This window comes from Podarcis vaucheri (genome assembly GCF_965113315.1).
Source record: "Podarcis vaucheri genome assembly, chromosome: 3".
NCBI lineage: Eukaryota > Metazoa > Chordata > Lepidosauria > Squamata > Lacertidae > Podarcis > Podarcis vaucheri.
In genome coordinates this window covers 116,361,891-116,505,503 of record NC_138761.1, presented here as the reverse complement: position 1 = coordinate 116,505,503, position 143,613 = coordinate 116,361,891, and the positions used below count along the sequence as shown (strand labels likewise).

The window sequence follows — 143,613 nt, the reverse complement described above, 5'->3', positions numbered from 1 at the left end:
GAAAAACATTTCAGGGGATAATTTGCAACACTTTGACACCATTTTTGAGTGAATTGCAGAATGTCATATTTTTGCTGAAATTGTTGCCGCGCGGCTTAGGGATTTTTTCAAAAAAAATTGTTCAGACGTCGAGGGCTAATTCTGTTTCCGATGATAAAAACCCATCTTTTTTCACCGAAAAACATTTCAGGGGATCACTTGCAACAGTTTGCCAACATTTTTGAGTGAATTGCAGATTGTCAGATTTTTGCTGAAATTGTGACCGCGCGCGCGGCTTAGGGATTTTTTCAGAAAAAGTTGTTCAGACGTCGAGGGCTAATTCTGTTTCAGATGATTAAAACCCATCTGTTTTCACCAAAAAAACCTTTCAGGGGAGCATTTGCAACAGTTTGCCAACATTTTTGAGTGAATTGCAGAATGTCAGATTTTTGCTGAAATTGTGACCGCGCGGCTTAGGGATTTTTTCAGAAAAAGTTGTTCAGACGTTGAGGGCTAATTCTGTTTCCGATGATAAAAACCCATCTGTTTCCACCGAAAAACATTTCAGGGGATCACTTGCAACAGTTTGCCAACATTTTTGAGTGAATTGCAGAACGTCATATTTTTGCTGAAATTGTGACCGCGCGGCTTACGGATTTTTTCAAAAAAAGTTGTTCAGACGTTGAGGGCTAATTCTGTTTCTGATGATAAAAACCCATCTGTTTCCACCGTAAAACATTTCAGGGGAGCATTTGCAACAGTTTGCCAACATTTCTGAGTGAATTGCAGAACGTCATATTTTTGCTGAAATTGTGACCGCGCGGCTTAGGGATTTTTTCAAAAAAAGTTGTTCAGATGTCGAGGGCTAATTCTGTTTCCGATGATAAAAACCCATCTGTTTCCACCGAAAAACCTTTCAGGGGAGCATTTGCAACAGTTTGCCAACATTTTTGAGTGAATTGCAGAATGTCAGATTTTTGCTGAAATTGTGACCGCGCGGCTTAGGGATTTTTTCAGAAAAAGTTGTTCAGACGTTGAGGGCTAATTCTGTTTCCGATGATAAAAACCCATCTGTTTCCACCGAAAAACATTTCAGGGGATCACTTGCAACAGTTTGCCAACATTTTTGAGTGAATTGCAGAACGTCATATTTTTGCTGAAATTGTGACCGCGCGGCTTACGGATTTTTTCAAAAAAAGTTGTTCAGACGTTGAGGGCTAATTCTGTTTCCGATGATAAAAACCCATCTGTTTCCACCGTAAAACATTTCAGGGGAGCATTTGCAACAGTTTGCCAACATTTTTGAGTGAATTGCAGAACGTCATATTTTTGCTGAAATTGTGACCACGCGGCTTAGGGATTTTTTCAAAAAAAGTTGTTCAGATGTCGAGGGCTAATTCTGTTTCCGATCATAAAAACCCATCTGTTTCCACCGAAAAACATTTCAGGGGATCACTTGCAACAGTTTGCCAACATTTTTGAGTGAATTGCAGATCGTCAGATTTTTGCTGAAATTGTGACCGCGCGGCTTAGGGATTTTTTCAGAAAAAGTTGTTCAGACGTCGAGGGCTAATTCTATTTCCGATGATAAAAACCCATCTTTTTTCACCGAAAAACATTTCAGGGGATCACTTGCAACAATTTGCCAACATTTTTGAGTGAATTGCAGATCGTCAGATTTTTGCTGAAATTGTGACCGCGCGGCTTAGGGATTTTTTCAAAAAAAGTTGTTCAGACGTCGAGGGCGAATTCTGTTTCCGATGATAAAAACCCATCTTTTTTCACCGAAAAACATTTCAGGGGATCACTTGCAACAGTTTGCCAACATTTTTGAGTGAATTGCAGATTGTCAGATTTTTGCTGAAATTGTGACCGCGCGCGCGGCTTAGGGATTTTTTCAGAAAAAGTTGTTCAGACGTCGAGGGCTAATTCTGTTTCAGATGATTAAAACCCATCTGTTTTCACCAAAAAAACCTTTCAGGGGAGCATTTGCAACAGTTTGCCAACATTTTTGAGTGAATTGCAGAACGTCAGATTTTTGCTGAAATTGTGACCGCGCGGCTTACGGATCTTTTCAAAATGTTGTTCAGACGTCGAGGGCGAATTCTGTTTCCGATGATAAAAACCCATCTGTTTCCATCGAAAAACATTTCAGGGGATCACTTGCAACAGTTTGCCAACATTTCTGAGTGAATTGCAGAATGTCATATTTTTGCTGAAATTGTGACCGCGCGGCTTAGGAATTTTTTCAAAAAAAGTTGTTCAGACGTCGAGGGCAAATTCTGTTTCCGGTGATAAAACCCATCTGTTTCCACCGTAAAACATTTCAGGGGATCACTTGCAACAGTTTGCCAATATTTTTGAGTGAATTGCAGATCGTCAGATTTTTGCTGAAATTATGACCGCGCGGCTTAGGGATTTTTTCACAAAAAGTTGTTCAGACGTCGAGGGCTAATTCTATTTCCGATGATAAAAACCCATCTTTCTTCACCGAAAAACATTTCAGGGGATCACTTGCAACAGTTTGCCAACATTTTTGAGTGAATTGCAGATCGTCAGATTTTTGCTGAAATTGTGACCGCGCGGCTTAGGGATTTTTTCAAAAAAAGTTGTTCAGACGTTGAGGGCTAATTCTGTTTCCGATGATAAAAACCCATCTGTTTCCACTGTAAAACCTTTCAGGGGAGCATTTGCAACAGTTTGCCAACATTTTTGAGTGAATTGCAGAACGTCATATTTTTGCTGAAATTGTGACCGCGCGGCTTAGGGATTTTTTCAAAAAAAGTTGTTCAGACGTCGAGGGCTAATTCTGTTTCCGATGATAAAAACCCATCTGTTTCCACCGTAAAACCTTTCAGGGGATCACTTGCAACAGTTTGCCAACATTTTTGAGTGAATTGCAGAACGTCATATTTTTGCTGAAATTGTGACCGCGCGGCTTAGGGATTTTTTCAAAAAAAGTTGTTCAGACGTCGAGGGCTAATTCTGTTTCAGATGATAAAAACCCATCTGTTTTCACCAAAAAACCTTTCAGGGGAGCATTTGCAACAGTTTGCCAACATTTCTGAGTGAATTGCAGAACGTCAGATTTTTGCTGAAATTGTGACCGCGCGGCTTAGGGATTTTTTCAGAAAAAGTTGTTCAGACGTTGAGGGCTAATTCTGTTTCAGATGATAAAAACCCATCTGTTTCCACCGAAAAACATTTCAGGGGATCACTTGCAACAGTTTGCCAACATTTTTGAGTGAATTGCAGATCGTCAGATTTTTGCTGAAATTGTGACCGCGCGGCTTAGGGATTTTTTCAAAAAAAGTTGTTCAGACGTTGAGGGCTAATTCTGTTTCCGATGATAAAAACCCATCTGTTTCCACTGTAAAACCTTTCAGGGGAGCATTTGCAACAGTTTGCCAACATTTTTGAGTGAATTGCAGAACGTCATATTTTTGCTGAAATTGTGACCGCGCGGCTTAGGGATTTTTTCAAAAAAAGTTGTTCAGACGTCGAGGGCTAATTCTGTTTCCGATGATAAAAACCCATCTGTTTCCACCGTAAAACCTTTCAGGGGATCACTTGCAACAGTTTGCCAACATTTTTGAGTGAATTGCAGAACGTCATATTTTTGCTGAAATTGTGACCGCGCGGCTTAGGGATTTTTTCAAAAAAAGTTGTTCAGACGTCGAGGGCTAATTCTGTTTCAGATGATAAAAACCCATCTGTTTTCACCAAAAAACCTTTCAGGGGAGCATTTGCAACAGTTTGCCAACATTTCTGAGTGAATTGCAGAACGTCAGATTTTTGCTGAAATTGTGACCGCGCGGCTTAGGGATTTTTTCAGAAAAAGTTGTTCAGACGTTGAGGGCTAATTCTGTTTCAGATGATAAAAACCCATCTGTTTCCACCGAAAAACATTTCAGGGGATCACTTGCAACAGTTTGCCAACATTTTTGAGTGAATTGCAGAACGTCAGATTTTTGCTGAAATTGTGACCGGGCGGCTTACGGATTTTTTCAAAAAAAGTTGTTCAGACGTTGAGGGCTAATTCTGTTTCCGATGATAAAAACCCATCTGTTTCCACCGTAAAACATTTCAGGGGAGCATTTGCAACAGTTTGCCAACATTTTTGAGTGAATTGCAGAATGTCAGATTTTTGCTGAAATTGTGACCGCGCGGCTTAGGGATTTTTTCAAAAAAAAGTTGTTCAGACGTCGAGGGCTAATTCTGTTTCCGATGATAAAAACCCATCTGTTTCCACCGTAAAACATTTCAGGGGATCACTTGCAACAGTTTGCCAACATTTTTGAGTGAATTGCAGAATGTCATATTTTTGCTGAAATTGTTGCCGCGCGGCTTAGGGATTTTTTCACAAAAAGTTGTTCAGACGTCGAGGGCTAATTCTATTTCCGATGATAAAAACCCATCTTTTTTCACCGAAAAACATTTCAGGGGATCACTTGCAACAGTTTGCCAACATTTTTGAGTGAATTGCATAACGTCATATTTTTGCTGAAATTGTGACCGCGCGGCTTATGGATTTTTTCAGAAAATGTTGTTCAGACGTTGAGGGCTAATTCTGTTTCCGATGATAAAAACCCATCTGTTTCCACCGTAAAACCTTTCAGGGGAGCATTTGCAACAGTTTGCCAACATTTTTGAGTGAATTGCAGAACGTCATATTTTTGCTGAAATTGTGACCGCGCGGCTTAGGGATTTTTTCAAAAAAAGTTGTTCAGACGTCGAGGGCTAATTCTATTTCCGATTATAAAAACCCATCTTTTTTCACCGAAAAACCTTTCAGGGGAGCATTTGCAACAGTTTGCCAACATTTTTGAGTGAATTGCAGAACGTCATATTTTTGCTGAAATTGTGACCGCGCGGCTTAGGGATTTTTTCAAAAAAAGTTGTTCAGACGTCGAGGGCTAATTCTGTTTCCGATGATAAAAACCCATCTTTTTTCACCGAAAAACATTTCAGGGGATCACTTGCAACAGTTTGCCAACATTTTTGAGTGAATTGCAGTTCGTCAGATTTTTGCTCAAATTGTGACCGCGCGGCTTACGGATTTTTTCAAAAAAAGTTGTTCAGACGTCGAGGGCTAATTCTATTTCCGATGATAAAAACCCATCTTTTTTCACCGAAAAACCTTTCAGGGGAGCATTTGCAATAGTTTGGAACCATTTTTGAGTGAATTGCAGAATGTCAAATTTTTGCTGAAATTGTGACCGTGCGGCTTACGGATTTTTTCAAAAAAAGTTTTTCAGACGTCGAGGGCAAATTCTGTTTCCGATGATAAAAACCCATCTTTTTTCACCGAAAAACATTTCAGGGGATCACTTGCAACAGTTTGCCAACATTTTTGAGTGAATTGCAGAATGTCATATTTTTGCTGAAATTGTTGCCGCGCGGCTTAGGGATTTTTTCAAAAAAAGTTGTTCAGACGTCGAGGGCTAATTCTATTTCTGATGATAAAAACCCATCTTTTTTCACCGAAAAACCTTTCAGGGGAGCATTTGCAATAGTTTGGAACCATTTTTGAGTGAATTGCAGAATGTCATATTTTTGCTGAAATTGTGACCGCGCGGCTTACGGATTTTTTCAAAAAAAGTTGTTCAGACGTCGAGGGCTAATTCTGTTTCCGATGATAAAAACCCATCTGTTTCCACCGAAAAACATTTCAGGGGAGCATTTGCAACAGTTTGCCAACATTTTTGAGTGAATTACAGAATGTCAGATTTTTGCTGAAATTGTGACCGCGCGGCTTAGGGATTTTTTCAGAAAAAGTTGTTCAGACGTCGAGGGCGAATTCTGTTTCCGATGATAAAAACCCATCTGTTTCCACCGAAAAACATTTCAGGGGAGCATTTGCAACAGTTTGCCAACATTTTTGAGTGAATTGCAGAACGTCATATTTTTGCTGAAATTGTGACCGCGCGGCTTAGGGATTTTTTCAAAAAAAGTTGTTCAGACGTCGAGGGCTAATTCTGTTTCCGATGATAAAAACCCATCTGTTTCCACCGTAAAACCTTTCAGGGGAGCATTTGCAACAGTTTGCCAACATTTTTGAGTGAATTGCAGAACGTCATATTTTTGCTGAAATTGTGACCGCGCGGCTTAGGGATTTTTTTCAAAAAAAGTTGTTCAGACGTCGAGGGCTAATTCTGTTTCCGATGATAAAAACCCATCTTTTTTCACCGAAAAACATTTCAGGGGATCACTTGCAACAGTTTGCCAACATTTTTGAGTGAATTGCAGTTCGTCAGATTTTTGCTGAAATTGTGACCGCGCGGCTTAGGGATTTTTTCAGAAAAAGTTGTTCAGACGTTGAGGGCTAATTCTGTTTCCGATGATAAAAACCCATCTGTTTCCACCGTAAAACCTTTCAGGGGAGCATTTGCAACAGTTTGCCAACATTTTTGAGTGAATTGCAGAACGTCATATTTTTGCTGAAATTGTGACCGCGCGGCTTCGGGATTTTTTCAAAAAAAGTTGTTCAGACGTCGAGGGCTAATTCTGTTTCAGATGATAAAAACCCATCTGTTTTCACCAAAAAACCTTTCAGGGGAGCATTTGCAACAGTTTGCCAACATTTCTGAGTGAATTGCAGAACGTCAGATTTTTGCTGAAATTGTGACCGCGCGGCTTAGGGATTTTTTCAGAAAAAGTTGTTCAGACGTCGAGGGCGAATTCTGTTTCCGATGATAAAAACCCATCTGTTTCCACCGAAAAACATTTCAGGGGATCACTTGCAACAGTTTGCCAACATTTTTGAGTGAATTGCAGAACGTCAGATTTTTGCTGAAATTGTGACCGCGCGGCTTACGGATTTTTTCAAAAAAAGTTGTTCAGACGTTGAGGGCTAATTCTGTTTCCGATGATAAAAACCCATCTGTTTCCACCGTAAAACATTTCAGGGGAGCATTTGCAACAGTTTGCCAACATTTTTGAGTGAATTGCAGAATGTCAGATTTTTGCTGAAATTGTGACCGCGCGGCTTAGGGATTTTTTCAAAAAAAGTTGTTCAGACGTCGAGGGCTAATTCTGTTTCCGATGATAAAAACCCATCTTTTTTTCACCGAAAAACATTTCAGGGGATCACTTGCAACAGTTTGCCAACATTTTTGAGTGAATTGCAGTTCGTCAGATTTTTGCTGAAATTGTGACCGCGCGGCTTAGGGATTTTTTCAGAAAAAGTTGTTCAGACGTTGAGGGCTAATTCTGTTTACGATGATAAAAACCCATCTGTTTCCACCGTAAAACCTTTCAGGGGAGCATTTGCAACAGTTTGCCAACATTTTTGAGTGAATTGCATAACGTCATATTTTTGCTGAAATTGTGACCGCGCGGCTTATGGATTTTTTCAGAAAATGTTGTTCAGACGTTGAGGGCTAATTCTGTTTCCGATGATAAAAACCCATCTGTTTCCACCGTAAAACCTTTCAGGGGAGCATTTGCAACAGTTTGCCAACATTTTTGAGTGAATTGCAGAACGTCATATTTTTGCTGAAATTGTGACCGCGCGGCTTAGGGATTTTTTCAAAAAAAGTTGTTCAGACGTCGAGGGCTAATTCTATTTCCGATTATAAAAACCCATCTTTTTTCACCGAAAAACCTTTCAGGGGAGCATTTGCAACAGTTTGCCAACATTTTTGAGTGAATTGCAGAACGTCATATTTTTGCTGAAATTGTGACCGCGCGGCTTAGGGATTTTTTCAAAAAAAGTTGTTCAGACGTCGAGGGCTAATTCTGTTTCCGATGATAAAAACCCATCTTTTTTCACCGAAAAACATTTCAGGGGATCACTTGGAACAGTTTGCCAACATTTTTGAGTGAATTGCAGTTCGTCAGATTTTTGCTGAAATTGTGACCGCGCGGCTTACGGATTTTTTCAAAAAAAGTTGTTCAGACGTCGAGGGCTAATTCTATTTCCGATGATAAAAACCCATCTTTTTTCACCGAAAAACCTTTCAGGGGAGCATTTGCAATAGTTTGGAACCATTTTTGAGTGAATTGCAGAATGTCATATTTTTGCTGAAATTGTGACCGCGCGGCTTACGGATTTTTTCAAAAAAAGTTTTTCAGACGTCGAGGGCAAATTCTGTTTCCGATGATAAAAACCCATCTTTTTTTCACCGAAAAACATTTCAGGGGATCACTTGCAACAGTTTGCCAACATTTTTGAGTGAATTGCAGTTCGTCAGATTTTTGCTGAAATTGTGACCGCGCGGCTTAGGGATTTTTTCAGAAAAAGTTGTTCAGACGTTGAGGGCTAATTCTGTTTACGAAGATAAAAACCCATCTGTTTCCACCGTAAAACCTTTCAGGGGAGCATTTGCAACAGTTTGCCAACATTTTTGAGTGAATTGCATAACGTCATATTTTTGCTGAAATTGTGACCGCGCGGCTTATGGATTTTTTCAGAAAATGTTGTTCAGACGTTGAGGGCTAATTCTGTTTCCGATGATAAAAACCCATCTGTTTCCACCGTAAAACCTTTCAGGGGAGCATTTGCAACAGTTTGCCAACATTTTTGAGTGAATTGCAGAACGTCATATTTTTGCTGAAATTGTGACCGCGCGGCTTAGGGATTTTTTCAAAAAAAGTTGTTCAGACGTCGAGGGCTAATTCTATTTCCGATTATAAAAACCCATCTTTTTTCACCGAAAAACCTTTCAGGGGAGCATTTGCAACAGTTTGCCAACATTTTTGAGTGAATTGCAGAACGTCATATTTTTGCTGAAATTGTGACCGCGCGGCTTAGGGATTTTTTCAAAAAAAGTTGTTCAGACGTCGAGGGCTAATTCTGTTTCCGATGATAAAAACCCATCTTTTTTCACCGAAAAACATTTCAGGGGATCACTTGGAACAGTTTGCCAACATTTTTGAGTGAATTGCAGTTCGTCAGATTTTTGCTGAAATTGTGACCGCGCGGCTTACGGATTTTTTCAAAAAAAGTTGTTCAGACGTCGAGGGCTAATTCTATTTCCGATGATAAAAACCCATCTTTTTTCACCGAAAAACCTTTCAGGGGAGCATTTGCAATAGTTTGGAACCATTTTTGAGTGAATTGCAGAATGTCATATTTTTGCTGAAATTGTGACCGCGCGGCTTACGGATTTTTTCAAAAAAAGTTTTTCAGACGTCGAGGGCAAATTCTGTTTCCGATGATAAAAACCCATCTTTTTTCACCGAAAAACATTTCAGGGGATCACTTGCAACAGTTTGCCAACATTTTTGAGTGAATTGCAGAATGTCATATTTTTGCTGAAATTGTTGCCGCGCGGCTTAGGGATTTTTTCAAAAAAAGTTGTTCAGACATCGAGGGCTAATTCTATTTCCGATGATAAAAACCCATCTTTTTTCACCGAAAAACCTTTCAGGGGAGCATTTGCAATAGTTTGGAACCATTTTTGAGTGAATTGCAGAATGTCATATTTTTGCTGAAATTGTGACCGCGCGGCTTACGGATTTTTTCAAAAAAAGTTGTTCAGACGTCGAGGGCTAATTCTGTTTCCGATGATAAAAACCCATCTGTTTCCACCGAAAAACATTTCAGGGGAGCATTTGCAACAGTTTGCCAACATTTTTGAGTGAATTGCAGAACGTCAGATTTTTGCTGAAATTGTGACCGCGCGGCTTACGGATTTTTTCAAAAAAAGTTGTTCAGACGTTGAGGGCTAATTCTGTTTCCGATGATAAAAACCCATCTGTTTCCACCGTAAAACATTTCAGGGGAGCATTTGCAACAGTTTGCCAACATTTTTGAGTGAATTGCAGAATGTCAGATTTTTGCTGAAATTGTGACCGCGCGGCTTAGGGATTTTTTCAAAAAAAAGTTGTTCAGACGTCGAGGGGGAATTCTGTTTCCGATGATAAAAACCCATCTGTTTCCACCGTAAAACCTTTCAGGGGAGCATTTGCAACAGTTTGCCAACATTTTTGAGTGAATTGCAGAACGTCATATTTTTGCTGAAATTGTGACCGCGCGGCTTAGGGATTTTTTCAAAAAAAGTTGTTCAGACGTCGAGGGCTAATTCTGTTTCCGATGATAAAAACCCATCTTTTTTTCACCGAAAAACATTTCAGGGGATCACTTGCAACAGTTTGCCAACATTTTTGAGTGAATTGCAGTTCGTCAGATTTTTGCTGAAATTGTGACCGCGCGGCTTAGGGATTTTTTCAGAAAAAGTTGTTCAGACGTTGAGGGCTAATTCTGTTTACGATGATAAAAACCCATCTGTTTCCACCGTAAAACCTTTCAGGGGAGCATTTGCAACAGTTTGCCAACATTTTTGAGTGAATTGCATAACGTCATATTTTTGCTGAAATTGTGACCGCGCGGCTTATGGATTTTTTCAGAAAATGTTGTTCAGACGTTGAGGGCTAATTCTGTTTCCGATGATAAAAACCCATCTGTTTCCACCGTAAAACCTTTCAGGGGAGCATTTGCAACAGTTTGCCAACATTTTTGAGTGAATTGCAGAACGTCATATTTTTGCTGAAATTGTGACCGCGCGGCTTAGGGATTTTTTCAAAAAAAGTTGTTCAGACGTCGAGGGCTAATTCTATTTCCGATTATAAAAACCCATCTTTTTTCACCGAAAAACCTTTCAGGGGAGCATTTGCAACAGTTTGCCAACATTTTTGAGTGAATTGCAGAACGTCATATTTTTGCTGAAATTGTGACCGCGCGGCTTAGGGATTTTTTCAAAAAAAGTTGTTCAGACGTCGAGGGCTAATTCTGTTTCCGATGATAAAAACCCATCTTTTTTCACCGAAAAACATTTCAGGGGATCACTTGGAACAGTTTGCCAACATTTTTGAGTGAATTGCAGTTCGTCAGATTTTTGCTGAAATTGTGACCGCGCGGCTTACGGATTTTTTCAAAAAAAGTTGTTCAGACGTCGAGGGCTAATTCTATTTCCGATGATAAAAACCCATCTTTTTTCACCGAAAAACCTTTCAGGGGAGCATTTGCAATAGTTTGGAACCATTTTTGAGTGAATTGCAGAATGTCATATTTTTGCTGAAATTGTGACCGCGCGGCTTACGGATTTTTTCAAAAAAAGTTTTTCAGACGTCGAGGGCAAATTCTGTTTCCGATGATAAAAACCCATCTTTTTTTCACCGAAAAACATTTCAGGGGATCACTTGCAACAGTTTGCCAACATTTTTGAGTGAATTGCAGTTCGTCAGATTTTTGCTGAAATTGTGACCGCGCGGCTTAGGGATTTTTTCAGAAAAAGTTGTTCAGACGTTGAGGGCTAATTCTGTTTACGATGATAAAAACCCATCTGTTTCCACCGTAAAACCTTTCAGGGGAGCATTTGCAACAGTTTGCCAACATTTTTGAGTGAATTGCATAACGTCATATTTTTGCTGAAATTGTGACCGCGCGGCTTATGGATTTTTTCAGAAAATGTTGTTCAGACGTTGAGGGCTAATTCTGTTTCCGATGATAAAAACCCATCTGTTTCCACCGTAAAACCTTTCAGGGGAGCATTTGCAACAGTTTGCCAACATTTTTGAGTGAATTGCAGAACGTCATATTTTTGCTGAAATTGTGACCGCGCGGCTTAGGGATTTTTTCAAAAAAAGTTGTTCAGACGTCGAGGGCTAATTCTATTTCCGATTATAAAAACCCATCTTTTTTCACCGAAAAACCTTTCAGGGGAGCATTTGCAACAGTTTGCCAACATTTTTGAGTGAATTGCAGAACGTCATATTTTTGCTGAAATTGTGACCGCGCGGCTTAGGGATTTTTTCAAAAAAAGTTGTTCAGACGTCGAGGGCTAATTCTGTTTCCGATGATAAAAACCCATCTTTTTTCACCGAAAAACATTTCAGGGGATCACTTGGAACAGTTTGCCAACATTTTTGAGTGAATTGCAGTTCGTCAGATTTTTGCTGAAATTGTGACCGCGCGGCTTAGGGATTTTTTCAAAAAAAGTTGTTCAGACATCGAGGGCTAATTCTATTTCCGATGATAAAAACCCATCTTTTTTCACCGAAAAACCTTTCAGGGGAGCATTTGCAATAGTTTGGAACCATTTTTGAGTGAATTGCAGAATGTCATATTTTTGCTGAAATTGTGACCGCGCGGCTTACGGATTTTTTCAAAAAAAGTTGTTCAGACGTCGAGGGCTAATTCTGTTTCCGATGATAAAAACCCATCTGTTTCCACCGAAAAACATTTCAGGGGAGCATTTGCAACAGTTTGCCAACATTTCTGAGTGAATTGCAGAACGTCAGATTTTTGCTGAAATTGTGACCGCGCGGCTTAGGGATTTTTTCAGAAAAAGTTGTTCAGACGTTGAGGGCTAATTCTGTTTCCGATGATAAAAACCCACCTGTTTCCACCGTAAAACCTTTCAGGGGAGCATTTGCAACAGTTTGCCAACATTTTTGAGTGAATTGCAGAACGTCAGATTTTTGCTGAAATTGTGACCGCGCGGCTTAGGGATTTTTTCAAAAAAAGTTGTTCAGACGTCGAGGGCTAATTCTGTTTCCGATGATAAAATCCCATCTTTTTTCACCGAAAAACATTTCAGGGGATCACTTGCAACAGTTTGCCAACATTTTTTAGTGAATTGCAGTTCGTCAGATTTTTGCTGAAATTGTGACCGCGCGGCTTAGGGATTTTTTCAGAAAAAGTTGTTCAGACGTTGAGGGCTAATTCTGTTTACGATGATAAAAACCCATCTGTTTCCACCGTAAAACCTTTCAGGGGAGCATTTGCAACAGTTTGCCAACATTTTTGAGTGAATTGCATAACGTCATATTTTTGCTGAAATTGTGACCGCGCGGCTTATGGATTTTTTCAGAAAATGTTGTTCAGACGTTGAGGGCTAATTCTGTTTCCGATGATAAAAACCCATCTGTTTCCACCGTAAAACCTTTCAGGGGAGCATTTGCAACAGTTTGCCAACATTTTTGAGTGAATTGCAGAACGTCATATTTTTGCTGAAATTGTGACCGCGCGGCTTAGGGATTTTTTCAAAAAAAGTTGTTCAGACGTCGAGGGCTAATTCTATTTCCGATTATAAAAACCCATCTTTTTTCACCGAAAAACCTTTCAGGGGAGCATTTGCAACAGTTTGCCAACATTTTTGAGTGAATTGCAGAACGTCATATTTTTGCTGAAATTGTGACCGCGCGGCTTAGGGATTTTTTCAAAAAAAGTTGTTCAGACGTCGAGGGCTAATTCTGTTTCCGATGATAAAAACCCATCTTTTTTCACCGAAAAACATTTCAGGGGATCACTTGCAACAGTTTGCCAACATTTTTGAGTGAATTGCAGTTCGTCAGATTTTTGCTGAAATTGTGACCGCGCGGCTTACGGATTTTTTCAAAAAAAGTTGTTCAGACGTCGAGGGCTAATTCTATTTCCGATGATAAAAACCCATCTTTTTTCACCGAAAAACCTTTCAGGGGAGCATTTGCAATAGTTTGGAACCATTTTTGAGTGAATTGCAGAATGTCATATTTTTGCTGAAATTGTGACCGCGCGGCTTACGGATTTTTTCAAAAAAAGTTTTTCAGACGTCGAGGGCAAATTCTGTTTCCGATGATAAAAACCCATCTTTTTTCACCGAAAAACATTTCAGGGGATCACTTGCAACAGTTTGCCAACATTTTTGAGTGAATTGCAGAATGTCATATTTTTGCTGAAATTGTTGCCGCGCGGCTTAGGGATTTTTTCAAAAAAAGTTGTTCAGACATCGAGGGCTAATTCTATTTCCGATGATAAAAACCCATCTTTTTTCACCGAAAAACCTTTCAGGGGAGCATTTGCAATAGTTTGGAACCATTTTTGAGTGAATTGCAGAATGTCATATTTTTGCTGAAATTGTGACCGCGCGGCTTACGGATTTTTTCAAAAAAAGTTGTTCAGACGTCGAGGGCTAATTCTGTTTCCGATGATAAAAACCCATCTGTTTCCACCGAAAAACATTTCAGGGGAGCATTTGCAACAGTTTGCCAACATTTCTGAGTGAATTGCAGAACGTCAGATTTTTGCTGAAATTGTTACCGCGCGGCTTAGGGATTTTTTCAGAAAAAGTTGTTCAGACGTTGAGGGCTAATTCTGTTTCCGATGATAAAAACCCATCTGTTTCCACCGTAAAACCTTTCAGGGGAGCATTTGCAACAGTTTGCCAACATTTTTGAGTGAATTGCAGAACGTCAGATTTTTGCTGAAATTGTGACCGCGCGGCTTAGGGATTTTTTCAAAAAAAGTTGTTCAGACGTCGAGGGCGAATTCTGTTTCCGATGATAAAAACCCATCTTTTTTCACCGAAAAACATTTCAGGGGATCACTTGCAACAGTTTGCCAACATTTCTGAGTGAATTGCAGAACGTCAGATTTTTGCTGAAATTGTGACCGCGCGGCTTACGGATTTTTTTCAAAAAAAGTTGTTCAGACGTCGAGGGCTAATTCTATTTTTGATGATAAAAAACCCATCTTTTTTCACCGAAAAACCTTTCAGGGGAGCATTTGCAATAGTTTGGAACCATTTTTGAGTGAATTGCAGAATGTCATATTTTTGCTGAAATTGTGACCGCGCGGCTTACGGATTTTTTCAAAAAAATTTGTTCAGACGTCGAGGGCAAATTCTGTTTCCGGTGATAAAACCCATCTGTTTCCACCGAAAAACATTTCAGGGGATCTCTTGCAACAGTTTGCCAACATTTTTGAGTGAATTGCAGAACGTCATATTTTTGCTGAAATTGTGACCGCGCGGCTTAGGGATTTTTTCAAAAAAAGTTGTTCAGATATTGAGGGCTAATTCTGTTTCCGATGATAAAAACCCATCTGTTTCCACCGTAAAACCTTTCAGGGGAGCATTTGCAACAGTTTGCAAACATTTTTGAGTGAATTGCAGAACGTCAGATTTTTGCTGAAATTGTGACCGCGCGGCTTAGGGATTTTTTCAAAAAAAGTTGTTCAGACGTCGAGGGCTAATTCTGTTTCATATGATAAAAACCCAACTGTTTTCACCAAAAAACCTTTCAGGGGAGCATTTGCAACAGTTTGCCAACATTTCTGAGTGAATTGCCGAACGTCAGATTTTTGCTGAAATTGTTGCCGCGCGGCTTAGGGATTTTTTCAAAAAAAGTTGTTCAGACGTCGAGTGCTAATTCTATTTCCGATGATAAAAACCCATCTTTTTTCACCGAAAAACCTTTCAGGGGAGCATTTGCAATAGTTTGGAACCATTTTTGAGTGAATTGCAGAATGTCATATTTTTGCTGAAATTGTGACCGCGCGGCTTACGGATTTTTTCAAAAAAAGTTGTTCAGATGTCGAGGGCAAATTCTGTTTCCGATTATAAAAACCCATCTGTTTCCACCGAAAAACATTTCAGGGGAGCATTTGCAACAGTTTGCCAACATTTTTGAGTGAATTGCAGAATGTCAGATTTTTGCTGAAATTGTGACCGCGCGGCTTAGGGATTTTTTCAAAAAATGTTGTTCAGACGTCGAGGGCTAATTCTGTTTCCGATGATAAAAACCCATCTTTTTTCACCGAAAAACATTTCAGGGGATCACTTGCAACAGTTTGCCAACATTTTTGAGTGAATTGCAGAATGTCATATTTTTGCTGAAATTGTTGCCGCGCGGCTTAGGGATTTTTTCAAAAAAAGTTGTTCAGACGTCGAGGGCTAATTCTATTTCCGATGATAAAAACCCATCTGTTTCCACCGAAAAACATTTCAGGGGAGCATTTGCAACAGTTTGCCAACATTTTTGAGTGAATTGCAGAATGTCAGATTTTTGCTGAAATTGTGACCGCGCGGCTTAGGGATTTTTTCAAAAAATGTTGTTCAGACGTCGAGGGCTAATTCTGTTTCCGATGATAAAAACCCATCTTTTTTCACCGAAAAACATTTCAGGGGATCACTTGCAACAGTTTGCCAACATTTTTGAGTGAATTGCAGAATGTCATATTTTTGCTGAAATTGTTGCCGCGCGGCTTAGGGATTTTTTCAAAAAAAGTTGTTCAGACGTCGAGGGCTAATTCTATTTCCGATGATAAAAACCCATCTGTTTCCACCGAAAAACATTTCAGGGGAGCATTTGCAACAGTTTGCCAACATTTCTGAGTGAATTGCAGAACGTCAGATTTTTGCTGAAATTGTGACCGCGCGGCATAGGGATTTTTTCAAAAAAAGTTGTTCAGACGTCGAGGGCAAATTCTGTTTCCGATGATAAAAACCCATCTTTTTCCACCGAAAAACCTTTCAGGGGAGCATTTGCAACAGTTTGCCAACATTTCTGAGTGAATTGCAGAACGTCAGATTTTTGCTGAAATTGTGACCGCGCGGCATAGGGATTTTTTCCAAAAAAGTTGTTCAGACGTCGAGGGCGAATTCTGTTTCCGATGATAAAAACCCATCTTTTTCCACCGAAAAACCTTTCAGGGGAGCATTTGCAACAGTTTGCCAACATTTTTGAGTGAATTGCAGAACGTCATATTTTTGCTGAAATTGTGACCGCGCGGCTTAGGGATTTTTTCAAAAAAAGTTGTTCAGACGTCGAGGGCTAATTCTATTTTTGATGATAAAAAACCCATCTTTTTTCACCGAAAAACCTTTCAGGGGAGCATTTGCAATAGTTTGGAACCATTTTTGAGTGAATTGCAGAATGTCATATTTTTGCTAAAATTGTGACCGCGCGGCTTACGGATTTTTTCAAAAAAAGTTGTTCAGACGTCGAGGGCAAATTCTGTTTCCGGTGATAAAACCCATCTGTTTCCACCGAAAAACATTTCAGGGGATCTCTTGCAACAGTTTGCCAACATTTTTGAGTGAATTGCAGAACGTCATATTTTTGCTGAAATTGTGACCGCGCGGCTTACGGATTTTTTCAAAAAAAGTTGTTCAGACGTCGAGGGCAAATTCTGTTTCCGGTGATAAAACCCATCTGTTTCCACCGAAAAACATTTCAGGGGATCTCTTGCAACAGTTTGCCAACATTTTTGAGTGAATTGCAGAACGTCATATTTTTGCTGAAATTGTGACCGCGCGGCTTAGGGATTTTTTCAGAAAAAGTTGTTCAGACGTTGAGGGCTAATTCTGTTTCCGATGATAAAAACCCATCTGCTTCCACCGTAAAACCTTTCAGGGGAGCATTTGCAACAGTTTGCCAACATTTTTGAGTGAATTGCAGAACGTCATATTTTTGCTGAAATTGTGACCGCGCGGCTTAGGGATTTTTTCAAAAAAAGTTGTTCAGACGTCGAGGGCTGATTCTGTTTCATATGATAAAAACCCATCTGTTTTCACCAAAAAACATTTCAGGGGAGCATTTGCAACAGTTTGCCAACATTTTTGATTGAATTGCCGAACGTCAGATTTTTGCTGAAATTGTGACCGCGCGGCTTAGGGATTTTTTAAAAAAAAAGTTGTTCAGACGTCGAGGGCTAATTCTGTTTCCGATGATAAAAACCCATCTTTTTTCACCGAAAAACATTTCAGGGGATCACTTGCAACAGTTTGCCAACATTTTTGAGTGAATTGCAGTTCGTCAGATTTTTGCTGAAATTGTGACCGCGCGGCTTAGGGATTTTTTCAGAAAAAGTTGTTCAGACGTTGAGGGCTAATTCTGTTTCCGATGATAAAAACCCATCTGTTTCCACCGTAAAACCTTTCAGGGGAGCATTTGCAACAGTTTGCCAACATTTTTGAGTGAATTGCAGAACGTCATATTTTTGCTGAAATTGTGACCGCGCGGCTTAGGGATTTTTTCAAAAAAAGTTGTTCAGACGTCGAGGGCTAATTCTGTTTCAGATGATAAAAACCCATCTGTTTTCACCAAAAAACCTTTCAGGGGAGCATTTGCAACAGTTTGCCAACATTTCTGAGTGAATTGCAGAACGTCAGATTTTTGCTGAAATTGTGACCGCGCAGCTTAGGGATTTTTTCAGAAAAAGTTGTTCAGACGTCGAGGGCGAATTCTGTTTCCGATGATAAAAACCCATCTGTTTCCACCGAAAAACATTTCAGGGGATCACTTGCAACAGTTTGCCAACATTTTTGAGTGAATTGCAGAACGTCAGATTTTTGCTGAAATTGTGACCGCGCGGCTTACGGATTTTTTCAAAAAAAGTTGTTCAGACGTTGAGGGCTAATTCTGTTTCCGATGATAAAAACCCATCTGTTTCCACCGTAAAACATTTCAGGGGAGCATTTGCAACAGTTTGCCAACATTTTTGAGTGAATTGCAGAATGTCAGATTTTTGCTGAAATTGTGACCGCGCGGCTTAGGGATTTTTTCAAAAAAAGTTGTTCAGACGTCGAGGGGGAATTCTGTTTCCGATGATAAAAACCCATCTGTTTCCACCGTAAAACCTTTCAGGGGAGCATTTGCAACAGTTTGCCAACATTTTTGAGTGAATTGCAGAACGTCATATTTTTGCTGAAATTGTGACCGCGCGGCTTAGGGATTTTTTCAAAAAAAGTTGTTCAGACGTCGAGGGCTAATTCTGTTTCCGATGATAAAAACCCATCTTTTTTCACCGAAAAACATTTCAGGGGATCACTTGCAACAGTTTGCCAACATTTTTGAGTGAATTGCAGAACGTCATATTTTTGCTGAAATTGTGACCGCGCGGCTTAGGGATTTTTTCAGAAAAAGTTGTTCAGACGTCGAGGGCTAATTCTGTTTCAGATGATAAAAACCCATCTGTTTTCACCAAAAAACCTTTCAGGGGAGCATTTGCAACAGTTTGCCAACATTTTTGAGTGAATTGCAGAATGTCAGATTTTTGCTGAAATTGTGACCGCGCGGCTTAGGGATTTTTTCAAAAAAAAGTTGTTCAGACGTCGAGGGGGAATTCTGTTTCCGATGATAAAAACCCATCTGTTTCCACCGTAAAACCTTTCAGGGGAGCATTTGCAACAGTTTGCCAACATTTTTGAGTGAATTGCAGAACGTCATATTTTTGCTGAAATTGTGACCGCGCGGCTTACGGATTTTTTCAAAAAAGTTGTTCAGACGTCGAGGGCTAATTCTGTTTCCGATGATAAAAACCCATCTTTTTTCACCGAAAAACATTTCAGGGGATCACTTGCAACAGTTTGCCAACATTTTTGAGTGAATTGCAGTTCGTCAGATTTTTGCTGAAATTGTGACCGCGCGGCTTAGGGATTTTTTCAGAAAAACTTGTTCAGACGTTGAGGGCTAATTCTGTTTCCGATGATAAAAACTCATCTGTTTCCACCGTAAAACCTTTCAGGGGAGCATTTGCAACAGTTTGCCAACATTTTTGAGTGAATTGCAGAACGTCATATTTTTGCTGAAATTGTGACCGCGCGGCTTAGGGATTTTTTCAAAAAAAGTTGTTCAGACGTCGAGGGCTAATTCTGTTTCAGATGATAAAAACCCATCTGTTTTCACCAAAAAACCTTTCAGGGGAGCATTTGCAACAGTTTGCCAACATTTCTGAGTGAATTGCAGAACGTCAGATTTTTGCTGAAATTGTGACCGCGCGGCTTAGAGATTTTTTCAAAAAAAGTTGTTCAGGCGTCGAGGGCTAATTCTGTTTCCGATGATAAAAACCCATCTGTTTCCACCGAAAAACATTTCAGGGGATCACTTGCAACAGTTTGCCAACATTTTTGAGTGAATTGCAGAACGTCAGATTTTTGCTGAAATTGTGACCGCGCGGCTTACGGATTTTTTCAAAAAAAGTTGTTCAGACGTTGAGGGCTAATTCTGTTTCCGATGATAAAAACCCATCTGTTTCCACCGTAAAACATTTCAGGGGAGCATTTGCAACAGTTTGCCAACATTTTTGAGTGAATTGCAGAACGTCATATTTTTGCTGAAATTGTGACCGCGCAGCTTAGGGATTTTTTCAAAAAAAGTTGTTCAGACGTCGAGGGCTAATTCTATTTCCGATTATAAAAACCCATCTTTTTTCACCGAAAAACCTTTCAGGGGAGCATTTGCAACAGTTTGCCAACATTTTTGAGTGAATTGCAGAACGTCATATTTTTGCTGAAATTGTGACCGCGCGGCTTAGGGATTTTTTCAAAAAAAGTTGTTCAGACGTCGAGGGCTAATTCTGTTTCCGATGATAAAAACCCATCTTTTTTCACCGAAAAACATTTCAGGGGATCACTTGCAACAGTTTGCCAACATTTTTGAGTGAATTGCAGAACGTCAGATTTTTAGCAGAAATTGTGACCGCGCGGCTTACGGATTTTTTCAAAAAAAGTTGTTCAGACGTCGAGGGCTAATTCTGTTTCCGATGATAAAAACCCATCTGTTTCCACCGAAAAACATTTCAGGGGAGCATTTGCAACAGTTTGCCAACATTTTTGAGTGAATTACAGAATGTCAGATTTTTGCTGAAATTGTGACCGCGCGGCTTAGGGATTTTTTCAGAAAAAGTTGTTCAAGACGTCAAGGGCTAATTCTGTTTCAGATGATAAAAACCCATCTGTTTTCACCAAAAAACCTTTCAGGGGAGCATTTGCAACAGTTTGCCAACATTTCTGAGTGAATTGCAGAACGTCATATTTTTGCTGAAATTGTGACCGCGCGGCTTAGGGATTTTTTCAGAAAAAGTTGTTCAGACGTTGAGGGCTAATTCTGTTTCCGATGATAAAAACCCATCTTTTTTCACCGAAAAACATTTCAGGGGATCACTTGCAACAGTTTGCCAACATTTTTGAGTGAATTGCAGTTCGTCAGATTTTTGCTGAAATTGTGACCGCGCGGCTTACGGATTTTTTCAAAAAAAGTTGTTCAGACGTCGAGGGCTAATTCTATTTCCGATGATAAAAACCCATCTTTTTTCACCGAAAAACCTTTCAGGGGAGCATTTGCAATAGTTTGGAACCATTTTTGAGTGAATTGCAGAATGTCATATTTTTGCTGAAATTGTGACCGCGCGGCTTACGGATTTTTTCAAAAAAAGTTTTTCAGACGTCGAGGGCAAATTCTGTTTCCGATGATAAAAACCCATCTTTTTTCACCGAAAAACATTTCAGGGGATCACTTGCAACAGTTTGCCAACATTTTTGAGTGAATTGCAGAATGTCATATTTTTGCTGAAATTGTTGCCGCGCGGCTTAGGGATTTTTTCAAAAAAAGTTGTTCAGACGTCGAGGGCAAATTCTGTTTCCGATGATAAAAACCCATCTTTTTTCACCGAAAAACCTTTCAGGGGAGCATTTGCAATAGTTTGGAACCATTTTTGAGTGAATTGCAGAATGTCATATTTTTGCTGAAATTGTGACCGCGCGGCTTACGGATTTTTTCAAAAAAAGTTGTTCAGACGTCGAGGGCTAATTCTGTTTCCGATGATAAAAACCCATCTGTTTCCACCGAAAAACATTTCAGGGGAGCATTTGCAACAGTTTGCCAACATTTTTGAGTGAATTACAGAATGTCAGATTTTTGCTGAAATTGTGACCGCGCGGCTTAGGGATTTTTTCAGAAAAAGTTGTTCAGACGTCGAGGGCTAATTCTGTTTCAGATGATAAAAACCCATCTGTTTTCACCAAAAAACCTTTCAGGGGAGCATTTGCAACAGTTTGCCAACATTTCTGAGTGAATTGCAGAACGTCAGATTTTTGCTGAAATTGTGACCGCGCGGCTTAGGGATTTTTTCAGAAAAAGTTGTTCAGACGTTGAGGGCTAATTCTGTTTCCGATGATAAAAACCCATCTGTTTCCACCGTAAAACCTTTCAGGGGAGCATTTGCAACAGTTTGCCAACATTTTTGAGTGAATTGCAGAACGTCATATTTTTGCTGAAATTGTGACCGCGCGGCTTAGGGATTTTTTCAAAAAAAGTTGTTCAGACGTCGAGGGCGAATTCTGTTTCCGATGATAAAAACCCATCTTTTTTCACTGAAAAACATTTCAGGGGATCACTTGCAACAGTTTGCCAACATTTCTGAGTGAATTGCAGAACGTCAGATTTTTGCTGAAATTGTGACCGCGCGGCTTACGGATTTTTTTCAAAAAAAGTTGTTCAGACGTCGAGGGCTAATTCTATTTTTGATGATAAAAAACCCATCTTTTTTCACCGAAAAACCTTTCAGGGGAGCATTTGCAATAGTTTGGAACCATTTTTGAGTGAATTGCAGAATGTCATATTTTTGCTGAAATTGTGACCGCGCGGCTTACGGATTTTTTCAAAAAAAGTTGTTCAGACGTCGAGGGCAAATTCTGTTTCCGGTGATAAAACCCATCTGTTTCCACCGAAAAACATTTCAGGGGATCTCTTGCAACAGTTTGCCAACATTTTTGAGTGAATTGCAGAACGTCATATTTTTGCTGAAATTGTGACCGCGCGGCTTAGGGATTTTTTCAAAAAAAGTTGTTCAGACGTTGAGGGCTAATTCTGTTTCCGATGATAAAAACCCATCTGTTTCCACCGTAAAACCTTTCAGGGGAGCATTTGCAACAGTTTGCCAACATTTTTGAGTGAATTGCAGAACGTCATATTTTTGCTGAAATTGTGACCGCGCGGCTTAGGGATTTTTTCAAAAAAAGTTGTTCAGACGTCGAGGGCTAATTCTGTTTCATATGATAAAAACCCATCTGTTTTCACCAAAAAACATTTCAGGGGAGCATTTGCAACAGTTTGCCAACATTTCTGAGTGAATTGCCGAACGTCAGATTTTTGCTGAAATTGTTGCCGCGCGGCTTAGGGATTTTTTCAAAAAAAGTTGTTCAGACGTCGAGGGCTAATTCTATTTCCGATGATAAAAACCCATCTGTTTCCACCGAAAAACATTTCAGGGTAGCATTTGCAACAGTTTGCCAACATTTTTGAGTGAATTGCAGAATGTCAGATTTTTGCTGAAATTGTGACCGCGCGGCTTAGAGATTTTTTCAAAAAAAGTTGTTCAGACGTTGAGGGCTAATTCTGTTTCCGATGATAAAAACCCATCTTTTTTCACCGAAAAACATTTCAGGGGGTCACTTGCAACAGTTTGCCAACATTTTTGAGTGAATTGCAGATCGTCAGATTTTTGCTGAAATTGTGACCGCGCGGCTTAGGGATTTTTTCAGAAAAAGTTGTTCAGACGTCGAGGGCTAATTCTGTTTCAGATGATAAAAACACATCTGTTTTCACCAAAAAACCTTTCAGGGGAGCATTTGCAACAGTTTGCCAACATTTCTGAGTGAATTGCAGAACGTCAGATTTTTGCTGAAATTGTGACCGCGCGGCATAGGGATTTTTTCAAAAAAAGTTGTTCAGACGTCGAGGGCAAATTCTGTTTCCGATGATAAAAACCCATCTTTTTCCACCGAAAAACCTTTCAGGGGAGCATTTGCAACAGTTTGCCAACATTTCTGAGTGAATTGCAGAACGTCAGATTTTTGCTGAAATTGTGACCGCGCGGCATAGGGATTTTTTCAAAAAAAGTTGTTCAGACGTCGAGGGCGAATTCTGTTTCCGATGATAAAAACCCATCTTTTTCCACCGAAAAACCTTTCAGGGGAGCATTTGCAACAGTTTGCCAACATTTTTGAGTGAATTGCAGAACGTCATATTTTTGCTGAAATTGTGACCGCGCGGCTTAGGGATTTTTTCAAAAAAAGTTGTTCAGACGTCGAGGGCTAATTCTATTTTTGATGATAAAAAACCCATCTTTTTTCACCGAAAAACCTTTCAGGGGAGCATTTGCAATAGTTTGGAACCATTTTTGAGTGAATTGCAGAATGTCATATTTTTGCTGAAATTGTGACAGCGCGGCTTACGGATTTTTTCAAAAAAAGTTGTTCAGACGTCGAGGGCAAATTCTGTTTCCGGTGATAAAACCCATCTGTTTCCACCGAAAAACATTTCAGGGGATCTCTTGCAACAGTTTGCCAACATTTTTGAGTGAATTGCAGAACGTCATATTTTTGCTGAAATTGTGACCGCGCGGCTTAGGGATTTTTTCAAAAAAAGTTGTTCAGACGTTGAGGGCTAATTCTGTTTCCGATGATAAAAACCCATCTGTTTCCACCGTAAAACCTTTCAGGGGAGCATTTGCAACAGTTTGCCAACATTTTTGAGTGAATTGCAGAACGTCATATTTTTGCTGAAATTGTGACCGCGCGGCTTAGGGATTTTTTCAAAAAAAGTTGTTCAGACGTCGAGGGCTAATTCTGTTTCATATGATAAAAACCCATCTGTTTTCACCAAAAAACATTTCAGGGGAGCATTTGCAACAGTTTGCCAACATTTTTGAGTGAATTGCCGAACGTCAGATTTTTGCTGAAATTGTTGCCGCGCGGCTTAGGGATTTTTTCAAAAAAAGTTGTTCAGACGTCGAGTGCTAATTCTATTTCCGATGATAAAAACCCATCTTTTTTCACCGAAAAACCTTTCAAGGGAGCATTTGCAATAGTTTGGAACCATTTTTGAGTGAATTGCAGAATGTCATATTTTTGCTGAAATTGTGACCGCGCGGCTTACGGATTTTTTCAAAAAAAGTTGTTCAGATGTCGAGGGCAAATTCTGTTTCCGATGATAAAAACCCATCTGTTTCCACCGAAAAACATTTCAGGGGAGCATTTGCAACAGTTTGCCAACATTTTTGAGTGAATTGCAGAATGTCAGATTTTTGCTGAAATTGTGACTGCACGGCTTAGAGATTTTTTCAAAAAATGTTGTTCAGACGTCGAGGGCTAATGCTGTTTCCGATGATAAAAACCCATCTTTTTTCACCGAAAAACATTTCAGGGGATCACTTGCAACAGTTTGCCAACATTTTTGAGTGAATTGCAGAATGTCATATTTTTGCTGAAATTGTTGCCGCGCGGCTTAGGGATTTTTTCAAAAAAAGTTGTTCAGACGTCGAGGGCTAATTCTATTTCCGATGATAAAAACCCATCTGTTTCCACCGAAAAACATTTCAGGGGAGCATTTGCAACAGTTTGCCAACATTTTTGAGTGAATTGCAGAATGTGAGATTTTTGCTGAAATTGTGACCGCGCGGCTTAGGGATTTTTTCAAAAAAAAGTTGTTCAGACGTCGAGGGGGAATTCTGTTTCCGATGATAAAAACCCATCTGTTTCCACCGTAAAACCTTTCAGGGGAGCATTTGCAACAGTTTGCCAACATTTTTGAGTGAATTGCAGAACGTCATATTTTTGCTGAAATTGTGACCGCGCGGCTTAGGGATTTTTTCAAAAAAAGTTGTTCAGACGTCGAGGGCTAATTCTGTTTCCGATGAGAAAAACCCATCTTTTTTCACCGAAAAACATTTCAGGGGATCACTTGCAACAGTTTGCCAACATTTTTGAGTGAATTGCAGTTCGTCAGATTTTTGCTGAAATTGTGACCGCGCGGCTTAGGGATTTTTTCAGAAAAAGTTGTTCAGACGTTGAGGGCTAATTCTGTTTCCGATGATAAAAACCCATCTGTTTCCACCGTAAAACCTTTCAGGGGAGCATTTGCAACAGTTTGCCAACATTTCTGAGTGAATTGCAGAACGTCATATTTTTGCTGAAATTGTGACCGCGCGGCTTAGGGATTTTTTCAAAAAAAGTTGTTCAGACGTCGAGGGCTAATTCTGTTTCATATGATAAAAACCCATCTTTTTTCACCGAAAAACATTTCAGGGGATCACTTGCAACAGTTTGCCAACATTTTTGAGTGAATTGCAGAATGTCATATTTTTGCTGAAATTGTTGCCGCGCGGCTTAGGGATTTTTTCAAAAAAAGTTGTTCAGACGTCGAGGGCTAATTCTATTTCCGATGATAAAAACCCATCTGTTTCCACCGAAAAACATTTCAGGGGAGCATTTGCAACAGTTTGCCAACATTTTTGAGTGAATTGCAGAATGTGAGATTTTTGCTGAAATTGTGACCGCGCGGCTTAGGGATTTTTTCAAAAAAAAGTTGTTCAGACGTCGAGGGGGAATTCTGTTTCCGATGATAAAAACCCATCTGTTTCCACCGTAAAACCTTTCAGGGGAGCATTTGCAACAGTTTGCCAACATTTTTGAGTGAATTGCAGAACGTCATATTTTTGCTGAAATTGTGACCGCGCGGCTTAGGGATTTTTTCAAAAAAAGTTGTTCAGACGTCGAGGGCTAATTCTGTTTCCGATGAGAAAAACTCATCTTTTTTCACCGAAAAACATTTCAGGGGATCACTTGCAACAGTTTGCCAACATTTTTGAGTGAATTGCAGTTCGTCAGATTTTTGCTGAAATTGTGACCGCGCGGCTTAGGGATTTTTTCAGAAAAAGTTGTTCAGACGTTGAGGGCTAATTCTGTTTCCGATGATAAAAACTCATCTGTTTCCACCGTAAAACCTTTCAGGGGAGCATTTGCAACAGTTTGCCAACATTTTTGAGTGAATTGCAGAACGTCATATTTTTGCTGAAATTGTGACCGCGCGGCTTAGGGATTTTTTCAGAAAAAGTTGTTCAGACGTCGAGGGCTAATTCTGTTTCAGATGATAAAAACCCATCTGTTTTCACCAAAAAACCTTTCAGGGGAGCATTTGCAACAGTTTGCCAACATTTCTGAGTGAATTGCAGAACGTCAGATTTTTGCTGAAATTGTGACCGCGCGGCATAGGGATTTTTTCAAAAAAAGTTGTTCAGACGTCGAGGGCAAATTCTGTTTCCGATGATAAAAACCCATCTTTTTCCACCGAAAAACCTTTCAGGGGAGCATTTGCAACAGTTTGCCAACATTTCTGAGTGAATTGCAGAACGTCAGATTTTTGCTGAAATTGTGACCGCGCGGCATAGGGATTTTTTCAAAAAAAGTTGTTCAGACGTCGAGGGCGAATTCTGTTTCCGATGATAAAAACCCATCTTTTTCCACCGAAAAACCTTTCAGGGGAGCATTTGCAACAGTTTGCCAACATTTTTGAGTGAATTGCAGAACGTCATATTTTTGCTGAAATTGTGACCGCGCGGCTTAGGGATTTTTTCAAAAAAAGTTGTTCAGACGTCGAGGGCTAATTCTATTTTTGATGATAAAAAACCCATCTGTTTCCACCGAAAAACCTTTCAGGGGAGCATTTGCAATAGTTTGGAACCATTTTTGAGTGAATTGCAGAACGTCATATTTTTGCTGAAATTGTGACCGCGCGGCTTAGGGATTTTTTCAAAAAAAGTTGTTCAGACGTTGAGGGCTAATTCTGTTTCCGATGATAAAAACCCATCTGTTTCCACCGTAAAACCTTTCAGGGGAGCATTTGCAACAGTTTGCCAACATTTCTGAGTGAATTGCAGAACGTCATATTTTTGCTGAAATTGTGACCGCGCGGCTTAGGGATTTTTTCAAAAAAAGTTGTTCAGACGTCGAGGGCTAATTCTGTTTCATATGATAAAAACCCATCTGTTTTCACCAAAAAACATTTCAGGGGAGCATTTGCAACAGTTTGCCAACATTTTTGAGTGAATTGCCGAACGTCAGATTTTTGCTGAAATTGTTGCCGCGCGGCTTAGGGATTTTTTCAAAAAAAGTTGTTCAGACGTCGAGTGCTAATTCTATTTCCGATGATAAAAACCCATCTTTTTTCACCGAAAAACCTTTCAAGGGAGCATTTGCAATAGTTTGGAACCATTTTTGAGTGAATTGCAGAATGTCATATTTTTGCTGAAATTGTGACCGCGCGGCTTACGGATTTTTTCAAAAAAAGTTGTTCAGATGTCGAGGGCAAATTCTGTTTCCGATGATAAAAACCCATCTTTTTTCACCGAAAAACATTTCAGGGGATCACTTGCAACAGTTTGCCAACATTTTTGAGTGAATTGCAGAATGTCATATTTTTGCTGAAATTGTTGCCGCGCGGCTTAGGGATTTTTTCAAAAAAAGTTGTTCAGACGTCGAGGGCTAATTCTATTTCTGATGATAAAAACCCATCTGTTTCCACCGAAAAACATTTCAGGGGAGCATTTGCAACAGTTTGCCAACATTTTTGAGTGAATTGCAGAATGTCAGATTTTTGCTGAAATTGTGACCGCGCGGCTTAGAGATTTTTTCAAAAAAAGTTGTTCAGACGTCGAGGGCTAATTCTGTTTCCGATGATAAAAACCCATCTGTTTCCACCGAAAAACATTTCAGGGGATCACTTGCAACAGTTTGCCAACATTTTTGAGTGAATTGCAGAACGTCAGATTTTTGCTGAAATTGTGACTGCGCGGCTTAGAGATTTTTTCAAAAAATGTTGTTCAGACGTCGAGGGCTAATTCTGTTTCCGATGATAAAAACCCATCTTTTTTCACCGAAAAACATTTCAGGGGATCACTTGCAACAGTTTGCCAACATTTTTGAGTGAATTGCAGAATGTCATATTTTTGCTGAAATTGTTGCCGCGCGGCTTAGGGATTTTTTCAAAAAAAGTTGTTCAGACGTCGAGGGCTAATTCTATTTCCGATGATAAAAACCCATCTGTTTCCACCGAAAAACATTTCAGGGGAGCATTTGCAACAGTTTGCCAACATTTTTGAGTGAATTGCAGAATGTCAGATTTTTGCTGAAATTGTGACCGCGCGGCTTAGAGATTTTTTCAAAAAAAGTTGTTCAGACGTTGAGGGCTAATTCTGTTTCCGATGATAAAAACCCATCTGTTTCCACCGAAAAACATTTCAGGGGATCACTTGCAACAGTTTGCCAACATTTTTGAGTGAATTGCAGAACGTCAGATTTTTGCTGAAATTGTGACCGCGCGGCTTACGGATTTTTTCAAAAAAAGTTGTTCAGACGTTGAGGGCTAATTCTGTTTCCGATGATAAAAACCCATCTGTTTCCACCGTAAAACCTTTCAGGGGAGCATTTGCAACAGTTTGCCAACATTTTTGAGTGAATTGCAGAATGTCAGATTTTTGCTGAAATTGTGACCGCGCGGCTTAGGGATTTTTTCAAAAAAAAGTTGTTCAGACGTCGAGGGGGAATTCTGTTTCCGATGATAAAAACCCATCTGTTTCCACCGTAAAACCTTTCAGGGGAGCATTTGCAACAGTTTGCCAACATTTTTGAGTGAATTGCAGAACGTCATATTTTTGCTGAAATTGTAACCGCGCGGCTTAGGGATTTTTTCAAAAAAAGTTGTTCAGACGTCGAGGGCTAATTCTGTTTCCGATGATAAAAACCCATCTTTTTTCACCGAAAAACATTTCAGGGGATCACTTGCAACAGTTTGCCAACATTTTTGAGTGAATTGCAGTTCGTCAGATTTTTGCTGAAATTGTGACCGCGCGGCTTAGGGATTTTTTCAGAAAAAGTTGTTCAGACGTTGAGGGCTAATTCTGTTTCCGATGATAAAAACTCATCTGTTTCCACCGTAAAACCTTTCAGGGGAGCATTTGCAACAGTTTGCCAACATTTTTGAGTGAATTGCAGAACGTCATATTTTTGCTGAAATTGTGACCGCACGGCTTAGGGATTTTTTCAAAAAAAGTTGTTCAGACGTCGAGGGCTAATTCTGTTTCAGATGATAAAAACCCATCTGTTTTCACCAAAAAACCTTTCAGGGGAGCATTTGCAACAGTTTGCCAACATTTTTGAGTGAATTGCAGAATGTGAGATTTTTGCTGAAATTGTGACCGCGCGGCTTAGGGATTTTTTCAAAAAAAAGTTGTTCAGACGTCGAGGGGGAATTCTGTTTCCGATGATAAAACCCATCTGTTTCCACCGTAAAACCTTTCAGGGGAGCATTTGCAACAGTTTGCCAACATTTTTGAGTGAATTGCAGAACGTCATATTTTTGCTGAAATTGTGACCGCGCGGCTTAGGGATTTTTTCAAAAAAAGTTGTTCAGACGTCGAGGGCTAATTCTGTTTCTGATGAGAAAAACCCATCTTTTTTCACCGAAAAACATTTCAGGGGATCACTTGCAACAGTTTGCCAACATTTTTGAGTGAATTGCAGTTCGTCAGATTTTTGCTGAAATTGTGACCGCGCGGCTTAGGGATTTTTTCAGAAAAAGTTGTTCAGACGTTGAGGGCTAATTCTGTTTCCGATGATAAAAACTCATCTGTTTCCACCGTAAAACCTTTCAGGGGAGCATTTGCAACAGTTTGCCAACATTTTTGAGTGAATTGCAGAACGTCATATTTTTGCTGAAATTGTGACCGCGCGGCTTAGGGATTTTTTCAAAAAAAGTTGTTCAGACATCGAGGGCTAATTCTGTTTCAGATGATAAAAACCCATCTGTTTTCACCAAAAAACCTTTCAGGGGAGCATTTGCAACAGTTTGCCAACATTTCTGAGTGAATTGCAGAACGTCAGATTTTTGCTGAAATTGTGACCGCGCGGCTTAGAGATTTTTTCAAAAAAAGTTGTTCAGACGTCGAGGGCGAATTCTGTTTCCGATGATAAAAACCCATCTGTTTCCACCGAAAACCATTTCAGGGGATCACTTGCAACAGTTTGCCAACATTTTTGAGTGAATTGCAGAACGTCAGATTTTTGCTGAAATTGTGACCGGGCGGCTTACGGATTTTTTCAAAAAAAGTTGTTCAGACGTTGAGGGCTAATTCTGTTTCCGATGATAAAAACCCATCTGTTTCCACCGTAAAACATTTCAGGGGAGCATTTGCAACAGTTTGCCAACATTTTTGAGTGAATTGCAGAATGTCAGATTTTTGCTGAAATTGTGACCGCGCGGCTTAGGGATTTTTTCAAAAAAAAGTTGTTCAGACGTCGAGGGGGAATTCTGTTTCTGATGATAAAAACCCATCTGTTTCCACCGAAAAACATTTCAGGGGATCACTTGCAACAGTTTGCCAACATTTTTGAGTGAATTGCAGAATGTCATATTTTTGCTGAAATTGTTGCCGCGCGGCTTAGGGATTTTTTCACAAAAAGTTGTTCAGACGTCGAGGGCTAATTCTATTTCCGATGATAAAAACCCATCTTTTTTCACCGAAAAACATTTCAGGGGATCACTTGCAACAGTTTGCCAACATTTTTGAGTGAATTGCAGTTCGTCAGATTTTTGCTGAAATTGTGACCGCGCGGCTTAGGGATTTTTTCAGAAAAAGTTGTTCAGACGTTGAGGGCTAATTCTGTTTCCGATGATAAAAACCCATCTGTTTCCACCGTAAAACCTTTCAGGGGAGCATTTGCAACAGTTTGCCAACATTTTTGAGTGAATTGCATAACGTCATATTTTTGCTGAAATTGTGACCGCGCGGCTTATGGATTTTTTCAGAAAATGTTGTTCAGACGTTGAGGGCTAATTCTGTTTCCGATGATAAAAACCCATCTGTTTCCACCGTAAAACCTTTCAGGGGAGCATTTGCAACAGTTTGCCAACATTTTTGAGTGAATTGCAGAACGTCATATTTTTGCTGAAATTGTGACCGCGCGGCTTAGGGATTTTTTCAAAAAAAGTTGTTCAGACGTCGAGGGCTAATTCTGTTTCCGATGATAAAAACCCATCTTTTTTCACCGAAAAACATTTCAGGGGATCACTTGCAACAGTTTGCCAACATTTTTGAGTGAATTGCAGTTCGTCAGATTTTTGCTGAAATTGTGACCGCGCGGCTTAGGGATTTTTTCAAAAAAAGTTGTTCAGACGTCGAGGGCTAATTCTATTTCCGATGATAAAAACCCATCTTTTTTCACCGAAAAACCTTTCAGGGGAGCATTTGCAATAGTTTGGAACCATTTTTGAGTGAATTGCAGAATGTCATATTTTTGCTGAAATTGTGACCGCGCGGCTTACGGATTTTTTCAAAAAAAGTTTTTCAGACGTCGAGGGCAAATTCTGTTTCCGATGATAAAAACCCATCTTATTTCATCGAAAAACATTTCAGGGGATCACTTGCAACAGTTTGCCAACATTTTTGAGTGAATTGCAGAATGTCATATTTTTGCTGAAATTGTTGCCGCGCGGCTTAGGGATTTTTTCAAAAAAAGTTGTTCAGACGTCGAGGGCTAATTCTATTTCCGATGATAAAAACCCATCTTTTTTCACCGAAAAACCTTTCAGGGGAGCATTTGCAATAGTTTGGAACCATTTTTGAGTGAATTGCAGAATGTCATATTTTTGCTGAAATTGTTGCCGCGCGGCTTACGGATTTTTTCAAAAAAAGTTGTTCGGACGTTGAGGGCTAATTCTGTTTCCGATGATAAAAACCCATCTGTTTCCACCGAAAAACATTTCAGGGGAGCATTTGCAACAGTTTGCCAACATTTTTGAGTGAATTACAGAATGTCAGATTTTTGCTGAAATTGTGACCGCGCGGCTTAGGGATTTTTTCAGAAAAAGTTGTTCAGACGTCGAGGGCTAATTCTGTTTCAGATGATAAAAACCCATCTGTTTTCACCAAAAAACCTTTCAGGGGAGCATTTGCAACAGTTTGCCAACATTTCTGAGTGAATTGCAGAACGTCAGATTTTTGCTGAAATTGTGACCGCGCGGCTTAGGGATTTTTTCAGAAAAAGTTGTTCAGACGTTGAGGGCTAATTCTGTTTCCGATGATAAAAACCCATCTGTTTCCACCGTAAAACCTTTCAGGGGAGCATTTGCAACAGTTTGCCAACATTTTTGAGTGAATTGCAGAACGTCATATTTTTGCTGAAATTGTGACCGCGCGGCTTACGGATTTTTTCAAAAAAAGTTGTTCAGACGTCGAGGGCGAATTCTGTTTCCGGTGATAAAACCCATCTTTTTTCACCGAAAAACCTTTCAGGGGAGCATTTGCAATAGTTTGGAACCATTTTTGAGTGAATTGCAGAATGTCATATTTTTGCTGAAATTGTGACCGCGCGGCTTACGGATTTTTTCAAAAAAAGTTGTTCAGATGTCGAGGGCAAATTCTGTTTCCGATGATAAAAACCCATCTGTTTCCACCGAAAAACATTTCAGGGGAGCATTTGCAACAGTTTGCCAACATTTTTGAGTGAATTGCAGAATGTCAGATTTTTGCTGAAATTGTGACCGCGCGGCTTAGGGATTTTTTCAAAAAATGTTGTTCAGACGTCGAGGGCTAATTCTGTTTCCGATGATAAAAACCCATCTTTTTTCACCGAAAAACATTTCAGGGGATCACTTGCAACAGTTTGCCAACATTTTTGAGTGAATTGCAGAATGTCATATTTTTGCTGAAATTGTTGCCGCGCGGCATAGGGATTTTTTCAAAAAAAGTTGTTCAGACGTCGAGGGCAAATTCTGTTTCCGATGATAAAAACCCATCTTTTTCCACCGAAAAACCTTTCAGGGGAGCATTTGCAACAGTTTGCCAACATTTTTGAGTGAATTGCAGAATGTCAGATTTTTGCTGAAATTGTGACCGCGCGGCTTAGGGATTTTTTCAAAAAAAGTTGTTCAGACGTTGAGGGCTAATTCTGTTTCCAATGATAAAAACCCATCTTTTTTCACCGAAAAACATTTCAGGGGGTCACTTGCAACAGTTTGCCAACATTTTTGAGTGAATTGCAGATCGTCAGATTTTTGCTGAAATTGTGACCGCGCGGCTTAGGGATTTTTTCAGAAAAAGTTGTTCAGACGTCGAGGGCTAATTCTGTTTCAGATGATAAAAACCCATCTGTTTTCACCAAAAAACCTTTCAGGGGAGCATTTGCAACAGTTTGCCAACATTTCTGAGTGAATTGCAGAACGTCAGATTTTTGCTGAAATTGTGACCGCGCGGCATAGGGATTTTTTCAAAAAAAGTTGTTCAGACGTCGAGGGCGAATTCTGTTTCCGATGATAAAAACCCATCTTTTTCCACCGAAAAACCTTTCAGGGGAGCATTTGCAACAGTTTGCCAACATTTTTGAGTGAATTGCAGAACGTCATATTTTTGCTGAAATTGTGACCGCGCGGCTTAGGGATTTTTTCAAAAAAAGTTGTTCAGACGTCGAGGGCTAATTCTATTTTTGATGATAAAAAACCCATCTTTTTTCACCGAAAAACCTTTCAGGGGAGCATTTGCAATAGTTTGGAACCATTTTTGAGTGAATTGCAGAATGTCATATTTTTGCTGAAATTGTGACCGCGCGGCTTACGGATTTTTTCAAAAAAAGTTGTTCAGACGTCGAGGGCAAATTCTGTTTCCGGTGATAAAACCCATCTGTTTCCACCGAAAAACATTTCAGGGGATCTCTTGCAACAGTTTGCCAACATTTTTGAGTGAATTGCAGAACGTCATATTTTTGCTGAAATTGTGACCGCGCGGCTTAGGGATTTTTTCAAAAAAAGTTGTTCAGACGTTGAGGGCTAATTCTGTTTCCGATGATAAAAACCCATCTGTTTCCACCGTAAAACCTTTCAGGGGAGCATTTGCAACAGTTTGCCAACATTTTTGAGTGAATTGCAGAACGTCATATTTTTGCTGAAATTGTGACCGCGCGGCTTAGGGATTTTTTCAAAAAAAGTTGTTCAGACGTCGAGGGCTAATTCTATTTCCGATGATAAAAACCCATCTGTTTCCACCGAAAAACATTTCAGGGGAGCATTTGCAACAGTTTGCCAACATTTTTGAGTGAATTGCAGAATGTCATATTTTTGCTGAAATTGTTGCCGCGCGGCTTAGGGATTTTTTCAAAAAAAGTTGTTCAGACGTCGAGGGCTAATTCTATTTCCGATGATAAAAACCCATCTGTTTCCACCGAAAAACATTTCAGGGGAGCATTTGCAACAGTTTGCCAACATTTTTGAGTGAATTGCAGAATGTCAGATTTTTGCTGAAATTGTGACCGCGCGGCTTAGGGATTTTTTCAAAAAAAGTTGTTCAGACGTTGAGGGCTAATTCTGTTTCCGATGATAAAAACCCATCTTTTTTCACCGAAAAACATTTCAGGGGGTCACTTGCAACAGTTTGCCAACATTTTTGAGTGAATTGCAGATCGTCAGATTTTTGCTGAAATTGTGACCGCGCGGCTTAGGGATTTTTTCAGAAAAAGTTGTTCAGAGGTCGAGGGCTAATTCTGTTTCAGATGATAAAAACCCATCTGTTTTCACCAAAAAACCTTTCAGGGGAGCATTTGCAACAGTTTGCCAACATTTCTGAGTGAATTGCAGAACGTCAGATTTTTGCTGAAATTGTGACCGCGCGGCATAGGGATTTTTTCAAAAAAAGTTGTTCAGACGTCGAGGGCAAATTCTGTTTCCGATGATAAAAACCCATCTTTTTCCACCGAAAAACCTTTCAGGGGAGCATTTGCAACAGTTTGCCAACATTTCTGAGTGAATTGCAGAACGTCAGATTTTTGCTGAAATTGTGACCGCGCGGCATAGGGATTTTTTCAAAAAAAGTTGTTCAGACGTCGAGGGCTAATTCTGTTTCCGATGATAAAAACCCATCTTTTTTCACCGAAAAACCTTTCAGGGGAGCATTTGCAACAGTTTGCCAACATTTTTGAGTGAATTGCAGAACGTCATATTTTTGCTGAAATTGTGACCGCGCGGCTTAGGGATTTTTTCAAAAAAAGTTGTTCAGACGTCGAGGGCTAATTCTATTTCCGATGATAAAAACCCATCTTTTTTCACCGAAAAACCTTTCAGGGGAGCATTTGCAATAGTTTGGAACCATTTTTGAGTGAATTGCAGAATGTCATATTTTTGCTGAAATTGTGACCGCGCGGCTTACGGATTTTTTCAAAAAAAGTTGTTCAGACGTCGAGGGCAAATTCTGTTTCCGATGATAAAAACCCATCTGTTTCCACCGAAAAACATTTCAGGGGATCATTTGCAACAGTTTGCCAACATTTTTGAGTGAATTGCAGAATGTCAGATTTTTGCTGAAATTGTGACCGCGCGGCTTAGGGATTTTTTCAAAAAAAGTTGTTCAGACGTCGAGGGCTAATTCTATTTCCGATGATAAAAACCCATCTGTTTCCACCGAAAAACATTTCAGGGGAGCATTTGCAATAGTTTGCCAACATTTTTGAGTGAATTGCAGAATGTCAGATTTTTGCTGAAATTGTGACCGCGCGGCTTAGGGATTTTTTCAAAAAAAGTTGTTCAGACGTCGAGGGCTAATTCTGTTTCCGATGATAAAAACCCATCTTTTTTCACTGAAAAACATTTCAGGGGATCACTTGCAACAGTTGGCCAACATTTTTGAGTGAATTGCAGAATGTCAGATTTTTGCTGAAATTGTGACCGCGCGGCTTAGGGATTTTTTCAGAAAAAGTTGTTCAGACGTTCAGGGCTAATTCTGTTTCCGATGATAAAAACCCATCTGTTTCCACCGAAAAACATTTCAGGGGATCACTTGCAACAGTTTGCCAACATTTTTGAGTGAATTGCAGAATGTCATATTTTTCCTGAAATTGTTGCCGCGCGGCTTAGGGATTTTTTTCAAAAAAAGTTGTTCAGACGTCGAGGGCTAATTCTATTTCCGATGATAAAAACCCATCTTTTTTCACCGAAAAACCTTTCAGGGGAGCATTTGCAATAGTTTGGAACCATTTTTGAGTGAATTGCAGAATGTCATATTTTTGCTGAAATTGTGACCGCGCGGCTTACGGATTTTTTCAAAAAAAGTTGTTCAGACCTCGAGGGCAAATTCTGTTTCCGGTGATAAAACCCATCTGTTTCCACCGAAAAACATTTCAGGGGATCACTTGCAACAGTTTGCCAACATTTTTGAGTGAATTGCAGAACGTCATATTTTTGCTGAAATTGTGATCGCGCGGCATAGGGATTTTTTCAAAAAAAGTTGTTCAGACGTCGAGGGCTAATTCTGTTTCCGATGATAAAAACCCATCTTTTTTCACCGAAAAACATTTCAGGGGATCAATTGCAACAGTTTGCCAACATTTTTGAGTGAATTGCAGATCGTCAGATTTTTGCTGAAATTGTGACCGCGCGGCTTAGGGATTTTTTCAAAAAATGTTGTTCAGATGTCGAGGGCTAATTCTGTTTCCGATGATAAAAACCCATCTGTTTCCACCGAAAAACCTTTCAGGGGAGCATTTGCAACAGTTTGCCAACATTTTTGAGTGAATTGCAGAATGTCAGATTTTTGCTGAAATTGTGACCGCGCGGCATAGGGATTTTTTCAAAAAAAGTTGTTCAGACGTCGAGGGCTAATTCTGTTTCCGATGATAAAAACCCATCTTTTTTCACCGAAAAACATTTCAGGGGATCACTTGCAACAGTTTGCCAACATTTTTGAGTGAATTGCAGATCGTCAGATTTTTGCTGAAATTGTGACCGCGCGGCTTAGGGATTTTTTCAGAAAAAGTTGTTCAGACGTCAAGGGCTAATTCTGTTTCAGATGATAAAAACCCATCTGTTTTCACCAAAAAACCTTTCAGGGGAGCATTTGCAACAGTTTCCCAACATTTCTGAGTGAATTGCAGAACGTCAGATTTTTGCTGAAATTGTGACCGCGCGGCATAGGGATTTTTTCAAAAAAAGTTGTTCAGACGTCAAGGGCGAATTCTGTTTCCGATGATAAAAACCCATCTGTTTCCACCGAAAAACATTTCAGGGGATCACTTGCAACAGTTTGCCAACATTTTTGAGTGAATTGCAGAATGTCATATTTTTGCTGAAATTGTTGCCGCGCGGCTTAGGGATTTTTTCAAAAAAAGTTGTTCAGACGTCGAGGGCTAATTCTGTTTCCGATGATAAAAACCCATCTTTTTTCACCGAAAAACCTTTCAGGGGAGCATTTGCAATAGTTTGGAACCATTTTTGAGTGAATTGCAGAATGTCATATTTTTGCTGAAATTGTGACCGCGCGGCTTACGGATTTTTTCAAAAAAAGTTGTTCAGACGTCGAGGGCTAATTCTGTTTCCGATGATAAAAACCCATCTTTTTTCACCGAAAAACATTTCAGGGGATCACTTGCAACAGTTTGCCAACATTTTTGAGTGAATTGCAGATCGTCAGATTTTTGCTGAAATTGTGACCGCGCGGCTTAGGGATTTTTTCAGAAAAAGTTGTTCAGACGTCGAGGGCGAATTCTGTTTCCGATGATAAAAACCCATCTGTTTCCACCGAAAAACATTTCAGGGGATCACTTGCAACAGTTTGCCAACATTTTTGAGTGAATTGCAGAACGTCATATTTTTGCTGAAATTGTGAACGCGCGGTTTAGGGATTTTTTCAGAAAAAGTTGTTCAGACGTCGAGGGCTAATTCTGTTTCAGATGATAAAAACCCATCTGTTTCCACCAAAAACCTTTCAGGGGAGCATTTGCAACAGTTTGCCAACATTTCTGAGTGAATTGCAGAACGTCAGATTTTTGCTGAAATTGTGACCGCGCGGCTTACGGATTTTTTCAAAAAAAGTTGTTCAGACGTCGAGGGCAAATTCTGTTTCCGATGATAAAAACCCATCTGTTTCCACCGAAAAACATTTCAGGGGAGCATTTGCAACAGTTTGCCAACATTTTTGAGTGAATTGCAGAACGTCATATTTTTGCTGAAATTGTGACCGCGCGGCTTAGGGATTTTTTCAAAAAAAGTTGTTCAGACGTCGAGGGCTAATTCTGTTTCCGATGATAAAAACCCATCTTTTTTCACCGAAAAACATTTCAGGGGATCACTTGCAACAGTTTGCCAACATTTTTGAGTGAATTGCAGTTCGTCAGATTTTTGCTGAAATTGTGACCGCGCGGCTTAGGGATTTTTTCAAAAAAAGTTGTTCAGACGTCGAGGGAAAATTCTGTTTCCGATGATAAAAACCCATCTGTTTCCACCGTAAAACCTTTCAGGGGAGCATTTGCAACAGTTTGCCAACATTTTTGAGTGAATTGCAGAATGTCAGATTTTTGCTGAAATTGTGACCGCGCGGCATAGGGATTTTTTCAAAAAAAGTTGTTCAGACGTCGAGGGCTAATTCTGTTTCCGATGATAAAAACCCATCTTTTTTCACCGAAAAACATTTCAGGGGATCACTTGCAACAGTTTGCCAACATTTTTGAGTGAATTGCAGATCGTCAGATTTTTGCTGAAATTGTGACCGCGCGGCTTAGGGATTTTTTCAGAAAAAGTTGTTCAGACGTCAAGGGCTAATTCTGTTTCAGATGATAAAAACCCATCTGTTTTCACCAAAAAACCTTTCAGGGGAGCATTTGCAACAGTTTCCCAACATTTCTGAGTGAATTGCAGAACGTCAGATTTTTGCTGAAATTGTGACCGCGCGGCATAGGGATTTTTTCAAAAAAAGTTGTTCAGACGTCAAGGGCGAATTCTGTTTCCGATGATAAAAACCCATCTGTTTCCACCGAAAAACATTTCAGGGGATCACTTGCAACAGTTTGCCAACATTTTTGAGTGAATTGCAGAATGTCATATTTTTGCTGAAATTGTTGCCGCGCGGCTTAGGGATTTTTTCAAAAAAAGTTGTTCAGACGTCGAGGGCTAATTCTGTTTCCGATGATAAAAACCCATCTTTTTTCACCGAAAAACCTTTCAGGGGAGCATTTGCAATAGTTTGGAACCATTTTTGAGTGAATTGCAGAATGTCATATTTTTGCTGAAATTGTGACCGCGCGGCTTACGGATTTTTTCAAAAAAAGTTGTTCAGACGTCGAGGGCTAATTCTGTTTCCGATGATAAAAACCCATCTTTTTTCACCGAAAAACATTTCAGGGGATCACTTGCAACAGTTTGCCAACATTTTTGAGTGAATTGCAGATCGTCAGATTTTTGCTGAAATTGTGACCGCGCGGCTTAGGGATTTTTTCAGAAAAAGTTGTTCAGACGTCGAGGGCGAATTCTGTTTCCGATGATAAAAACCCATCTGTTTCCACCGAAAAACATTTCAGGGGATCACTTGCAACAGTTTGCCAACATTTTTGAGTGAATTGCAGAACGTCATATTTTTGCTGAAATTGTGAACGCGCGGTTTAGGGATTTTTTCAGAAAAAGTTGTTCAGACGTCGAGGGCTAATTCTGTTTCAGATGATAAAAACCCATCTGTTTCCACCAAAAACCTTTCAGGGGAGCATTTGCAACAGTTTGCCAACATTTCTGAGTGAATTGCAGAACGTCAGATTTTTGCTGAAATTGTGACCGCGCGGCTTACGGATTTTTTCAAAAAAAGTTGTTCAGACGTCGAGGGCAAATTCTGTTTCCGATGATAAAAACCCATCTGTTTCCACCGAAAAACATTTCAGGGGAGCATTTGCAACAGTTTGCCAACATTTTTGAGTGAATTGCAGAACGTCATATTTTTGCTGAAATTGTGACCGCGCGGCTTAGGGATTTTTTCAAAAAAAGTTGTTCAGACGTCGAGGGCTAATTCTGTTTCCGATGATAAAAACCCATCTTTTTTCACCGAAAAACATTTCAGGGGATCACTTGCAACAGTTTGCCAACATTTTTGAGTGAATTGCAGTTCGTCAGATTTTTGCTGAAATTGTGACCGCGCGGCTTAGGGATTTTTTCAGAAAAAGTTGTTCAGACGTTGAGGGCTAATTCTGTTTCCGATGATAAAAACTCATCTGTTTCCACCGTAAAACCTTTCAGGGGAGCATTTGCAACAGTTTGCCAACATTTTTGAGTGAATTGCAGAACGTCATATTTTTGCTGAAATTGTGACCGCGCGGCTTAGGGATTTTTTCAAAAAAAGTTGTTCAGACGTCGAGGGCTAATTCTGTTTCCGATGATAAAAACCCATCTGTTTTCACCAAAAAACCTTTCAGGGGAGCATTTGCAACAGTTTGCCAACATTTTTGAGTGAATTGCAGAATGTCAGATTTTTGCTGAAATTGTGACCGCGCGGCATAGGGATTTTTTCAAAAAAAAGTTGTTCAGACGTCGAGGGGGAATTCTGTTTCCGATGATAAAAACCCATCTGTTTCCACCGAAAAACCTTTCAGGGGAGCATTTGCAACAGTTTGCCAACATTTTTGAGTGAATTGCAGAATGTCAGATTTTTGCTGAAATTGTGACCGCGCGGCATAGGGATTTTTTCAAAAAAAGGTGTTCAGACGTTGAGGGCTAATTCTGTTTCCGATGATAAAAACTCATCTGTTTCCACCGTAAAACCTTTCAGGGGAGCATTTGCAACAGTTTGGAACCATTTTTGAGTGAATTGCAGAATGTCATATTTTTGCTGAAATTGTGATCGCGCGGCTTACGGATTTTTTAAAAAAAAGTTGTTCAGACGTCGAGGGCTAATTCTGTTTCCGATGATAAAAACCCATCTTTTTTCACCGAAAAACATTTCAGGGGATCACTTGCAACAGTTTGCCAACATTTTTGAGTGAATTGCAGATCGTCAGATTTTTGCTGAAATTGTGACCGCGCGGCTTAGGGATTTTTTCAGAAAAAGTTGTTCAGACGTCGAGGGCGAATTCTGTTTCCGATGATAAAAACCCATCTGTTTCCACCGAAAAACATTTCAGGGGATCACTTGCAACAGTTTGCCAACATTTTTGAGTGAATTGCAGAACGTCATATTTTTGCTGAAATTGTGACCGCGCGGCATAGGGATTTTTTCAAAAAAAGGTGTTCAGACGTCGAGGGCGAATTCTGTTTCCGATGATAAAAACCCATCTTTTTTCACCGAAAAACCTTTCAGGGGAGCATTTGCAATAGTTTGGAACCATTTTTGAGTGAATTGCAGAATGTCATATTTTTGCTGAAATTGTGACCGCGCGGCTTACGGATTTTTTCAAAAAAAGTTGTTCAGACCTCGAGGGCAAATTCTGTTTCCGGTGATAAAACCCATCTGTTTCCACCGAAAAACATTTCAGGGGATCACTTGCAACAGTTTGCCAACATTTTTGAGTGAATTGCAGAACGTCATATTTTTGCTGAAATTGTGATCGCGCGGCATAGGGATTTTTTCAAAAAAAGTTGTTCAGACGTCGAGGGCTAATTCTGTTTCCGATGATAAAAACCCATCTTTTTTCACCGAAAAACATTTCAGGGGATCAATTGCAACAGTTTGCCAACATTTTTGAGTGAATTGCAGATCGTCAGATTTTTGCTGAAATTGTGACCGCGCGGCTTAGGGATTTTTTCAAAAAATGTTGTTCAGATGTCGAGGGCTAATTCTGTTTCCGATGATAAAAACCCATCTGTTTCCACCGAAAAACCTTTCAGGGGAGCATTTGCAACAGTTTGCCAACATTTTTGAGTGAATTGCAGAATGTCAGATTTTTGCTGAAATTGTGACCGCGCGGCATAGGGATTTTTTCAAAAAAAGTTGTTCAGACGTCGAGGGCTAATTCTGTTTCCGATGATAAAAACCCATCTTTTTTCACCGAAAAACATTTCAGGGGATCACTTGCAACAGTTTGCCAACATTTTTGAGTGAATTGCAGATCGTCAGATTTTTGCTGAAATTGTGACCGCGCGGCTTAGGGATTTTTTCAGAAAAAGTTGTTCAGACGTCAAGGGCTAATTCTGTTTCAGATGATAAAAACCCATCTGTTTTCACCAAAAAACCTTTCAGGGGAGCATTTGCAACAGTTTCCCAACATTTCTGAGTGAATTGCAGAACGTCAGATTTTTGCTGAAATTGTGACCGCGCGGCATAGGGATTTTTTCAAAAAAAGTTGTTCAGACGTCAAGGGCGAATTCTGTTTCCGATGATAAAAACCCATCTGTTTCCACCGAAAAACATTTCAGGGGATCACTTGCAACAGTTTGCCAACATTTTTGAGTGAATTGCAGAATGTCATATTTTTGCTGAAATTGTTGCCGCGCGGCTTAGGGATTTTTTCAAAAAAAGTTGTTCAGACGTCGAGGGCTAATTCTGTTTCCGATGATAAAAACCCATCTTTTTTCACCGAAAAACCTTTCAGGGGAGCATTTGCAATAGTTTGGAACCATTTTTGAGTGAATTGCAGAATGTCATATTTTTGCTGAAATTGTGACCGCGCGGCTTACGGATTTTTTCAAAAAAAGTTGTTCAGACGTCGAGGGCTAATTCTGTTTCCGATGATAAAAACCCATCTTTTTTCACCGAAAAACATTTCAGGGGATCACTTGCAACAGTTTGCCAACATTTTTGAGTGAATTGCAGATCGTCAGATTTTTGCTGAAATTGTGACCGCGCGGCTTAGGGATTTTTTCAGAAAAAGTTGTTCAGACGTCGAGGGCGAATTCTGTTTCCGATGATAAAAACCCATCTGTTTCCACCGAAAAACATTTCAGGGGATCACTTGCAACAGTTTGCCAACATTTTTGAGTGAATTGCAGAACGTCATATTTTTGCTGAAATTGTGAACGCGCGGTTTAGGGATTTTTTCAGAAAAAGTTGTTCAGACGTCGAGGGCTAATTCTGTTTCAGATGATAAAAACCCATCTGTTTTCACCAAAAACCTTTCAGGGGAGCATTTGCAACAGTTTGCCAACATTTCTGAGTGAATTGCAGAACGTCAGATTTTTGCTGAAATTGTGACCGCGCGGCTTACGGATTTTTTCAAAAAAAGTTGTTCAGACGTCGAGGGCAAATTCTGTTTCCGATGATAAAAACCCATCTGTTTCCACCGAAAAACATTTCAGGGGAGCATTTGCAACAGTTTGCCAACATTTTTGAGTGAATTGCAGAACGTCATATTTTTGCTGAAATTGTGACCGCGCGGCTTAGGGATTTTTTCAAAAAAAGTTGTTCAGACGTCGAGGGCTAATTCTGTTTCCGATGATAAAAACCCATCTTTTTTCACCGAAAAACATTTCAGGGGATCACTTGCAACAGTTTGCCAACATTTTTGAGTGAATTGCAGTTCGTCAGATTTTTGCTGAAATTGTGACCGCGCGGCTTAGGGATTTTTTCAGAAAAAGTTGTTCAGACGTTGAGGGCTAATTCTGTTTCCGATGATAAAAACTCATCTGTTTCCACCGTAAAACCTTTCAGGGGAGCATTTGCAACAGTTTGCCAACATTTTTGAGTGAATTGCAGAACGTCATATTTTTGCTGAAATTGTGACCGCGCGGCTTAGGGATTTTTTCAAAAAAAGTTGTTCAGACGTTGAGGGCTAATTCTGTTTCCGATGATAAAAACCCATCTGTTTTCACCAAAAAACCTTTCAGGGGAGCATTTGCAACAGTTTGCCAACATTTTTGAGTGAATTGCAGAATGTCAGATTTTTGCTGAAATTGTGACCGCGCGGCATAGGGATTTTTTCAAAAAAAAGTTGTTCAGACGTCGAGGGGGAATTCTGTTTCCGATGATAAAAACCCATCTGTTTCCACCGAAAAACCTTTCAGGGGAGCATTTGCAACAGTTTGCCAACATTTTTGAGTGAATTGCAGAATGTCAGATTTTTGCTGAAATTGTGACCGCGCGGCATAGGGATTTTTTCAAAAAAAGGTGTTCAGACGTTGAGGGCTAATTCTGTTTCCGATGATAAAAACTCATCTGTTTCCACCGTAAAACCTTTCAGGGGAGCATTTGCAACAGTTTGCCAACATTTTTGAGTGAATTGCAGAACGTCATATTTTTGCTGAAATTGTGACCGCGCGGCTTAGGGATTTTTTTAAAAAAAAGGTGTTCAGACGTCGAGGGGGAATTCTGTTTCCGATGATAAAAACCCATCTTTTTTCACCGAAAAACCTTTCAGGGGAGCATTTGCAATAGTTTGGAACCATTTTTGAGTGAATTGCAGAATGTCATATTTTTGCTGAAATTGTGATCGCGCGGCTTACGGATTTTTTAAAAAAAAGTTGTTCAGACGTCGAGGGCTAATTCTGTTTCCGATGATAAAAACCCATCTTTTTTCACCGAAAAACATTTCAGGGGATCACTTGCAACAGTTTGCCAACATTTTTGAGTGAATTGCAGATCGTCAGATTTTTGCTGAAATTGTGACCGCGCGGCTTAGGGATTTTTTCAGAAAAAGTTGTTCAGACGTCGAGGGCGAATTCTGTTTCCGATGATAAAAACCCATCTGTTTCCACCGAAAAACATTTCAGGGGATCACTTGCAACAGTTTGCCAACATTTTTGAGTGAATTGCAGAACGTCATATTTTTGCTGAAATTGTGACCGCGCGGCATAGGGATTTTTTCAAAAAAAGGTGTTCAGACGTCGAGGGCGAATTCTGTTTCCGATGATAAAAACCCATCTTTTTTCACCGAAAAACCTTTCAGGGGAGCATTTGCAATAGTTTGGAACCATTTTTGAGTGAATTGCAGAATGTCATATTTTTGCTGAAATTGTGACCGTGCGGCTTACGGATTTTTTCAAAAAAAGTTGTTCAGACGTCGAGGGAAAATTCTGTTTCCGATGATAAAAACCCATCTGTTTCCACCGAAAAACATTTCAGGGGAGCATTTGCAACAGTTTGCCAACATTTTTGAGTGAATTGCAGAATGTCAGATTTTTGCTGAAATTGTGACCGCGCGGCTTAGGGATTTTTTCAAAGAAAGTTGTTCAGACGTCGAGGGCGAATTCTGTTTCCGGTGATAAAAACCCATCTGTTTCCACCGAAAAACATTTCAGGGGATCACTTGCAACAGTTTGCCAACATTTTTGAGTGAATTGCAGAACGTCATTTTTTTGCTGAAATTGTGACCGCGCGGCTTAGGGATTTTTTCAAAAAAAGTTGTTCAGATGTCGAGGGCTAATTCTGTTTCCGATGATAAAAACCCATCTGTTTCCACCGAAAAACCTTTCAGGGGAGCATTTGCAACAGTTTGCCAACATTTTTGAGTGAATTGCAGAACGTCATATTTTTGCTGACATTGTGACCGCGCGGCTTAGGGATTTTTTTCAAAAAAAGTTGTTCTGACGTCGAGGGCTAATTCTGTTTCCAATGATAAAAACCCATCTGTTTCCACCGAAAAACATTTCAGGGGATCACTTGCAACAGTTTGTCAACATTTTTGAGTGAATTGCAGATCGTCAGATTTTTGCTGAAATTGTGACCGCGCGGCTTAGGGATTTTTTCAGAAAAAGTTGTTCAGACGTCGAGGGCGAATTCTGTTTCCGATGATAAAAACCCATCTGTTTCCACCGAAAAACATTTCAGGGGATCACTTGCAACAGTTTGCCAACATTTTTGAGTGAATTGCAGAACGTCATATTTTTGCTGAAATTGTGAACGCGCGGCTTAGGGATTTTTTCAGAAAAAGTTGTTCAGACGTCGAGGGCTAATTCTGTTTCAGATGATAAAAACCCATCTGTTTTCACCAAAAAAACCTTTCAGGGGAGCATTTGCAACAGTTTGCCAACATTTTTGAGTGAATTGCAGAACGTCAGATTTTTGCTGAAATTGTGACCGCGCGGCTTAGGGATTTTTTCAAAAAAAGTTGTTCAGACGTCGAGGGCGAATTCTGTTTCCGATGATAAAAACCCATCTTTTTTCACCGAAAAACCTTTCAGGGGAGCATTTGCAATAGTTTGGAACCATTTTTGAGTGAATTGCAGAACGTCAGATTTTTGCTGAAATGGTGAAAAAATGCCTAAGCCACGCGGTCACAATTTCAGCAAAAATATGACGTTCTGCAATTCACTCAAAAATGGTGCCAAACTGTTGCAAATGCTCCCCTGAAAGTTTTTTCAGTGGAAACAGAAGGGTTTTTATCATCGGAAACAGAATTAGCCCTCGACGTCTGAACTTGCGGAAAAACAGTTTTCTGAAAAAATCCCTAAGCCGCGCGGTCACAATGTCAGCAAAAATATGACGTTCTGCAATTCACTCAAAAATGGTGCAAAACTGTTGCAAACGCTCCCCTGAAAGGTTCCCCCCCCCCCCCGCCCAGCATCGGAGCTTCGTTCCGATGCCCGGCGGCGGGAGGAAGTCCGAGGACAGTGGGGAAGACGCGCTGCGCTTCCCCGCTGTCCCAGAGATTTCCCTATGGGCTGTCGTCTTGCGGAGCAAGCCCATAGGGAAATTCGTTTTGCGAAGCGCCTCCAAAATGGAAAACCCTTTCGTCTAGCGGGTTTTCCGTCTTGCGAGGCGTTCGTCTTGCGGGGTACCACTGTAATTGTGTTGATGAGAGAGAATTCCAACCCCCCCTCTCTATCTGAAACTCCCAGCCAGGCTCATTACAGAAATTAGAGCCCTATTCATATTCTTCCCGTCACATGGGGCAGGGGAGGAGGAGGCCAGAACTTTGCTTCCTCTCCCATCCCCTCTGTCCCTTTGCAGTCATGCTTCTCATGTTGTGGTGCTGAACACCTACAACATGGAGGCTCCTTGCACAATTTAGGATCTTGATCGCACAGCATTCTAAACCGTGTGGGGAGACTCCACAAGTCAAGTATGCTCCCCACCGCAGACAATTCAGTCCCATCACATGGAGGGCAATGGGACTGGGTCCCATCAGAAACATCCTGAAGGGGGGAAATTATTCCGTTGCCTGGAGAAGAGTCATAACTCAAGTGTTTCACTGAAGGAGGATGCAGGGTGTCTGGGCGTGGCAAGAAGCTAGCAAAGCCTGCAACCAGGGAACAAAAAAACAAGCTGGCTTGCAGTTCCCAGCGGGCTGCATTGGACATCTTTTGAGACGGTATGCAGAAAGAGTGGGGGTTGGAGCCCGGGTGTACATGGCTGCCGTCTTGGAATATCTGACTGCAGAGCTACTGGAGCTGGTGGGAAATCCTTGTGAAAACAAGAGGCAACAAATTGGGCAGCAATCTTGGACGGCTTTGGTGCGTAGTGGTTGCGGAGCTTCTCTTGGATCGTGTCCCACGGTGTTGCCTGGACTGCTGCAGGCGCAACCAATGCTCGGGCCGTCTCAAACACCTCAGGCCCACAGAGGCTGAGGAATAGGCCCCGCTTCCGCTCCTGTGATACTTGCGTCAGCTCGTTGGCTTGGAGGTAGCAGTCGAACCGAGCGAGGTAGGAGTCCCATGATTCAGAGGCTGGCGCAAACGGCGGTAGAGGCACAAGTGAAGCCATGATTCCGATGCCGGCGAGAAGGGCGATGGATGGAACACCGTGCTCTAGCCAGAACTGTCAGCTCTGAATTGGTTCTGTTCAGTGATTTCACTCAGTGATTCAGCTCAGTGATTCAGCTCTGCTCAGAGGGTGGCTGCATCTGGCTGTGCTCTGATGTCCATCGATCCCATCCTTCGTCGCCAGTGTTAAGTTGTGGGCGAACATAGCAGATGACACAGTGATTTCTCCAGAGGAGCTCTTTATTGTAAGCTGGACAGAACTGAACAGCAAACAGCTCAGCCGGCCTGCTTTTATAGGCAGCCGGCTGTCAACATTGTAGCAACAACAACCCAGGGTTTCCCGCCTAAAATAACTGACGTGGACCTGAGTGAAAACTATCTACACTATCCCCCTGCTGGCCCAGGGTGAAACTTTAGGACATAACAACGGCACATCCAGTTGGCGATCAGAAGCGATGATGAGTTGAACAAGCTGTTTGCGAATGTGACCATTGCTGAAGCTGGAGTTCTCCTCCACATCAATGCTCTGCTTCTTCCAAAGAGAACAGTGCAGTTCACTGTTCCCCAGGAGGAACTAAGGGGACCTGACCTCCTGTGACTTTGCGTGGACAGGCGGAGTCCCCAGATCCTGCACGGTCCCCCCATCATGTGAATAACGACTCAAGACAACGTGCTATGGGATTAAATTGGCCACAACTTTATTAAATTTCAAATGTGGGTAGACCTTGGCTCAGGCATTGGGCGTTCTCTCTCCCTGGTCCCCAGCAGGGGACTTAGGGAGCATCAGGGTTATCCAGTGTGTGTGGGGGGGATGGGCCGGCTCTGGAGAACATATGTTCAAGCAGAGATGGCCGCCCCCGTAACGCCGCCGCCGCAGGAGGGAGCAATGACGACCTTTCGGTGTACGGTCAAAGCCTCCCTTCAGAAAACCCCTTTAACGGGGAACCCTGGTATCGCCGCCGCAAGAGGAAGGTGGACAAAAGGATTCCACCCAAGGCCTGATACCGCCAAAGTTGTGACGTTTTGCTACGGGAAAGGCGAAACCTGCCAATGCAGGGAAATTCCTTTCCAGCCCTTTAACAGCGACCTTAACATAGCAGCGCCTGCATACCTGTGAAGAAAAGTTAACCTGCAAAACCTGTGAAGAAAAGTTAACCTGCAAAATAAGACATTAACTGAGGGTGGGCAGGGTGGGAGAAGCTCTGGAGCCAAGTGAGGATTCCCAGGTAAGATCCTCCCTCTATTGTGTGGGCAGGTAATCCCTCCCCTACCTGGCCTGGTCTCCTTGGCAACGCTTCCCCCAGGTGGGATTGGACAACTGACTGAGGTAGGCGGAGACCTCCAGGTATCCCACCTGAGGGAAGGCAAAGCCAAGCCTATGCTGATGGCTCCGCTCCAGATCCAGGGGCTGCGCGCGTCCACGCAAAGGGCGCCCCCCATTTTAAGCGGGGAGCGGTCATTTCTGTCTCTTACTGTCTGAAAAAGCTCGTCCTTTTCATGTCGCACTTTCGCTAGGAAGGACTCTACAGTGGCATCTCAGGTTACATACGCTTCAGGTTACAGACTCCGCTAACCTAGAAATAGTGCTTCAGGTTAAGAACTTTGCTTCAGGATGAGAACAGAAATCGTGCTCCAGCAGCGCGGCGGCAGCGGGAGGCCCCATTCGCTAAAGTGGTGCTTCAGGTTAAGAACAGTTTCGGGTTAAGAACGGACCTCCGGAACGAATTAAGTACTTAACCCGAGATACCACTGTATATTAATGTGTTTTAATAATATTTTTGTAATAATAAATTGTGCAATAGAAAAAAGGGGGGGGAGAAACATGCTGAAGGGTCTAGGGCCAGTGAGCTTGTCCCATGCCATGCAGCAGGGAAAGTGTAAGAGGGGACATTGGAATTGCCCTTAGAAGTAGAGCAAATACCCAATGAATTCGACATATCTCAAGAAATCCTGTATAACTTTTTCCCCACTTTCCCCCTGCTGCTCATATTTTATAAGTCAAAATAGCAAACACCTCCCAGCACTTCTCTCGACAATACAATTGCTTTGATTTCTAGGGGGTGTTATGCCTTGTACCCAGCAGTGCAGGAAGCCCCATAGGGGCAGGGCTCACTGCGGGGTCTCTGAGGAGTCTGCTTGCCGCCTCCCACTCAGTTGCCCTACAGCTTGGTGGGGAGGCAGCGGGTGGACCGTTTGGGCAGCGCGAAGCCTGCGCACACCCAAGCCACCAGGAGAGACGTGTGGCTTGGATGTGCTGCAGGCCCTGCGGTGAGTTCCGCCCGGCATTTTCTCACCCCCCTCAGTGATGACACCCAGGGTGGACCACACCCACAATAATAATAATAATTTATTATTTATACCCCGCCCATCTGGCTGGGTTTCCCCAGCCACTCTGGGCGGCTTCCAACAGAACACTTAAAATACAATAACCTATTAAACATTAAAATAGGGACACGGGTGGCGCTGTGGGTTAAGCCACAGAGCCTAGGACTTGCTGATCAGAAGGTTGGCGGTTCAAATCCCCGCGACGGGGTGAGCTCCTGTTGCTCGGTCCCTGCTCCTGCCCACCTAGCAGTTCGAAAGCACGTCAAACTGCAAGTAGATAAATAGGTACCGCTGCGGCGGGAAGGTAAACGGCGTTTCCGTGCGCCGCTCTGGTTTGCCAGAAGCGGCTTAGTCATGCTGGCCACATGACCCGAAAGCTGTACGCTGGCTCCCTTGGCCAATAAAACGAGATGAGCGCCGCAAGCCCAGAGTCGGTCACGGCTGGACCTAATGGTCAGGGGTCCCTTTACCTTTATTAAACATTAAAAGCTTCCCTAAACAGGGCTGCCTTCAGATGTCTTCAAAAATTTTCATAGTTGTTTTTCTCTTTGACATCTGGTGGGAGGGCATTCCACAGGGCGGGTGCCACTACCGAGAAGGCCCTCTGCCTGGTTCCCTGTAACTTGGCTTCTCGCAGTGAGCCAGAAGGCCCTCGGCACCAGACCACACACCCCTTCCTCCCCCCCTGCTTGTACCTTGTAATGGGCTCTCAGGTTTGCTTTCACAAGGTGATGCTTTCAGTTTCTGTTTTCTAGTGTTGAATACATCCCAACTGATCCACCTTCCTAACTTTGTCCCACTACCCCGTGCAGCTTGTATCTTGCTGGAAACCTTTCAGACCTTCTCTTTGCAGAAACCACTTAAACTAACTCAAAGGTGGAAACAATTCTGGGCAGTTCATTCTAGAGATTATCTGGGAATGCAGAGAAGTACAATGTGAAGAAAATTCTCTAAACTTTGAAAGTGAGTGTTCTTTTCGGTTTTGACCAATGTTTGACTTCTTGTGAGAAAGGGGATGATTCTTGGAAGTGTATGATCGTTATCAGAACCGATTCCACTGAACCTTCCCTACAGCTTACTAGAAGAAAACATTTGTTCCATCTCAACACAGGTGAGCTGATGTTCTTGTCTTTTCCATGAGAGCATTGCCAAATGGATGGATGCTTGTTGATTGAAAAAGCCCACATTTGAGCATTGTTTCCTAAAGCAATTTGTTGATGATTGACAGAATTCAGGGGTGGCTAAATTGTACCTAGATTTGTTAAACATTTTAGTGTTGTGTGGTTTTTTGTTTCTTTTAAATAAATGTTTGCATTAAGCAAGTATTGTGTTTAGAATTGTGAAATTACACTCTAGAATGTGCTGACCAATTCACAGCCCTACAAAATTCTGTCAGTACCTACCAATTGTTTGAAAAAAGAAAGTTACATTAATATAGTAGGTTGTTTTCAAGGAAGTACCTAAGTGGTCCTACACGGCACTGATCTCCAAACACATTATCCACAGATACCCAGATCAAAATTGGATTGTAGTGTTCAAGCCTTTCCCAAGGCCACAATTTCAATTTCACAATTTCAATTTCATTGTCTGGACAATGACCCTCAAAATGTTCCTTTTCGCTTGCCGTAACATGAGCTTCCAGGATCTCAGAAGAGGGAGTGCCCTCATCAAACTGTGAAATGCTGAAGGTTCCTCCCCAGATAGTGGCCCTGCCTTCTCTTGATGTCCTCCTATCTGGTGTGTTCCCTACACCATTGGACTGGAGAGGCAGTTGGTTCTCCAGAAGCCATGGAGAAGGCACCTGTGAGGGTCTGGACTTTTAATTCAATAGGCCCTGCTACTACAGCCACCACACCTCTACAGTGGGCTTCTGTTTGTCAGGTTCAGTGGTCCTCTGGACCAGTCAGATGTCTGTTTTGTTTTGTTTTGTTTTGTTTTGTTTTGTTTTGTTTTGTTTTGTTTTGTTTTGTTTTGTTTTGTTTTGTTTTGTTTTGTTTTGTTTTTAAATGGCTCTAGTGCGTGTTGTTGTTTAGTCGTTTAGTCGTGTCCGACTCTTCATGACCCCATGGACCAGAGCACGCCAGGCACTTCTGTCTTCCACTGCCTCCCGCAGTTTGGTCAAACTCATGCTGGTAGTTGGTGCATAAACTTAGATTACTGTGATGTTGAAAGGTCTGCCTTGGATTCATATCGAGATCATTCTATCATTTTTGAGATTGCATCCCAGTACAGCTTTCGCCACTCTTTTGTTGACTATTAGGGCCACTGCATTTCTTTTATGGGTTTCTTGCCAACAGTAGTAGATATGATGGTCATCCGAATTGAATTCGCCCATTCCCGTCCATTTTAGTTCACTGATGCCCAGGATGTCAATATTTATTCTTGCCATCTCATTTTTGACCACATCCAACTTACCCAGGTTCATGGTTCTTACATTCCAGGTTCCTATGCAATATTTTTGTTTACAGCATTGGACTTTCCTTTCGCTTCCAGGCATATCCGCAACTGAGCCTCCTTCCGACATGAGGGGCTCATCTTCCAGCGTCATAACTTTTATATTTTATTAAGGATTTTCTTGTTTTACAGAAGTGTAGTGCCTCGTATTTTTTTTTTCATGTAACATTTATACAAATCCGTTTCATTTGTTGAGGCATTAGGGGGAGAAGAGAAAAAAAAGAAAGGGGGGTGGAGAGAGGGAAGATGGATGGGGGTGGGGTCGGGTGGTGGTGTTTCTATTATGTTTAATGTATGTTTATATGCCTGTTGTCTTTGTCCATGGAGTTTTCTTGGCAGGGATACTGGAGTGGCTTGCCGGTTCCTCCTCCAGGTGAATCACGTTTGGTCAAAACTCTCCACTGTGACCTGTTCATCTTGGGTGGCCCTGCACGGCATAGCTCATAGCTTCTCTGAGTTATTCAAGCCCCTTCGCCACGGCAAGGCAGTGATCCATGAAGGGGGCTCTAGTGCGTAGACCATGCAAAAAAATGGTTGTGTACAAGTACTGATTGGTGTGGTGCTGCTTGATAAGAGGCTGGGGACGCCAAATCATGCAATGCTGAAACACTGATGGGGATCATGGTGTGAACTCAGGATGCAACCCTGACAAGCGTGGGCAGATGCAACCTGGCCTGGGGGCATCCATGGTAGAAGCCTATGCATCCCTCTTGCTTGGGGTGGGATTCTGGTTCCTGGCACAAATTGTTCCTTCCGAATAAGTGTGTGCTATTTAAAGCTCTCTGCAATGCAGCTGGGATTTTGAAAAAAGAAAGAGAGGCTTTTTGATGGAAACTGGCTTATTAAATACCTACTGTCATACCGTTCTAACAGAGAACAGAGACAACTTAATTATAGTGATTATACAATGATACATCTTGTTTGGGGGGAGGGGATTCCAGCAGCCTGCCTCTACCTGCTCCCTCCTCCACCTGTCTTTTGTAGAGTAGTAAAATTATGGGGGTGGAAGGAGAAGGCTTGCACAACTGAGTGTGCAATTACATGACATCAAGACTGACAGTGTTCCTAGGCCTTTGCTTCAAGGCTGTCATAAAATCAGAGCAGGAAGGAACCTGAAAGGTCATCAGTCTGCACCAATCAGCTGTTGCATCCGGGCTGCAGGATACTGGCATTGGAGAGGATGCAGAGTGCTGCATTTGACAAACAGATTTCTCCAGGGTTGTGTCTTTATTTAAAATATTTGCATACCCTGCCAACATTTCTCCATTGAAAATAGGGACATCCTATGCAACTCTTGTTGTTGTTAGCCCACCCATCTAACTGGGTTGCCCCAGCCATTCTGGGCAGATTCCAACATATACAAAAACATTAAACATAAAAAAGCCCTTCCCTATACAAGGCTGCTTTCAGTGAGGAGATTTCACCCCTCCCATATCCAAGAATCTCCTGAGGAGTCTGCTGATTCTCCAGAGAGGAGGAGGCGTGTTCTGCTCTCTACTTATTCTGCTCCAGCACCAAATCAGTCAGTCAGTCAGTGTCGGAGAGGGAGAGAGACTGAGTCTTAGAGATCATGTGTAGAGATAAGGTTGCTGCTAAGGGCAGCTGCAGACACTCAGTGCAGTGCAGCATTTATTTATACTTAGACCTATTAAGCTCTGTATATAGTTTGTATAGTTGTAGATAGAATAAAGAAGATATTCTACAGAGCTGCTCTCTGAGTTGTTTATATACTCTGCTGTACTCTGCTGTGCGACGACTGTCTTCTTGTGGAAGTGAATGCGGTGCTCACAACTCTAAGCTGTGAGTCCACAGCACTTTGACCTGTTCCTGTGCAGAAGGTGGTCTCTGGAAGTGCTACCCAGCTCGCCTAGCCCAGTCGGGGCTGAAGTGGATGAGTCCAGTTGGTGGCACTGGCTCAAGGGCGATGCTGACATCCAGATGTCTTCTAAAGGTTTTATAGTTACTTGGCTCTGGAATCGCATAAGTCCATACCCTCCAACATCTCTCTGATGAAAATAGGGGTGTCCTAAGGAAAAATGGGACATTCTGGGATCAAATCAGGAACTGGGGTGGCTTCTGTAAATTGGGGGCTGTCCCTGCAGAATAGGGATACTTGGAGGGTCTGCAAGACACGCTTGAAGGGTGTACTTCTGAAGAGGCCTTTCGTAATTCCTAAGGAAGGGTGTTCCACAACTGCTGGGCTGACCAGTGAGAAGGCCCTATCCTTACTCAAGGGAGTGGGCTATGGGAAGGCAAAAATGGCTAGCTTGCCCTGTTATCATGCCCTATTAGCATGATTCATAGACAGTCAGAATATTGGTATTTATGATGTGAGTACACAAATGATCTGAAGAACCTGAACAGCACCATGACCAGAGCAACCAGAACAAATATGGTATTGGACTCATCTCAACACCACCTTCTTGTCTCAAACAATGGCAGTCTCTGGAGTTGCCAGTAGTATTGTGTGTGTTTGTGTAATTCAGAAGTTACCTTCCATAAAATTCACCAGACAATGTTATGCTTTTGCAGGAGAATTCTGCGAAAGCTGAAAATATAATTGGAGCAAGCTTTGAATGTGCAGGAACAGTCCTCATAATGACAATGATTGCTGCTCTGGCCTAGGCTTTTATATGAAAATGTATTCATTTCTTCTTTCTTAAAACCATTCCATGTATTCATGGTTCTTTGTAAGACATGGTGTGTCTAAATTGCTATTAATTTGGCATGTTGATTTGAATAATAAGGGGGAAAACAGACCTTTAACTCCTCTTTTTGAGCATTGACATTTACATTATTGGCATTAGTCATCAAGGTTGGGTACTTGTTCACGCTTCTCCCATCTGGGCGGAGGGTGTCGCAGGAGGGTAGAATGGGAAAATCGGGAGTTCAAAGCCTAGCCCCTGCCCAAATGCTTGACCATTGGCTCAACAATCCAGTCATTCCAACCCCAATGTGCCACATGGAAGAGCGTGAGTTCCATTTGAAGCCTAGATGTATCATGAAGAAATAGCTTCAGATCATACATGGCAATGATCATGCTATAGATAAGAGAACCACAGGTTTCTCCCGTGTGGTGAAACCCCCTTGCCCCAATGATCTGGTAGTTTAACACAAGGGTCTAGATTTACCCTGTGAACACTACCATACCTTTAAAGTACATTCAAAGCACATTTCCCCCTCAAACAATTTTGTGCTATTGTCGTTTGTTTAAGGCTTGCTTAACTCTGTGACAGGTAAACTAGAGTGTTCAGGCTTATTTGAGGGGGGGGATGTGCTTTAAAGGTATCTTGTGTATGCAGCCTTAGTTTAAAAGATCCTGGCCTCCTTCTTGTTGTTTAGTTGTTTAGTCGTGTCCGACTCTTCGTGACCCCCTGGACCAGAGCACGCCAGGCACTCCTGTCTTCCACTGCCTCCCGCAGTTTGGTCAAACTCATGCTGGTAGCTTCAAGAACACTGTCCAACCATCTCATTCTCTGTCGTCCCCTTCTCCTTGTGCCCTCCATCTTTCCCAACATCAGGGTCTTTTCCAGGGAGTCCTCTCTTCTCATGAGGTGGCCAAAGTATTGGAGCCTCAGCTTCAGGATCTGTCCTTCCAGTGAGCACTCAGGGCTGATTTCCTTCAGAATGGAGAGGTTTGATTTTCTTGCAGTCCATGGGACTCTCAAGAGTCTCCTCCAGCACCATAATTCAAAAGCATCAATTCTTTGGCGATCAGCCTTCTTGATGGTCCAGCTCTCACTTCCATACATCACTACTGGGAAAACCATAGCTTTAACTATACGGACCTTTGTTGGCAAGGTGATGTCTCTGCTTTTTAAGATGCTGTCTAGGTTTGTCATTGCTTTTCTCCCAAGAAGCAGGCATCTTTTAGACCTCCTTAGACCCACCTTAAAATCCCAGGGTGGGAAGAGAGGCTGGCTGTCAAACCACTCTGAAAATTGCAGTGAAACAACCCAGAGGACATACCTGCTTTATGACTACCTGCTTTCATAAAAGTTCCAAGGCTCCTTTACTGTCCTCTGGTGGCAAGTTGAATGCATGCAGTTGCTTGGCTGTGGAGGGAACCGAATGTGGGAGTGCAGGGAATAAAGGATAAGAGCTTTCATCACAACAGCAGGAGCAGAGATGCAGAGAAGCAGAAGCTCACAAACAGCCAGTGACCCCCAAAGGGGCTTCAGAACGTAGGAATTAAACGCCTCAGCTGCTTCAAAGACCTGGATGCAAAGAGAGGCTTTATCCAGTGTGTCACTTAACACCACACACTTTTTCTTGAGGAATATTGGCTCCAGTTTTTTCTTCCCAGATCTCTGCTTGGAATAGTAAGGTGAGTAGGGAATGGCGCCGGGAAGCAATTGCACCTAACAGTAATAGGTGGGGTTGCCAGCAACTTTAGGAACAGTGTGGCATTAGCTGTTGGAGGGGAAAAGTGAGTGTGTGGCTGCTGTTGTCAGTCTTGAATGATGAAAAGGGGGATGAATAGGTTGGTGAATAATCCTGGATATCTTGAGGATCAGATTTTGTTGGTGTAAAAGATATGCAAGCTTTTGAGTTGCACAAATCTCTTCATCAGGTGGGATGGAATTGCTCGTTTTCTGCCAGCAAGGCTTTTAAAATGGTCTCCGAACACTGATTTTGCCCCTTGCAAGTTGGGCCAGTTGCACCATCTTCACAAGCTCTACCAGGGTTTACTTTCCCCTGGTGAAATCAGTTCAGCTGGCATTGTTCATTATGTCATGCTAACAGCAACTAAGGACTGTAACAGCTAGAAGCAGAACCTACATTTTTATCTGTTCCTGGAAAGGTTGCAAAACTTCCTTTCTCAGCAGGCACTGGGCTGATCTAGCTTTGGTGGCTCATTCTGTAAGGTGATTCCTTGCTTTGTGCTGTACAGTGGTACTTGGGTTCTTGAGCTTAATCCGTTCTGGGAGTCCGTTCGACTCCTGAAACCGTTTGAAAACCAAGGCGCAGCTTCTGATTAGCTGCAGGAGCTTCCTGCAGTCACGTGGAAGCTGCATTGGACGTTTGGCTTCCAAAAAACATTTGCAAACCAGAACACTTTTTGTTCAGAAGCCAAGTCGTTCGAGAACTAAGGTACCACTGTATTATTGTTCAGCTTCATCAAAGGTGGCCAGCATGGTGTCAATGGACTACAGCTCCCATCATCCCTCACTTTTGGCCATGCTGGCTGGAGCTGATGGAAGTTGGAGTCCAAGGACATCTGGATAACATCATATAGACTACCCCTGGTTTTTGATTGATTTTATGGACTGCAGAGCTGAAGTGCATCCACCCTAGGCCTCACAACCTGCTAAGAGGAAAAGGATCACCGGGACGTTGCTCCCTGGGGCTCCCAAGAAGAACAGCATAGCAAGGGTAACATCAGCCTAGCCCAACACATCAGCCAGAGAAGGACCAAAAAAGACTCTACTCCAGGTCATGTTGCTTATTTAGAAGGAGGGGAACTCACTCTTTAATCTGGCCCCATCCTGCAGAGGGCCAGGGGCTGCTGGGATAGCTCAGCTGATAGGAGCATGAGACTCTTAACCTCAGGGTTGTGGGTTTCAGCCCCACAACGGGCAAAAATTCAGGGGGTTGGACTACACAGCCTTCATGGCCAGTGTGGTGTAGTGGTTAAGAGCAGTGGACTTGTAATCTGGTGAACCGGGTTCACTTCCCTGCTCCTCCACATGCAGCTGCTGGGTGACCTTGAACTAGTCACACTTCTCTGAAGTCTCTCAGCCCCACTCACCTCACAGAGTGTTTGTTGTGGGGGAGGAAGGGAAAGGAGAATGTTAGCCGCTTTGAGACTCCTTCGGGTGGTGATAAAGCGGGATATCAAATCCAAACTCCTCCTACTCCTCCTCCTCCTGTATGTGCATCATGTATATATGTATGTTATCGTTGCTTTAAGCCGAAATGGTTGAGAAAGACAGGTGCAAAACTTCAAAATAAGTAAGTAAACAATAAAAAGAATGTATACTTGTTGAGAGTATTTATTTGCCACAATGAATAATCTAACTATCCTTTCAGCTAGGAAGGTACCGTATTTTTCGCCCTATAGGATGCAGTTTTTCCCCTCCAAAAATGAAGGGGAAATGTGTGTGCGTCCCATGGGGCGAATGCAGGCTTTCGCCGAAGCCTGGATAGCGAGAGGCATCGGTGCGCACCGACACCTCTCGCTCTCCAGGCTCCACGAAGCTACCTGCAAGCCTTGCGCACCCGGGGGGGGGAGTTCCCCCGGGAGCGCAAGGCTTGCAGGCGGCAGCCTGCAGCGCGGAGCACGGGGTGCCCTTCGGAGGACGCCCCATGCTTCGCGCAGGTGTCGGCAAGCCTTGCGCACCGGGGGGAACTGGCGGCAGCAATTTTTTCCCCTTTATTTCCCCCCCCAAAAAAGTAGGTGCGTCCTATGGGACGGAGCGTCCTATGGGATGAAAAATACGGTAAATATTGCCCCCTTACACACACACACACACACACACACCAGTTCATGCTATTTAAATTTATGGAACAGCTGCAATGGCCTGAGCTTCTGTGAAGAGTGGTCAGCATCATAGGCCACCCACAAGGCCCACTCCTCAGCAAGGTTCTGCTGCTCAACCTGCAGAGTATTCTCCCTGCTGCAGCTCCTTCAAATAGGCATCTGACCAGCAGCAACCTGGGGAACAGGATGATGGACTAGGTACAGCAGGACTCTTCCGATGTTCTTGCTTTGTCACCCCTTCTCCCTGGCTCCCCATATCTGCTGCCGCCTGAGGTGGCTGCCTCACACTGCCAAATGTTAGGACCGGCCCTGATGTAGCGTCAAGAGTAAATCATGGCGGGCTAGGTGGACAAAGAGCCTGATATTGTATAAGGCAGCTTCCTGTATTCCATGAAGGATCCAGCTGTTGAAACAAGCACACACTCCTCCATCAGCTTGGAAGAAGCTAATGGATGTTTGTTGCCTTGTGTGACAGATCTATAAATAGTGTGCATTTTAGAATATCTCTCTAGATTTTCTCCCCTTTTGCATTCGAGCTGCTGTTAAGATGCTACATCTGTTCCAAAACTTCTTGGGGAAGAATGTGAATTGACTGAAGGGAAGAAAGTATCTTATTTCACCTACAAATGCCCAGTTAATTCTCTGGGCCTTCCTGTGACATCTGTGGGAGTTTGTAAGATGATCTCAATGCTGCAAGTGGGTGGGAAGCCAGACTTAACTTTTAAACATGGAAAACTGGCCTTTTTATTTTGTAAAAAGTTACTGGAGCACATTTATCTATATGCCAGTCTCCCTAGGCTGGAGTTTAGCTGTAAAGAGAGATTATTATTTTTTATGCATTCCTGACTTGTCTATGTCATCATGACTACAAATTTCAGAACAATTTTGCCTTAAATGTGGAAACATCTAGACAACAGTGTGATTCTGCCTCTGCTACTTTTCATCTCCTGCTCTTTTTCTAAGCATTTGAACGACGCAACAGTGTAAGTTTAGCAACTGTTTCGGTGTTTTCTGCTTCAGTTTTGCATGAGTTTTCTGATGTCAATTGCCTGAGGTTTCAAACACAATGCATTAAATAGCATTAAAAGCGTCAAAACTCATGCCCTAAGCCCTCTACGTTAGACTTCCTCTTGAGCTCAGTTTTGTTTTGCAATGAGCTTCTGGCCCCTGGGTGGCTGAATGTCTCTGACTTGCGAAAGGATGAAGGCTTCTCCCAAAGGCTCGTGGAAGCCCTAACCAAGGAAAGAAAACAAAAAAGTGGCCTTTATAGTGAGACTCTTCTTAGCTGATTTTTGCAATTTGTGGGTGTGTTTTAAGTTAAAATCAAACACATGGTTTCTTGTTTCCCCAAGGTCTGCAGAAGACTGTCATTCGCAATGGTTGCAGGCTTCGAGAAAGCGTGCCATCGATGCATCTCCAAAATTGCCAGCAATGGTAGGTTGCCTGAGAAAGGGAGAAAGTGCCAAGAGATCTGGAGCACTACAGGGATTCCGCAAAGGATGCTGATTGCAGGTCAAGCAGGGAGGCTGCAACCAAGCAATACCTGCCCCAACTCAGTTTGCATCACTGTCTGATAGCAATGGATGAATCCATCCATTTCGGTTCTCAAAGTTCCCCACTGTTCCAATTTTAAATTCTGTTCTCCACATGGTTACAGTAATTTGCATTAAAAACAATACATATGTAACTCTCTCTTTTTAAAAAAAAAAAATAATTTTTATTAACTGGCCAATCACATCAAATTAAACCATATCACATAAATTCCGAATTACAAAGCCGAATTTTAAATTTTGTTGGGGGGACCCATATTTCAAGATCTGAAGGGGGATTCTGATCATCTTCTTGCTGCTGCATTAATGTCCCAATCAGTCCAAATCAGTCCAAACAAAGTTCATAGTTCTATCCCATCTTATCTTGCTGTTTCCACATCACATCTTGTTCATATATTTTCTCTTTTTTCTTTATGATCTCTTCTGATAGTCTCCTTAAGCTGATAAACACCAATAGTAATAATAGTCCTGTGCGAATTTTCCGTTCTTCCAATCCTCAAATTGAGATGGTTTCCATATATCGTCTCCTTCATAGATAACATCACTCTTTCCATCATAGTCTCGTAAAACTGTCGCTCTTAAGTCCCACTGAGGAGTTTAACCCACAATATATAAACAGCTCTATTTCTCTCTTTCTCCTCCCAGACTCAAGACCTCCGACAGAACTTCCCAGTATGACGACGGCATTTTTAACTGCGTCATTCCAAAGCTCTTACACATTCCACGCTCTTCTTAAAACGTGCTTTGGTTCGAAAGTTTATCTCCACACAGCCTTAAATCCACAGCTTAAGTCCTTAAAACGACATTTCTGACTCATGAGGGGAGGGGATTCTTGTTTAATCACATAGGGAAAGAAGGGAGAGGTTTCCCCCCCCTCCCCCATCAGCCATTTGCTGTACCGAGTCTTGGCGTATCTTCTCATGTTTTATTCTTATCTTGTTTTGTCAGAGATCTCTTCTGTTAGCAGGCTTTACTCCCCCTTCTCTCTTGAAATATGTGCATTCCTTTCATCCAAATTGTTTCCTTTGAAGTTCTGCATCTAGTGGTGCGAATCAGGGACGGCGTTCAGGAGTGCTGAAATCCCACAGGAGGACTTTGTGCCTAGGCCAGGGGTCCCTTTACCTTTACCCAGTATATGTACCGTATATACCCAGTATATGTGTTTTTTTACACATTGCTATTGCAACCTTTAGAGTGGTGACAATTTTGAAAAATGGCTGTGTTTCAGTTCCTATATTGCTTTGGAAAGTATGAATTAGATAGGTTTGCCATTAAATGAGAAGAGAATTTAATTGCTCCTTCATTCCTACTGTCTACCTGTGTATGTGACAAAAATGGAGGGCATTTGGAGGATGTTTTACCACTATCTATAACTTGTCATTTATTTCCTTACAGCTTCCTTCATTTTTGGACTCCTTGCTTTCCTAGCATTACCACTGTCTATGGCTTTTACAGGTAAGTACACTGCCAAAATAAAAATACTATAGCAACCAGGAGATAATGAGTTAAATGATATGGATAAAATCCAACAATGTGCAAGCAGGTTTTTGCTTCCCACCTTCCATAGCAGGTTTTTGGTTCTGGTTGGGGTGGGGTAGAAGGGGGAGTTCTGTTGCATGAAGAGAAGTCTGATTTGCTTGAGCAAAAACACTATTGGATTCCAGCTTCATGAAGGAAATTAGGTATTTCTTTGTTTCCGCATGTCAAGAGAGCCATCACCTCCTAAATTCCTTGCATGTCAGACAGTTGTTGAAATTGCAGGAATCTGCTGGAAGGACACTGGTAATCCTAACTTTGGCAGGAATGATAATGATATTATGATAATTGTCAGGGGTTCAGGAGCAGAGGCGAGGGCAAGGGAGGAAACAGAGAGTGAAGGGGAGGAGTCCGAAGGAAAGATGAGCGATGACGACGACCCGAGATCTCCGAGTCTTTCCAGTGAATCGGAAGATTCACAGAAAGGAGCGCCCGTGACCAGAGCAAGGGGGGAGCTTAGGGGGACACCCCAGGAAGAAGGGACAAAAGGGGGTTCAGAGAGCAGCAGTTGGAAATCGGGGCCAACATCCCCAACAGAGCGCAGTGGGGAGGAAGGGCGCCAGGCATCGGGATCAGGCGGCTCGCCGCAGGGGGGAGGACATGAGTCAGGAGTGGCCACATCTCCATCGGAGAGAGAAGAAACGGTCAAACGGAAAGTGGGAGGTTGGGCGCGTGCGCCAAGTTCAAATGCACAGGAAGGCGGCACAGTAAGCAGCCCGGAAAGGGAGCCAGGTCCTAAAGCCCGCCGCAAGGAGACAGAAGGGTCCGGGGGGTCAGCGTCAGAAGAGTCCCGGAAGGAAGAGACCACGGGGGGCAGAGGGACCCAGAGAAGAACGGTCAGGAGGAAAAGGTGGAGTAAGGCTAGGGTATTAAGTTGGTGTACAGGAGGCGGAGACTCAGACGGAGCTTCGCCGGTCTAGCTTATAAGACGTAGAGTTGCGCGCTACAGCTTGAAAATGGAAACTGTAAATCAATAAAGACTTTTATACAGTGAATGCTGGCTAGCGTGATCCTCTGTGAGCTCGGATCTGGAAGCAGCTCTGACAATAATGATATCATGATTATTTCTTAGTCACTTAATCTTGCCCAGGGCAGCCCAAAGCAACTTACAACCAACCAACCAACCAGACAATTGTAGCCTTATTGGAGTTCACCGATTGGGTCTGCGTTGCTCCGTGACAGGAGGAAGGAAGTCAAAATGACACCGAGTTGGTTCAAAGAAAGAGTTTATTCTGCTCTCCGGATAGCAGAAGGCACTTGCGTGGTGAGTCCACAGCAAGTCCAAAGAAATGACAAGTTTCATGCAGTATATATACCGTCCAGGCATCCTCTCCCCCTTCCCCAGCCATGTCAACTTGTATACGCAGGTTGACATCACATATGTTCCTGCTCTGGTACTCTCAACCATAAAAGGATCTTCCTTCCTGTACTACTGACCATAAAAGGATATTCCTGTTCCTACTCCTATCTTGGAGCAAGAGGTCACTACTTCCGAGAACATGCTCTGGCGTTAGTCCCAGACTTGGGTCTCTGCGTCATTTGTGGTCAGGACATAAGATATGTCTGTGTCTGTTCTACTGGTAAAGTCAAGGCCAGTCTTGACGTCAAACTGATAAGGGAGAGAGCTGTGTTCTTGTTTTGCATTTGTTCAACGGCTAAAGTTTATGCATTTTAGCTAAGGAGAAATGGGGATTTTGGTGCAGTTTAAAAACTGCCTGCACAGTCAGTTTTGGGGTTTGGGAAACCCATTCCTTCACAATAAACTCCAGATAGATTACAACCTATGGGACGCGGGTGATGCTGTGGTCTAAACCACAGAGCCTAGGGCTTGCTGATCAGAAGGTCGGTAGTTTGAATTGGCGGATCGAATCCCCACGATGGGGTGAGCTCCCATTGCTCAGTCCCTGCTCCTGCCAACCTAGCAGTTCAAAAGCATGTCAAAATGCAAGTAGATAAATAAGTACCGCTCTGGCGGGAAGGTAAATGGCATTTCTGTGTGCTGCTCTGGTTCGCCAGAAGCGGCTTAGTCCTGCTGGCCACATGACCCGGAAGCTGTACGCAGTCTCCCTCGGCCAATAAAGCGAGATGAGCACCGCAACCCCAGAGTCGGTCACGACTGGACCTAATGGTCAGGGGTCCTTTTACCTTCAGATTACAACCTAGAGTAAAGAGAAATACATTGTAAACATCCCACCCACTTCTAAAAGGCCACAGATATCCAAAGGCTATAGGCCTGGTTATAGAGGGAAGTTTTTGCCTGATGCTTAAAGATATGTAGTGAATGCAATAGGGGAAGAGCGTTCCACAAACGGAGCCACAGCAGAAAAGGCCCGTTCTCATGTTGCCACCCTCTGGAACTCTCCTCTTATTTTACATGTTGTGCAAAATGTGTCAGGGCTGTAGCACCACTGCAGTTGTGAATTAGTGCACCTGCCCTTTTGCTTCTGCACGTGAGACTTGATCAAAATAATTTACTTTGTTTGTTGTTCCTCAGGAATGAAGTTTTTAGACGACTGTCCAGTCCAGCCGCTAATCCCCTTATATCTGCTTGTGGGTGGTGTGGTTGGCAGTTTGAAGGTATTGCTGTTCACTGAATAATATTTTCCTCTGAGGAGATTTGTGATGAAGTTTGTATGGAATTATCTTCATTCATAGAAGATACAAAAGAAAACACCAAAGCACCATGGTTATATCTTAGTGAATTAACTTCAAGAAAATAAGGATTTGACTCAGGAGGAGACTTCTGGATTGAGAAAGGATCATACACTGTGTGGCCTTTTAAAAATGTTACTATTTAAACTATTTTATTCAGTACAACTAGTTGTGTGTGTGAACCTTTTAATGTCAGTTTCCTGTCAGTTTCTCATTTTTTCTCACATTTCCACATCAGTCTGTGATTTTTTTAAAAAAAAGTCCACATGAAAATCCATCAGTATTTTGATGCATATTTCTTTGCACTACTTTGTATGCAATTTTGCCTAACATTTATTGTAAACCACTTAGAGATGTTGCTACGAAGCAGCAGCATACAGTGGTACCTCGGGTTACATACGCTTCAGGTTACATACACTTCAGGTTACAGACTCCGCTAACCCAGAAATAGTACCTCGGGTTAAGAACTTTGCTTCAGGATGAGAACAGAAATTGTGCGGTGGCGGCAGAGGGAGGCCCCATTAGCTAAAGTGGTACCTCGGGTTAAGAACAATTTCAGATTAAGAACAGACCTCCAGAATGAATGAAGTTCTTAACCCGAGGTACCACTGTATAAATGTTGTTAAATGAAGACAAATGTTTGATACCAAGGAGCCAAATCTGGAATATAATGATCCCACTGGGATTTTTTTTAACCTTTGTGCAATGTCTAGGTTGGTCTTCTGCTCTTTGACTCCACCCGGATGAGGCAGCTGCTCACCAAATCGGTTATGATTGACGATGACGATGACGACGAGTATCCCTGGAGACAGAATGCTCACAAATATTACATACACCTCACCCTCAGCCTCTTCCTCTTCCTCTGGTTCATCCTGGGGAACTACTGGGTGTTTTCCGTCTACCTACCTAATTTCATCCCACCTTTCCACCACCCTCAAGATTACTGTGATAAAATCCTGTACGTTTTTGCAGTTGGGGTGCTTGTTGTGAGCCACACAGTTCTGGCTTTGCTGATCTTCTGCAGCTGCTGTGTTTATTGCTGCTCCAGGCAACGATATGCTACAGAGGAGGACTGAAAAGGGGGTGGAAAGCCATAGACGATGAGCCATGGGACTATTAGAGAAGCAACAGGGAAGAGAAAGAGGCAATTCTGGTATTTGTTGGTCATGCTCACCTTCCCTGCACACATAGTGCATATGACTAGCAAACTCCATGGAGGTCTGTTTTACGTTGTTACTTTTTTCTCTCCTGTGGAAATAAATGTGGACAGTAGACAAAGTCTATTTGAAAGGTAGTAAAAATGGTCTTTTTTGCTCTGGCGCATGCCAGGGAAAGCATCAACTTCCCTGTGCATGCCCTGGAAGTGAGACGCTTGCACTGCCACACCACGCCTTTTTTTTTTTAATGCTTTCTCAAAGGTATTTACTGATTTCAGTGGTAGAAATGATGGAACGTGGGGCGGAGGTGAGAATGAGGGTAGCGTTGGGCACACAAGTAAATTACTATTCTCCCCCGCCCCCATAGAAAATGCAGGTATGATGTAGTTAAATTGGGACGGGAAGTCTGAAAGCTGCTCCAGCTTGTCTGCCTATTGAGTATTCATGTTGATTTGCTTGCACAGACGTTAGATGATGTTTGGTCTTTATTGAGTGTTTGTTCCTATTTGTTTGTGATATACAACAATGAGCATTTGCTTGCACAGAGCTTACCATTAATGATTTATATCACACTTTTTAGAGCATTTCCGCATCATTTTCTTTTTTTCAAATGGGTTTGTAGCCGCAGAACACTGCACAAACCTGCATTTTGGCTATGTGATTGAATCCCAGTTCTTTTCTTTCAAAGAAAGTGGCAGCTTACGTTTTCTTTGGTTTGTACAAAAAAAATTTTTTTGAAGGACTAAAAGTAATGAACAATTTTCGATCACCTACTCAAAGGTCTTTGGTTTCATCTCTAAACCACTGCAAGAGGCGTGAATTTACATATTACATGTACATATTACATTTGCTTTGATATTACATTGTTTGTACTTTCAGGATTTCAGCTTGTTTCCTAGAATGATGCATGTTGTGTATATCTTCTTTGTGGATTGATGTGATGAAACAGCTACCGTATTTTTTGCTCTATAACACGCACCCGACCTTAACACGCACGTAGTTTTTAGAGGAGGAAAATCCGTAGGCATGCCACCCGTAGGCATTTCCTCCATAACACGCACAGACATTTCCCCTTACTTTCTAGGAGGAAAAAAGTGAGTGTTATGGTGCAAAAAATACGGTACTTCTTCATGACAGCTGTAATGTGGCAATAAGGCAGCAGCATTGAGATTGCTTTGTTCCAGAACCTGGTGCATCCAAATCTATGGTACCCGAAAATGGTATGAAATGTGTTCTATTTGTTACTTTTCCTCCATGTAACTTCACTAAGTAGTCATCTGTACAGGATTTTTTTTTAAATACAAATAATAGACAGGAGTTTTAAAAACCTAAATACAGTAGTACCTTGGGTTACAGACGCTTCAGGTTACAGACTCCGCTAATCCAGAAATAGTACCTCAGGTTAAGAACTTTGCTTCAGGATGAGAACAGAAATCTGCTCCATCGGCGCAGAGGCAGCGGGAGGCCCTATAAGCTAAAGTGGTACCTCAGGTTAAGAACCGTTTCAGATTAAGAACGGACCTCCAGAACGAATTAAGTTCTTAACCCAAGGTACCACAGTACTTACAGCTCTTTATCTTTTTTGCCTTCACAACAATCTATGAAGTAGAACATGATACAGATACTCTTACCACCATAATTGTGGTAACCATGACTCCCGCTCAGTGTTGACAAAGACCAAACGCCAAGCTTAAAAGCAGAGATGTGTTATAGCGCTACATGTGTTAATTAAAAGACCTTTTGAGAGTGCAACATGCGTTAGTGTGCACTCCACCATTATTTAAATGGTTAGGGGGGTGAAATATACTCAGAGTCGCAAAGTGATTTCATGCTCTTTATTCAGCTCATCTTGGTGAGGAGGAATGAATGAACGTCCCCTCAAAGTATCTGCTTTATATACATTATTTACACAATGGGCTGCACATGATTGGCTAATTCCGTAATTCTACTGTAAGCCAAACAGGTTGTGGATTCACTTCTATCTGGAGCAGGATTGGGTGGTTCCTGCCAACCAATCATACTGCTGCATTGTTCTAGGACCAATCAGACTGCTGCATTTAGGATCCTATTGTTCTAGGACCAATCAGACTGCTGCGGTTTGGATCCTATTCAACTCAGTACATAACAGGGGGAAAGAAAAGTTCTGGATATCGATACTGCATCTGAGGCAGCCAGCCACTTGAGCCTCTGCCTTAGCTCAATATTGAGACCAGGAACAATAGAATGCAATAGAAGAAGAGAATTAAACCATTTGTAATCAGGGATTCCAAGATAATTGAGGAATAGTCTTTAAAATGCTTTTTAGAAGTTGTCCATTATCCAGATGCCTCCCCATTTGTGTAATACAATCGTTTTTATTTTGAAACAAGAAGAAAATAATTTAAGCCCTCCCATTCCATTAATAGTTCTACTTCTTCAAAATATATAGAGAAACACTAGAACACGTGGAAGGAAATGTTGTGAAGTAGAGATGGATTAAGTTCATTTCAAATTCCATACAGTATTTCTTAGACATATCCCTGCTTTAATTTTGTGATTATACATTTCTGTGTGTTTTTAAATATGAGTTATATTGCAATTTATTTACAATACGTACATAAGAACTACTTTGTGTTTCAGAACGCTAGCAATGGCTTTGTATAATAAAGTGATTCTTGCACCTAGTTACCTGTTCTGCTTATCTGCCTGCTACAAAAGGCCTACGGTTCTAGGGTGGATCACAACTATCTAACAAAAATAAATCAACATTAAGACCAGTTAAAGCAAATTGCAGTCACAGGAATAGGGTGAGTTTTCCGCCTGTCTTGGCTTGTAATCTCTCACCTGTTATGGCTGAACTGCATTCAGAGGACTAAGTAAGTTCGCCTTCCCTTCTTTTATCCGTTAGGCAACTTTTATTTCCCACACTGATTTTTATTATTTTGCAAAACAAATGTGAGTCATATTTTATTTCTCCCCAACCCCCTTCTCTCTTCTCATTTTCTTTCTTCAACTCCAAACTCAGTCTCCTACAAACACACACATGCTCACAGGCTTTCAATTCAAAATAAGGGCAGCAGGCTGGATATTTATTATTATTATTATTATTATTATTATTATTATTATTATTACATTTATACTCCAGCTTTCCAGCTCAAGATGAAACTTGTGGTTCTCCTCTTTTCTCATTTTATCCACACAACAACCCTGTGAGGTAAGTTAGCTGAGAAATCATGAATTGCCCTGGTCCAAGGTCACCCGGTGAACTCCATGGGCATTTGATCCATCATCTCCCAGGTCTTAGTCCACTTAATACTCTTCTGCCTTATTCCACATCCTTGAAAAGAAAACGTAGAAGTTGAGGAGGAGCAGGGAGGGAAGTGAGGAATACTGTTTCCCCCATGAAATTCACTGGGGCTTACTTCTGAGCAGACATGCGCAGCAGTGTAGTCATTGTGGCATAAAGCCCACCATAGCTGTCAACTTTCAGATTTGAAAATAAGGGATCAGCAGGCTCACTTGTCCCAGGGACAGTCTATGGGATATCTAACAATCCGGGATAGCAGCGGGAAACGGCGCTGGAATAAGGGAATTTCACACCAAAAAAGGAAAGGTTGACAGCTATGAAACCCAGTACAGTGGTGCCCTGCAAGATGAATGCCTCGCAAGACGGAAAACTCACTAGACGAAAGAGTTTTCCGTTTTGGAGGTGCTTTGCAAAACAAATCTCCTATGGGCTTGCTTCGCAAGACGAAAATGTCTTGCGAGTTCCTGCTGGTTCCCCCCTTTTTTCTAAGCCGCTAAGCCGCTTATCAGCTGATCCGATCAGCAGATAAGCCGCTAATAGCGCTAATCCGTCAATGGGCTTGCTTCGCAAGACGAAAAAACCGCTAGACAAAGAGAATAACAGAACGGATTCTTTTCGTCTTGCGAGGCACCACTGTACTGTCCATATATGCAGTTGTGTCAACATAAACTTGTTAGTTTATATAGACTTGATGCAGTGCTAACCACACTCGGGAGTGCAGCCCATGAAATCTATTCTGGCAAAACGCAATCCCTACACATATTTGTCTACTCAGAATAAAGCTTCGTTGGATTGAACGGTTAAATATGTAGGATTGCAGATTAAGTTCTGTGTCTCACAGGGATGCACTGCTGAACCTAGAATTTAAGAGATGGCATTTTTCTGAACTGTTGAAGCAATAGAAGGGGATGAGGGAGTTGCATGTTAATAAGTCTTTAAACTCCCACAAGCAAATGGTCTTCTTTGTTGCAGCGCGTGGATAGAAAGACAGCATTTATAACTGTGGAAAGGATGTTATTCATTAACAGTGATTTATGTGCCTTTTCCTTTCTCCTCCTATGAAGAGATTGCACCCTAATGTTCTAATGTTGTATCTTAATCTTTTAAATTGAATCAACTTGTTTTTATTATTGGTTGTTAGCCGCCCTGAGCCTGGTCTTGGCTGGGGAGGGCGGGGTATAAATAAAATATTATTATTATTATTATTATTATTATTATTATTATTATTATTATTATTATTTTCTCTTGACTTCTTAAATTCTACCTCTGACACTTCTTGGTATCTGAAGAAGTGTGCATGCACACGAAAGCTCATACCAAGAACTAACTTAGTTGGTCTTTAAGGTGCTACTGGAAGGAATTTTTTTATTTTGTCTACCTCTGACAGTGCAATATAACGGGCCTACTCAGAAGTAAAGACTGATTGCTTCGATGGGACTTCACCTTCCTCCCAGGTGTGTGGCGTATGTTACTTATGTGTTATGGCCAGAAACCCAGTGAAATTTCTGAAGTTTGTGTTTTTTGCTCCCACAACAAGGCCTTTTGCCTGAGGAGTCCAAAATCACGGACAAGGCGAGCGGGGCTTGAAGTGAGGGGGAACTCCAGCTGCCGCGGAACTACAACTCCCACCGCAACCGCGGCCATTTTGTGTGTGTGTGTGTGATGGGAGTTACACAAGGATTCCTCTCACACCCCCGCCCTAGGCCGGGAGGCGGCCTAACGCAGCGCCAAGTCCAGCTCCGTCGCCGGGCGCCGCCTCTTCGCCAGCGGAGGCGCCGGGCGACGGAGAGGGAGCGGCCCTCGCCATGTCCCTGTACAGGAACTCGGTGTGGTTCGTGAAGGGGCTGCGCCATTACTGCCGGTAAGGGAAGCGGGCGGGATGAGGCGGCGGGGGCTGCCATGGCCGTTGGCTTAGGGAGGGAAAACGGACCCCACCCCGCCCCCCACTATTCGAGCCCCTTCCCCCTCCTCCGCCAAACGCTTTAGGGACTTTGATGTAACGGGAGGGGGGCGTTTCCACGCGCGGCGCGAGCCCCCTTTTGCGTGACTTGGGCGCCAACTTCGCGCGAACCCCCGTTGGGTTCGCCGGGGTTCGAGGAGGCAGTTCGCCGCGAGGTGTTGGCGGAGGGAGGCAGAGAGAGGGGGGTGTGCATTAATAGGCGGACGAGGCGCGCCTTTGCAATTCTTATTAATAAATTATTATTCAGAATAGTCCTAACTAAAAGTTGTCCCTGCAGTTCCGAGGTTTCGGGTTTCGGTTCTAGGCTAGTCCTAAGGCTGGCCCCCGCCGTGGTTTCTTAACACCCCCCAGTTTTGCAGCGTTGTATAACTTTTTTTTTTTTTTTTTTGCATTCAGTTGGAAGCCGTGGTGCCATCCAGGAAGCAAGTCTTGCCCGGTTAAAATCTGGCCCTGGAAAAGATTTTAGAAAGACGTGTGTATAGCTGCATTCACACAAACAAGCAGGGGCTACTGAACAACTACTACTACTACTTTTCATATATATATATATAATATTTTATTAGGTTTTATCCATAAAAAAGTTTAGAAAAATACAAAAGCAAAAAAGATACAGAATTACAAAATACAAAAATACATTAAACACAAGAAAAAGAAAAAGCACATATAAAAGAAAAACAAAATTTCCCTCTTTCTTAATTTCTCATCTTTAGTTAACTTATTTTCCTGACTTCCTCACATCTCCCATTTTTGTATCCCTTTTAAAAATTGGTTCAGCAAATTCATATCCTATTTAGTTTATCTATTTATTAATCCCATCTTACATTTTACCTTGTTGCTAGAACCCCTTCAGTTCATTTCAATGTCATCAGCATTTTTGAATGCTACTACTACTACTAGTAGTAGTTCTTCTTCTTCTTCTTCTTCTTCTTCTTCTTCTTCTTCTTCTTCTTCTGTATACTGCGCTTTATCCAGAGATCACAGGGAAGTTCAGAACATAAAAATACAAAATGAAAACACAAAAATACATAGTTTTCTCTGATTGTGGAATGCTCTCCCCAGAGATCACCATCATCACATGTCTTTGGGCGCGAAGCAGGCCTATGGCTATTAAGTAATCTGTGGTCTGTGAAAGTAGGGGAGAGAACTGTTGCGATGACTTAACTTTATTATTAAGCTGTGGCTGCCCGTCAGCATGCTTTTTATGATGTTACTATGTTTTTATCATTGGCGTTCTGTGTTTTTAATATTGTACACCGCCCTGGGATTGTTTGATAAACGGATAAACGGCGGTATATCAATTTACTACTACTAGTAGTGGGACGCGGGTGGCGCTGTGAGTTAAAGCCTCAGCGCCTAGGGCTTGCCGATCGAAAGGTCGGCAGTTCGAATCCCCGTGGCGGGGTGCGCTCCCGCTGCTCGGTCCCAGCGCCTGCCAACCTAGCAGTTCGAAAGCACCCCCGGGTGCAAGTAGATAAATAGGGACCACTTACTAGCGGGAAGGTAAACGGCGTTCCGTGTGCTGCGCTGGCTCGCCAGATGCAGCTTTGTCACGCTGGCCACGTGACCCGGAAGTGTCTCCGGACAGCGCTGGCCCCCGGCCTCTTGAGTGAGATGGGCGCACAAACCCCAGAGTCTGTCAAGACTGGCCCGTACGGGCAGGGGTACCTTTACCTTTACCTTACTACTAGTAGTAGAGCAAAACAAATTGTAGTAGTAGTAGTAGAGCAAAACAAACAAATTATCTGCCTCCCACATACAGTGGTACCTCGCAAGACGGGAAACTCGCAAGATGAAAGGGTTTTTGGTTTTTTGAGCTGCTTCGCAAGACGATTTTCCCTATGGGCTTGCTTCGCAAGACGGAAACGTCTTGCAAGTTTGTTTCCTTTTTCTTAAAACCGTTAATACAGTTGCGACTTGACTTCAAGGAGCAACTCATAGCACGCGGTGTGGTAGCCTTTTTTGAGGTTTTTGAAGACTTTGGTGATTTTTGAAGCTTTTCCAAAACTTTTCCGAAACCGTGCTTCGCAAGACAAAAAAAAAAAATCACAAGACAAAAAAAACCGCGGAACGAATTAATTTCGTCTTGCGAGGCACCACTGTACACATTAAAAGGCCATAGGATGTTTATGAGTCAAAGGCCTGCTTGAAGAGAAATGTTTTTGCCTTGCTCCTTCTTTAGCTGCTAGGTGAGTCTCCTTGGGGATGGTGCAGGATCAGGCAGCAACAGGCTCTGGGCAGAGGTTGAGGGCAGGGCCTGCTACCAGGATGGGTACTTGCAGGGCCACTTTTGCATGAGGACTGTATGCCTGAATGCAGGAAGCTTCAGCAGAGGAAAGTTGTTTTTGTTTTACCGTATTGGCCTGAATATAAGCCTCACTTTCCCCCCAAATTCTGACCTTGAAAAGTTAAAAGTGTGGCTTATATTCACAACCTTACAGTATGCAGCCAGGAGCGCACGGCAAACAGCACCAAGAGCACGTTGAAGCTGTGTAGGCCCCCATCCTCTCCCCCAAGGTGCAATGAAAGGCCATCAGCAACACAGCATGCCTCCCCCGCCCTGCCCAGTAAGCAGACAGGAGCAGCGAGGAAGGGAGCGGCTTATATTCTGGTATTTTTTCTTTCCCCCCCTCCAATTTTTAGGGTGCGGCTTATATTTGGGCCAATACGGTACTTAGAAATAAAAGTTAACCTGTATTGGTATTTTGTTTTTTGCTAGTTTATCATTGTGAAAAGTCTAGCTTTAGAGGGAGGAATTGAGTAATATTAGAAACGTATAAAACATTCAAAAACTTTTCAATAAAATCCCCCCCCCCCCCCCGGTTTAATTCTTCCCAAGTATTCTTTCCCAACCCTAAGTTTTCATTGGCTTCTGCAGGAGTGGCTATGAATCGGCAAGCAAACACTTTGTTCCAGAAGACTTGGAAGTAGATGTAACTGGAAGGCATTTCATGGTCACTGGAGGAAATAGTGGCATTGGCAAGGCGACTGCAAAAGAGATAGCCAGACGAGGTAAGTTGAAGCAATACTGCTGCTATTGAGATTATTTCTGAGGCTGAGTTTATACAAAACAAGAGGTCTTATTTTCTCTCCTCAGTTGTACAGTCGTACCTCTTGTTACATCAGTCTCCGGTTGCGTTTTTTCAGGATACGAACGCAGCAAACCCGGAAGTGTATACTTCCGGGTTTTGCCGCATGCGCAGAAGTGCTCTGTGTGTCTTGTGCATGCGCAGAAGCGCTCTCCGCACCTCGCGTGTGCAGAAACCTGGGTGGGGAAGAGGTGGAAGAAAACCATAATATTTAAAGAGAGTGGTTACAGCTAGATCTTCACCTGTAGTGTGAGCCCGGCTTCCACCTGACTTCACAATTTGCACAGCATCTATCAAGTTGAATAGTCTGGCTAGGCCCTTCTCCCATGTTGCAGACTGGCTCCCGCAGTTTCTTTCATTTTTCCTTTTAGTGCCACATCTTTGTTTATCTGTTCTTCTGTTCAAGGAAGACTTTTAAAAAGAGTAGCAATCTCTGGGGATCGAAAGGAGTAGTGCATTGTCATGAGTGCTAAACAGGTGGCTTTGCTGTAATTACGTAGAACTTGGTTTTTATCTATGTGCCTGCTTGCCTTCTGAGAGCTAGGCTCTGAAAATATGCTTTAAATAAGCATGGTCTGTGCACCTCTAAACCAACCCTACTTGTTACATCTTACTTTACATATAGTGTGAACCAACTGCTTGACAGTGGCAGAGGACTGCCACCAAGCTCAGGGAGATAGCAGTTGTTACAAGCGTGAGAATTATAATACGGATAAAGCCCCAGTTAGCCCCAGTGTGGATTCTGGAGGCTGCTTACATAAACAGCAACATAGACTATAGAGCTCTCCACAGTACCAAGTAACCCTGAGTGAGCTGCTTAAAGCATTCTTGGTGGTGTGTGCAAAATATTCTCATTTTTTCTATGGCCACCAGTGCTGAAATAGCATGGAGCAGTAGTGTGTCACATTTTCTTTCTCTCTGCTATTCCTAACCTCGCATGTCAAGTTGTCTGGAGGCCGGTCACATTAGTCTTCTTCCTAAAAAAAGGGTGGGTGGGAAAAGTGAGGGGTGGGTGGAGCCAATATGAACCAGGTCTCCCCAAGATCAGGTGTTCAAAGACAGGAGATTATCTTCTTGTCTTGCTCCACTAGCACTGTATTTTAGCAGTCGCTTCCAGTGAATGTAAGAACAAGGATATAGACCTGGTAATATTTCGAGCAAGCGTGTGCTATTCGGAGGCGTACTTAGGCACTCTTGGTAAGGAGACATTGGCACCACTGCATCCCTTGCATCCTTGCCAGAGGAGCTGAACCAGAGTGGAGAGGTATGATTTTTGCCTCCCACCCCCAGGCCTGTGCCCTAAGTGAGGGCCAAACTGGACAACCCCTAGGTATGCCCCTGGTGCTGTTCAAATTTGTCATCTAAATAGCTAATGGACTTTGAGAGGAATTCAGCATAGCACTGTGACTATTGTTCCATCAGTACAAACATTTCAGGTAACCTGCAGAATGACCCCCCCTCCTCCTGTTTTTATCCTCCTGTTCTGGGGATTATCCTGAGCCCTCAAGAGCCAATTGGGAGTGGGAGAAGAGGGGAGGAAAAGCTCATAGTGCTAGCAGAAGTCCTTGCCCGGCTTCCACTAGCAGGGCTCATTAGATGAATCCAGCCCTTAGCTGCCTGAAGATTTGCCATTTGTCAAAAACTTCTCAATTATAAAAAGCATTCTCTGTGTATTTGCGCAGATTAAAAATTCTGTCAGATATGAAGCTATATGGAAACTTGATTTGAATATTTCTTTCATGCAGATAGTTCTGTGGTCCTTTTCACTGATTGTTTCTGAATTCTTTCAGGGGGACTAGTTCATCTAGTTTGCCGAAACAAAGACAGAGCTGAGGAAGCTAAGAAAGAAATAACAACAGAAACTGATAATCAGGTAAGAGTTGGCCTTGGATGTTTTTTTCTTCTATTTCTTCTATTTCTTCATTGGAAAGATTACATGTTGCATCCAACTAAGTCATATTCATAGTATATTCAATCAATTTAATGGAAATGACTGACTAAGGTCCATTTATTTCAGTAATTTCCAACCCTACAGGTTTTTGTGAGCAGTTCGCCTGTTGGCCAGTTGCATTTCTTTCATTTGATTGCATTTGCCACCGCTGAATGGTGCTACAAATCCTGCCCCTGTTTCTGTGGATGTTTGGATGTATTTCAACTCCTGGAATTTGAAATAAAAAATGATTGTTTTTTGGAATATGGAACCTGGTATTCAAGTTCCACCACAGTTACAGCTGGATCAACTAAATGGAGGTTTTTTATTCCATGTGTTGACTCAGATGATATTTCTAGTGCATAGCTAAATGTAAGATTTTAAAAAAAAATCACCAGAAATTATTAGTATCCTTTTTTAAAAAATAGATGCTGCCGCATCTAAGGGAGTGACAAATATTGCCACAAATGCGCAACAGTCAATTATGCATTAAAACTGCCTTAAAACTAAGAAAATGTGCTCCATCTTTGGATCCATCTGTGCTATACTGTAATTTAAAGCAGTGTTATGCTACTTTAAACAGTCACTGTTTCCCCCAATGAATTTTGCATGATGGTGAGATTAAAATCTTTACCTCTGAGTCTCAGACAGTGGTACCATCATTACCTTGTATGCACTTGCATTTGTGGAATAAGTAGTCACTGCAGTGAGCAGCAGCTACATTATCAGAAAAATGGACTTTCATTCTATCCTCTCCCTTCTATGGAATCTTGAGTCAAAAATAGCTTCTGGAGCTATGGATCTCATTGTGGGCAGCATCTGTAAGTTGCCAGGTTACTTCTTACGCAACACATGAAACAGTCCTATGTTGTGTTCTCCATTTTTTGCTGCTTATATTTCTCTGTCAACTACAAATATTCAAAGATTCTCTTTGCCATTTAGATACATCTTGGCTAAGTGGCTATATTGTGTTCCTGCTATCTGATTATGTAGTGTTGTTAAAGCATGTTAAATGAACCCTTACAATCTTGTGGTGGAGTGATTGAGCTGTGCTTGGGATTTAAGATTTGGAGTCAGGTGATGCTGCAGAAAGCTAGTGAATTGGTTGTAGAAATTTTTTTGGTTTGGTTGTGAGGGAACTGCCATCGGAGGGACAGGTGGTGGAAGGGCTCACGGAGGTTGGGAGAGACCCAGCAGCTGAAGCAGGAACCAGCAGGGGGAGAGGTGGGTCTCTGAGGGAAAGCGAGCAGGAGGGATGGCTCAGGGACACTTCCAGCGAGAACAGTGGGGAGGTTTCTGGACCTCCCATAGGGAGACCCACTCCTCGCCGGAAACTGTCACGCCGTGAGTCCAGAAGACGTGTTTCCGTTAAGGAGCTTTTATGTTGGAAGCGATTCCGAAAGCAGCCACTGTCGGAATCTGCCAGTGACTAGAGGAGCCATGTTTGAGGGGCTCCGTCACAGACAGAGGTTTGTGGACTTGAGCAAACTCTGAGGGACTACGATTTTACGCACAAGCAGCTCATCATCCCATCATAGCATTCCGACAGTCTTTGAAAGCAGCTTATGCAGGAGAAGGCATCATGAGCAACCCAGCTGGAACCGGAGAAGCAGGAGCAGGAGCGAGTCCAAGCCTGGAAGAAAGGTACCGGGTGTTGGAGGTCCGGCTAGTGCTGCAGACGGCGAGGCTCGAGGAGAGGAGGGCTCAGGATGCAGACAAAAAGGGGAAAGCCACCCAGATCGCCAGAAAGGTACCAGGATTGGTGCAGAAGTTTGGGGGGGGGGAGCCCAAGGACTACCATGCCTTTCGGACAGAGATGCAATATGCCCTCAATCTGCAGTTTGATGATTTCCCTGACGAGGAATCGCGAGTGGCTTTCGTGATTGGGCATCTTGAAAGGGGGGGGCGAGAGACTGGGTTAGGCCCCTGATGGCAGCGAATAATGACGTCCTAAAGGACACGAGGAAGTTCTTTCGCGCCATGGATCTGATGTTTTCCAGCGATATTGAGCAGGGAGTGGTGCGCAGACAGTTAATGGCTTGCAAACAGGGGAGCCGATCTGTCCGTGAGTACTGGACTGAGTTCACCATGTTGGTCCACAGATTGGGGTGGGACCTATCGGCGGAACCCATTCAAATGCTGTTTGAAGAAGGGCTTGCTTCGGCTGTGAAAGACGAACTTTCCCAGGGTCCCAGGGCGGATTCTATGGACCAGCTGACCAAATCTGCGCTGACCATAGGAGCGCGCCAGGAGGCGAGAGCCTTGGAGAGGCGGGAAGGGAAGGGGAAACGTTGGAAGGAGTTCCGCATTCCAGACATTCCAGAGCCAACTTTCCCGCCGGCAGAGCCGATGGAAATCAGAACAGCACGCGCAGTTTCAAAGCCCAGTGAAGGGGGAAAGAAGAAGGGAAAAGGCGCCCGGAAATGCTGTCTCTGCCAACAGCCAGGTCACTTTGCCAGAGTCTGCCCCCAGAGGAAGGAATGGCAAGGGATGGCGGGAGCTGTTGAGGGAAGAGAGGAAGAAGTACCGGAGCAAGTAAAAGCCAGCGCCTGGCTGCCACCGTCGGGGCACAGCAGCCAGGCCAAAGAGCAGTGAAAGTGCCCATGCCGGAACCTCCTAAACCCGCCCTAGTGATAGAAGTGTCGCTAGAGCTGCCAAACGGACACCCTCTAAAGATAAAGGCGCTGTTGGACTCAGGTAGCTCCTGCAATTTCATGAGCTAAGAGTTTGCAGCTGAACACCAGATACATACGATCCCTTTAAGCAACCCCCTGCAGGTGACCACGATCAATGGCAGGGAGCTGTTGGGAGGAGAAGTCAGCCTGCAGACCGTCCCAATGATAATGAAGGTGGCAAGACACACCAAACTGATAGCGTTTAATGTGGCCACCTTGGGAGGAGCTCCCATTATTTTGGGGATGAGCTGGCTAGCGTTACATGATCCGCTGGTGGGCTGGCATCAGAGAGTGGTTTCCTTTGGGTCAGCACACTGCCTAGAACACTGCAAAGAGGGAAAGGGTTCGGCAGGGGCCCGAGCCACCCTAGCAGGGACTGAAGTAACGGAGAAAGAGAAGGTGCCACGACAATACGCAGATCTCCGCAACGTCTTCAGCGAAAGGGAAGCTGACCAACTACCCCCGCATAGACCCTTGGACTGTCAAATCAATTTACTCCCTGGGGCACAGCTCCCAGTAGGCAAGTTGTATGCCATGTCAGACAGGGAGATGTTGGAACTAAGGGAGTTCATTGACAAAAATTTAAAGAGAGGTTTCATCAGAGAGTCCAGAGCGGTGGGAGGCAGCCCAGTGTTTTTTGTGGATAAAAAAACACGGACAAGCCGAGGCTGGTGTGTGACTTCAGGGCCTTGAACGCCGTGTCAGAACCAGTGGCCTTCCCTATGCCCAGGATTGACAACATTTTGACAAGGGTGCGGAAGGGAAAGATTTTTACAAAGCTGGACCTAAGGGGGGCGTACAACCTGATACGAATAAGGAAGGGGGATGAATGGAAAACCACCATGTTCACCCCATTGGGGGCATTTGAATATCTCGTTATGCCCTTCGGTCTACAAGCAGGCTCAGCATGTTTTCAATCGTTCATGAACCACGTCCTGGGGCCTTTGCTTTACAAGAATTGTCTAGCCTTCTTAGACGTGTTGGTGTATTCAGAGAATGAGGAGCAGCATGTGAGAGACGTCAGAGAAGTGTTGAGCAGGCTGCAAGCGAACCAGCTGTGGGTGAAACTGGAGAAGTGTCAGTTTCATACCAAGGAGGTGGAATTCCTGGGGTATCGCCTGTCAGACAAGGGATTGGCCATGGATCCAGGCAAGGTCCAGGCAGTGCTGGAATGGAAAACACCCAAAACAAAGAAGGATGTGCAGAGGTTCCTAGGGTTTGGGAACTTCTATCGTAAGTTCATCCGAAACTTTGCCCACCTGACGGCGCCCATTACGGACTGTCTCAGCAGTAAGAAGAAATTTGTTTGGACTGAGGCGGCGGAGCGAGCATTCGAGGAATTAAAAAGGGCCTTCGCCTCTGAAGAACATCTCCTGCATGTGGATTTACAAAAACCGATGAGAGTGGAAACGGACGCATCAGACAGAGCGATCGGGGCGGTGCTTCTGCAGCCAGGGAAGGAGTCAGAGTGGAGACCGTGTGCCTTTTTTTCGCGAAAGCTGAACAAATCCGAGAGGAACTACACGGTGTATGACCGAGAACTACTCGCTATTCATGAAGCGTTCCGGAGATGGAGGCACCTGATAATTGGCGCACAACATAAGGTGCAAGTGTGCACTGACCACAAGAACCTAGAGTATTGGAGAACGGCACGAGTACTCAACCAACGGCAGGTGAGATGGTCCCAGGAGTTCTCCAAATTTAACTTCGAGATTTGTTACGTGCCAGGCCCGGAGAACATTAGGGCGGATGCTCTCTCACGCAAACCTGAATATTTGGAGGGGGAGGGGGCACCCGAAGAGAGACATGTCATTCCAGAGGACCGTTGGGTGTGTGGGGCGGCATTGGTGGGGCAAAGAGAACTGGTGGAGGGAACGGAGAATGAGGAATACGCCCAGGACAAACTCAGGGGTCTCAGGAGGGAGGGAGACAAACCCAGAGGTTTTGAGGAGAGAAACGGGACATTGTATTACAAGGGAGCACTGTATATACCTGAAGGAGAGTTGAGGGGGAAAGTACTCAAGCAGCTGCACGATAGCCCCACAGCGGGGCATTTTGGGCAACACAAAACCATGTGGTTGGTTACCAGGGAATTTTGGTGGCCCAAGGTCAGGGAAGATGTACGGGAGTATGTGAGAGGTTGTGACCAATGCCAGCGAGCCAAAGGGGAGAGGTGGGCACCCACGGGGTTATTAGAATCGCTACCCACACCTGAAAGACCATGGGAAGCAGTGTCAATAGATTTTATGACTGATCTGCCGAAGTCCAGAAGGAAAACAGCCATCATGGTTGTGGTAGACCTGTTAACCAAAATGGCCCACTTTATAGCCTGCTCACATGCAGTCACGGCAGAAGAAACAGCGAAATTGTTTGTAGAAAATGTTTTTAGGTTGCATGGCGCCCCCTTGAGGGTGGTTTCAGACCGAGGGAAACAATTTACTTCCAGGTTCTGGAGGAAGCTCATGAGCTTACTGCATGTAGAGGTCAATTTTTCGACTGCCCGGCATCCTGAAACCAACGGGCAGGCGGAAAGAGCCAATGGCATCCTCCAGCAATATCTGAGGTGTTATGTCAATGACAGAGAGAATGATTGGGTGGAGAAGCTGGCGTTGGCGGAATTTGCCTACAACAATGCGGAGAACGTGTCCACAGGGATGAGCCCCTTTTTGGCTAATTACGGGTGCCATCCCAGGGCTTTCCCGGGGGGGGAAGGGGAGAGATGGAGCGTCCCAGCTGCCGAACAGTTCGTAGAAGAAATGGAAGCGATCCATCGTCAGCTCCAACTCAACTTAGACAGGGCCAAGGAGGAGTATAAGAGGCAGGCAGACAGAAACCGAAGGGAAGGTGAAACCATTAGGGTGGGGGACCATGTGTGGCTGTCAACCCAAGGGTTACCATTCAAAGGGGGTTGTAAGACGTTAAGACCCAAAAGATTGGGCCCATTTGAAGTCACGCAACAGGTCAACCCAGTGGCTTTCAGACTCCGGTTACCGAACCACATGAAGCTGCACCCAGTTTTCCACAGGTCGTTACTGTCACCGTATAAAGGGGACAGAGAAGGGAGGTTCACCCGGGGACCAGCAATGGAGGAAAGGGAACACAGCAGCCATGTGGTGGAGATCCTTGATTCCAGGTGGAAGGGAGATCAAGTGGAGTATTTGGTAATGTGGGAAGGGGAACCGGAGTCAGAAAACACCTGGGTCATGGCAGAGGATGTCAATGATGAGGTCTTAATAGAAACTTTTCATCAGAGGTTCCCACGGAAACCTCAGCCTGTAGCGAGGTTCCGGAGGGAATACTTTGCAACCACAGACAAGGAAGAGGAGTTGGAGGGGTTCACAGACTCCGAGGAGGAGGAGGATTCAGAAACCCGGAACTGCAACCGATGGAAGGAAATGTTCGAGACGTCTGAAGATGAAGAGGATTCTTTTCGGGGTTTTACCTCCTCACCGCCCAGAGGAGAGGGAACGGGAGGGGGTGAAGGGGGCCCTGGAGGGGAGGTGGATGTCAGGGAACTGCCATCGGAGGGACAGGTGGTGGAAGGGCTCACGGAGGTTGGGAGAGACCCAGCAGCTGAAGCAGGAACCAGCAGGGGGAGAGGTGGGTCTCTGAGGGAAAGCGAGCAGGAGGGATGGCTCAGGGACACTTCCAGCGAGAACAGTGGGGAGGTTTCTGGACCTTCCATAGGGAGACCCACTCCTCGCCGGAAACTGTCACGCCGTGAGTCCAGAAGACGTGTTTCCGTTAAGGAGCTTTTATGTTGGAAGCGATTCCGAAAGCAGCCACTGTCGGAATCTGCCAGTGACTAGAGGAGCCATGTTTGAGGGGCTCCGTCACAGACAGAGGTTTGTGGACTTGAGCAAACTGAGGGACTACGATTTTACGCACAAGCAGCTCATCATCCCATCACATTGGTTAACAACTCTTCTTTTCTCGTTTCCTAGAATGTTTTTATCCATATTCTGGACATGTCTGACCCCAAAGGAATTTGGGAATTTACTGAACGGTTCAAGAATGAACACAGATTAAACGTCTTGGTGAGTTGGGAACTTAAAAGTGAAGCCCATCTCTAGGGATTTGGTGGGCTGCCAAACATTGACACCAGAGTTTGAAACTCCCATTGTTCTAGGTGCATTATGCGACAGGGAATTTCAATAATGCGAGCTGTTTCTGAGCTGCCCATAACCTATGTTTAAGGTGCCATTTAGCTCCTAGCTTTCACATCTCAGTTTCTAACACTGATTGAAACTACCTAGCAACTAGCAGTTACTTGCTTGAACAAGAAACAGTTTGGTAATATTCTTTTTACTGCCAGCACTGTAGCCAGAAATTCTAAATTTCTGTTCAGGCGTCATTTTCATATGGCGGCTTACCGCAGCACAGTTGAGATTTAGCATTCTTGAAAGTATTGTATGCGGCATAGTGCTTTGACTCCCATAAATGGGAAGCTGTCTTATTCCTTTCAAACCATTGGTCCACCTTGCTCAGTATACAGTATTCTGTTATCTATACTGACTGGTAGTGGCTCTTCAGGGTTCCAGGCGAGAGTTGTTTCCAGTCCTACCAAATTTAACCTAGAACTTTCTGCATATTCAAAGCGCATGCGCTGCCACTATGGCACAGCACAGATACATATTTTAACTATATTTTCTTCTTGTAGGTCAACAATGCAGGCTGCATGGTAAACCAAAGAGAACTAACGAAAGATGGGCTTGAAAAGAATTTTGCTACAAATACTTTGGGTATGTAGGGCAGTTTTCCTGTGAAGTTGTTGTCTGGAAGTGGAGGTTTTGTATTTCTGAAGTGTTCTTCTGATGCCTGGGTACGCTTGGCTAATGTTTATACTGTCTAATAGGGCCTCCTGACACATATACAGTGGTACCTTGGGTTACATACGCTTCAGGTTACAGATGCTTCAGGTTACAGACTCTGCTACCCCAGAAATAGTACCTCGGGTTAAGAACTTTGCTTCAGGATGAGAACAGAAATCGTGCTCCGGCAGCACGGCAGCAGCAACGAGAGACCCCATTAGCTAAAGTGGTCTTCAGGTTAAGAACAGTTTCAGGTTAAGAACGGACCTCTGGAATGAATTAAGTACAGTGGTACCTCGGGTTACATACGCTTTAGGTTACAGACACTTCAGGTTACAGACTCCGCTAACCCAGAAATAGTGCTTCAGGTTAAGAACTTTGCTTCAGGATGAGAACAGAAATCGCGCAGCAGCTGCAGCAAGAGGCCCCATTAGCTAAACAGTTTCAGGTTAAGAACAGACCTCCAGAACGAATTAAGTACTTAACCCGAGGTACCACTGTAGATTGAACATCCAGTTCACTCTTTTAAAAAGCAACAACACAGAGGAAGAAACATGCATACAGAAATAACATACTATTGAATTGGATTGCCATAAATTTCAAATTGTTTTCTTCCTTGTCTAGTGAGGGTCAGACAAGAAGCAGTGGGTTTAGACTAAAGGAAGGTAGTCTTGGGTTTAATTCTTTAAGTGAGAGCAGTTCAGTTTCTTGGTTGTGAAATGTACCTCTGGAATTTAGATTAACAGGTTAAACAGGTGTATGCTGCTGTTTTACACAGAATATCCTGCTATAGGGCATGGAATTCTACTTGGATAAGTAATCATATTGGGATGCGGGTGGTGCTGTGGTCTAAACCACAGAGCCTTGGGCTTGCTGATCAGAAGGTTGGCAGTTCGAATCCCCGTGACGGGGTGAGCTCCCATTGCTCAGTTCTTGCTCCTGCCTCCCTAGCAGTTCAAAAGCACGTCAAAGTGCAAGTAGATAAATAGGTACCGCTCCGGCATCCTGCGGTGTTCCGTGCGCTGCTCTGGTTCACCAGAAGTGGCTTAGTCATGCTGGCCACATGACCCGGAAGCTGTACGCCGGCTCCCTCGGCCAGTAAAGCGAGATGAGTGCTGCAACGCCAGAGTCGTCTGCGACTGGACCTAACAGTCAGGGGTCCCTTTCCCTTTAAGTAATCATATATCAGGTTTTTAATTTGGTGCATTATTTGAATGGTGCTCTCAAATAACAGGGTGCTTCATAGTCCAAGTACAGAGTTTTAACGCTGTGTCCTTTGCTAACTGAAGGAGTGCTACTGCACTCAGGTCCTGCTCATGGTCTTCCCATGGGCATCTGGTTTGCTGCAGTGAGACTAGAGTGCTTGACCTAGATAGACTTTGTCCTGATGCAACGATGCTCTTCATTTTACTTCTCTTTAAAAGCCTTGTGAAATGTAGAGCAATCCATCCAGCTGAAGGATAGGAGAGTGAAGTTTTATTAAGTATACAAAAAAACAAAAAAACAAACTTGTGGAAGGTAATGCATGCTAAACATTTTTTATTTATCTTCTAGGTACATATATTTTAACAACAGCCCTTCTACCTCTCTTGGAAAGAGAAGATGACCCTAGAGTTGTAAGTTTGTATGTCTTAGTTTGGGGGCACTTGGCTGTCCCTTTCATTGTCATTCCTGTTCTCCGTATTCATAACTCCTAGGGCAAGTAGGTGCTCTACTGTTGGGCAAAGGGGCCCTATCAATTGTAATTTTCCTCACTGCAGGCGGACCACTCTCTCCGCCTTCAGAGGAAGAGATATGAAATGTTCTATAGTCTTTGGCAACCCACCCAGGGACAGGAGGATGGTGAGGCCCCATCTTAATTGGGGAACAAACTGATTTAACGTCTGACTCAATACCATGACAAACCATTGCATATGCTGGCACAAATGTTGAGGTGCCGTGGTGCTAATGTGTACCTTCATGCTTCACTGAAAGTTTTATTTACACAATCCAAAATGTTTGGTGCAAGCGAAGCAGTTTAATTGCCTCCCTTCCCACTTCCTGAGTGGGAAGCAATGTTTTCCGTTGTGTCAGAAGCCACTGAGTGTTTAAAAGAATTACCATTCCAGTTTACAAATGAATTATTTCCAACAGCGGTGTATAAAAGGTTCAGGCACCACATTTTTCGCTCCATAAGACGCACTTTTTTCTTCCTAAAAAGGGGAAATGTCTGTGTGTCTTACGGAATGAATGTGTGGTCCCTGGAGCTGAATTGCCCGCGGGCAAAAAGCAGATCATGCTCTTTTTTTTTGAAAGAGGGAAGCGGGTGTTGAAACAAAGCCCCTGATCGTTTGCCGATTGGGGAGAGAGATAATGGACGCTAGAGATAAAGGAGGCTGCCTGCGAGGGGGAGGTAAAGACAGCAGACTTGCAAAGGGGGGAAAGAGGAAGACTAAAGCAATAAGGAAAGAAATTAGAAGAAAAGGAGGAGCAAAAAACTGCTCCAGCTAAGGAAAAGACACTAAGGCAAATGAGGGAAGGGAGTGTTGAAAGGAAACAGCTGATTGGTGGGATCGGAAGAGAGATAAGAGACCTAGCAGAGGCTGCCTGGGAGGGGGGAGGTAAAAGCCTATGGATCCTCAGGATTTTTACATTGGGTCACCCCAAATTCACCATCAGATCACATAGCATGTCCATGGCTACAGCCTGCACCAAAAAAATCACACCTCCACTGTTTCCTGGGGCTGCAGTGGTGCAAAAATGTGGTTACAAAGCATGGATCCACGTGGATCCTCAGGATTTTTGCATTGGGTCACCCCAAATTCACCATCGGATCACATGTCTGTGGCCACAGCATGAACCACAAAAATCATACATCCACTGTTTCGTTCAGAATATTCTTTTTCTTGTTTTCCTCCTCTAAAACAAAAAACAAAAATTTCTTATGGTCAGGTGCATCTTATGGAACAAAAAACAAGGTATATATTTCCAAGGGGAAAGAGTGATATGGACAGAGATTTGGCCTGTTCTGATTGATGTGGTTTCATTTTGTGTAAGAACCTTTGGAATGTTTGATTTGAGTAGTCAATCCACGCTTGCAGTGTGACTTTTAAAGGGTCGTTGGCAAGATAGAAACCAACAGGGCTGTCAAAGGAGTCGGCCAGCATTGTGAATGACTGTGAATTTCATCATTCAGTTGCCACTCCTTGGGCGGGGGCTTGTGGCACTAGATGTTGTTGGACTATATGTCTCATCATCCCATGCTGGCTGAGGCTGAATGCAGCTGGGATCCAACATCTAGAGGGCACAGGTTCCCCACCCATGCTTAAAGTGAACTGCTAAACTTACATTGTCATTGTGATTATCTCTCCAAGTTGCATGTAAAGACAAGTCTAGTTGTGGATACGGATTTCATAGTTCCTTTGGTTTGCTTATTTTATTTTGCAGATCACTGTCTCCTCAGGAGGAATGTTAGTTCAGAAACTAGATGTATCAAACTTGCAATCAGAGAATGTGGCATTTGATGGGACAATGGTCTATGCGCAGAATAAGGTAAGATCTGTCGTTCTGGAACAAGCAGCCACAGACTACGTAGCTGCTTTGCAATCCTGTATTTTTGTCACACTATACATTTTATGTACTTTGCTTGCTCTTTCTATAGATAATTCTTTAAAATATTCTATGTAAAGTCTTGTCTTACAACCAGCACCCATAACAGTTGAGGTATTGGGACTATTACAGTGGTGCCCCGCAAGATGAAAAACCCGCTAGACGAAAGGGTTTTCCGTTTTTGAGCTGCTTCGCAAGACAAATTTCCCTATGGGCTTGCTTCGCAAGACGAAAACGTCTTGCGAGTGTTCCGATTTTTTCCGCTCCCCCCCTTTTTCTAAGCCGCTAAGCCTTTAATAGCCGCTAAACCGCTAATAGCGCTACTCTGCTAAGCCGCTAATAGGGTTGCTTCGCAAGACGAAAAAACCGCTAGACGAAGAGACTCGCGGAACGGATTATTTTCGTCTTGCGAGGCACCACTGTATACACTTGTCAAGTTGGGTCTTTATTTACATAGAAAAGACTCCTTTAACTCACTGTATCTCATAGAGGCATTGTTCAGTTTTGAGATTCTAAAGTCCAGATATTATTTAATGTTATCTAGTTATTATTTAAGAGAAACTTGCTTTTTGAAAAGCATTTTTCCACCCTGGTTTCAGGTGTAAGATTTTGGGGGGACAACAACAACTTTATTGGACAGTACCAAGTGGGTGGTCGTTCTCCACTTGCTTGAAGGCAGGAGAAAATGTCATTACCTTTGCATCACCCTCTTGGAATGGTAGTTCATTTTTCCTGCTTTACTTGAAGCAGACCAGATTTCAGCGGTGCTCTTCTGGCCTAGTGTGTGTCATGAGTAGTGAGTGCGCAATGAGGGCTATACTTGAGAGCTCCTTTGCCCTTCTCTCATCTAAAACTGGAATAGAAATAGAAACCTGCCCTGTTGCCACACACAAAGAAGGCAGGGCACAGGCTAGCTGCAGTGCTGAGCTTCCAAAGGAAGAAATGACTGCACTGCGTAAGTCAATACTGAATATGAAGATGCCAGACTAATGGCCTATTGATCTTTTTTCAGTTTTATGCCTTTTGTCGTATCCTAGAGACAGCAAGTGGTCATGACAGAACAGTGGGCTAAAGCACACCCCAGTGTTCACTTTTCTTCTATGCATCCTGGCTGGGCAGATACTCCAGGTACTTGTTGCCGAGCAGAAATATTTAATCTCTTTGGGTAAATCGGGAGTGGGGCACCTGTGGGCCTCCAGCTGTTACTGGACTACAAGCTGTATCATTCCCAATTGTTGCCTGGGACTGATAGGAGTTAAGAGTCCAACATTCACCCCAGAGCTAAACAGAGTATCTTTTGCTGTTATATGAAGGGGATGGGAGAAATTGGAAGGAGCAGTGGCAGACCATTATTGTTCCTGTTTCTCTTTGAACTTTGCATTTCTTTCACCTCGTCCTTGGTTTAGCTGCTTTGGAGAATTCCTGCCACCTTGTAGGTAACTTGTGCCCATGCATAACTTCAAGCTCACTTCATTAAGCGTGTTTAAAGGGCTCTGTGTTATCCAAGCGCTTAGGTAGTGTGAGGAGGAATAGAGTCTGGTAGCGTAAAATTATATGGAGTGTTCAGGTTTGTAGGAAGAAATGTCCAAGGGCCTTTTGTAGACCGAAGCCGTAGCAGAGCCCAAGATTAGGGTAGTAGCAGTCAAAGAGCATAATTAGTGGTAGACATGTGTTTGTCGGGAAGCTGTTACATATGCTTATCACAACTGTCTCCTTGCAGCAGTGAGGTCATCTATGCCAGATTTCTACGAGAAAATGAAGAATAGATTGCGGACAGAGGACCAGGGGGCAGACACGGTGGTATGGCTTGCAGTCTCCCATGAAGCAGGCAAGCAAGCAAGTGGGCAGTTCTTCCAAGGTAAGGGAGTTAATGGATCACTGAATGTGGTATAATAATGGAGAAGGACAGAAAAAGCTGTCCCTAGTCATATATATAAACCAAGTAAGGGTAAACCTGAAAAATGAACACATTGAACTCATATACAAACTGTACAGGGCTGGGATTGGCTGCGACGCCCTACTAAATATATATTGTAGAAACCTGGTTTTGTCGTGCTACCCTAACTTTATGAACATTTACATTCCTGCAACCTCTGTCCTCCCTTCAGCTCACTGATGGGAAGGCCAGAAAAGCAGGTTCAAGAACCCAGGTTCTTGATTGTTGAAATAATGTATTTTGCCCTTTTGTTTCCAGACCGGCAGCCTGTTCCAACCCACTTACCACTTGCACAGACCAAATCTTCACCGGGTGATGAAGCAAAACTGATGCAGTTTCTGGAAGAGCTCTCACAAAAGTTTAAACCCAGATAATCATTAGAGTCTAGAAGCATTAACAGTGTGTACTGAACTAGTGACCTCTTGACAATCTGCAATTGGAAAGCTATAATATGTGCAAGTGAGTTAAAGCCAATAACATGCTTTATTATAGGGCAGGAAGAAAGGCACTGTTAAAAATTCAGCGATTCTGTTTTGACATGCTTTGCATCTTGATAATTTCCTCCAGCTAGAACTGTAGTTTCTGGAATGATGCTAGAAAAAAAGCTGAAAGAATTTGGGCTGCAATTTCATTGATGCTAGGTTTCCATCAAGAAAACTGTAGGCATACTTTAGTTTGCAAAAGATTTGATTATGGAGCGCAGGGTATTATTTGTATGCCTACTTGCATTTCCTTCTTGTCATGCTGTAACTTCTGTTTATTACCCATTTCACATTTGTTCTTTTAAAAATCACAAATACTTGGGGATGAGATGCTCCAATGGTTAGTGCCTGTATTATTAACATTCCAATGGGAGCACAGTATCTATTTTCTAAAAATCTCTCAAGGTGCTAATTCTTTTTTATGTAATAATCATGCATCAAGAATGCCCACTGTGCCACAACAAGTATGAAACAGCCCACCTTCTGGAACCACAGAATTGTGGAGTTGGAAGGGTCCCCAAGGGTCATCTAGTAGTCCATCTCCCCTGCAATGCAGGAATACTAGATTATACACGACAGGTGGCCATCCAACCTCTGCTTAAAAACCTCTGTAGAATTGTAAATTTGCTAGACTCTAAACGTTTTTGAAATTGTATTTTGGTTTGCACTTCTGAAGTTTTCCTGCAAGAAAAATCTAATTAAAACCTAATGTTTGAAAAAGCATTCTGTTTGTTCCAGGGCATCCTTTTTTGAAGGGCGGACAGCACTACATTTAAGTTCATATAGACATCTGTATGAATTATATTTTAAAAAGGCATATTTAAGTTGGCAGTACTTTGCATAGTTTCTCATGTAGCTCATATATTTGCTATCACTTGGAAGTTAGTTTACAGTCTTGATGTGAATGAAGTTAACATATATTTTGCACACTGCTTTCAAAAATCCCAGCAGAGAAAGGTGAGTGGAAGTTTCCCTGTAGGAGGATCTTCTCAGTTTGGAAGAAAATTAAAATTAATGGCAGAGGTTTATAAAATAGATGAGTCTCCTATACCAGATGCTATGAAAGGAAGTTTTTATTTCAGCAATTTACTTTTTGAAAAAGGCAGCAAAACAAAATATGCAATTAAACCACATTAATTTGGGGAGGGGGGCAACATTGAGAATTAGAAACAAATCACAGTTATCAGCAATTTTAAAAACACATCCTGCCACAGAGGTGGCAGGAATGGAATAGTTAGTTTCAAACCATGCCCAGTAACACTAGCATAATTCTCAGCCCTGCCTTCTAAAAAAAATAATGTTCAGGTATCACTGGTCCAGCTAAACAAGAATATTTCCACACTGGCAAGGTATGATAATTGCATAAAACTATTTTATGCAGCCCTCCGTTTGAACTGGTTTCTATGCTCACGGGTCAAGCCCGAAAAATAGTTTAGCAACAAATTCTGTAGTTGCTAAACAAGCATTTCTCTTGGCTATGCAATGAAAAAGACTGGACGTTGTCTAACTTTTTCTCCCCCTCACAACCCACAGTACCATTTGCTAGAAAGTCGTTGCAAAGACGACCTTTACTGTTAAGGTTCTTGCTCAATGACTCTGCTGGGAAAGATAGAAAGAGGAATCCTTTGCTTTTCTTTTAGCCCCTAAGAGCAGATTCAGCCTCTCCAACCTAATATTGCAGAATGCTACTCACATTTGCAAGAATTCCTCCACGCCAAACAGCACAAGTCGACAGAGAACATGAAACACAAACCGCACCGCACACAGACTCCCCAGACAAGTTCCAAACGGCTGAGCAGAGCCAGATTGTATAGTTGTTAAGTTTAAAAAAATATTTCTTGCATTTTGAGAACAAAGAAGTAGAGTGTTTGGTGCAAGTGTTCACCCTGGATCTAGTACGTCACTTGAAAAACCATCCGGAAGTTAACAGTCGCCACACAGCTTGCTTCATCTTCTGCAGTACATTAAGAATCCCTTCTTCAGTAATGCTGCTTTGTGTTTCACCGATGCATCAAGATACTACGGGTGTCATATCCCACAACTGTTGAAAAGATACAAACGTGGACAGTGAGAAGAGATTCAGGTGTGATTTACTGAATTATTTGTGGATAGTTCTAATAAGTCGACAGCAGACAGGGTAGGGTGGCATGGGCCTCTTCACAAAAGTGATAGAAACTCAGATATATAAGCTAATTGCCAAATGCCACCTTAAAACTAGGCTGTAGTCGCCACAAAGGAATGTCTAGACACCATTTCCCCCGAAATGGAATTACTCATTTCATTTTTATACCATTTTATATTTTAAAATATAAATTGAATTACATTGAATTGCATTGCATTACAAGAGGATCTGTCCTGGAGTGTCAACACAAGGGGGCTTGTGAAGAAGGCGCAGCAGAGACTGTACTTTTTGAGAATACCAAGGAAAAACCATCTTCCGCAGAAACTGCTGCTTGCCTTCTATCACTGTGCCACTGAGAGCGTGCTCACTTATGGCTTATGTGTGTGGTACGGAAGCTGTACTGCCCAGGACAGGATGGGGTTGTGCAGGGTTGTTAAGGCAGCAGAGAGCATTGTTGGCTGCCCACTCTCCACCTTAGAGCAGATTTATGCCACAAGGTGCCATAGGAAGGCACTGGACATAGTAAAATATCCATCGCATCCTGGTCACTGTCTCTTCGAGCTCCTGCCGTCGGGACAGAGATACAGGACAATGAAGACAAGAACGAGCCGTCTTAAGAACAGCTTCTTCTCCAGAGCGATCTCGGCCCTGAATGGGAAGCCCGGACTTTGAAAGTCATCTAATCTCCCTTGCTGTATTATACTGTATTGTTTTAATTAGTGTTTTTATGGAGCAGTCAAGTAATTTCGTTGTCCCCGAAGGGGGCAATGACAATAAAGATATTATTATTATTAATTTATTAAATAAAAATCTCACATTAAAACATCAAGTAAAGCAATCCAGAATAAAACAAACTCAAACTTCAAGGAAAATAAAAGATCTTTCTCTAAGTGACATTTTACTTTCCCCATATGTATTTAACTACTTAATTTAGGGACGTGGGTGGCGCTGTGGTCTAAACCACAGAGCATAGGGCTTGCCGATCAGAAGGTCGCCCCACGACGAGGTGAGCTCCCGTTGCTCGGTCCCTGCTGCTGCCAACCTAGCAGTTCGAAAGCACGTCAAAGTTCAAGTAGATAAATAGGTACTGCTCTGGCAGGAAGGTGTTTCCGTGCACTGCTCTGGTTTTGCCAGAAGCAGCTTAGTTGTCATGCTGGTCAAATGACCCAGAAAAACTGTCTGCGGACAAACATCGGCTCCCTCAGCCATTAAAGCAAGATGAGCGCCGCAACCCCAGGGTCGTCCGCGACTGGACTTAACGGTCAGGGGTCCCTTTGCTTTTACTTAACTTAAATAGCTGCCCCATAGCAGAAGTACTGTAATAAGCCAGTGTGGTATAGTGGTTAGTGTTGTACTAGGAACCAGGAGATCAGGGTTGAAAAATCCCCACTCAGTCATGAAGCTCAGTGGGTGAGCTCTGACCTGTCACGGGGCCTTTGAAATTATAAATAGCAAAAAAAAAAGGTAACTCTGCCTTGTGATATAGGGGGCATACCTATAAATCCCACCAGGCAATACTTACCTTAATAACTTTGTCTGTCCCAGATGTCAGGAGCCACCCTCGTGTTGCATCAAAGTGTACATGGACGACATTGTGTTTGCTGTCGTGGAAAGTGGCTGTGGGAGCACGCCTGAGGGAAGAGCAAACAATGAGTGAAGCAGAAGCTCTGCTTTAGAAAGGGTGGTGGAATCTATTAGTAAGTTGATTTCTCATGTCTGCATTGCTCTGAGGGAACATCACTATGGACACATAATTCTTAAGGCTTGGAGAAGAGAATTTCCAACATTTAGTCTGTTGCAATATCAGTTTCCCACAGAAACTGGAATGTTTTGTCATGGATGGGTAGAAGGCAGGATAGGTAGACAACAAGGAAGGAGGGGAGAGGACCAGGGGCTGCTACTTACTCCTCATCTGTTATTGATTCGTAACAACTATCACAGACTCTCACATCAAATTCGAACCCCATCAGTGGAATGGAAGAGCGCTTTGAACTGCACTTGCCACATACTGCTTTCCCACATTTCCGGCAATGATGCTGAAATTAAAAACACAGCGAAGCGCAACTTGGACGAGATGAACGAACAATGCCAGACATATTTGTTTACATGTTGTAGCTTATCCTACAAAAGGGAGTTACAAGGGTATTTTGTAAGATTTGTCAATCCGGATCAAGAATTAGCAACCTATTCTGGAGAGGAGGAAAAAGGTGAAATTGTTTATAGCTCCAACTCTTATCTAGACCAGCATTTCATAACATAAAGCCATTATTTCTGTAAGAGACATTGCCTGCCTTAAAAAAACACACTTTTTCCCCCTAGACTGTAATCCTATCTCAACATAGGATCAAGTGCCCTCGAAAGCCAGCAAAATGAAAATCTATGGCGAAACAGTTCCCAAAACCTTCCAGTTATGACAATCGCATTTGACTTACGACTGCAGCCTTCTCATTTATTTGAATGCTTCAACCCTAACAAACAACTCATTATTGGTGGTAATAATATATTGATAATAAGTGTACCTACGGGCTTGCATGCTAAGTAACATGAGCAGAAGGCAAATAAAATGTGTGTTTAAGTTTGAACAATGGATGGTTTCACTTTTCCCCAGCAGCTCCCCACACAGCTGAGCAAAGCCCTTCAAAGCGCAAGGTATTCTATGATCGCCCTGATACCCCCTTCTTGATGACATCCACATTTTATGTACAGGGAGCAGGGCCCACCCATGAGGCAAAGCGAGGCAACCAACTCAGGATCCACAGCGGCAGCAGATCCCAATGAAGATCTTAATCCACCAGGGAAGAGGAGCACCATTTTGTGGTTCACCTTAGGTGCCAATATGTCTTGGGCTGGCCCTAACATGGAGGAACTGAGAAATACACCACAAACTCCTGGGTTTGAAAATATTACATTATTTCAGTGGGAAAGGTCCTCATCTACACCAGTTCCATTTTAACTAATTTGTACAGATTCATTTCCATCGGCTTCTTTTTGCAAACCTTGGATTTCACTCAAGCCTAGTGATGCTCTCTTCTTGGCTGTTTGGGCTGTATAAGGATCCACATTAGGTGAATGAGTTCACCATTTAATGTAGACAGGACACTGATCAAGTGAAAACAGGAGTGTGCCTTTAATTATTTAAGGAGCAGCATACCACATACCTGTCTAAGGCCTATTTTCTTGCAATCCCACATTTGTTTGAAGTTCCAGAAGAACGGCTGATCACACTTTTGACAAGAGTCGCTATCCAGCCATTCAGGCGTCTAATGCAAGAATGAAATGGAAAAAGCATCAAGTCCAGCAGCAAGAGGATTCTATATACAGATCAAAACTGTAACAGAATTAGGGCGTCTTACGACCAAGCTAACACTCCACTATGGGGTTGCTTCTACTGTGCAGCCAAGAAATTCCACATTAAAGTACTTCATGCAAGTTAGCAAATTTTATACATATTTTCTTATTTTGCAGAGTTTACCTGCACGGCCTGATAGGCAAGACGTTACAGGGCAAACATGGTTTCCCAACACTGTGATTACTAATGACAGGGGAGCACTAGTGGGCAGGTAAGGATATTTTAATGCTTTGCATTCCTTGTCCATTTCTCCATGAAACCTTCCCCCAGCATGCTCTGAGAACAGAACATAAGCTAACAAGAGAAAAACCGGCTTGGCGAAGGACTGGTAGCAGAGGAAGCATTAAGCATTTCCTTTCCAACCTGTAATTTCTCTTCTGTCAAGTGACTTTTTACCCCACACATTACTCTTAACCAGCAAACATCTCTTTTGCCAGGATAATATATAGTCTCACCCGAGTTGAGAGTGGTGTGGCTGAATTAAATGCATTTAATTATAAGCAAATCTCAGAGTTCCTGATCCTGAAAAGCGGTTTCCCATCAGAGTGAGACACGCTCAGCTTCACAAAAGGCCACTTTTTAATAAACTTAAATCTGGTTAAGGGCATCAAATCTCGCCACAGAGAGAGTGCCAACAAAAAGTAACCCTTTGAAATCCTAAGCCCCATTCTCGCCTTCATTTCATTTTCACACTGAATGCAGAGAGGGAGGGCCCACCTCATTAGCTGACCCAGTCCCTGCATGTTCAGCTGGCAATAAGAATGGGCCGCATGTGTACATGTGTACAGGGTCTCACTTGTGCACATTGGGAAACCAGCACATGTCAAAGTTCCCGGTCATGCATATAGATGTTATGCCTATAGGACCCATTCTGCCCTTTTGCGTGACCTTCCTGGGGTCAGGGATGAGGCCACTGGCCACAATACTACTACTCCATTTGGTCAGTCTGAGCATGAAACGAGAGAGTATACAGAGATACTGCTTTCCTCCGTCTACTGCCTAAAAGGAAAATGCCTTATATTTGGATACAAACTGGAGCAGCTCCCCATGCCCTGGTTCAACACATCTGTGCAGAATAGCTGGCCTTTTACATCGGAATCTTTGCTTGCTGACAGCCTGACCCATCTGTAAGCCCATTTCAAGCTGACTATCAGTGTTATAAAGTAGAAGGGTAAAAGAATCCTGCTGTCAGGGGTGGGGAATTTCAGGCCTGGGGGCTGAAGGTGGTACTCCTGGCCACTCACTATCTGACCTTATATCTGAGGAATACTGCTTAGGCCACATCCCTTCTCTCCTGGCTGTATCCTTCAGCAAATCTGCTCTGTGCCCCCCATAAGCGCTTTCCCCAGGATGGACTGTGTACTTTAACTGCGGTAATGTCTCCTGCTCACCTGGGTGGAAGTTGGATAGAGACAGAGACTGTGTACACAGGTACGTACATAGGGAGACAGAAACCTCTGACGTGGGGTTGGAAGGTAGCACACTGAACAGGTCTGTTGCTCCGTCCACTTTTACTTCTAGTCACACCCATTTTTACTTCTGGCCCTCCAGAGGTTGCTCATAAGGGAACGCAGCCTTCAAGATGAAGGTTTTCCCCACCCCTGAGATATAGGGACACACGAGACAGAAAATCTACACCTGGACACTGGACTCAAGCGCCACCTGCTCATTACCAAGTGCATCTGCATAATCGTGAGACATGGCTTTGAAAAATAGGCACAGAGATTTTTTTAAAAAACCCAAGAACCAGGTTCTATACAGATTGAATTAAAATTTAACAGAAGTAGTCATTCCAGTCCAGTGACTGTGTATGTCTAGGATTATAGACCGTAACTGCAATGCCCTGCAAAGCATTGTCCTGTCCAACAGGTAATAGTTCTGCCATCCTTAATGGTGCAAAACTGGAATGACATGTACAACTCAGCAGGGAAGTTATTCAGGGCAAAACAGAAATTTGCCGTTTGTGTGAGGCAAAACAAAACCTTTGTTTTTCTAACTACAGCAGCAGAACTTTCCACAGGTTGGAAACTAGCCTGTAGCTGATAGTTAAGAGCCTTTTCCACCTGCTTTTTCAAAACAAGGAACGTGATCTATTGTTAGAAACTCAGTGGGGACTTAATATTCCCAGAAATGGATCTGCAGATCAAGCCAGCACCAGGTTAAGACTGTTTGGGGATTTTGATTTATCTGTGATCTGTTTTTTGAATATAGGAGGTTCTTTTTAGTTTTATTGCCTCTTGCTAGTGTATGCCACTATGGCTCTATCTAAAGTGAGGGATACAAATTTTGGAAATAAATACATGGCTGACATTTTTTAGATGAAAGAGCCATTTTCCAATAACTGGCTCTAGCCTTTGTTCAAAGCAAGCTTGTTTAACCCGGTTAAATATTGCTTACAACTTGCCCCACCCCAGGTTCAAAACATAGCTGAGCGGAAAGGTCTGCCGCAAATCTCTATCAGGCAATACTATAATAACAATAGAGAAATTCTGAAGAGTAACAGCACTTAATGTTTCGAGACTGGAAATTCATGTCTGTAATAGGCAAGGCATTCTACAAAGAAACTCATTCCTAGGAAGAAATATGTACAAATTCCTAGAACTGCCTATGTTTAAGACACTAACTGACCCACAAGGCCTTTTGTTCAAAATCACTTGAGTGCAGCAACAGAGGGATTTATAAAAATTAGGCATGATCCTGAGATACAACTTTCTTCCCCTCATACTTCTAAATTTTGGGATTACCCAACGAGCTGTCGGTAGAGCATGACTCTTAAACTCATGGTTGTGAGTTCAAGTCCCTTGTTGGGTGAAATTCCTGCGTTGCAGGGGGCGGGACTAGATGACCCCGTGGTCCCTTCCAACTCTAAAAATTCTGTGATTGGCAGTAGATGCAAAACAGGTAAGCACTTCTTCACTGAGTTGATAATTAACTTTTGAAATCTGATGCCCCAAGATGTGATGTGGGCCACTGGCTTGGATGACTTTATAAGGGGATTAGATAAATTCAGTGAGGATGGGTGTATCAGCAGCTATTAGCCATAATCACTAAAACGAACCCTCCATATTCAGAAGATGTCTACAAAAACATCTCTCCCTCCCTGCACAATGTGTCACACCTACAACCCTTAAGTAATGCCCATTTAATGCTAAAAATATCAGTGGACAAACAGATGTACCTAATAGAAAAAAGTGCCATATGAACCCAAGTTGTGATTAAGTTCAAAGAGAGATGTTTGGGAAAACTGGCCTTCAGTGTACTCTCAAAAATATTCAATACTGAAAAAGCTGTCGTTTCCCTGACCAGATAAAGGAGAAGAACTGAGTATGCACCTCCTGCCTCTCAACATCCATATTCCAGACGACGATTCCTCCATCTGCTCCACAAGAGATAAGCTGCCGTGTGTGATGGGCATAGAAGAGTGACTGAACTTTATCACTGCAGTAAATATACAAAAAAAAAAGTTAGAAGACAATTGATGAGTAGGAAACAGCAATTTGAACGTGCCAATTTCCCTCTGTGTCAAAGAAACACATTCATATGCTTGGAATGGATCAGATTCTGCAGAGCAGAAAGCCCAGTTGTGCAGAAGAAACTCCAAGCCTGCATCTGATCCTACTCCCCTTATTTAAAAAATAAATTCCTTCAGTGAGACGCCTGACCTAGTCTTCATAGCATCAAATACATATTTTGATACCCGCATCACATCCTGTGAGGAAGCTCAGAATGGTATCTACAAGGACTCTCATGTGGGGTTCTCAAAGAATTGTTGTGAAGATAAAACTGTATAAATCAGGCCGAGCTGCTAACTAAATCATCCAGCAAGTTTCAGCACTGATCTAAACCCTGCCCTCTATTCTGAATTAAATGGAATCCACTGCAACCCACTGCACCTCATGTTGTTTTAAAATTTGGAGGAGTGAGAATTCTGAAGGCTATCTGCACTTGGGTTCACATGTTAGATCAGGAAGTGTGAATTAGATGGGTTCACATTGTAATTCAAAATTCTCACTCCAAATTTTTGCAATGCAGTTCTCCACCCCAAAAAAAGTACCGTATTTTTCACTCTATAAGACGCACCAGACCACAAGACGCACCTAGTTTTTGGAGGAGGAAAACAAGAAAAAAATATATTCTGAATCTCAGAAACCAGAATAGCAAGAGGAATCGCTGCGCAGCGATCTCTCTTACTGTTCTGGCTTCTGGGATAGCTGCACAGCCTGCACACACACATTTCCCCTTACTTTTTAGGAGGGAAAAAGTGAGTCTTATAGAGCAAAAAATATGGTACAAAATGGGTCATTATTATCAGGGGAAAGTGCTTGCAAAATTGTGTACGTTAGACAAAATGTCATACAAAAATACATGTTAAGTTTTCCTGCAAACTTTTTAAGAATTGCAGAATGATGTGTAGATGGTGTGAATTCTGCAAGAAATGAGAAACTGAGATGCCCAAACTGACAGATTCATCCAACCCTACTCAACTTGTGTGTGTGTGTGTGTGTGTGTGTGTGTGTTTTAAGTTTGTTTTTGGGATAGCCAGGTTGCCTGTCAATCAGAACAAAATCAGCCACAGGTTGAGAAAAGCCAAGAGGATGCAAAGAGTAGCACCAGTAGTTTCTAGGAGTGCTTTTAATTGGCTCTTTACTCCAGGGGAATGGGAAACCTGTAGCTCCAACTCCCATCAGCACCAGTGAGTATGCTCAACACCCAGGGACAATAGGCGTTGTGATCCAACACCTTCTGGAGTGTCACAGATTAGCCATCCCTACTTTATACTTTGGAGGAACATGGGTGGCGCTGTGGGTTAAACCACAGAGCCTAGGACTTGCCGATCAGAAGGTCGGCGGTTCGAATCCCCGTGACGGGGTGAGCTCCCATTGCTCGGTCCCTGCTCCTGCCAACCTCGCAGTTCGAAAGCACAAAAAGTGCAAGTAGATAAATAGGTACTACTCCGGCAGGAAGATAAATGGTGTTTCTGTGCGCTGCTCTGGTTCGCCAGAAGCGGCTTAGTCATGCTGGCCACATGACCCGGAAGCTGTACGCCGGCTCCCTCGGCCAATAAAGCGAGATGAGCGCCACAACCCCAGAGTCGGTCACGACTGGACCTAATGGTCAGGGGTCCCTTTACCTTTACTTTATACTTTACTTGCTAGAAACCAGTTTTTTTTAGAGCGTGTGGGCTGATTTGAAGGTTCCTGAATTTTATTCTGAAAACTTCATTATATCCACAATTCTGAGTGAGAGATATCTGCCTGAATAAAAGCAGGCACGTTCTGTGGGCGAGATATATCTGGAAGGGCAAAGCATTTGATCCGCGCATTGTACTTGTGTCCTTGCAGTTCGATGGCTGTTCCTTTTCTTCCTCCGATGTCCCACATAATAATGGAATGATCAGAACTGCCGGAGAACAAGACACGCTGCACAGGATCCCAACAGAGGGCAGTGATTCCACCTGGAAATAGTAGGACAGGGAAGAGGGGAAGGGGGAAAAGAGAGGATTTTTACTATTGAAATACAGGAGCTTATGTAAACTGCCAGATCATCATCAAGTAGTTAAGGATTTGTCTGCATTTGCTTTAAATCTTTTAAGAGCCTGGGAATTGGCTGGCAGCATTAACACTACAGATGATAGACATGCACAGGCTTAACCTGGGGTACTGATGAGGAATTCCTCCTTTTCCTGAACTTCACTTTTCTCACCCAATTATGACAAACCTGAGCTTCCAGTATCAGTTAGAAGAATGCACTACTCTATCTGTACTGTCATCAAACTGGGGCAGCCTGCTTGTGTACATCCTCTCTTTGAGCAGACCTGCTCTTTACGTAGCACAACTATCAAACCAATGGATGTCTTTTGCATGCGAAAGCTGCTGTGCAATCCCTCGGTGACAGCACAGCTTTGTGAACCACCACTTGTGCTTTGAGAACTTTGAAACTTATTGAACTAACGTTTCGTTGGACCTCTCCGCATTTACAAAATGCTGCTCAAGCTGTATGGCCCTGTAAACCTTCAATAAATTTCAAGCATCCGCGACAGCAAGAAAAAACGTATTGCGAAGATTGAAGCAACTCCCACAGCCTGAGGCATAGCGTGGGAGCACACACACAAGGCACCACACCACGGGGGTGGCACTTATCGTGGGGCTTTGCCTGCAGCATGCCTGAGCCATGCATCTCTCCTGGGAGTGACGCAGTGGCTCGGGCACCTGCAGGCTCTGAGCTGCCCGAAACGGCAGCATGGGTCTTGCACAGCTGAGGGGGAGGCAGCAGCGGACTCCATGGGTGGCTCGTCCTGGCGCAGGGCACACATGTCTCCTCGGGTGCCTGAGCAGCCAGCTACGCCACTGCCCACAGCTAAGAGGCAGTTTCCTCGCCACTTGCATGGTGTTCCCCATGCATAGCATTGCAATACATAGATTCATACATAGCAATCCCAAGGGAGTAAACATGCACCGAGTCATACCTGTATGTCCCCTAAAAGTTGTGATCAGGTTGCTGTTTTCTTGCTCCAGTTTCAGGATGGTCACTTGCCCAGAATGATCGCCGATAAAAACATGCCGGGTCTCCATATCAAATCTGGCGAGGAAGCACTCAGGAATCTAACAAAGTTCCAACTTTTAAAAAGTGTGCGTGTTGCTACCTTTTTGAATGACTTTGCACAGCAATCCCCAAAGGACTGCGGTTGCACCTCAGGGCTGCTGGGCAAGAGGCAACATCCGTACAACTCATCTGGCAAGCACTTGAGCACAGCAGCACACAGCACATGCTCACAACTCACAGTCTGGCTTACATTGCTCAACCTCAATAAGATCATGGAAAGGGATGCTTTTCATTATGTGTCTGTGCTTGCCAGAAAACACCTGGGCAATGGAAGCTTTAAGCCTCATGCACGAGGGGAAAGGACTACTATACTATGGATCTATTCATGTTTTTCAGTGACAGCAAATTCATTTTCTATGTGGCACCAAAAAATTTCTGCCTTGGTAATAACGTGTGTCTTTACAGAACACGCTACTGGAGGCATCCATTCATTCAAATGCACACATGTACACATTTCCACTAGTTAACCCCAGAAGCAAGCAACACACAAACCACAAATGGTAGTGTAAGTCAGCACTTAAACCTCAGAATGTTAATTAACGACAACCAACCACAAACATGAAATCTTGCTGCCCAGATTTGCATCCCTAATTCAAGTTACGGTTTTTGTTTCTCTGAGATGTTAAAGCTGACTTGAAATTAATAACTTGGAAAGTGGTTAAAGGATTGCTTTTTGAGAAGAAAGGTTATTTAAGAAAAGTTTTGGATTCCCCTAATGGCACAAGATAAAATTATTTGCCATTTATGCTGCTTATATGTTGTGACCTGCTGCTAGGCTCAGTTTACTTTCGGCAGCTCTTTTTGGAAGCAAAGTCACTTGTACAAATTCTATGCTCACCATTTTTGGAGAACAACAAGGTTATGAAAACATAAACTGTGAAAGCTCTTTTAAATCCTTAAGAATTAAAGCAACACACACACACAGCCAAAAAAAAGGCGAATGAGAGATACCACAATTACTGTAAAGGATACTGGAGTCCACAGGCACCTGCACTAATGCGGTAACTGCCAAGTCGCTGCCCACTCTCTGAGCAATGCCATGTGAAATGCTTATCCTGTCCTATGCTCAGGATCCATTCCATCTCCAGAACAAACAGAACCATCAAAACCCTGCTCTGGTGAGCTGCAAAAGGAAAGAGGAAGAGAGGCATTAACATATCGTGTGGGAGTTTCTCTATCTCTTTTCTACATCTCCACCTCCCATCTTCCACTCCATCCTTAAAGGTAAAGGGACCCCTGACCATTAGGTCCAGTCGTGACCAACTCTGGGGTTACAGCGCTCATCTCGCTTTATTGGCCAAGGGAGCCGGCATACAGCTTCTGGGTCATGTGGCCAGCATGACTAAGCCGCTTCTGGCGAACCAGAGCAGCGCACGGAAACGCCGTTTACCTTCCCGCCGGAGCGGTACGTATTTATCTACTAGCACTCTGATGTGCTTTCGAACTGCTAGGTTGGCAGGAGCAGGGACCGAGCAACGGGAGCGCACCCTGTCACGGGGATTCGAACTGCTGATCTTCTGATCGGCAAGTCCTAGGCTCTGTGGTTTGGACCACAGTGCCACCTGCGCTATTCACATTTCTTCCATGCTACCCTAATCTGTGCTATTTTCATGTATTCTTTAATGCCATTAAAATGGGGTGGGAGGATCAGGCCTGGTGTAAGCCTGATTCAGCTAGAGAGAAGCAAAGTGTTGGTGGGCTTCTGCGTGTTTGGGGTGCGGGGAGAAATAATAGTTGGCTGAACAGAGTACACGGCCCTAAAAATGTGCTGCAATTAAATGCAGTGTTTTGGATGTCAGAAAAACACAACTGACCAGAAGAGGCAGCAAAATGCCAGTGTGAGCTATTCCTGCTTTCAGTGACCATAGTTCTTTCACCAGGGGAGAGACACCTGAGGTTCTCCAGATGTTGGATGATGGGACCGCAGCCCAGCAACATCTGGAAGGCCACAGGTTTCCCACCCCTGTTCAACACCAATAGGAGAGAACAAAGGGAACAGAAGCCTCTTGCAATCACTACCACATGCAATTAATTCAGACCACATTTAAGATTCCAGAATTGTTACATCATCAGTTTTGTGGTTGGTTTGTTTTCTGGGTCCACCACAGCACAGTTAGCCATTTTATTTGCATTCTCTCCATTAAAAGCTGGGGGCGGGATTTATTCAAACAAACAATCATCCAATTGTTCAATCCAATTGTGTTATTTATTATTGCTGTTATTTATTAACCACCTTCTACAACCACCTTGCCTTAGGGCAATGTACACAATATGGTAATAACAACTAAAAAATGAATTAGAGTGCTGATTAATAATAATAATTTTTATTGATACCCCGCCCTTCCAAGCCAAGGCCAGGCTCAGAGCGGCTTACAAGCAATAATAAAAACAAGTTGAATGATTACAACTTAAAACAAAATTAAAATACAACATTAAAATATTGAAACATTAAAATATTAAAATGTAGCCTCCTCGCAGGAGGAGAAGGAAAAGAAAAAAGAGAGAGAGGGAGGGAATCAATTTGGCTCCAAGTCAAAGGCCAGGTGAAATAACTCTGTCTTACAGGCCCTGCGAAAAGAAATCAGATCCTGCAGGGCCCTGGTCTCATGAGGCAGAGTGTTCCACCAGGCCGGAGCCAGTGTTGAAAAGGCCCTGGCTCTGGTTGAAGCTAATCTAACTTCCTTAGGGCCTGGGACCACTAGGGTGTTGCTATTTATGGACCTTGAGGCTCTCCGTGGGGCATACCAGGAGAGGAGGTCCCGTAGGTATGAGGGTCCTAGGCCATGAAGGGCTTTAAAGGTCAAAACCAGCACCTTAAATCTGACCCTGTACTCTACCGGGAGCCAGTGCAGTTTGAAAAGCACTGGGTGAATATGCTCCCATGGCAGAGACCCCGTGAGGAGCCTCGCTGCAGCATTCTGCACCCGCTGGAGTTTCTGGGACAGCTTCAAGGGCAGCCCCGCATAGAGCGAATTACAGTAGTCAAGCCTGGAGATGACCGTCGTATGGATCACTGTGGCCAGATCACTGTGATTAGCCTTCTTCCTCTCATCACCTCCATGTCACACAATGCTATTCGAGACGGCTTTTGTTAAAGAAACCACTGTTTTGAAACACCATGCTTTTGGATTCCCGCTTTGACCAAAATGTTAGAAATGTGTGCGCCGCTGAGCACAAGAGAGCGCAAGCGGGAGAACTGTGGCAGCTGCAGCATGCAGAAGCCAGAGCACGGCTTAAGCACCCTGGGGAGGATAAAGAGAAGGCTGGAAAGAACTAAAGGATGTGTTGAGAAATTGGCTTTGATGAGAAAACTGGCTTCCTGCAGTTGTAACAAGAGGTTGATTAAACACCTCCGCAGGCTTTGAAAAACCAAATGCAAACTGTAAGCACAGTGTACAGACAGGTATAAAATTATGATGAAATCAGTGCTCTTTTTAAGGAGGCCAGAGCTGAGCAGCTCTAGGAGACCTTAAATATAAATAATCACCTTATAGCTTTGAGAACTACAGATTTAACTATCATTCAAGTTACACGTTCTTTGTGGAGTCCAATGCACAAGGCTGCCTTTTTGAAGTGAACAAAGCTTCCAGAACTATTTTCTGCTCTATTTAAAAAAGAGTTCAGCAATTCCTAAGAGATTTGCTATGGATCTGTGAGCTTGGAAGATGCAACACATAGGGAAGCGGCTGAGCTGATTTCGCTTTGTAAGCGACAAAACACGGAACAGAACAATAAATGAAATGCATAGAAATGTAATGTCATTCTTTAAATGCCTTTCACTCTGTCCCTGTGATTCTCCTGACAGTGTTTTGAGGTGTGGGTGATCATTCTTATCCATACACAGCAAACTGCCCCTTCGTTTGGCCTCTGAATCTCATCTTCTGCAACCATGTGGTATCTGAAGAAGTGTGCATGGACACGAAAGCTTATACCCAGAACAAACCTAGTTGGTCTCTAATGTGGTATTGGACAATTTTTTTAATTTTTTAATTTATTTCGACTGCATCAGACCAACACGGCTACCTACCTGAATGTGGTGGTTTTGTTACTATACTATGTTTTCACACAGAAGCAATAGGTCTGGTAAGTATACAACTCATTTCAAACTCACTTGATATTTTAAAAGTGCATACTTAAAAAATTTCAAAAAATAAACACAATAGCAGCCAAACTATTACTTCATAATCCATAATCTAACAGTGAAGAGGACAGAACAGATTAAAAGTTTTGGAGATGTTTTGGCTTGTTTGCAAAACCATTCTAAACTTTCCCAGAAAACAGTCTCAGGCCTGCCAGAAAAAAAGAGCTGATCTAAATATTGATAAGCCTATGTGGTTTCTCGTTTTGAAGGCCTATGAGGCAAGATAAGATCATAGTAAACCTCTCTTTTTTTTTCTACAAGTAGGATTGCATCTCTTACCCTGGTAACTTTTAACTGGAGTCATCTTGTTGTAATCTTCTGATAAAATAAATTCCTGGAAAATAACAAAGTAGCCACTTTAGAATGTGAAGTATGAAGTAGATATCTACAGAGTAGTTTGCAATGTAATGTTTCTTGTTAAAATCCAAGAATTTATCACTTTGTTCATTGCTCTGGATTGGAGTCGCATCTTTTTAGATCAACATGTAGAAAGTTAAGCTCATCAACTCCATCTGCCCAGTTAGCAATACAGAAGAGCTGTGTATGGGTATCACAGTTAGGGATGCATGGAACCTATATCCCTGGTCTGTCTTCTCTGCCTCTTCACACTCTGGGGATAGCTGTGGAAAGTCCAGTGTGGCTTGCATATCTTTGCTTTCCTCAATACACTTGTGGGCATGAAGCACTCCCTCCTTCCTCCAAAACAGCAGAGATGCATTACAGCAATGGGCTAGAAGCAGTGTGCATGTTTACTAGCTGCGGAAGGAAATTCATATTTCCACTGAGAACACATCAAGAGAGCTACCTTCAGATTCAGTTTCTGCTTCTCCTTGCCCCCCTTTTTGTCAGGTATATGGGAATCATTTTATTTTATTTTCTTACAGGAAATATTCATAGGCTGCCTTCATAGAACTCATGCAAGATAATAATAATAATAATAATAATAATAATAATAATAATAATAATAATAATAATAATAATTTATTATTTATACCCCACCCATCTGGCTGGGTTTCCCCAGCCACTCTGGGCGGATTACAACCGAATATTAAAAACAATACAGTGGTGCCCCGCAAGACGAATGCCTCGCAAGACGGAAAACCCGCTAGACGAAAGGGTTTTCCGTTTTTGAGCTGCTTCGCAAGACGATTTTCCCTATGGGCTTGCTTTGCAAGACGAAAACGTCTTGCGAGTGTTCCAATTTTTTTCCGCTCCCCCCCTTTTTCTAAGCCGCTAAGCCGCTAATAGCCTTTTAGCCGCTAATCCGCTAAGCCTTTAATAGCCGCTAAGCCTTTAATAGCCGCTAAACCGCTAATAGCGCTAATCCGCTAAGCCGCTAATAGGGTTGCTTCGCAAGACAAAAAAACCACTAGACGAAGAGACTCACGGAACGGATTAATTTCGTCTTGCGAGGCACCACTGTACAGCATCAAACATTAAAAACTTCGCTAAACAGGGCTGCCTTCAGTTGTCTTTTAAAAGTAAAATTGTCTTTTAAAAGATCGCTTACACAACAGTTAAACATACAAGTGAACAGGGAAATAATTTGCACTGGCAGGCACTGATTCTTTTTCCCCGACGGTAAGTCAGTCAGATATCCAGAACCTTGTGTCTGATTATAACAGCCCCCCAACTGGCAAGACAAACATATACATAGTGCTCATTACTCGTGTCTCATTCTAATTCAACAGGAAGTTAACACTTGGGTGAAAGTGTACTAGCTCCTTTGAGCCCAAGGAAGCGAGACTTCTATGCCGCCCACACTGATGTTACCGTTTCACAATACTGACAATGAGACTCATGAGTACTGTTCGTTCAGACCAAGCATCTGTGTCTTTAGGCAGGCATATGATTTAGATTAAGAAGCAGAAGGAAAAGTTGTGCAAGGCAGCTTTGAGGAAGAAATCAAACGATTAACTAAATAGCGAGGACAAAACGAGGGGATGCCAGCAATGACAGGAAAATCATCGTTACCACCACCAAAATCCTATCCCAATTTTTTTATTCTATAAAGTACTCAATAAGAAAGGTAAATGTGGGTATCTCAGAAACCCGGCTTAGCACAGATCTCAAAAAGATGACAAATTTACATGAAGGTAGCACTGCCTCCATTTCTTCCCCTTCTGTTTGCCAGGTCCCATCACCTCCTGGCAAATCGAAGGGGAAGAAATGGAGGCAGTGAGAGATTTTACTTTCTTGGGCTCCATAATCACTGCAGATGGTGACAGCAGCCACGAAATTAAAAGACGCCTGCTTCTTGGGAGAAAAGCAAACCTAGACAGCACTTAAAAGCAGAGACATCACCTTACCAACAAAGGTCCATATAGTTAAAGCTACGGTTTTCCCAGTAGTGATGTATGGAAGTGAGAGCTGGACCATCAAGAAGGCTGATCACCAAAGAATTGATGCTTTTGAATTATGGTGCTGGAGGAGACTCTTGAGAATCCCATGGACTGCAAGAAGTGCAAACCTCTCCATTCTTAAGGAAATCAGCCCTGAGTGCTCACTGGAAGGACAGATCCTGAAGCTGAGGGCCCAATAATTTGGCCACCTCCTGAGAAGAGAGACTCCCTGGAAAGGACCCTGATGTTGGGAAAGATGGAGGGCACAAGGAGAAGGGGACGACAGAGGACGAGATGGCTGGACAGTGTTCTCGAAGCTACCAGCATGAATTTGACCAAAGTGCGGGAGGCAGTGGAAGACAGGAGTGCCTGGCGTGCTCTGGTCCAGGGGGTCACGAAGAGTCAGACATGACTAAACGACTAAACAACAAGAAGCACAAAGTCATGAGGAGAAACGGAAAATCTGTAAATTTCACCCAAGTTTGTTTTGGTTTTTTTAACCCAATGGCTTTAAGACAAAATAACAGCAACCATTATTACGTGGAATCTAAGGGAGACTTAGACCCGCTCATTTTGAGGAAAGATCAGCCTGGGTAGAACTGCACCCCTGCCCAGAGCTTTGCTTGAGGTTTTCGCTGCTTCACACAACAAGCAAAGCTAAATGCTCAACTTTCTCACATGCATAGCTTCCTCTGCCCAGTCAGGCATTACTGCTGCAATTTGACAATACTAAAGAACCCAGTTCTCCGGCAACTTGATCACATACTTTCTATTCATAACCCACGAATGGAAGGAAAAGCAGAAATCCAGCTTTGCCCTTTGTGCTCTGTTCGTTTGCAAATATAATTTTGAATTGCCATACAAACCCCTGCATGGTAACCCAGATAATCCCAATGTTTAACAGCAGTAAGCTTGTGAAAAAAGAAAAAAAGCTACTCATAGCAATCACTGGAAACTTGTCAATAAAACAGAACCAAGACTTTACTGACTATGCTACCAGTACAGATCAATATCCAACTTTGACCTCACTCAAATATGCTTATTGATCTTATGATATCCTACGGTCAGTTCCCTGCTGGCAGTTTCATGTCTGTTACCCATTCCACTTCCTCTCTGCAGCTTAGGAAGGAAAATGGAGGTTCCTTCTCTCCACTTCAGGTGACTTCGTTGCACAACAGCCAGGCCTCAAGAAAGGCAAGACTCTAATGGCCTTGATTTTTGGACTCTTACATGCCAAAGACAACACAGCTTTGTAATGCTGTGAAGATTCAGCAACACACTGACTTAAGGAGAGGAGGGAAACATTCTTTAAAAAATCCCAGGAGAATCCCACTCTCTCTTGGGAGTGCACAAATTGTTCAGGATTAGAAGAGAATAAAAGGTTCCAAATACAGAAAATGATCTATTATCCAGTACATATGATGAAGCCTGGCCCAAATTAAAAAGTGACTCAAATATACAGTATTTTTCTGTGTATAAGACTAGGTTTCCCCCCCTAAAAAATAATGTCAAAAATTAGGGGGTGTCTTATACACGGGGCCATCTCCCCTCATTTTCTTAAATCTGAGTCCCCAAAAACGGGGCGTTTTATAGACGGAAAAATATGGTATTTTGTTTGCTATTTAAAAAGTGCATTTTAAAGTGTGCACGTCTGTTGGGATGAATTGATAAAGAAGATAAAGAAATCCAAGATTTCTGAAGACAAGGATTTGGAAAAAGAATGAAGTTGGGGGAGACAGCTGGAAGAGAAAGGGGGAAAAAACAGTATTATCTGCTCTCATTTCTTCCCAGGACCTCTTTTAAAATGCTGTCATTGGCTTGCACAAAATTAAACAATCGCAATGGAAGAACAACAGCGTTTGTTGTATGGTGAGCGACCCTGTAATCACACCTACAAGTTGTGTGAACAAATAACTACTGGGAAAGATGTGCCCCCCCCCCGTTTTACCCTAATAAAAAGGGGAGCAAGCTACAAGAATAACGACTGAGGCTGAAATTGTGTGACTAGAATGCTGCACAACTGCAAGTACCCCAAAGAGTCCACTGAATTCAACTCAGCCCCATCCCTGAGACACATGCTCTTAATCAGGTGGTGAGTTAACTTTTTCTTCTTCAGGAACTAAAAAACCCTCAATGTGGTTTACAAAAGATAAAACGGTAAAATCAAGAAAAAGTCACACCCATGCTTTAAAACACACGACAGTCAAAATACTAAAACAGATTTAAGGTTACCTGAAGTTTCTAAGCATCTGGGTAGGCTTGTCTTAAACAGGAATGTTTTTAGCAGGTGTGTAAAAGGATACAGTGTAGGTGCTTGCTAGATCTCAATAGTCAGGGAGTTCCAAAGTTTAGGAGCTTCCCCACTAAATGATAAGAGTTCTTACAAGCCAAGCCATTTTGCTGTCTTGAGGCAAGATGGTGCCCTCAACAACTCATGCAGATGCTGGCTAGACTGGTGAATCTTGCTTCAACGCTGGTGACAGGAGTGTGTCCTCCACCACACCCAAGGGCGGGAGATAGCTAAAGTGGTGAAGGGCAAGCCACACATAGCTCGGTTTGTTTAACCTAAACTTAATTACCTGTACTGTAGTCGAAAACCATGGACTCCTGTCTTTCCTGTGAACTAATAATTGCCCCCCTTTTTTTTCACAAAGAGATGTGAACATCTGCAAAGTGTTAGCACGTCGCCCTCAATCTCCTCTTCTTTGGGAGTAAAGGTAAAGGTACCCCTACCCGTCAGGGCCAGTCGTGACCGACTCTGGGGTTGCACGCTCATCTCGCTCAAGAGGCCACGAGCCGGCGCTGTCCGAAGACACTTCCGGGTCACGTGGCCAGCGTGACAAGCTGCATCTGGCGAGCCAGCACCAGCGCCGCACACGGAAACGCCGTTTACCTTCCTGCTAGAAAGCGGTCCCTATTTATCTACTTGCACTTAGGGGTGCTTTCGAACTGCTAGGTGGGCAGGAGCTGGGACCGAACGACGGGAGCTTACCCCGCCGCGGGGATTCGAACCACCGACCTTCTGACTGGCAAATCCTAGGCTCTGTGGTTTAACCCACAGCGCCACCCGCGTCTTTGGGAGTGCAAACTGCAAAAAGAACTTTCCTAACTCCATATCATCTCTAGATTCTTGCTCGTCTGGATACTCTTCATTTGAAGATTGTTAGCTGAAGCGACAGGAGCTCCCTTTGTGGCACTCGGTAGAAAGGTTTGGTCTATCTAGGCAGTTGTTTTAGGGCTGCTTGTATTGATATTTTGACGGATACAAGATCGTTAAAGCTGAAATGGACTTTTGCCATCTGTAAACTGTAAACCATCTTTATTATGTAACAACCTCATTACAATAATTAATGCGAATGGTACATGAGAATTTGCCATTTGTAATATTGGTGAACTGGAAAGTTTTACATCATTCTGCAATAAATTCATGCACTGATATTTATTTCAGAATTTGATTATGGTTATACGATAATGTTTTTGTATTGTCACTGGACAGTCTCCCCGCCAGGATATTTTACTGCTACATTTCATATGTTGAATACCCATTTTACAGTAATTCCTTCTAGCTCATCTTCCATGAGCTAGATACCATGAGGTATCATTCAAAATATTTGAATTCCCTCAAAAGCCTTTCTGATATCCAGTAATATTTTCCTTCTGTTTACTTTGCCAATTGCAATCAAAAGAGCTGTGCTGGCGTAAAACCATGCTGACTGCCAATAAACACTTCCTTTCTTCTAGGTGCTTATGGGTTTGCTGTTTAATATCTGCTCTAATATCTTCTCAGGTCAAGGAAGTCAAATGAGTAAGTCCAACAGCAAGTTGCTGCTTCAATGATCAAATACTGGGCAGATTCCTCCAGGGACCAAGCGAGTTTGCTCTGTACTTACTTCCCTGTATAAAGGTTTCCATTTTGGAAAGTAGACCATCTAATTCCTGTATAAAAGTCATCAACTATCATCTACCTGCAGCAGAAAACGAGGGATGGCAAACATGGGGTAGCCTAGTTGCCTTGTTTTCCCCTTCCCTCCTGATTTGTTAAACATTTTAGATTATAAGCCTGCCAGCAGGGAATATCTTGGTTTTTTATTAGTGCTGAGTTATGCTTCAAGCAATTTGATGATTAATAGTAAATCCACACCCCTCCCCTAAAGAAAGAGTATCAGGAAGATGACTCTAAGGGATGAGTCTCTGAACTGGGTAGAATGCACAACAGACAAGTTAAAACAGTCATTTTCCTGGACTTTAAAAAGAGCTTTTTTTATATCAGCTTTCAAGTGATACCACATTTTATGTCCTTTTTTTGAGATGCTCGTCTCCAATTCTTTCCCATTTAATCTCACGTTTTAGTATCAATGTGGCGTTTATGGAACTGTTCCATCGGTTTGCTGAAAGCCATGTTGTAAATTCGGTGACTTTAAAGGCAGGGTGAAAGCCTCTAATACAAGAGACATGGCTGATTTGAATTCAGACCAATCCAATGTTTTTGGAGCTGGCCCTTTGTTGCCCAGATCTCTTTTCACTATTCCCTACCCTGGTGTTTGCAAGTACTGCTAAATGCCTCATTATTTGCGAGGACTGCGGCAAAATAGGACAGGAGGTCATTTCTGTTTTCCTCTAGCTCAGTGTAGTCTGCCTCACTCAAGCAAAAGGACAGAGGCAGCTACAGGGGCCTTAGGGAAGAGGGAACGGGGGGGGGGGGAGTGAAGAAGCTACACTGCACCTTCTGGATATATTTTGAGATTCCCAACTGAATGTAGCCCATGAACAAAAGGACAGCTAGCACTACCAGCCTCAAGATGAGGAGAAAAAGGTGCCCTTCAGCACGGGTGCCTAGTGCTTAATTTTTTCCCATGGAAAGATTTCAGTTTCACAAGTTCACTAGTAACAACGAATAGGTGCAAACTGCAAATACTGCATTAGGCAAGCTTAGCCATTTCACCATTCAGTTTTGCTTATTAAAAGCTAGTAAAACAGACACACTAAATTAGATCACTTTAGGGCAGGGGTGGGGAACCTCTGGCTCACCAGATGTTCCTATTTAGCCAAGCTGGCTGGGGTTTATGGGGGAAGTATTTCGGCAGCATCTGGGTTGCCAAAGGCTTCCCACCCTGACTCTAGGGCACCAGGAAGTTTTATGGTGTAAATCATCCTATGCATTTGCATAGGAATAATTTCCAGAAAACCCACATTACTGGCCCTCTGATCTGTGCAACAGTAAGGATGGCAACAGATGAGCATTCCTAACCCTGGCAAGAAGACGCAGCTCACAATAAATGAGCTGGCGAGAATGGAAGCTGAAGAGCTTGCACTTTCTCCTACCCTTAACAGCGCCTTTGAAAACTAGCCTTACTGAACTGTGCTACAGCTAGGAATTTTTGTCCACAGGGCAGGCTTCTAATTCTTTGCACAAACCTATCTCTGATCTCTTGGCACCGTACAGATCCATGTACCTACTAAATAACGTAGGAAAAAATCAGGAGTTTTCTCAGAGTACCACCCTTGATATATTGTAAACTGCCTTGTGATCTTCAGATGCAGGACAGTACAGAAATTTAATAAAATAAATTAATATTTAAATGTTTTACTCATGATTATAAAAATGCTGTCCATGGGATCCAAGCCCCCAAGTTATGAGAGTGCTACTGAATGCAGGAATAAAATTTGCTTGCATCTTGCCATTTCCTGTACCGTAGATTTCAGTTCCATTCATCTGCCATTTAATCAAATGCTCAAAAAGAAATTCTCAGAACACAGAGGCCTGCTTTGGGAGTGGATGGGGGCACATCTTAACTAGAAATCTTATCATGTGTACTTACTGAGATTGTACCGTTATCTAGACCGACAGACAGCCTCCTTGTTTCTGGATTAATGCACATGCACGAACACGGAGCTGAAAATGAACATATTGTTGAACTTAAGACCTTTACTATTATTCCTCACAAATGTCAAAAGACAATCAAGGCAGCTTTATTACAGTGTGGGAGACAGGGATGGGAAGATAGGAATCTAGTGCACTGTTGCTGGTGAACCTTTTAAATGCACTTTTGGGGAGCAAGGCTTTCAGAGGGGGCAAGCTGGGATACCTCAGTGGGCAGAGCACGAGACTCTTAATCGCAGGGTTGTGGTTCAAGCCCCATTGGGCTAAAGATTCCTGCATTGCAGGGGGTTGAACAATATGACTCTCGTGGTCCCTTCCAACTCTACAGTTCTTTCTTGTTTCTTTTTTTGAGAAGTAAAGCAGCTAGTAAGCCTGATCTTAATATTAATTTTTTTGTATTTTTATTAAAGATTTTCTTGATTTACAGAAGTATGTGTAATGTCTCTCTCTTGTATTTTTTCCATGTAACATTTTTACAAATCAGTTTCATTTGTTGAGACATTAGGAAGAAAAGGGAGAGAGGGGTGGGGGTGGGGAGATGGGTAGGGTCGGGTGGCGATGTTTCTATTCTGCTTAATGTATGTAGGACTTGGTGTCAGTGTTGCTTGCGCACGTTCTTTGTTGTTCACTTGTGTTCCTTTGGTGGTGAGAGAGCTTGGGGTTGGCCTAGGGTGTGGTTATTCATTTGTGGTTGGCTGTGGTGGCCTTTGTTTTCATGTGTGAGTGTGGTGGGTGGGTGTTTTGGATCAGGTTAGCCATATTGATTTGTATGCTGTTGGTGGATTATTGTCATTGTCTTGTTGGACTGTGTATGTGATAAAGGGGAGCCATACTGGGGTAAAGGCGTCTTCTTCTGTTTGTCCCCGTGCCAGTTTCAGTTTATTGGTTAATTTTTCTAGTAGGGCTGTTTCCCATACTATTTGGTACCATTGGTCCATGCTTACTCCCGACAGGTCTCTCCAGTGTCTGGTTATGGTGTTTCTGGCTTCTTAAAGTAGGTGGATGATGAGTTCTTTGTGGTGTAAATGGGCATTGTTGTCCTAGAAGATGTTTAGTAGTGCCAATTCTGAGGTGATTTCTAATACTTGCTTAGTTATTTTACATATTTCTCATATGGCTGTTGTCTACAGTTCTGTGATAGTGTCTCCATGTTTTCAGCCCTAGGAACCATGAACTGGGGATTAAAGTTTCGGAACAGGAAGCACATGGCAAGCTTGGGATGAATGTGTTGTTCAATGCCCAGGACAAAGCTGTGCTATATTTGAGCTCCTCAATTCAGCTATGGGGCAACCAGGTGTGGATTAGTCTACTGCTCCTCCCATAAGTACACATGGTTGCTTGCCCACTAGACAGGAAATATAACTGAATTCACAACTTTTTCATGCTCTACTGCACAGCTTTGATTATAAATCCTCCAAACACGTCCTAGTTCTGTGCTGCCTTGGCTTCCAAACGGCACCCTAGCAACGTTATGTTCTGACAAGGTTCTACTTCTGCGATCTTTATTCTTGTTTCAGTAGATACATGAATATACTCCTGTATATCAGCTCTGGCTCTTGCATTATAATTTGATAGCCTGCTTCTTTCGAATGCTAGATAAATATACCCTAATTATATAAAGTTCAAAATATCCTTCAGCTCACTTTTGGAGAACAGGACTTTTTAAAAAGCCTGATTAAAGCCTATGTTGCCTAGAAGAAGCTGATTTTGATCAATGGTGACAAATGGTGAAGCTGAGAGATAATCAATTCTGGTTTTTAAACTAATTTTGGTTCTGCTGTATTTATTTTAATACTGAAAGAGAAAATGCCTCTTGCTAACAATTAAGCTGGGCTTTTGATTTTAAGTTAACACACCGCCTGAAGTACTACACATATTTAACTTTCTTCCTATCAATGTTTTCTTTTTCATGTCTTAGGGAATCTCAAAACGGAAGGCTATTCAATGCTATAGAAACATCATAGGCCAGGGTAGCCTATAGGATGTCCTCCAGATGTTGCTAAACAACAACCCCCATCAGCCTCAGCCAGTAGTCAATGGGCACAGACAAAAAGTGGAATCCAAGAACACTGGTGTCACATTTGTTATGTTTGTCAAACACCAGAATACTTTTGATTTTGAAAGTTCAATGTATTTAATTGCCATCAGAATTATTGGTGGGAGTGGTGCTGAAAATTGAGAATTAAAATGGACTAAAGATTGCAAATACTTACAAGGCAATTGATGGTATATGCTAGGCCAATACTGACCACTGTCTCTCTTCAGCCACACGCGAACAGTTCTGTAAAAGAAAGGGGGAGAAGCATCTTTAGCATTTCCCCATCATTAGTGGTTCTCATTCAAAAAATGGACACAAGTGCTAGCTGAGGATTTGACTAACTCGACTTGGAAGCCTTGCCAGCCATTAAGAATTAACCCCAACATGGAATACCGACATTAACCCCAATGGGTCCCATGCCTTCATATAACGGATATGGAAAAGTAGCTTGGTAAGCCATAAGCAACTGCATCAAACAGTCTTATCTTGCCACTTATTTCCTGAATCTTTTTTAAAAAAGCAACTTATACAGTGGACGCTCGGGTTGCAAACGTGATCTGTGCAGGATGCACGTTCGCAACCCACAGCGTCTGCAACCCGTAGCACCGTGTCTGTGCATGGGTGGGTTGCGATTTGGCGCGTCTGCGCATGTGCAAAGCAAGATTTGGTGCTTCTGCGCATGTGCGGCCGCTGAAACCCGGAAGTGACCCATTCCGGTACTTCCAGGTTTTGGCGGTCTGCAACCCAAAAACACGCAACCTGAAGCGTCTGTAACCCAAGGTATGACTGTACTGGTTTTCTGGAAAATTCTGGATACCCCTAATATTAACTCATTTTCCCATGGGGAGGATACAAGAAAAGCAATAGAGTTTTAGTTACAGCATTTAAGGGCCATTTCACATACTGCAACGTTCTCTCACAAAAGCACTTCAATCCCACACTTAACATGCCACTCACTGGCGCCTTCCCTTCTGGAATGGTCTTCTATGAGCAGCTGAAGCAGAGGGCAGAAAGAACCACCACTGAACCCAACTGGCACCATTTCTGGACATTTCCATATTGATGCACCATTAGGAAGAGTCCGTACTTCTCTTTTGTGTGTTTGCAAGAGTTCTCAACCAGTTGTAGATGCAGAACAAAAATGCAAATTTTGTTTGGTCCTATGAAGTTCAAAAATATTCTCAGCCAAATGAGCACCAAGCCGAATATTACGAGCAAATCATTTTTCCCAGAGGCCATGACTTTGCTGTCATCTGTAGTTCTTTCTGTTGTTACTACTCAACCCTCGCTTACAGTAAAAAGTAGTTATAGGGAGGAAATATGAAACATTCTATGGAGGTATCTGTGGTATTGTTGCCAAGGTAGAAACCCAAGATGTGAAAGGATTACAGATTTTCATCTTGTTTTCTCATACTCAAAACAACTTGTACACATTATGGTTTAAACAAACAACACACACCCATTTTGGAGTAATGCGTATCTATGGCCTTCCCAGCAGATTAGCTCATTGTTACTGTTTCTTGTTTTTTGTTGTACACTGCAAAAAATTATTTGACACACACTTAGAGGCCTTAAGGGTAGGAAAGAAGCACCTTGAATTGAGCCCAGAAAACTAATTGGAAGACAGTACAGTTGGTCTAAGACCAACATAAATTTGGCTGCAGCATTTTGCACCGGCTGCTGTTTCCAAACATGTTTCCATAATTTGGATAGAAAATGATCAAGGCATGCATGTACAATATTTTACTAGAAATGTGAGCAGCGCGAATGGGACAAGTAACAAATGCTGTGTGAGCTGAAGTGATAGGACTTATTCCTTTCCTGTCTGCCAGTGTTAGAAACTCAGGTATATAAGCTGGGAGCCAAATGGCTCCTTAAACCAGGGTTGCAGTCGCCCAAAGGGAATGCCTAGTTGCCATTTTTGGGTCAGACGGCTCGAAAAGTTGTATTTTTCAATATGACCTTTTGTTTTCCTGAAATTCATTCTGGTTGTGCAGATAAAATATAACAGACATAATTCTACAGAATGTGTTGCTAGTGTGTGAAAACAGTCAAGACCCAAGCATGCACCTCCCGATAATGGAGATGTCAGGCACCATCCTGGCACCCGGGCATCTTCACTTGGTCGCAAGTGACTGATAAAAAGGTAAAGGGACCACTGACCATTAGGTCCAGTCGTGGCTGACTCTGGGGTTGCAGCGCTCATCTCGCTTTATTGGCCGAGGGAGCTGGCGTACAGCTTCCGGGTCATGTGGCCAGCATGACTAAACTGCTTCTGGCGAACCAGAGCAGCGCATGGAAACACCATTTACCTTCCCGCCGGAGCAGTACCTATTTATCTACTAGCACTTTGGCGTGTTTTGGAACTGCTAGGTTGGCAGGAACAGGGACCGTGCAACGGGAGCTCACCCCATCACGGGGATTCGAACTGCCGACCTTCTGATCGGCAAGTCCTAGCCTCTGTGGTTTAACCCACAGAGCCACCCACGTCCCTAAGTGACTGATAGCCAAGTGCAAAATGCGCTTGGCGAATTTCAAATGCTGCTCGCTGCAGTCCCTTCCCCAAATCTGCTCTGAAGGAGCCTCCATCAGATTGCTCTAATGTTGCAAATGGCTTAAAGTTTTGTTGGAATTTGTTATTTTTGCACTCTTATCTATGATACTAATATCTGAATAACTTCTCTCTCCAGATGACCAAACTATTATGTGCACAGAAATCTGCCATAAAAACATTAACTGCTGACACACTGTTTTACGAGGATCAGCCAGTTGCTAATCTCTTAAATACTTCTCTCTGAGATACAAGATAGCATCCACAGCTAAGACTATAAAACCAGAAAGACTTTACAAACTTAATCAAAAGTGTAATCCCCGGCAGATGCCAGCTAATTAGTTTGAAATAAGCACAACTGACCCCCAAATATCTTACTTGTGTGGTGAATCAGCTCCAGCCGTCATCAGTTTCTACATTTCTGCCATCCACGCCGATGAGATTGTCATCTTTTATTCCTTTCTCTTTTGCCCTCATGTTACATGTTCTTACATAACATGTGTACCTCTGGTAAAGTTTAGATTATTGCAATGCAAAAGCCAATTCATGCACTAGCAATTGTGTGTGTGTGTGTTTGTGTGTGTGTGTGTGTGTGTGTGTGTGTGTGTAGACAGATACAGCTTAAATATCCCTCCTTATTCCTTCTTATCACCATACACAATCACAAGCTTTGAATTCTTTTCAGCCTTTATAACACAACAGTTCCGCCCAGGGCTAATGTTTTATTCACAGCAGCTAGACCATCAGTAAACAGAAAGCTTGATGCAATACTACTGAGCAATCAAGAACTCTCAAATCCTGCTCTGCTCCCAATAGCTTGCAGAAAACTGCAGTATCTCTTCCAACTCTAGTCAAGGTTTTCTTTTACCTACAACACAGCATGGGTAAATAGTGTTTTAGCCCAGACTGTGGTGCTCATCTCGCTTTATTGGCCGAGGGAGCCGGCGTACAGCTTCCAGGTCATGTGGCCAGCATGAGTAAGCCACTTCTGGCGAACAAGAGCAGTGCACAGAAATTAACTGTAGTTTGTTTAATTGTCCAAACTCCACCTAATGGCTTAATGGTGTTTGGTAAGCCATGAAAAAAACCTTGGTTACAGCTTGCGGTTTGTTTGCAGTGAAACAAATCACAAGGCCAAGTTCAGTTGTGACATCAAGCCAAACCATGGTTTATCTCCCACTAGAGCAACAAAGCAGAAGGAGAAGTAGCAAAGCGGCCACTATTTTCCATGTACCACCAGCATGTTTGCACATTCACATTAAGCCATCTTTGGCTTAGTGTTACATGCAAGCCAAGCCAATCTGAAGTCAGGTTTGTGTTGACTTAAAAACCTTGGTTTGTTCTAACTGTGGCCAGGTGTTATGTGCCAACGCAGAACCCTTTCTGAACCATGGTTTGCTTAAAACTTGGTAAACAAGAGGGAGCGGAATCCAAAAAGTTTAAGAACTGGAGTCCAACTCAAGGAAGCCACTACCGCCCAATCCCTTTAGTGCAAGATCAGGCAGAAAGGGTTCCCGAGGTGTCAACACAGTCAGCAGCAGAAATGACACAGGCTTACGCAGAAACTTTTAATTACAACAGGCAGCTTTTCAACAGTACCATTCAGAGACTACCTAAAGAGCAAATCAAGTACAGCAAGAACATTAGCAGAAGGGATTTTTATTAGCCAAACCTCTGACTAATCCAGGGGCAGACCAGGAAAGACTTAAAAGGTGAATTATTTTTAGAGGAGGAAGGTCATAAGAAAATAGGAAATGCATTCTCCAAAGCATGCCCTGGCTTTGACACAGGAGTCTAGTAAAAGCAAGATACCTGCAAGCTATGTAGTCAATAGATATTATCAGGCCCTGTTCTGAAGCAAAACAGTACAGTTCTCTGGTTGCCTTCTTGCACACATTTTTAGAAGAGTGTCCATGCAAAGTATTTTACATGAGCATCTAAAAAGCATAACACATGCATGCAACAAATGTGTATTTAAAATCAGAGAACTGTAGAGTTGGAAGGGACCACGGGGGCCATCTAGTCCAACCCTCTGCAATGCAGGGACCTTTTGCCCAACGTGGGGCTCAAACCCACAACCTTGAGATTAAGAGTCTGAGGCTCTATTGACTGAGCTTCCCAGGTGTTCTGCACACGTCAGGCAAGTCAACAAAGAGGCTGAAGGGGAGGAAGGAGGCAAGTCTTATCAACACAACTCATTAATTCTCATGGAATTGTTTTGTTTACCTAACAGTCTGGTTTCACGGGCTGATTGAATAAAAGTCATACAACTGACTTAATCTGTTCCCAACAGACTTCTCCAGACTAAGTTTCAGGTGCAATGCCCATTGCTTTGAAAATTACTAATATGTGTATGTACACATATGTGTATCTAGATGTATAGACAGACAGTGTGTATATAGTATATATACAGTGGTACCTCTGGTTGAAAATGGGATCTGTTCCGGAGGCCCGTTCGCAACCTGCGTCTGTGCGCGGGTCATGATTCGCGGCTTCTGCACATGTGTGTGATGTCATTTTGTGCGTCCGCACATGCGCGAGCAGTGAAACCCAGAAGTAACCTGTTCCAGTACTTCCTGGTCGCTGTGGGACGCAACCTGAAAATGCTCAACCTGATGCAAACGTAACATGAGGTATGACTGTATATAAAAAGGGCACCATTCACCTAAAAAACCCTATCAACAAAAGCCCTGACCAAGGGCTTCTGCTTTCATAATGGAGATTTCTCCCTTCCCTTCCCCTGAAGGCCTCCCAAAATTGTCTTGCGGGTGTGTGTGTCAAGACAACCCCCAGAACTGCACGCAGGGAGAGTGGCAGGGGACACTTCCATATGGCAAGCTGATAGGTTTGTAATGGCAGAATGTTAAATATATATTTCTATCTACAGATATTCCAAATGAAAAATGATTAAGATTTCCAAAGATTAAAATTTCCTTCCTAACTATCCAGGAAAAGTAAGCAAGAGTTCAGCACGAAAACAGAAGCACAGTCACAATGGTGGTGCCCTTCAGCTACCCTATCCCTCAAAGAAGGACCTCATCATGACGATTTCTGTCTCGTTCCTGAACCCAGAAGCAAGGTCCTGTTCTCTTCATGCGGCAGCCACAAGAGAGAGAAAAGGAACATCTTGTGCACACCCATTTCCAGCTCATTTAGCACACAGCAAGATACCTGGGTGCACCACACCATTCTAGGAGGGTTCTCATTTCAAGTGTCACTTTTGAAGCATTGCTGGGCATCTCTCTGGTACGCAGTGAAGTGAAATCCCAAGAGCCTCTTTCAGTCTGAATTAAAGCCTTTAGCAGGAGATGCACAGAACTGCCTCCCTGCAGGATTAAGTCAGCTGTGAGCTGAGCTTTTTCCCCTTCATATTTGTTCCACTGTCTGAGCAGCTATAGTTTCCAACTCCTCTCTCCCTGCCTCTTCCCTTTTTAATTCTTCTCCTTTATTTTGGGAAGCTGCCCTTCTTATTCCAACTGCTTCACAAAAGAACCCCAAACTCTCAAAGAACTGTACAACTGACTTAACTGCATAACGTACTTAGACTAGGGTCTATGTGATCACAAACAAAGGTTTCTGTAGCAGAAGGGAAAATAGATTGTGACTGTATTGTGATCCTTTTTATTCAGCAGAACCTCAGGGGGAGAGAGGCAAGAGACAAAGCACAAAGCATGGCAACTCCAAGGGGTTGGTGGGAATCCGTTAGTCCAACAAACAAGTTCTCTTTTTAAAATTCAAACCCCAGTTCAAGTCAGACTGCTATGTACAACATTCTACATACATATCAACTTCATATTCTGCTGTCGTCTTATTTATTTAATTTATTTGCTGAATTTATATACATCTATCTTACCGTGTGCATGAATTAGATTGGTCCTGGTTGTTTGATGCTATCCTACCAGCTACGGCAATGGCTTACCACTCCAGAAGGGCATGGTAGAATGTGATGCTAATATCCAATACCAAGATGAAGGTCTACCAGGCTTATGTGTTGAGCACACTGCTTTATGGAAGTGAAACACAGACAATTCACAATTTCCAGGAGCCACATATGCTGTGTCAGGAAGATTTTGGGCATCACATGGCAGGACAAAGTCTCAAAGATGGGCTCTCCCAAACCCACATTCCCAGCACGTTCACACTCCTGTCTCAGCAACGTCTATGCTGGCTTGCCCATGTCCACAGAATGGAAGGTGGCAGGATCCCCAAGGGAGATCTCTAGGGAGCTGGCTTCAGGCACCAAGCCTGTTGGCAGACCAACTCTGTGTTACAAACGTGTCTGCAAACAAGACTTGAAGGCTGGCAATAATAAACACTGCCATTTGAGAATCCCTTGCAGACGACCCCAGCATCTGGAAGCACTCAGTCAAGGTTGTGTATCCACAGCAGTGACCAGCAGAGGAATGACTGCTGGGAGGAGCACAGGGAGAAGAAACGCCATGGTGCATCTGCAGCAGCACAATGAACACTTTCACCTGCCCCAGCTGCAACAAAACATCTCTCTCCTGTGTCTGTCTCTAAAGCCACAGCAGGTGTTGTAACCCCAGACGCAGAGTCTTCCATTGTCTCCCGAGACAGACGGATGCCAACAACAACCATAGACACTACACTGCCATCTGGTTCCAGAGCTCAGTCAATCTTCCCAAGTCAACAGTAGGAACCATTGCTCTTTCCTAGCTCCTCCCTGTGTCTACATAATGAGTGGTAAGCCTCCAGCCCTCAGGCCCATTTCATACAGGCAGCAAGAAGGGGAGAAACAAAGAAGGCAGTGGAGGTTTAGGATCAGAGCGTTCCTTCTCCTAGGTGGGCTACCTTTCCTCGCTTTCTTGAAAACTGGACACACTATTAGTCTCCTCCACTCAATACGCCAGAGCCTTTCTTTGCGTGCAAGGTAAGTCCCTAACGCACAGAGGGTCTGAGACCCACCGGCTACCCCATTATGTGGATTATGCCAGCTATATTATCAAATTTAGTTTAACAACTTCTTCAGATTTCTCACAAAGCCTCCCACGTTTTGGCACTGACCTCCTGCTTAGTACAGCACAATGGCTTTTCTACAACCTAAGCATTCAGGAAACAGATGCCACCATGGAGCAATCGTCCATGCTGCCTACCAGTTAACTCTCAAAAGGAAGCAAATTGTGATTTGGAAAAAAGCTAAGACACAAGTGAAAGTAATCAAGTTCTACTCAGAGTAAACCCACTGAAATAAACATACCGGTAAGTAAGTTAGAGCCTTTAATTTCAATGGGTCTACACTGAGTGAAATCACCCAATGTTTGGAATTTGTCCTGAGCCTGGCCACATCAGTCTTTCACATACCCACGGATAATCATGAAAGGGATCTATGATAAATGGAGAAAGTTTGTTCTGCACCTTGAGATATTTGTATAGGCTGGATTACAAATCTATTTTAAAAATCCTCTGGGATTACTGAAATTTAAGAATGAAACACCAATAGATCAATTTCCAGAGAAAACAGGGCAATTTTTATTAGCTTATTAAGCATGTGAACACATATACAGTTTTTTCCGTGTTTAAGATGAGGTTTCTTTTTTTTTTAATTAAATAACAATGCTTAAAATTTGGGGTCGCCTTATACACGGGTAGTGCTGAGATGGGACATGCGATTGGTGGCTGCCGCAAGCAGGAGATTGTCATTGTCATTGTCATTTGGTGGGGTGAATGATGGCTGTGGCAAGGTCTGCTGCGGCAATCAGATGTGCGATTGTCGGCTGCTGGTGCGAGCAATCAGACAGTTATTGGCTTCGTGGATGCGTGTGACTGGCATTGGTGGTCAGGCGGGTGAGTGATTGTTGGCAATTGCTCCCCCCAAAAAGCTTAACAACTTTGGGCAACCCCCCCCCCCTAGAAAAAGCAATCTTTGTGCAATCTTCCCTCATTTCCTCTATTTTGAGTCCCAAAAAATAGGGGTCGTGTTATACACGGGGAAGGGGGGTGTTATACATGGAAAAATATGGTACTTTGAATAACTGGACTGTAGGAAAACAAATGAGAGCTAAGTACAACCTCAAGATGCAAAGAAAAGATACCAAACAATATTGGTAAGAAAGGACTGAAGGATCTAAGCTCCTGATTCCCAACAGGTCCACTTTTGCCAAATTACCGTAGTTTCAGAAAGTCATACTGTGTCCTTAAAAAGGCATACAGCAGAACAAATTTGAGTTGTATCTGGAACAGATTTCCTCTCGTGCAAAGTTTCTACTTCCTTACCCTGTAGGTCCCATGAACCCCCAAATCTGCTATGGATGATTGGGAGAACCTGCAGAACAAGTTGGAGGTGCAGAACAGTTTGTTCATCTAGGCCAGGCATGTCCAAAAAAGCTCAATGATAATGATCACTGCAAGATCGCGGTCTCTTGGGAGTTGGACGCGCCTGATCTAGGCTGATGAAGAGACTTCAAACGCAATCCTGGCACCTGGGCACCTTCAGCTGGTCGCAAGTGGCCAACAGCAAAATGCACATGGCAAATTTTGAATGTTGGCTATGATCAAAATTAGAATCACATCAAAGAAGGGATTCAAAATCTTATCTTAACAGGGCACATGAAATGGCTCATTAGCAGGCAACATTTCATCAGTATTACCAAATCTGACATTTTTATAATATGCTTTCATCTTTCATTAAGAGATTATATGAGTTTTAAAATATTTATCTCCGTTAGCTACCAACCAATCAAAGGGAAATTTTAATGTGATTTATAAAATTACCAACTTGCTTTTTAAAATGACCATTGCTAACAAGGCCAAAAAAAACCTTATTTATAAAATAATTGCCAACTTGGGAATTCTTATCAACAAAGATGGGAACTAGGCCAGTTAGTCCAATGAACCTAATTTATTTTCTATAGCTGTGGTTTCCAAACCGCAGTCTGCAAAATTCATTCAGGTGGTCTTTTGCATTTCTATAAAAAAGACAATTAAAAACCATGCAGCACCTAGCACAGTGCATTACCCTTGCTAGAGCAGGCAGAAAAACCCTTTTAAAGGAGGGAAATACAGCTTAACAAGTCTTCTCATTCAGATTGGTTGTAATTTTTGTACCAAAGGATGTTATCATAATTCAGAGTGTTTACAACATCTTGTTAGTCTGCTAGTGTGGGAAGTGTTTAAGATAGTAGTTTTATAAATATATAAGAGGATGCCACATAGAGGAGGGAGAAAGGTTGTTTTCTGCTGCTCCAGAGAAGCGGACACGGAGCAATGGATCCAAACTACAAGAAAGAAGATTCCACCTAAACATTAGGAAAAACTTCCTGACAGTAAGAGCTGTTCGACAGTGAAATTTGCTGCCAAGGAGTGTGGTGGAGTCTCCTTCTTTGGAGGTCTTTAAGCAGAGGCTTGACAACCATATGTCAGGAGTGCTCTGATGGTGTTTCCTGCTTGGCAGGGGGTTGGACTCGATGGCCCTTGTGGTCTCTTCCAACTCTATGATTCTATGATTCTTTGATTCCATACTTGGGAACCAGCTCAGGGTAGCTATGAAACAATCTGCCCAAACCAGGGGCCCTCCAGATTTTTTGGACTACAATCCCTTCAGTCCCAAACAACCTTTGTAGGCAAAACCACCTGAAAGGGCTCCAGGCTGGGGAGGCTCAAATGCCAGAGTTTAACAGTATCTTCATTAGGCCTAAAAGAAAAGTCACAAACATTTTGAATGCTTTTAGAACTCTTCGTTTGGCAAGATGTTACTAAGTTGGGAACCACGGGGTGAAAAATAAAGCTTAGATAATTGAGGTGATTTTAATCTGTTTTAGTATTTTAACTTTTGTATGTTCTGAAGTACGGTTGTGAATTTTTCTTGATTTTCTTGTTTTAACTTTTTGTAAACCGCTTTGAGGTGCCTTTTTATTTAACAACCAGACTTTGTATAAACGTTATGAAACAATAAAGAAAATAACAACAACAATAATAATGTAGAAAAATTAGGCTAGATATTGTAACCATGAAGTCAGACAAAATGGAGACCGCAGGCTGAGGCATCCATCCTGTCTTGCCTGTGCTTCTTAGATCATATTTTGGCTCATAAAAGGATTTAATTCTACACAGAAATATCGCCTCATAGCTATAGACCTATTCAGTTCCACGCAGCTCTGGAGAAAGAGTGATTACGGAGATCATTTTGTTACTGAAAACACTGATTGTTCTATGCATTTTTGGTTTACGTCAGCATAATACTGTCAACAGTTGAACACAAATCTGTTCTTTCACTGAGACATTCTAGAAGGGAAAAAACTACTGGTAATAAGAAGAGTCTTGCTAATTTTTTTAAAAAAGAAACCAGGAACTAAATTGAAATAATATAATGCCTTTACAAAATCTGTTCCATAGGTAGAGAATCAAGACAGTTTTAGAAAACCAAATCACCAGATGATGTTGAAGTTACAGTCCTTTATTTGCACAAACATTTTTTTAAAAGCTTTATCAGAAAACCTATGAAAGAACTAAAGAACTTGAACCCGCAAAATAAGCTTTGTTCTATTCCATATCTATTATCTCCTTTACTGGGGTGTGTCTACGATAGCTTTCTCTAATCAAACTGCCATACTTGGGTAATGCTAATAAATGTGATGAACCCAGGTTTGGACAACAGGACAAACCAAGTATTTTGGTTTGTTGCTTGCAGAGACAGTGGATGTGGGGACTTCTGAGCAAGTTAAGTTAAACATTAACCATGGTTTATTGACATGTGGTTCAAGATGTCACACACCAGAGAACTGACAAAACAAACTTTATGACTCTGCCTTGGTTGTTTTATTCTGCAAGTAATGCTGAAGGAAGAATAGTAAGGCATTCATTACCCCTAAGTTTAGCAAAGTTCCGCAATACAAACAGGGCTACTTAAGGTCATTAAAGACGGCCCTAAAATTTTCACAAACTTGAAAATGATCAAATATTAGATTATACGCCTATAACCCAGGGCCAGCAACCATATGCACCTAAATCAAAGTGACAAAGCCTTCCTGTTCAAGGCCAATGACCATCACTGGAGTCCTCCTGACCAAGTTAAGGCATCAGATTTTACTTCAGTTATATTCACAAGCAGCACCAAAGCGCAAAATACCGTATTTTTCGCCCCATAGGACGCACTGGTGAATAGGACGCACCTAGTTTTTTTGGGGGGGGGAATAAAGGGGGGGAATTATTTTTTCCCCAGGTGCGGGGCTGGGGTGGGGGAAGCCCCCTGGGGCGGGGGAAGTCGCGCAGCTCTCCCACGGCTAGCAGAGTACTGCACGAAGCCCAAAGCTTGGGGCGTGCTGAGCTCAGCGCGCCCCAAGCTTCTGGGTGCCGGCAAGCTCTCCGCTAGCCATGGGAGAGCCGCATCTCCCATGGCTAGCAGATAGCTTCCTGAAGCCTGCATTCGCCCCATAGGACGCACACACATTTCCCCTTCATTTTTGGAGGGGGAAAAGTGTGTCCTATAGGGCGAAAAATACAGTACATTTCTGTAAATAGAGAAGCTGAATAGCAGTATTCACTGCAACTGTAACCCAGGCTAGGAAGAAGCATGTAGCAAGCTGCTTCCATTCTCATGTAGGCCAAGGACAGCCAATGTATTGTACAGGCAGGGGGGTCTGTGTACAGGCACCCTTGAACAAAAGCAGGAGGAGCCAAATTGCTCCTCAACTCATCAGAAAAGCCATATAATAAACTTGGATCTGAGTGACTTTCTCTCATGCTATGTTGCTACTCAATTCCTGATTGAGCAGTCTCATGGCAAGGCCACTCCTCAAGGCAGAGCACAATTCACATGTGCTGGGATGTGCACCAAAATGGACTAGATTGAGGCATGCTTATCGAAAAGGTGAAACACTATTGCGTCTCAGGACAGAGTTAGGACAGGCAACACAATGTCTCCTTTTCATAGTTTCAACCTTGTGTAAATTTAGGCCTTAGGTATCTTATTAGCCCAGCAAAAAAAAAAAAAAAATCATTCCAAGGAAGATGCTTTAGAATCACGTGATTTTTGAGTAGTAAAGACTCATCAAGCCCACATTCTTTGTAATTAAAATACACACACCCAGCTACAAATCCAAACATGACTGCTCAGCTGTGCACAAAGTAGTCATCATGATATGGCATCTTGTTACTTTAACCACCCGAGAGCAAGGCTTTGAATTAACATTATGAAAACAGAGCAGCGTGTTCTCAGTGGACGGGGTTTCCTGAATCTGCAAATCTAAGAACTGACTGCCCAAAAGGCAGAACAGCTGCTGTACTACAAAGCTGAGACCCAAACTAACCCCTGATCTGTCAGAGAAAGGTGCATTATTTTCAACCTTCGTGCATTAGGAAAGTACTGTGAAGCGTCTAAGACATGGGTAGGCAAACTGAGGCCGAGGGCCCGGATTCGGCCCAATCGCCTTCTCAATCTGGCCTGCGGACGGTCCAGGAATCAGTGTGTTTTTACATGAGTATAATGTGTCCTTTTATTTAAAATGCATCTCTGGGTTATTTGTGAGGCATAGGAATTCGTTCACCCCCCAATATATATATATATATATATAGAGAGAGAGAGAGAGAGAGGGAGAGGGAGAGTCCGCCCCCCCACAAGGTCTGAGGGACAGTGGACCAGCCCCCTGCTGAAAAGGTTTGCTGATCCCTGGTCTAAGAGATCCTGTACCTCAAAGAAACAACAGCCCAAGGGAGTTTGTGAACTTCTACACTACAAAACCTGCCTTAACTACAGACATCATGAAATATTAAAGCATTAATGCAATGACACAAAACCTAGCATATGCCATTTGCAACTGAGCTTTTACATCTGTAACCACTGCTGAAAACTACCTACACATTTTTTTGAAATATTGTGCTCGTAGATCCAAAATATATTAGCCTGAGTAAGTGGTGCATTTTTTTCAATTCACAAAACACCTCTGTGGCTAATACAGATTAAAGATAAAATGAGGTTGGTTTTTGACAGACTGGGGTAATAGACTAAAATAAGAAAGCCAACCACAAGAATGAATTATTTTTCAGCAACCTTTCCAAATGAAAAGTTATATTTTAATGTCTCAAATAGCAGACTGCTTAGGGAGGTAATTTCTAGATGCCTTTTGGAAAGTAATTAAATACCTGAGAAAATAACAATGTTAACACCACAATAATGATAGCACCTCCAGAATGTGTTCAGCAATTGTCACATCACCAGTCACTGGGCTGCCCAAATATTTAATGATAACACAACTCAAGCACATTGGTGCACCGAAAAAAGCCAGTGATATGCAAATAGAAACTATGTCTATAATTTTTTTTAATTAAAGGGGGGGGGTACTAACTATATCCTATTACACTTCTGATGGAAAAGCCCCAGACAGATTATTATCTAACAGCTGAGTGAGCACAGTTGCTAGAATACTCTCAGTTCAACTTCTAGTCCGAAAAAGAACTTTGTCATTTTGTCTAAGAGTAAAACACCACACAAGCCCTAGGGAGAGGCAGAGCTTTATGGGGAAGCTGGGGACTAGAAAGAGATCACAGGAGATGAAGGGGTGGAGAGGCCAGAGGCAAGGTGGCTGGTGGAAGCATGCAGCAAGGCAATGGACTGAAAAAAGAGGAACCCGTGAGAAGAGCTGGAAAGTGAGACTTGAGGAAAAGCACAGAACGGTCACAGAAACAGGGGAAGAAGGCTCCAGCGAGACAAGGAACTTTGGAGAACATGACAAGCTGCATTGCACCATACCACAGACAACATTTCAAGTTGCAATCTCCAAGTTTCCACTTAGCTGACACATACATTCATCCTATCAGCAAAAAAAAATAAAAATAGGATGTATAACTGAGTTCTTAAGAAGCAATGACTGCTGGAGCTGGAGGAGAAAGTGCAAATGGGACCAAACCTCACAGAGAATAGCAGGCTTTGCAAGCGCCTGTCTCATCAACATTGCAAACAGATGCATGCAAGTACAATTTGTCATCTCCTACTTATTTTAAAAGAACACTGTTGGAAGAGGGTTGTTTTAAGTAGAGAATGAGGAGGAAAAGCCCCCCACTCTCCATACCCTTCTTCTGCACTAACAGATTCCTCCCTCTCTAGCTATTTCCAGTTTGTTTCCACACTCACAAACACGGGTTCAGCACTGCACAGAGGGAGAAGCAGTTGGGGCTAGATAGGAATGCAGAAGTGGCAGGCAGAGAAAGGCTAAAACAGCCCTCACACTGCGGCTTTTTCCTAAACTGGCCCATCTCAATCAGCTTTATTCCCCATTCATTTTAAAGGTGATCAGGGCCTTGTTATGTATCCACATGCAATGGTAACTTGATCCTGACAAAACTACAACAACAAACAGTTATGCAGGAAAGGAAGTTTGTCTGTTGTTGCTTCTCCTGGGACTGCAGTACTCAGCAACCTAGGAAGAGCAATGCAGGCCATCAGACAATGTGCAAAGGTGGCGAGATTAAATGTCACGTATTGATTTGAACCAGCCAGCCAACTGCTTGGCTGCAGGTTTCTAGGGGGAGTATTATTGCTGTGCTAGAAGACAAGATACGTAAGCAGGTAAACCAATACAGTACCATTTTTTGCTTCTGTGTTGCACCTCTGAGAACTTGCAAGCCTTTCAACTTTCCTGGGAGTACATATCAAAAATACCCAAGAAAGGAAGAGCTCAGTCAAGAACAGAATCCAAATGGATCTTCTCAATTTTGCACCCCCTTTGCTTGGCGCTCTTTGCAGGGCAACAGCCTGAACCACCCTAAATCTGGAGCTGCCCACCACATACCAAGCTACCTTTTATGGAGTCCCCAGCAGCAATGGCTCTCCAGGCCCACTCTCAACACCAGGAAAGCAGGCACTCCATCCACAGAGCCTAGTTTACATTGGCCCCCACCAACAGTGCAGGACCAGGGGGTGCAAAAATTGTGCCTCTCCCCTCTTGCTCAGAGTAGTTAAGAACCCACCTGCCCAAAGGACCAGCACAGTTGCAATGGGGGCAGCAGAGCAATGCTTGAGAATGGAGTGCTAAAGGCAGGGGGCATCCCAAATGGTAGTGTCTCCTCGGGGGAAGAATCCAGCCACTGGTAGGGGCCATTACAGCAGAACAGACCCGAATCATATGGCCGGGGGGGGGGGGAGTCACTGGTGTGACTCACATGGCCAATGATGCTTTCCACCCCCCCCAAATTAGCAGGCCGATCTCTGAATGTTCTTCTGTATGCGGATGACGCCGCACTTCTTGCTAGATCCTCTATTAGACTGAGGAGAATGTTGCAAAGAGCCAAAGGGGACCCAAAGCAAACATCAGGTCCTGTATACCTGAAGGAGCATCTCCACCCCCATCGTTCTGCCTGGACGCTGAGGTCCAGCGCCGAGGGCCTTCTGGCGGTTCCCTCATTGCGAGAAGTGAGGTTACAGGGAACCAGACAGAAGGCCTTCTCGGTAGTAGCGCCCGCCCTGTGGAACGCCCTCCCTTCAGATGTCAAGGAAATAAGCAGCTATCTTCTCTTTAAAAGACATCTGAAGGCAGCCCTGTTTAGGGAAGTTTTTAATATTTAATGCTGTATTGTTTTTAACACTTGATTCAAAGCTGCCCAGAGTGGCTGGGGAAACTCAGCCAGATAGGCGGGATACAAATAATAAATTATTATTATTATTCCTTGACATCAGATGGGCGGGCATTCCACAGGGTGGGCACCACTACACAGAAGACCCTCTGCCTGGTTCCCTGTAACCCAGGGGTCAGCAAGGTTTATCTTGCCTGGAGATCCCTCCATGGGCCGGATCACACATGGTGCCTGAGCATGCGCACCTGCGATTTTCAGCACCATGAAAGCGAGTTCCCGCACCGCGCTGTGCCAGTTTAGCACAGCATACAAGCGGGCACCTCAGTTCGGAGGTGGCTCATGGGCCTCTGTGGCCACTTCCGGCCCATGGCCGTTAGGCTGCTGACCCCTCAGGAGATGGGCGGGGTATAAATAAATAATAATAATGATAATAATTGTCCATGGTCTCTCGGGGGGAGCATTATTATTATTATTATCCATGGTCTCTGGAGGGGGGCACTATTATTATTGTCCATGGTCTCTCAGGGGAGCATTATCATTATTATTATCCATGGTCTCTCAGGGGGCATTATTATTATTTAAGAAGAAGAAGAAGAGTTTGGATTTGATATCCCGCCTTTCACTCCCCTTCAGGAGTCTCAAAGCGGCCAACAATCTCCTTTCCCTTCCTCCCCCACAACAAACACTCTGTGAGGTGAGTGGGGCTGAGAGACTTCAGAGAAGTGTGACTGGCCCAAGGTCACCCAGCAGCTGCATATGGAGGAGCGGAGACGCGAACCCGGTTCCCCAGATTTATTTATTATTATTATTATCCAAGGTCTCTGGAGGGGGGCATTATTATTATTATTATCCATGGTCTCTCGGGGGGCATTATTATTATTTATTATTATTATTATCCAAGGTCTCTGGAGGGGGGCATTATTATTATTATTATCCGTGGTCTCTCGGGGGGCATTATTATTATTATTATTATTATTATTATTATTCAAGGTCTCTGGAGGGGGGCATTATTATTATCCGTGGTCTCTCGGGGGCATTATTATTATTATTATCCAATGTCTCTGGAAGGGGGCATTATTATTATTATTATCCGTGGTCTCTCGGGGGGCATTATTATTATCCATGGTCTCTGGAGGGGGGCATTATTATTATTATTATTATCCATGGTCTCTCGGGGGGCATTATTATTATTATTATTATTATTATCCAAGGTCTCTGGAGGGGGGCATTATTATTATTATTATTATCCAAGGTCTCTGGAGGGGGGCATTATTATTATTATTATCCATGGTCTCTCGGGGGGCATTATTATTATTATTATTATCCAAGGTCTCTGGAGGGGGGCATTATTATTATTATTGTCCCTGCTCTCTCGGGGGGGGGCTGATGACCCCTCTCCTTGCCAAGGGAGCCTCGGGGCGCCTCTGCGTGGCCCCGACAGCCATCTCCCCCCAGGCCTCTGGAACGGGCTGCCTCCTGAAGCGCTGCCGCCTCGCCTGACGCCCTCGGCCCCGCCGCCCTGCGCCCAGCCCCCGCTGACCTGTCCTCCGAGACGCTGAGGAAGCCGTCCTCCTTGGGCACCAGCGCCGCCATGGTCACGGCGTGGTCCGGAGAGCCCTCCACCTGGCCGAGCAGCAGCGGCCGGCGACGGAGCGGCGACGAGGGAAGCGCCGGCGCCGCCATAGGGGGACAGAGGGGCGGAGAGAGCCCAGCCGGATTCCTCCCTCAGGTGCAGCCGCTTGGGAAACCAGGAGCCGGCCCTGCCCGACCACGCCGCGCATGCGCGCTGCCACGGAGGAGGCGGCCGCAGAGGGGAGGGGCGGCGCCCAAAGGAGGCGGGGCTAAGAGCTTTCCAACGCTATCACCGGCTCCCGAGCGCACGTTCGGAGTCCGTTGCTCCCGCTTAAAGAATTCCGGGCGCTGGTGCTGGGAATTGTAGCTCCTCCCCTCTTCGTCCGCGTTCTCCGTCGCAGCGCGCATGCGTGGTCGGGCCGGCCGGCTCTTGGTTCCCGAAGAAGCAACAGCGAATCCGGCTTGGCTCTATGCGCCCCTTGGTCGCCCTATGACAGTTACGTTCAAACTTGGCCCTCCAGCTGCTATAGGACTACAACTCCCATCATCCCTAGCGAACAGGACCAGTGGTCAGGGATGATGGGGATTGTAGTCCCAAAACAGCTGGAGGTCCCTATGGCGTCCCCGGCGCTTCCCTCTTCCCCGCTCCTGCTGGGCCAGCTGGAGTCTGGCTCTCCGGACCCCGCCGTGAGTGACCCGGGCGGTTCTGGGGCTTCATCGGCATCCCGGAGGAAGGTGAGCCGGAGGGACGGGGCAAAAGGGGCCCGGGGGGGGCGCTTCTCGCGGGAGCCCGAGGGGGACGGAGATGCCCTCAGAGGCATCGATTCATGAGGCAGCCCGTTCCAGGGGCGCCTCCTCGGCCGGGGGAGGGAGGGCTCCCTTGGCCAGGACACCTGCGATCAGCATCGCCCCTCTTCCCGGAGAGACCATGGGAAGACGTTGCCTTTGGGCCCCTTTGGCTCTCTCCCCGCCCCCCCCCCAACCAGAGGGGTCTCTTCTGCTGCGCCCCCCCCCCGGCTGCTGTAACGGCCCCCACCAACGGCTGGATTCTTCCCCATCCTTCAGCGCTGCTTTGGTGCCTCCCTTGCAGCTGCAGATTTTGGGGTTCATGGGAACTACAGGGGAAAGAAGCAGTAAAAGTCTGCTCTGGATACAACTCTAAGGTTCTTCTGATGTATGTCTTTTTAAGAACACAGTGTGACCTTCTGAAACTGGCAAAAGTGATTCCCTATTGAGAATCAGCAATTCAGTGGTACCTCGGGTTACATACGCTTCAGGTTACAGACTCCACTAACCCAGAAATAGTAATTCTAAGCACCATATCATGGGTTCCCTGATGGTCTCCCATCTGGACACCTCAGCAGACCTGCCAGGTGTTCCTATTTTCAAGGGACAGTCCCAGATTTACAGAAGCCATCCAGTTTTCTGATTTGACCCCAGAATGACCCTCTTTTCCTTAAAGGTAAAGGGACCCCAGACCATTAGGTCCAGTCGCAAACGACTCTGGGGTTGTGGCACTCATCTCGCTTTACTGCCCGAGGGAGCCGGCGTACAGCTTCCGGGTCATGTGCCCAGCAGGACTAAGCCGCTTCTGGCGAACCAGAGCAGCGCACGTAAACGCCGTTTACCTTCCCGCCATAGCGGTACCTATTTATCTACTTGCACTTTGACGTGCTTTCAAGCTGCTAGGTTGGCAGGAGCAGGGACCGAGCAACGGGAGCTCACCCCGTTGCGGGGATTCGAACCGCCGACCTTCTGATCGGCAAGTCCTAGGCTCTGTGGTTTAACCCACAGCACCACCCTTAGGACATTCCTATTTTCACGGGAGAAATGTTGCAGCATATGCAGTTATGTGACCACCCCCCCCCCCGATCCCAGGAGATAAGTAACTATACAACCTTTAGAAGACATCTGAAGACAGCCCTGTATAGGGAAGGTTTTTTTTCCAATGTTTAATGCTTTATTATGTTTTTGTATATGTTGGAAACTTCCCAGAGTGGCTGGGGCAACCCAGTCAGAATCATCATCACCATCATCATCACCATCATCATCATCATAATAATAATGGAATAGGACATTTCTATTTTCATGGGAGAAATGTTGGAGGGTATAAGACAGGTATAGGAGACAGCTAGTGCTCAGTAGGTGCCGGAACAACTTCAGCTGGAATCCAAAGGAATAGGCACATTTTGCATATTTATAAAAAGTGGAACATGGAAGAAAACCATATGAGAAAACTTAAGAGGAGCAGTGCTTGTGGCTGCTAGTTTTCTCAGGGCCCAGGGTTGTTGGGTCACAAGGTTCATTGTGACATCTCCCTCTGCTGGCTCATAGGTCACCAGAGCTCTAGAAGGCCTGGGATCTCCTATGCTTGGATCATTCTGCGATTGTGAGAGAAAGGAGAAGACATGCAAGTAGGATTTCTTTCAACATTAAAATTCTTTGATGATAGAGAATTCATCTTGAGCATAGAGGCATTAGAGACCACTAACAGTGAGCCCCATTTCTCTTTCTTTTCTAGGCGTTGCAGACTCAGAAAAATGTTTTCCTGATTGGGAAGAAAGAACAGAATTTCGCCTATCCCAGAGACCTCCCCCTTGCCCACCCCCTCCCCCTCTGGACCCCTCTTTGAGAGGACAAAAAAGGTAAGACCCTTCAGCATATAGATGTTGATTTCAGAATAGGCTGAGGTTCCAAGATGGCGACGGCTTAGCAAGCAGGCTTCGGAGCTCCGCATATAACAGGACTGTAATTAGCGTTGATTGCCACCCAGGGAAGTAATTTTTCCTTTTTTTACTTCTCTACTTTTAAACTTGCCAACCTACTGAGATTCTAACAGCACCTTCTTGTCTATGCTATGAGAAACATCTTGGGCAAGTTCTGTGAAGAGTCCTGGGCAGGCCGCCAGCTGCTAGCTATTAACCGCCAACTCCCTTCTATACTTTGTTCCTGGAACTCCTGGCAGTCTCCACATGGAGAAGCTCTTAAATTGAACAAACTAAGCACTATTTTTTTTTCTCTTTTTTGGTTGGGGAAACCTGTCATGGTATTGCCGAAGAATGAAGGGGAGGAGCAGAGACAGGCAGAGGAAGGGGGGGCAGGAAGTGGCGGTGGAGGAAAGAAGGGAAAGCCAGGAGGAGGGACAGCTCACAGATGCTGGAGCGGAGCCTCAACACCGCACAGGAACTTCTGGCAGTGAAACAATGCGTGTTCAGTCTGCCAAGGAAAGGAGCGTGTCCACGCCTTTTCTGTTGAAGAAGGGGTGGGCATAAGGCACTCCCAGAATCTAAGCTGGAGGATTCGGATGCATGATTGTAACGTGCTGCTTGTACATATGTAAAATAAAGACTGTATATATGTATCTCTGAGTGAGCAGAGGTATTTCTTGCGGAGAGCATTCACAAACCATCACAAAACCTCTCCTTGTTTACTCCCCACGGCGATGCTATGCCTGCTAGTAAACGCTACAGGGACCCAGAGGATGTAGCTCTCTCACCGGTTCCCAATCTAAAATAGAGGACTTTTTTAAACAAATATGCTTTTATAGTTCCAACAAAAAAACAGGTTTCTCCCCTTGAGGATGATTGTGAGTGTGGGGAGAGTATTCAAGGTGAGAGCGTGGAACTGGATCCAGCAATGGGGCAAGTTGATCCTGTGCCGCTAAGAGAGGAAGGAATAACAAGTAGGGAGAGCACCCAATTAACTCTAATTGCAATAACGGTTGAGCATATCTTCCAACAAATTAGAGGTAATGCCTCTCAAATAACCCAATTATCCAAAGAGGTCCAGAGTTTATCAGTTAATAACAAGCAGGCATTCACAGAACACCATAGTACCAAAGTGAATTGGCGATAATAAGAGCAGATCCCTAAGCTCGACATAGAACGTGCAGAGGCTCTTACGACAAACTCTTCTTATTTAATCTTCCAACCCAAAAAGATCTGCATGACAATTTGTGGAAGGCCAGATCAAACTCCTAACTGGAAAGGTGCCCAGTGTTCCAAACGACATTTATCAGACTTACTTGGCATTGGACTTACAGATTTCAGAATAATATTAGTCCCAAAGGTCTCTGAACTGTCTGAGGCCTATTTTGAGGTTCAGAAAAATAAACATATCACATGTGGCTCTTTGTTTTTCCTGTAGGCTCTACATACCTCCTCCCTTCTTCATGTGGAGAAAGGTGGCGGAAGAGCTCCTTCACTGGAGGAGCTCAAAAAAGGCCCAAGACAACATGAAGGGAATGTCTATTTCCAAGAATATTTCCAGTGTATATAAGAAAGTCTCTCTAGCTGCCAGCCTTCTCTTCTTTTTCATTCAGAAGATCTAATCGTAGAAGACCTTGAAGAAGACTGTGAGCAGTAGCTCTTACTCCTAGGTAAGTGCAGTTAGGATTTCACCCTTAGTAAATCAGTTTTCAGCCAGTGGTCATTCATTCTATCCCAGCCTTATTTACTTCCCCCCTCTGCGCTATTTTAGCCTTATGGTTATAAACTGGCCATTCATAAATATGGATTGTATGAATCTAAAAAAAATGTATGAATATGCAAAAGGTCTGAGGTCTAATACACGTCCCTAAGGTTTCTCAGGAAAGATCTCTCTGTAACTGAGGCCTATTTTGAGGTTCAGAAAAATAAAAATATCACATATGGCTCTTTGTGTCCCTGTAGGCTCTGCAGACCTCCTGCCATCCTGATCTGGAGGAAGATGGTGGGAAGAAGAACACTCAGGACAATATGAAGGTAATGTCTATTTCCAGGGATATGTTCAGGGTATATAAGAAAGTCCCTAAAACAGTTATAATCGCTAGCCTTTCTCTTCTTTCTTCTGGACACAAGGGAGCACATTGGCCCAACTGCAGCATTCTCTGGGATACAGCACTCGTGGTAAGGCAGCCTTCAGAGAAACAGCTTTTCGGTGAGCAGTGCAGGCTGTTGTGAACTTCGCCTTACAGCGTGGACCCGTCCTGGGGGGGGGGGGAGCATATAAAAACAAAACAAGTCATACAGGGGGACTTACTTGTGAGTTAACTCCCTTTCATTCCATGCTCTTTACTTCAACGGGCTTTACATGTGCATGCTACACCTTGAAAGTACATTCTTTCCCGCAAAGGATTCTGGGCACTGTAGTTTACTCCTCACAGAATCACAATTCCCAGCAACCCTTAACAAACTGCAGTGCCCAGAATTCTTTAAGAATGTGCCTTGGCAGTTGGACTAGATGACCCTTGAGGTCCCTTCCAACTCTACAATTCTAAGATTCTGTGAATGCACATATATTGGTGTGTTCACTTTGCCTCTGTTGAAATCAGTTAGTCACAGCTAGCTAAGTCCCATTGATTTATGAAAGTGTGACTAATTTACAGCATAACCCCATATATGTCTACTCAGAAGTAAGCCCTGCTAACTTCAGTGGGGGTTACTCCCAAATAAAGTGGGTATAGGATTGCGGATCCTGCCCCCTAACATAAATCCTGCCTCTCCCCAAGAGCAGAAGGTCCGAAGGGTGCGATAGATATTTAGGAGGGACACTGCATCAGTTCAAACTACCGTATTTTTCTCTCTATAACACGCAGATTTTTTCTCCTAAAAAGGAAGGGGAAATGTCTGTGCGTGTTATGCAGCGAATGTGTGGTCCCTGGAGCCGAAAAATCGGGCAAAAATCAAACCGTGCTTCACGGAGAAGGGAAACCTGAAAAGAGGAAGTGGGTGCTTTCCTGCATTCTGCCTCAGGGTCTTACTGCCCACCCTCCTCTGTTTCGTTGCTGTGTTTGCTGAAACGGAACAAAGAGCAGGGAAAGCCCCTCCCCTCCAGGCAAGAAGAGGGGAAAGCAGACTGTCGCTCCTTCCTCTCTGTGCTCCGGTGCTGCTGAAAACATGCAGGTGGGAGAGAGAGACAGAGAGAGAGAGAGAGAGAGAGAGAGAGAGAGAGAGAGAGAGCGCTGGCTGGCTTGGGTGGGTGCGTGGGGGAAACTTTTGCCTTCCTTTCCTCCCTCCCGTTATACCCCACTCCTGCATTCTTAGCCCTTCTGTGTTTTTCCTTCCCTCCCCACTTAAAATGTGGTTAAAAAGCATGGATCCACATGGATCCTAAGGATTTTTGCACTGGGTCACCCCAAATTCACCATCAGAGCACATAGCATGTCCATGGCTACAGCCTGCCCCCCAAAAATCACGCACCCACTGTTGCCTGGGGCTGCAATGGTGCAAAAATGTGGTTAAAAAGCATGGATCCACATGGATCTTTGCATTGGGTCACCCCCAAATTCACCACCAGAGAACATAACATGTCCATGGCTACAGCCTGCCCCCCCCAAAATCATGCACCCACTGTTGCCTGGGGCTGCAATGGTGCAAAAATGTGGTTAAAAAGCATGGATCCACATGGATCCTCAGGATCTTTGCATCGGGTCACCCCCAAATTCACCACCAGAGAACATAGCATGTCCATGGCTACAGCCTGCCCCCCCCAAATCACGCACCCACTGTTGTCTGGGGCTGCAATGGTGCAAAAACGTGGTTACAAAGCATGGATCCACATGGATCCTCAGGATCTTTGCATTGGGTCAGCCCAAATTCACCATCAGATCACATGTCTGTGGCCACAGCATGAAGCACAAAAATGATACATCCACTGTTTCATTCAGAATGTTTTTTCCCTTGTTTTCCTCCTCTAAAAATGATGTGCGTGTTATGGTCAGGTGCGTGTTATAGAGCGAAAAATACGGTATTCATTCCCTAAACTGTCTTCTAACTTCAGTGAGCCTAACTGGACTGCAGCTCAGATAAATGAATGGTTTCCCACAAGCACTGGCCAATGCAGTGACAATGCAGAACTTTAGCTCCAGGACTTTGAGATGTAAACTAAACAGACTGCAGGGCACCTTCTTTCTTGAACCCAGGTTGATAAGAAGCACATGGGGAGACATTGCAAGAAAAGGGAACAGCTGCTGTTCTCATGTAGGAACATGAGAAGCTGCCTTCTACTGAGTCAGACCGTTGGTCCATGTAGCTCAGTATTGTCTGCACAGGTCGGCAGCTCCTTTCCGTTGTTTTAGGCAAGATTTTAATGTCAGGGGCTGAACCTGTGAGCTTCCAAATGCAAGCAGTTGCTGTACTACTGACCTTTCCTTTTTATTATTAGAAATATTTCTATAATCAGGTTCTTGGACCATTTACAAGGATAAAAACACACACAAAAATTACATATAATCTCTGCCCAGAACGTTGGAGGCTATACACCACACCCCTCAACAGTATTTATAGGAACTCAAACACCAGATTCTGCTCTGTTCCAGTAACAAGAAGCCGAAAGCACCAGCCTGAAGATGACGAGTGAGACCTCGTCGAAACGTCGCACAGACACCCCGACTCTTACACGGGAAGACACCCGAAGACACCAAAACCTGCATTCCTGTACCCGTGAAAATCTACGAAAGCATATATATATCCCTAATCAGAAACGAAATACATAAGAAAAGATACCTACTAAACCAAACCAACAAAGATCTGCTCACTCTTCACCTCAAACTATGTAACAAAATCCACCCTGCACTCTGGGACAAATGCAAACAACTAGCCGTCTGGAGAGCTGAAACTGAGACCTCACATAAGACAGACAGACACACCAACAAACTCTACAAACTAGAGAAACGCCAGAAACCCAGCCACCCTCCACAACAACCCATGAAACAAACAGTACATAACATATCAGACAGGATCCTCACCCCAACTGAAACCAAAGTACTCTCCAAAGGTTTCAACTTTGCAGTCGCCCCGAGACGCATCCCCACGGAAAACATCATATGCGGAGTCGAAGCTAGCCTGACCAAAATCGACCCAGATGAAGCCAATAAAATCAGACTTGAAGTCACCAACATCCTCTGCTCCAGCAAACCACCCAGAAGCAATTTACACAAAGAAGAACAGAAAGCACTCACCAACCTGAGGAAAGACAACAACATAATCATTCTCCCAGCAGACAAAGGCAACGCCACTGTTGTGATGAACACATCGGACTACCAAGCAAAACTATCAAATCTACTCCAAGACCCTACCTACCAACCTATAAAAACAGATCCCACCACCTATCTGGAAAAAACCACCAAATCCAAAATAAAAGCCTCTCCTATCAGTGAAGAAATCCAGCTAAGAATCATCCCCAGAGAAAAATCTTCCAGATGCCCCAAACTCTACGGTCTCCCCAAGATACACAAAGAAGGAACACCACTCAGACCAATAGTCAGCTCCATAGGCTCACCTCTACAAAATCTCGCTAAATTTCTCGCTAAGCAACTTCAGCCCTATGCAGAATCCATCGCTTCACACGTTACTAACTCCTTCCAGTTCATTGAAACAATAAAGAAGCAATACCTACATCCCGATGACCTACTTGTGAGCTTCGATGTTGTATCTCTCTTCACTCAAGTGCCCATTAATGAAGCCTTGACAGCCATTCAAAACAAATACAACCCCCCCAAATACATCCTGGACCTGACCAACCACTGCCTAACCAACACGTACTTCATCCACAATGGACAAAGATACAAACAGATAGAAGGAGCACCTATGGGATCACCCCTCTCACCGGTCATCGCAAATTTGTACATGGAACACTTTGAAACCAATGCTTTAGACAAGTCAGAACACAAACCCAAACTTTGGCTCAGATATGTTGACGACACCTTTGTAATTTGGCCACACGGGAAAGAAAAACTAGATAGCTTCCTCACACATCTCAACAGCCTACACCCCAAAATACAATTCACTATGGAAATAGAAGACAACAACCAACTGCCCTTTCTTGACGTCCTAATCTACAAAAAACCTGATGGCTCCCTAGGACACACTATCTACCGGAAAAAAACACACACCAACCGCTACTTACATGCACAATCACACCACCACCCTGCACAAATAAACTCCGTAGCCAAGACTCTCATCTCCAGAACCAAACGCCTGGCTGACAAAGACCACTTGACAACTGAGTTACAGAATCTCTCAAATGTGTTAATCGCCAATGGATACCAGAAAAACAGGGTTACGAAGCTAATCCAAAAAGAAACACCCCCCAAAAACCAAGACACAGAAGAAAACAATGGCATGGCCCTCCTTCCTTATATCAAGGGCACTTCAGACAAAATCAGCAAAATCCTCCATAAACACAATATCAAAACAGCCTTCTGCACCAACCAAAAAATAGCCAATATCCTCAGAAACCCAAAAGACAAAATCCAGCTGGAAAACCAAGGGGTCTATGAAATACCCTGCAAAGTCTGCCCAGCCACGTACATTGGACAAACAAACAGACGAATAAATGCACGTATCGCAGAACACAAGAATGCCGTCAAAAAAGAAGAAAAAACTTCCTCTCTTTTCCAACACATGAAAGAAACAGGACACGAAATTAATTTTGCAGATTCCAAATTGCTCTTTAACATGGAACATCACCACAAGAGAATAATCATGGAAGCCATCGAGATAGAGAAACACCCTCACAACATGAACAAGCGTGACGACACGTCCCGCCTGCCAGACATCTGGAAATTAGCCCTCCCCACAAAAACCGACACCAGAACCAGAGGCACACAGAACGCCGTCACCAATCAACCACACCAGACCCAAACCCAGACCCTCTCCACAGACATATTACAGACTCCATCCAGTAGCCAAACTATAGTGGCACCTCCGGATGCTGCACCCCCCTGCAATCCCTACACAGATCTGGCTGGCACAAGGCACAAAACCACAGCTCGCCCCTATACACGAAGCCAAGCCAGAGCACAACTAAATGCAGCACAGCCATCTTCTCAGAAAAACTCTTCACAAGCTCAAGAGGTCAAGACACAAAAGCTTTAGCAACTAATCTACACTTAATGACCCACCCAGTGGTATTCAGAATATCACTCA

The 143,613-nt window shown here is 43.3% G+C and overlaps 3 protein-coding genes across 6 annotated transcripts; 2 read left to right on the top strand and 1 right to left on the bottom strand.

Moving 5' to 3' along the window:
* The first annotated feature begins 51,056 nt into the window (after positions 1-51,056).
* Positions 51,057-67,127, top strand: TMEM272 (transmembrane protein 272). 3 transcript variants are annotated; one of them, XM_082216544.1, is made up of 7 exons: positions 51,057-51,106; positions 54,982-55,149; positions 56,449-56,776; positions 60,286-60,367; positions 61,879-61,938; positions 64,514-64,596; positions 65,385-67,127. In XM_082216544.1, the coding sequence occupies exons 4-7, from the start codon at positions 60,310-60,312 to the stop codon at positions 65,745-65,747; spliced, it is 564 nt and encodes a 187-aa protein (XP_082072670.1). In that variant the 5' UTR covers positions 51,057-51,106; positions 54,982-55,149; positions 56,449-56,776; positions 60,286-60,309; the 3' UTR covers positions 65,748-67,127. The 3 variants fall into 3 exon arrangements, with proteins under 3 accessions (XP_082072670.1, XP_082072671.1, XP_082072672.1); XM_082216545.1 differs by lacking the exons at positions 51,057-51,106; positions 54,982-55,149 and adding an exon at positions 59,812-59,916 and having other exon boundaries at positions 55,997-56,776; XM_082216546.1 differs by lacking the exons at positions 51,057-51,106; positions 54,982-55,149; positions 56,449-56,776; positions 64,514-64,596 and having other exon boundaries at positions 60,328-60,367.
* Positions 67,128-70,822: 3,695 nt separating this feature from the next.
* DHRS12 (dehydrogenase/reductase 12) lies at positions 70,823-90,305 on the top strand. Of its 2 annotated transcripts, none has more exons than XM_082216500.1 (10): positions 70,823-70,975; positions 73,950-74,083; positions 75,951-76,033; positions 82,710-82,802; positions 83,426-83,507; positions 85,131-85,192; positions 87,003-87,107; positions 88,202-88,292; positions 88,885-89,022; positions 89,359-90,305. In XM_082216500.1, the coding sequence occupies exons 1-10, from the start codon at positions 70,920-70,922 to the stop codon at positions 89,472-89,474; spliced, it is 960 nt and encodes a 319-aa protein (XP_082072626.1). In that variant the 5' UTR covers positions 70,823-70,919; the 3' UTR covers positions 89,475-90,305. The 2 variants fall into 2 exon arrangements, with proteins under 2 accessions (XP_082072626.1, XP_082072627.1); XM_082216501.1 differs by lacking the exon at positions 70,823-70,975 and adding an exon at positions 73,194-73,260.
* A 332-nt stretch (positions 90,306-90,637) lies between these two features.
* On the bottom strand, positions 90,638-133,907 carry WDFY2 (WD repeat and FYVE domain containing 2). Its single transcript, XM_082216452.1, has 12 exons — positions 133,674-133,907; positions 116,234-116,301; positions 113,959-114,032; positions 106,077-106,131; positions 102,629-102,779; positions 101,520-101,632; positions 100,382-100,508; positions 98,386-98,491; positions 94,863-94,964; positions 93,610-93,740; positions 93,227-93,335; positions 90,638-91,623 (listed from the first exon to the last, which is right to left on the bottom strand). Exons 1-12 carry the CDS (start codon positions 133,814-133,816, stop codon positions 91,594-91,596), a joined length of 1,209 nt encoding a protein of 402 aa, XP_082072578.1. The 5' UTR covers positions 133,817-133,907; the 3' UTR covers positions 90,638-91,593.
* Positions 133,908-143,613: the final 9,706 nt, after the last annotated feature.

Bases quoted from the DNA above. Each gene is read 5' to 3' on its own strand.
- WDFY2 (XM_082216452.1), bottom strand. From the start codon at position 133,816: ATGGCGGCGCCGGCGCTTCCCTCGTCGCCGCTCCGTCGCCGGCCGCTG. The intron at 101,633-102,628 runs GTATCCTTTACA...CTTCCTCGCCAG, and splicing joins GCAGGTGCCTGTGGACTCCA to ATTTGATATGGAGACCCGGC. The intron at 93,741-94,862 runs GTATGTGGTATG...TTTTAATTTCAG, and splicing joins AGAAAATAGGCCTTAGACAG to CATCATTGCCGGAAATGTGG.
- DHRS12 (XM_082216500.1), top strand. From the start codon at position 70,920: ATGTCCCTGTACAGGAACTCGGTGTGGTTCGTGAAGGGGCTGCGCCAT. The intron at 87,108-88,201 runs GTAAGATCTGTC...GTCGTATCCTAG, and splicing joins TGGTCTATGCGCAGAATAAG to AGACAGCAAGTGGTCATGAC. The intron at 89,023-89,358 runs GTAAGGGAGTTA...TTTTGTTTCCAG, and splicing joins AAGTGGGCAGTTCTTCCAAG to ACCGGCAGCCTGTTCCAACC.
- TMEM272 (XM_082216544.1), top strand. From the start codon at position 60,310: ATGGTTGCAGGCTTCGAGAAAGCGTGCCATCGATGCATCTCCAAAATT. The intron at 60,368-61,878 runs GTAGGTTGCCTG...ATTTCCTTACAG, and splicing joins CTCCAAAATTGCCAGCAATG to CTTCCTTCATTTTTGGACTC. The intron at 64,597-65,384 runs GTATTGCTGTTC...TGCAATGTCTAG, and splicing joins GTGTGGTTGGCAGTTTGAAG to GTTGGTCTTCTGCTCTTTGA.